The following is a 144179-nucleotide window of genomic DNA, read 5'->3' as shown; positions in this document are numbered from 1 at the left end:
AATTGATTGATATGCGATTTAACAAAATATCTTGTCGCTATTCCAGTACAAACCAAATCAGCTAATACAGTTGCAAAAGAAAAATTTGAATCTTTTTACTAAGGTTTGCTCCGATGAAGAAGTTGATTTCGGACATGGGAACTGAATATAAAAATTATTATTATTAATGACCTGTGCAAATACTTAAAGATAGGCAATTTAACGTCTGCAGCACACCACCACCAGACAGTTGGAACATTAGAAGGAAGTCATAGAACTATCAACGAGTACATACGTTCTTAAATATCAGTTGATACAACTGATTGGGATTTTGTTTACTGTTCCAAAATGACCCCCTCTATGGCACATAACAACTGTACATATGAGTGAGTATTTGGCATTTGCCATCGTATTTTAATTCAGTAGGTAATATAAATCCATTATATGATATGCTAGAAGTAACATATCACGTTTGATGACTCTAGCTCTTAATATTAACTAAATTTTCATCGATTGCCTGGAAACGGAGAAGGTTTTTGATTACCGGACACAAACTTAATCTGCGCAGGCACTGCTAAAATTATCTAGCTCTTATGATTTCGGATATTCTTGCATTCATACATACGGATATAGCTAGATCGGCTCGGCCGTTGATGCTGATCAAGAATATTTATACTTTATGGGATCTAAGATGCTTCCTTCTGCCTGTTACACACATTTTCACAAATACATAATATCCTTTTTACGCATTTTCAATGGGTTCAGGGTATAAAAAGAATAACCCAACATAAATCGGACTTCAAATGAAGTCATCAAAATAATATACAAACAAGTAAGAGGTTCTAGTCGGGAGCTCCCGACTAGGGGATACCCTGAACCATCTTATTCCAACACCAAATTCAGCTCGCACTATGTGCTCTTTTGCTTTGGAAGTAACAAAGATATATATATAAAAAAAAAAGTTCCCTTGGCAGGGTTCGAAGTTGCACCTAACCGCACTACTTGCCGCCGTTTCAACTGAACAGCCACACCAGCCACAAAAAAAAATATTGTTTCTTCGGAAGGTCTTGAGCTCGCGACAGACAACATCGCTTACCACCGCTTCTACTCAACAGCCACACCAATAATTGAGACTTCGTGAGAAAAAAAAAAAAAATTTAAATAGTAGCATAATAAAGCACAATAAAATCGCAATTATAATGCAGTTGCATACGCGCATAAATGTGTGTGTTTACATACATACAGATATTCTATGTATTTGCGCTGGTGCCGTAAACACGTTTCTTATCTGATCTTCATGAAATTTTCTACAGTATATCTTATCGTATCATAAAATATTTGTGTATACTTACAAAGTAAATTGCATTAAAATTGTAGCTAAAATTGGTGGGCAATAGAATTTGGGTTATTAACTTGATTTATAGCTATGAGGTAGTACGGGGAAGTGGCAATAGGTATAAAATGAAAGATACTTGATATATATATACTATTCTATAGAATCTTATTATTTACCCAATTTGCTCACAAAACAGAATGTCGATATCGAATTTTAAGGATTGCTCGGGAACAGAGTAAGTTATCGTTTATCAGCAACAAGCTCGAGTCTTTAAGTCTCCGGCTCTTATAGTTTCTAAGATCCTTGCGTTTATACATACGGACGGACGATCGGCCGGACTGATAAATGGATAGACAAACGGACAGGGCTAGATCGATTCGATTGCTGATGCTGACATAAATATTTAGAATTAATGGGAATGGAGATGCTTCCTTCTGCCTGTTACATTCTTTTGAGCAAATACATTATACTCATTTTACCCATTTTTAATGGGTTAAGGGCAAAAAAAGGACTTTAAACTAAGACATCGGATGAAAAGCATGTTACGCAATTGATTGTTTCTCGGTGGGCCGCGCCGGCTGGCTCATCGGTTTCTCTGGGTGTAGTCCCATTCCTGGTCCGCAGTCCGCACAATCGATGACAACAAAAGTACACGTCTGTAGCAAAACAGACTTACACAACACTATGCAAAACGTACCACATATCGATAACACTAAACAATCGAAACTTCTATTATTCCCCTGCAGGATATCTCCAAGCTGCTATTTATAAATAAGTACACGGAAACATTTCAGGAATTTTAAACGGTGCGTACGATAAGTTGGTATATTCTTATATTTAGAGAAATGGATATCAATTTTAGATTTACATTTTTTTTTTTTACAGAGTATCGCATCACTTTAAGCAAACGGATACTTCTCTCAACTTCCCTTCAACAGGTGCCTATAACGTGTTGCATCATTTCATATTCATGACAAATTATATTTATCTTTAAAATTTTAAATTTAGTACAAAATGCATTGTTTTACATATACATTTATACGGAACATGAGACGAAAACACGGTTAAAACTTATTGCTAGATGTAATTATTGCACCAATGGGGAGCAAGTACCCGCTTAAATAAATGCGTGTATACACATGTGTTTCCAACGAAAGGCGTTATGTTCGTCGAAAGCGTTTGTGTTGCCTTGTCTGCCTAAAGAGCTCTCTGGGTGGGGGCAGTAAGGGCGATCATGAGGTGTCTTTTGCACCTGAGGTGCATAATATATATATATATATATATATACGTATACGTGGGTATCACTCATGCATTAGTTGACAAAAATCTAAATTTTTAATTTCTATATTTACTTGGCAGACGCAATAATCTTCGGGCCACTTCCTTTCTGTTTGCACATTCGCAAAATTTACTTAATTGCGACTAGTCGTGAGTATATTATGTATTTAATTTACAAAAAAAAACTAGAGTTAACAATTCCAATAAAAATATCTGTTCTCTTTCAAGGAGCCTCAACTATGGGTCTGCTTCAGCCTCTGCCTTTCACTTAGGCGAGGGAAGGCCGACGTGGAACAGACTTACTCAGTGATGAAGTGGGCGTGGTCTTGCTTATGGCCGCCTCTTCGTCGTTGGAGTCCCGTCCGTGATGGCTCGTTTCGCTGTCGTAATGGTTACGCCGATGCTTGCCCGTGCTTGGAAAATCTGATTTGATCTGGCCAGCGTCCTCCGGCGCTGGATTGAGGCGATGTGTGCCACCAAATGGCTGCGGCTGCTCTATTGGAGTACTTATTTTCTTGTTTTTTTAAGCGCCTCACGACGGTGTATTATTGTTTTGTGTATTATTGTAATTGTGTACTATTCATTTTGCAATACGTTAGCACTTAAGGAATTATCTTTGCAATTAAATAATAAAGAAAGCTCGTCATGAAGAAATATATATACGTTGATCTTTGCGAGCGCATGCTCTGTGGCCGGCACAGAAAAAAAATATCAAACAAAATATCTTCGAGCCGGCACACCTGCTGCTGACCGTTGACAAAGTCGAACGCCCCTCTCTACATTGGTTAGCAATATCAAAGACGCAGTAATTCGGTAAACGCATACATATAAATATGGTTACCGTTGCTGCCCATCTGCGCAGCTTCATGTTTTTGGTACAACGGCTCGAATGACGGCCAAGGCCATATTCAAGGGCATGCGATTCACTCTCTCTTTTATCCCTTTGGGTGCGAATCAGGCAGCCAATAGCAATCGGCCCTTTTGACGCCTTTCGGGCAATATCGATGTCGTCGGTATGTCAAATGCAACATCACCACGCAGATTATTGTAAAAGCGAACACGACCGTTACGATGAATTTACATGCGCATTTCCTATCCGAATTGCCCAGCCGGCCAAATAGAACGCCCAACGTAGGCCCTGATCTACACCAGTATGTCCTTCGCATGGAACACTCCTAAGGGCGTCCCTTTCAAATCTTCCAGCAGGTACGAATTGCCTACTCGACGCACTACTCTAGCCTTAAGAAACTTTCTTGCAAACTTGGCGTTAAAAGCTCTCCCAAAATCACTCAGCACAAAATTGCGTCGGTAAACTGCTTGGCCGGGTTCCGCCTGGAACACCCGGGGTCGAGCATTGTACTGCCGCTGAATTCTTTCGTAAGCCTGATGTAGCCAGCCTTGGACTCGCTGTCTAATAAGGAGTATTTTGTCTGCCTGGTGCAAATGGGAGATCTCATGATCACTCAGAGACGCCAACCTACGAGCCAATGTGTAGCATGCCCCGTTAAGGAACATATGATATCCGAAAACGGCAAAGAAAGGGGTTACCCCGGACGCGGTGTGTATGGCATTGCGTATGGACACCTCTATTTCCGGAATGTAGAGGTCCCAGTCGCGGTGATCTTGCTTTAGATACGCCCGGATGGCCGACAACGCGGTACGATTAACTCGCTCGCTCGCCTTGTTCTGTGATGCGTAGACTACGGTGCGCATGGACGAGATGTTAAAGGCTAACATCATGTTTTGGAACGTACTGGATATGAACTGACATCCGTTGTAAGAGTGAATGACCTCGGGTACTCTAAATTTATCAAAAATTTCGCTGACAACAAACTCCACCACGTAAAGAGCCGTAGCCGCCCGCATCGCTTTTAAGAAAATGAATTTCGAAAAATGGTCGACTACCACGAAGATCCACGCGTGCCCTTGCTTCGAACGTGGGTACTTTCCCAGAAAGTCAATATATAATTTTTGGAATGGTCGCCCGGTCACTACCTCCTCTCCTAGAAACACTTGCATGCGAAAGTTCGGTGCCTTGACTTCCTTGCATGTTACACACTGTCTCACGCAATCATTTACCTGACTAACCATGCCGGGCCAGTAAAACCGCCTACGTAAGGTCTCGAGCGTTTTCACGACACTTCCATGACCAGCCGTCTCATCTACATGAGCCTTCGCTATTAAGTCGGCTGTCAACGAGCTTGGCACCCTCAACTTCCAAATGGTGCCTTCTAACTCATCTTCCAAGTGGACCTCGTGTTACCTCGTCACTCAATACAAACTTTCCGCTATCCTTTTTTAGCATTTCAGTGAGTGGGGCGGCCATTGCCGCGAAATCTCGCACAAAGCGCCGGTACCAACCTGCTTTACCCAAAAAGAGCGAAACTCTTTCCGTGACCGAGCCACGGGGATTCGTTTAATAGCTATAACCCGTTCGGGGTCTATGCGAATCGTGCCACCACCTATAATGAATCCTTATTTGAATGCCCATAGGCCAAATTTGGATTTTTTCAGTCCGATATAGAGTTTGGCTTCTTTTAAGCATTTGCCCACTTGTCGCAAATATTTCAAGTGCGTTTGGAAATCAAGTACAACAAAACGTTGGACCGTAAATCGTTGGGAATTACCTTGACCATCAGACGAGCTAGACATTGGGCTTCATTGCATAAGCCAAACGGCATGCCGCGAAACTGGTATAGCGGCCTACCTGTTACGGTAAATACGGTATAGGGCTTGCTTTTGTCGACTAGTTCGACCTGCCAATATGCGAATGTGTGCTTCTCTTAGTCTGTCGCTCCTAATCCGATATGCCCAAAAGACAAAAATCCCTGCTTTACCGCCTCCACCTCTATCCTTTCTTCCCAAAACCACTCCCATGAATCTGGCTCATTTTCACATTCCTGGTCCTCTTCCGCATATTGTATCATCGACACTGCCAATAGCTCTTCCCCTTGGTGTTCTGTGGACGTTATCTTCTCAGGGCCCAAAATATCAGGGGTTAAGTTAAAAGCTCGCCAGAAATCAATTCCAAATGGGCTCAGGTAGGGGCAGATTAAAATCGTTATGCTTTTTTTCTGCTCCCTGTACGAGATAAGGAACTCTACCCTACCTATGATTGATTTATCCTCGCCTCCAGCGGTCGTGACTACCGAAACATATGGTTGCACCGTAACTCCTAATTCTTCTACTAATTCTCGACCACCTTTTCTAGCAGGCTGCCCGAGGCTCTGGTGTCTAGCAACCCTTTCATTTTGATTTCAGCGACCTCCAATACGGCGAATACGTGTGGTTGTGGGCTATCCTCCCGTTTCTCAGCTTCGGTGATCTGGCGCCTTAGCATCTTGTGTCTGCGGAAGCGCGCCCGAGCCTTGAGCACTCTTCTGGTGGCCAATGTCATCCCCTCTAGCTGTCGCTCACCAAAAATTCTATTCCGGGCCGACATGTATGCCCGGACACGTTCTTCATATGGTAAGCCTCTTAATGGTTTTCCTTAATTTTTATCCTTATATATAACCTTATCCTGGTCCTTATGGTCTATATTCTTCTCCCCTACCACTGTTATTGGTTTTGGTAGGTGTTGCTCTCTTGTTTTTCCGCGATCGCCGTCCCTCTGGGGTTTCCCGGACAATTTTCGCATTGTGCACTGAATGTGTCCGGCTTTCCACATCTGTAGCAGAATATCTTCCTCTCCTTAGATAGGCAGTCTCTAAAGAGTCGAGCTGCCTACAGTTCCAGCACACTACCCGAGATGATGTCCTGCCTCGCACGAATGCCTCCTCCAGTTCTCTGGGTGATGTTTCCGCACGATGTGCTGGTACTTCAACCTCGTGACCCCCTCTATGGCACATAACAACTGTACATATGAGTGAGTATTTGGCATTTGCCATCGTATTTTAATTCAGTAGGTAATATAAATCCATTATATGATATGCTAGAAGTAACATATCACGTTTGATGACTCTAGCTCTTAATATTAACTAAATTTTCATCGATTGCCTGGAAACGGATAAGGTTTTTGATTACCGGACACAAACTTAATCTGCGCAGGCACTGGGAGGACCTACAGCTAAAATTATCTAGCTCTTATGATTTCGGATATTCTTGCATTCATACATACGGATATAGCTAGATCGGCTCGGCCGTTGATGCTGATCAAGAATATTTATACTTTATGGGATCTAAGATGCTTCCTTCTGCCTGTTACACACATTTTCACAAATACATAATATCCTTTTTACGCATTTTCAATGGGTTCAGGGTATAAAAAGAATAACCCAACATAAATCGGACTTCAAATGAAGTCATCAAAATAATATACAAACAAGTAAGAGGTTCTAGTCGGGAGCTCCCGACTAGGGGATACCCTGAACCATCTTATTCCAACACCAAATTCAGCTCGCACTATGTGCTCTTTTGCTTTGGAAGTAACAAAGATATATATATAAAAAAAAAAAGTTCCCTTGGCAGGGTTCGAAGTTGCACCTAACCGCACTACTTGCCGCCGTTTCAACTGAACAGCCACACCAGCCACAAAAAAAAATATTGTTTCTTCGGAAGGTCTTGAGCTCGCGACAGACAACATCGCTTACCACCGCTTCTACTCAACAGCCACACCAATAATTGAGACTTCGTGAGAAAAAAAAAAAAAATTTAAATAGTAGCATAATAAAGCACAATAAAATCGCAATTATAATGCAGTTGCATACGCGCATAAATGTGTGTGTTTACATACATACAGATATTCTATGTATTTGCGCTGGTGCCGTAAACACGTTTCTTATCTGATCTTCATGAAATTTTCTACAGTATATCTTATCGTATCATAAAATATTTGTGTATACTTACAAAGTAAATTGCATTAAAATTGTAGCTAAAATTGGTGGGCAATAGAATTTGGGTTATTAACTTGATTTATAGCTATGAGGTAGTACGGGGAAGTGGCAATATGTATAAAATGAAAGATACTTGATATATATATACTATTCTATAGAATCTTATTATTTACCCAATTTGCTCACAAAACAGAATGTCGATATCGAATTTTAAGGATTGCTCGGGAACAGAGTAAGTTATCGTTTATCAGCAACAAGCTCGAGTCTTTAAGTCTCCGGCTCTTATAGTTTCTAAGATCCTTGCGTTTATACATACGGACGGACGATCGGCCGGACTGATAAATGGATAGACAAACGGACAGGGCTAGATCGATTCGATTGCTGATGCTGACATAAATATTTAGAATTAATGGGAATGGAGATGCTTCCTTCTGCCTGTTACATTCTTTTGAGCAAATACATTATACTCATTTTACCCATTTTTAATGGGTTAAGGGCAAAAAAAGGACTTTAAACTAAGACATCGGATGAAAAGCATGTTACGCAATTGATTGTTTCTCGGTGGGCCGCGCCGGCTGGCTCATCGGTTTCTCTGGGTGTAGTCCCATTCCTGGTCCGCAGTCCGCACAATCGATGACAACAAAAGTACACGTCTGTAGCAAAACAGACTTACACAACACTATGCAAAACGTACCACATATCGATAACACTAAACAATCGAAACTTCTATTATTCCCTTGCAGGATATCTCCAAGCTGCTATTTATAAATAAGTACACGGAAACATTTCAGGAATTTTAAACGGTGCGTACGATAAGTTGGTATATTCTTATATTTAGAGAAATGGATATCAATTTTAGATTTACATTTTTTTTTTTTACAGAGTATCGCATCACTTTAAGCAAACGGATACTTCTCTCAACTTCCCTTCAACAGGTGCCTATAACGTGTTGCATCATTTCATATTCATGACAAATTATATTTATCTTTAAAATTTTAAATTTAGTACAAAATGCATTGTTTTACATATACATTTATACGGAACATGAGACGAAAACACGGTTAAAACTTATTGCTAGATGTAATTATTGCACCAATGGGGAGCAAGTACCCGCTTAAATAAATGCGTGTATACACATGTGTTTCCAACGAAAGGCGTTATGTTCGTCGAAAGCGTTTGTGTTGCCTTGTCTGCCTAAAGAGCTCTCTGGGTGGGGGCAGTAAGGGCGATCATGAGGTGTCTTTTGCACCTGAGGTGCATAATATATATATATATATATATACGTATACGTGGGTATCACTCATGCATTAGTTGACAAAAATCTAAATTTTTAATTTCTATATTTACTTGGCAGACGCAATAATCTTCGGGCCACTTCCTTTCTGTTTGCACATTCGCAAAATTTACTTAATTGCGACTAGTCGTGAGTATATTATGTATTTAATTTACAAAAAAAAACTAGAGTTAACAATTCCAATAAAAATATCTGTTCTCTTTCAAGGAGCCTCAACTATGGGTCTGCTTCAGCCTCTGCCTTTCACTTAGGCGAGGGAAGGCCGACGTGGAACAGACTTACTCAGTGATGAAGTGGGCGTGGTCTTGCTTATGGCCGCCTCTTCGTCGTTGGAGTCCCGTCCGTGATGGCTCGTTTCGCTGTCGTAATGGTTACGCCGATGCTTGCCCGTGCTTGGAAAATCTGATTTGATCTGGCCAGCGTCCTCCGGCGCTGGATTGAGGCGATGTGTGCCACCAAATGGCTGCGGCTGCTCTATTGGAGTACTTATTTTCTTGTTTTTTTAAGCGCCTCACGACGGTGTATTATTGTTTTGTGTATTATTGTAATTGTGTACTATTCATTTTGCAATACGTTAGCACTTAAGGAATTATCTTTGCAATTAAATAATAAAGAAAGCTCGTCATGAAGAAATATATATACGTTGATCTTTGCGAGCGCATGCTCTGTGGCCGGCACAGAAAAAAAATATCAAACAAAATATCTTCGAGCCGGCACACCTGCTGCTGACCGTTGACAAAGTCGAACGCCCCTCTCTACATTGGTTAGCAATATCAAAGACGCAGTAATTCGGTAAACGCATACATATAAATATGGTTACCGTTGCTGCCCATCTGCGCAGCTTCATGTTTTTGGTACAACGGCTCGAATGACGGCCAAGGCCATATTCAAGGGCATGCGATTCACTCTCTCTTTTATCCCTTTGGGTGCGAATCAGGCAGCCAATAGCAATCGGCCCTTTTGACGCCTTTCGGGCAATATCGATGTCGTCGGTATGTCAAATGCAACATCACCACGCAGATTATTGTAAAAGCGAACACGACCGTTACGATGAATTTACATGCGCATTTCCTATCCGAATTGCCCAGCCGGCCAAATAGAACGCCCAACGTAGGCCCTGATCTACACCAGTATGTCCTTCGCATGGAACACTCCTAAGGGCGTCCCTTTCAAATCTTCCAGCAGGTACGAATTGTTGCCTACTCGACGCACTACTCTAGCCTTAAGAAACTTTCTTGCAAACTTGGCGTTAAAAGCTCTCCCAAAATCACTCAGCACAAAATTGCGTCGGTAAACTGCTTGGCCGGGTTCCGCCTGGAACACCCGGGCTCGAGCATTGTACTGCCGCTGAATTCTTTCGTAAGCCTGATGTAGCCAGCCTTGGACTCGCTGTCTAATAAGGAGTATTTTGTCTGCCTGGTGCAAATGGGAGATCTCATGATCACTCAGAGACGCCAACCTACGAGCCAATGTGTAGCATGCCCCGTTAAGGAACATATGATATCCGAAAACGGCAAAGAAAGGGGTTACCCCGGACGCGGTGTGTATGGCATTGCGTATGGACACCTCTATTTCCGGAATGTAGAGGTCCCAGTCGCGGTGATCTTGCTTTAGATACGCCCGGATGGCCGACAACGCGGTACGATTAACTCGCTCGCTCGCCTTGTTCTGTGATGCGTAGACTACGGTGCGCATGGACGAGATGTTAAAGGCTAACATCATGTTTTGGAACGTACTGGATATGAACTGACATCCGTTGTAAGAGTGAATGACCTCGGGTACTCTAAATTTATCAAAAATTTCGCTGACAACAAACTCCACCACGTAAAGAGCCGTAGCCGCCCGCATCGCTTTTAAGAAAATGAATTTCGAAAAATGGTCGACTACCACGAAGATCCACGCGTGCCCTTGCTTCGAACGTGGGTACTTTCCCAGAAAGTCAATATATAATTTTTGGAATGGTCGCCCGGTCACTACCTCCTCTCCTAGAAACACTTGCATGCGAAAGTTCGGTGCCTTGACTTCCTTGCATGTTACACACTGTCTCACGCAATCATTTACCTGACTAACCATGCCGGGCCAGTAAAACCGCCTACGTAAGGTCTCGAGCGTTTTCACGACACTTCCATGACCAGCCGTCTCATCTACATGAGCCTTCGCTATTAAGTCGGCTGTCAACGAGCTTGGCACCCTCAACTTCCAAATGGTGCCTTCTAACTCATCTTCCAAGTGGACCTCGTGTTACCTCGTCACTCAATACAAACTTTCCGCTATCCTTTTTTAGCATTTCAGTGAGTGGGGCGGCCATTGCCGCGAAATCTCGCACAAAGCGCCGGTACCAACCTGCTTTACCCAAAAAGAGCGAAACTCTTTCCGTGACCGAGCCACGGGGATTCGTTTAATAGCTATAACCCGTTCGGGGTCTATGCGAATCGTGCCACCACCTATAATGAATCCTTATTTGAATGCCCATAGGCCAAATTTGGATTTTTTCAGTCCGATATAGAGTTTGGCTTCTTTTGAGCATTTGCCCACTTGTCGCAAATATTTCAAGTGCGTTTGGAAATCAAGTACAACAAAACGTTGGACCGTAAATCGTTGGGAATTACCTTGACCATCAGACGAGCTAGACATTGGGCTTCATTGCATAAGCCAAACGGCATGCCGCGAAACTGGTATAGCGGCCTACCTGTTACGGTAAATACGGTATAGGGCTTGCTTTTGTCGACTAGTTCGACCTGCCAATATGCGAATGTGTGCTTCTCTTAGTCTGTCGCTCCTAATCCGATATGCCCAAAAGACAAAAATCCCTGCTTTACCGCCTCCACCTCTATCCTTTCTTCCCAAAACCACTCCCATGAATCTGGCTCATTTTCACATTCCTGGTCCTCTTCCGCATATTGTATCATCGACACTGCCAATAGCTCTTCCCCTTGGTGTTCTGTGGACGTTATCTTCTCAGGGCCCAAAATATCAGGGGTTAAGTTAAAAGCTCGCCAGAAATCAATTCCAAATGGGCTCAGGTAGGGGCAGATTAAAATCGTTATGCTTTTTTTCTGCTCCCTGTACGAGATAAGGAACTCTACCCTACCTATGATTGATTTATCCTCGCCTCCAGCGGTCGTGACTACCGAAACATATGGTTGCACCGTAACTCCTAATTCTTCTACTAATTCTCGACCACCTTTTCTAGCAGGCTGCCCGAGGCTCTGGTGTCTAGCAACCCTTTCATTTTGATTTCAGCGACCTCCAATACGGCGAATACGTGTGGTTGTGGGCTATCCTCCCGTTTCTCAGCTTCGGTGATCTGGCGCCTTAGCATCTTGTGTCTGCGGAAGCGCGCCCGAGCCTTGAGCACTCTTCTGGTGGCCAATGTCATCCCCTCTAGCTGTCGCTCACCAAAAATTCTATTCCGGGCCGACATGTATGCCCGGACACGTTCTTCATATGGTAAGCCTCTTAATGGTTTTCCTTAATTTTTATCCTTATATATAACCTTATCCTGGTCCTTATGGTCTATATTCTTCTCCCCTACCACTGTTATTGGTTTTGGTAGGTGTTGCTCTCTTGTTTTTCCGCGATCGCCGTCCCTCTGGGGTTTCCCGGACAATTTTCGCATTGTGCACTGAATGTGTCCGGCTTTCCACATCTGTAGCAGAATATCTTCCTCTCCTTAGATAGGCAGTCTCTAAAGAGTCGAGCTGCCTACAGTTCCAGCACACTACCCGAGATGATGTCCTGCCTCGCACGAATGCCTCCTCCAGTTCTCTGGGTGATGTTTCCGCACGATGTGCTGGTACTTCAACCTCGTGAACTGTGGGCCTCGTTCCTTGTAAGTAGCGCGACGGCTACACGTACCCGGTCCGGTTTCTGCGACCAAGGTTCCTCTACACTTCCATGCATTCTTGGTGCAGCTCGTCCACGGCTAGTACATCCATGGCATAGATGTATATCGCAAAACTCTTCTTCAAGCCACGCTGGTCTGTTGCTCTCGCTGTCGTAGTTCCTGCATCACGTCGTGCTCCGTCTAATATCCCCTGAACCTGTATAAAAGAGCGTGATGCAGTTGCATCCAGCTCGTGCCGCTGTTGCATCGACCCGAGAATGCCGCACGTGCATCCAGTACTACTCGCGGTCACGGCGGGTCAGTAGCAAGTAAAAAACCGAGCATGACCTCATTCCAAGGGCATTGATACTGCCTCTGCAGTAGCTCCAGCCGAAACACGAAGTACTCGACAGAATTCATGGCGCCCTCGCCATCGAACTTTACGTTTCGTAAGTTGGCATACGCTTCCTCCGGCTGTAAGTCATCAGCTCTCTGGTCGTCCACTCGGAAATGGCGATTATTCGGATTCTGCGAGTTCCTCGCATGAGCATCGGCGACATATACTGGGCTGCTGGATGAGTACTGCGCTCCTTGCACGCCCTGTCGGTGTGGTTTCGGTGATACCGGTGGAGGAAATGCCTCGCGCTGTACCCCTTCCCGCTCTATCAGAATGGTGACTGTTCGCGGTCCTCGTACGACGTGTCGCGAAAGCTTCGGAGCAGCGTTATTCCCTTCAGCGTGGCCCCCTGGTGGCCTTAGCACATCCATGATGCCCTTCATCATCTGCTTGAAGACTGTTCACATCTCCTCGCGGATGAATTTGCGGATTCCAGCTTGCAGTGTATTCAGATATGTTTGGTCTCACTAGACCTTCTGTCGAACGTGGCGGTGGCAGTGCAGACGTTTCGCCAGCACCAGAACCCCAATCAGGCACTTGTTCCTCAGCCATACTAATCCCTGATACCAAAAAAATTCACCAATCATTGCTATTAAAATGATAATTATATAAACGCCCATTAACAAATCTTACTATTATTGAATAATAAATAACTATCGACATAAAAAAAAACTCACAACACGGGTTTTTTTATGTTTTTTTTCCAATAAACTTCACATACTGCCTTGGGAGGGGTTTTCGTCCTAGGTCACCTGGCTTCGAAGCTCATATAACTACGGCCAGCATACACCACATGTATACCCAGAGTGCAACAAAACAAATAGTAAGCAATAAACAAACACTAACAGACCCTACCCTAATATCACATTTCATCACAGGATATTTTGTCATAGCGGCTACCACTAGACGCATGATGAACGGTCGCGAACGTTTCGCCAAGATTCGCACGTGACTTACTGCCATCAACCACTACAAGAAAAACTTCTCATGCTTATTGGATATTCTGATAATCTCTACTTCCATCGTGCTTCTAAGATTTCCCGACCCGCTGCGCGATTATGAGCCACCACATAAGACTTCAGCGATGGGGATCCTAAAGCCAAGGGAGTCCTTTTTTCTGTACCTTCATTAGTATCTTATTATTTTTCTTTAATGTACAAATTAATTAAAATAAGAAGTCCTCGCGGATTTTCGTTAAAAATTAGCAAAACAGACTTACACAACACTATGCAAAAGGAACCACAAATTGATAACACCAAACAATCGGAACTTCTAACAGATGAACAACATAAATAGCTGTGATAAGAAAATGTAAACAACTTAGGTCAGATGTTAATATAAAATAACAAAGAAAAACGAGAAAGAAGGGCTATCTTCGGCACGCCAAAGATCTAATACCCTTGGAGATCCAACCTTTTCATAATGCTCATAGTGCTTTGCCTCTATCTAAGAAGTACCGGGAGAATAGTAATATGCCGAGTTTGGTCAAGATATCTTGATAAACAAAATGTTTTTTCATACAACCAATCGTTCCTATGGCAGCTACATGATATAGTGGTCCGATCTTAATAGGATTTTGCACATATATGAGGAGTAAAGTAAAACTATTGAATGCCGAGTTTGGTCAAGATATCTTGAAAAACAAAATGTTTTTTCATACAAAAACTTAATTTTCGACCGATCGATCCTATGGCAGCTATATGATATAGTGGTCCGATCTTAATAGGATTTTGCGTTTATATGAGGAGCTTAGTAAAACTAATAAATGCCGAGTTTGGTCAAGATATCTTAAAAAACAAAATGTTTTTTCATACAAAAACTTAATTTTCGACCGATCGTTCCTATGGCAGCTATATAATATAGTGGTCCGATCTTTATAGGATTTTGCACATATATGAGGAGTAAAGTAAACCTAATAAATGCCGGGTTTGGTCAAGATATCTTGAAAAACAAAATGTTTTTTCAAACAAAAACTTTTTTTTTTTTTTTTTTTATTTTTTATATTTTGTTTATTATGAAATCTGGTATCCTGTTACTCTATGTTAGCAACTTTTATCAGAGTGACATAATAACTTAGCTTAGCGATGATTGTGGTTTTACAATTAGTTATACAATTAGGTTAACAGATTACAGAAACATATTTTGGTGTAATTAACGAAGCTTGTCACCTATACATAACGATCGATTAGGTCGGTTGGGTAGGTCCTCTTCAGTCGCCTTCTTCTTCGCCTCCTTAGCAGGCTCCTCGCCAGGATGTTTGGATGGTTGTGGAGCTTTGTTGAGTAGCTCGCTGCTTGCCTGTTGACTACGTCGCCCACCATTGGAACCTTGAGGTCCTTGGCGATGTCGCGTGTGCGAATATACCATTCGGCTCCAGTTATTTTGCGCAGGGTTTTGGCCTGAATGATGCGAATTTTGTTCAGGTGTGTTTTTGCAGCTATACCGTAAACTTGAAGCCCGTAACGCCACACTGGGGCAAGGATTACCTTGTAGATTAGGACCTTGTTTCGGAGCGAGAGTTTGTTTTTGGAGTTGAGGAGCCAGCTCATTCGCCTTATCTTAGATTTGATGTTGCTCGTTACTGCAGAGACGTGCTTACTAAATGTAAGTCGTCTGTCGAGAGTGACACCTAGGTACTTGTGTTGACGATATTGCTCTAGAAGCTCACCATGAAGAAAAAGTCCGGGGCATGAGTCCTTGCGTAGAGTGTGGGTAACCGTGGCGCACTTTCCAGGGTTCACTGCGATGTTCCATCTACAAGCCCAGTTTTCAAATCGCTTGAGGTATTCCTGCAAGAGGTCAGTTGCCACGTACACACATTTGTTTTTTGCAAGGATTGCCGTGTCGTCAGCAAACGTGGCCACCAGAAGGTCCTGCCGATCATTCCGTCTGCTTGCATTTGCTGTGGGCATGTCATGTGTAAACAGGCTATATAGCGTGGGACCCAAGACGCTGCCTTGTGGAACGCCCGCTTTTATGCGTTTGGTTTGAGAGGCTACTCCATCCTGCACCACTTGAAAGGTTCTCTCAGTTAGGAAGCTCGCAATGGTGCTAAATAGCTGCGGATTCAATTTGTCCTTTATCTTGGAGAGGAGTCCTGCGTGCCACACCCGGTCGAAGGCTTCTTGGATGTCGAGGTATGCTGCCACCACATACTCTTTCCTGTGAAAGCCGTCCAAAATATAATTTGTGACCCGATGTAGTTGCTCAGGGGTACCGTGTTTGAGTCGAAACCCAAACTGGAACTTCGGGATCAAGCGTTTTATTTCCGGGGTATCCAGGACCCTTCTGAGGATGCACCTTTCCAGAATCTTACCAAAGGCAGGCAGGAGGCTGATGGGGCGATAGGATCCCAGTTGATTAGGGGGCTTTCCGCTCTTGTGCAACATGATTATATGTGCCTTCTTCCAAGCCACTGGAAAGTAACCTAGCCGAAGAGCTGCATTAAAAATGGCGACGAGAAAAAGCACCGCCTTGTATGGCAGTAGCTTGATTGTCTGGTTGTCCAACCGATCTTCCCCAGGGGCTTTGCTGCTTTTTAATCTCTTCATCTCCTGCTCTACTTCTTGGAAGGTGATTGGCGATACAGGGAGTGACATTTGGAGTGGCGCCTCCAGGATTTGCGCGACTCGCTGTATCCTTCCATGCGATGCGGTCTCAAACGGCTTGAAGCGCTCCTCCAAGTTGCAGGCAAAGGCTTCGGCTCTGTCCATTGGTGATCTGGCCCAGGTGTCATCGGGAAGTCGAACGGGGAACTTTGGCGCAGCTTGCCGCTTGTATCGACTGCTAAGTTTCCACAGCGCGAATTTGGAGCTCTCGTCTGCCGTTGCTTCCTCCAGCATGGTGTCTGTGGCATTTCTTTTCGAGATAATCAGCTCCTTCCTGACCCTGTTAGCAATACGACGATAGATCCTGTCAATCGTGGGGTCCTGGGTACGGACATACTCCCTCCTCAGTCGCTTTTTTAGGGCGAGAAGACCTTCCAATATGGGGGAAAACGTCCTTGGCCGCTGGCTTGTAGGGGCTGAGTAGATATGTGCGGGCGCGGCGTTGGCGGCTGCGGCATGTACTTGGTCCAACAGGGTTTGTACTGCAGCGTCGACGTCCTCAACTGACAGAATCTGCGTGTTTAGGTTGATCAAGCTATTTAGTTCGGCCTTAAATCGTTGGATGTTCGACCCAGGGAGGACAAGCCTGCGCTTTTTTGGGATCCTTTGTGCAGCCGTGTTGATCGTTGTGAGGAGTGGCAGATGGTCGGAAGATAGATCATACTCTTCGCGAACCGATAGTACGCTGTTGGGGATGCCCTTGAATATAAAAAAGTCGATACAGGAAGGCGTACTTTGCCGGTTGTACGGAAAGTGGGTAGGTCTACCGGTGGCCAGTACCTGGGCTGAGCAGGGAGTGAGCGCCTCATGGAGCGCAGTGCCTCTGCTGTCAGCTCTGTAGTTTCCCCACAGTCTGTGCTTAGCGTTGAAGTCGCCTCCAACGATGAATTTGGGGCCAAGCTGGCCAAACAGGGAATCAAATTCCGCTCGGTTCCAGGGGATGTTTGGTGGTAGGTATGCTGCCGCAACGAGGATTTCGCCCAAGGGAGTCTCCACCATGATAGCAGCCAGCTGTGTGTCGCTGGAGGTCACTGTGTGTAGATGGTAGTGTGCTAAATCCTGCTTTGCCAGCACTACAGCACCACCTCTGGCTCGTCCTGTAGGGTGATCCGCACGGTAGCAGACGTACCCCTCCATTGTTAGGTACAAGTTTGTGTGCAGATGTGTTTCTGAGATGAGCATGATGTCTACATCATGCTTTTTCAGAAAAAGCTTGAGCTCGTTAGCATTTTGGAGGATGCCACGAGCGTTCCACGATCCGAGACGTAACTGGGTAGCCATTATTTGCGGCTTTTTGGGAATCTAAGCTGCGGGGAACCTTGCGCATCCTTTAGCTCTTTAATGCTAACCAGAATGGTTGCAACTGCGGCATTCAGTGCTGCAATGGACTGCTGGAGGTTTTGAAGGATGCCTCCAAGGGAAGCGTCTTGCTCCTGAGGTCCTTGCAGTGGTTGTTGGAGCTGCATTGGATTGACGGTGGGCTGAAGAGTGCGCGCTGGGGGTTGGCGGACTTGTACATGATGGCCTGGCCGTAGCGCATCAGCATACGACAGGCCCTGTTGCACAATTCGGGAAGGTACGAACTGCTGAGTGGTTCTTCGTGTATTTTGAGGATGGCTATATCGTGTAGGAGGGGAGACATTGATGGCCGGCTGCCTGGCATTTAGTCTCACCTGATAGCTTTTGCATCCTTTATAGGAAGCAGCATGGTTTCCCTCGCAGTTGGAGCATCGCAGGTCTGCCACTGTTTTGGCCTGGCACTGCTCGGAGTTTGTCCAATGGGACTGACCGCACCTACCACACTTGGGCTGTTTGAGACAGTAGTTTTTGGTGTGGTCGAACTCGAAGCAGCGGAAACACTGCCTTATACTATTGTTCTTCCTCGGAAGCTCAATAGTGACCCGTTGGCGGCCAACCTTGTTGAGCCGCAGCGCTTCCCTGTTGTTAAGAGACTGCTTGAGATCGACAAACCAGAAGTTGCGACTTGGAAAGTCGTTGGTGGAGTCTGCATCACTTGTTGGCTGTCTGGCGCCCGGGTTGTAAAGGTTCGTCACAATATGGCCGTGCGATGTAAAGGCAGCTTCAATCTGGCTTCTGGGAGTGGAAGCGGCCAGATTTTTAACCACAACGCGGTATGGTCTGTCTTCCTTTAGGCAGAAGTGGGTAAATTGCACTCTCACTTCAGTGAGCTTGCGGACAATTGCTCTGTGGGTGTCGGCATCTTTGGCGTAAATTCTTAGATAGCCAGAGGGAGAGACCTTGAATTCATAGGCGTCTGCGCCCACTGCCTGATCTATGGTTCGCTCCATTGCGACAATATCGCTGACTCCAGGGACTGTTATCGGCCTGGGTTTGGAGATCTTTTTCGCTGATTGTTGTTGGTCTGTGACTGGAGGCGCTTCGTCGGCAGTGTCCATCTCGCCGTCATCGATTACAGAGGCGTCTTCCTGAGGCTCAAGGGAGGCATATCTGTTGCTAATTGCCGAAGCGGTACTGGGAGTTGCGGGCTTAGCTCCAGCGCGGCTGGTGTTGCGGTTATTTAGTTGCTTCCCTTTTTTTACGCCTTCGGATAATAATGTAGTCCCACGCCGTTTTTTTGCGGAAACCGTTTGCCAATCTACCAGTGGCTCTTCGAAGGCTAGCGTAGCACCTGCGTTCTTTATGGGAGGCAGAGGGGGGTTTGTGACACAAGAACCAGCTGCCTGGGTGCCATAAGGGGTGGACTGCAAGGTCGGATTGGCGGCTTTGGGGCGGGTCCCGATGGGCTCTAAAGCGGCGCGGCTTGTGCCTGTTGAGGCAGATGTCCTGCAGCCGCTGCTGGATGACGCTGTGGTTGTGGTGGTTGTTGCTGTCGTTGTGCTGACAGTGCCGTGCTGTTGCGGTTGCCAAGTCGAGCATTGCTGGGTACCGGCTGACAGCGAGGTGGAGGCGCCGTTCCGGTTTGCACTACTGGCGAGCACGTTGTTGTAATATTGGTAAAAATCTTCCAGTGGCCTGCTTCCGTCGAGGCGATCGACATTAGCGGCTATATTTGTAGGGGATATTATTGAGCTGTTCGGCAGCGGGTAGATTGGCGAATGAATTTCTTCGTTGTTTTGGGGTCGGTTGTTTGTAGCCATTGTTCTTTACTTTGTTATAATTTTTTCCCCACAGGGAGAAAAAAGAATAAAAAATAAAAACAAAACAAGTTTTTTACACTTAATTACAAAAATAACCCGTATTTTTGTAACAAGTGATTGATCACAAATTGTGACTTTAGTGTCAGCACTGTCACTGCAGTGACTGTTTTGCCAGCACTATCAGTGCAGCTGCAAGCTGAAAGCTCTCTCGCGAAAGCTTTGCTGCACTCGCGCACACACACACGCACTTGAGTTGCGATCAGCTGAGCGCAGCTTAAGTTTTGCAAGAACTTGTTCTCACGCACTGCACGCGGTAATTTTTTTTGTTAAAATATTGTTAATTTGTATAACACTCCGGCTGCCAGAGGCAGCAGTTGCGTATAGTTTACCCACTATAAGCGGGATTTGTATGGATTGCCCTGGGGCGGGCTTTATACAGTGTCAATGTCACTTTCTTGGTTTATGCCTGCTGCCAGCGGTGCACTAACGCGCACACACACACGAGACTGCAATTTTCACGTCCGATCTCCAGAGAAACACAAACGTAAGTGAAACAAAAACTTAATTTTCGACCGATTGTTCCCATGGCAGCTATATGATATAGTGGTCCGATCTTAATGGGATATTGAATATATATGAGGAGTAAAGTAAAACTAATAAATGCCGAGTTTGGTCAAGATATCTTAATAAACAAAATGTTTATTAAGATAAAAATTGATTTTCGACCGATCGTTTCTATGGCAGCTATATGATATAGTGGTCCGATCCAGCTGGTTTTCACATATATGCTGCGTGCAACAGAAAGAGGGAGTTCTGCAAAGTTTCATTAAGATAGCTTTAAAACTGAGGGACTAGTTCGCATAGAAACAGACAGACGGACATGGCTATATCGACTCGGCTGTTGATGCTGATTAAGAATTAAGAACTTTATGGGGTCGGAGATGTCTCCTTCTATGCGTTACACATTTCACGACAAAATTATAATACCCTCTGCAAGGTATAAAAGCAAGGGGAGACAATCAATACAATAAAGTTGACCAAAATTTTGGCAGATGCAATAATCTTTGGGCCATTTCCTTCCCTGTTCGCACTTTCGGAAATTTCCTTAATTGCGACTAGTCGTGAGTATATAATGTATTTAATTTACAAAAAAAAACTAGAGTTAACAATTCCAAAAAAGATATCTGTTCTCCTTCAGGGAGCCTCAATTATGGGTCTACAGAACAGACTCACTCAGTGATGAAGTGGGCGTGGTTTCGCCCATGGCCGCCTCTTCGTCGTTGGAGTCCCGTCCGTGATGGCTTGTCTTGGCCGTGGTAGAAAAATCGGGCCCGCGAATATCTGGTTTGATCTGGCTAGCGTCCTCCGTCGCTGGATTCAGGCGTTGTGTGCCACAAAAGCAAAGAGAACCCGATGAGCCAGCCGACGCGGCCCACCGAGAAACAAGCAGTATCGTAACAAGCAACGACACACAAAACTTAATGCATTAACAATTTTACAACAAGAACAAAACTGCGACAATCGGCTGCATTTTAAATGATGCACATATAAAAGCTTCAATCAACAAACGACTAGCCTCCGTCCACTGAACATATTTCTGAAAGTGTGACATTTTTGCAAGTTATATGAAATGCGGCCTGCCATAAGTAAACACATTTCACACATCTTTCCAGAAAGGGGCCCGGCTCATTGCTTTGCGCACTTGGGTCCATCTCTTTCTCCCTCCCCGAGATCTTCAAACATTCCTATCTATCTGTGTGTTTGTGTTGTGTGGATATGCGCACGAGTAGATCGCGGCGTTTGTCGCAAGCCAGAGGTTATTTCTTCAATTGTGTGCCTTTTGTGCCTGTGGTAGCAATAGGCACTCACATTTAAATGCTCTATCATATATTTCTTCGTCCAGTCAGGCATGATGAGAATAATTTGATAAAATTTTATTTAATACACAATCAATTGACCTAAATAAAATATTTATATTTATTTTCTGTTTACTGTAGCGATCTATTTTGTTTAAAATACAAAAATATCTAAGTCGTATTTCTGCAAGGGTAATTCATCGTCGGCATGTCGAAGCATTTAAGAAAAGACCAAAAATTGACGCACACTCTTTCAAGTAAGCAGTTGTGTGAAATTATTAAAGGGTTTGGCCTGTTCATGTGCAAAATTGCTATTTTCCATGATTGTTGTAGGGGTAAGGGTACCTGATCGCTGGCATGTGTGGATGATAACTTTTTGGGTTGGCCAACCATGCACACTAACACACTTTTCTATATGGATGAAAGCATTAATGCGTTTGTGTGCGTGTTGGCTGCCTGCCTGCCTGCCTGATGCAAATTTGACAAAATTTGAATTTTTGGCATTTGTGAATCTCGAGCTCTACACACACACATATAAACGCACATGAATGTGTGCGAATGAGCTGATCAAGGGTTTGTCGTAAGGCATAGATATTTTTATCAATGGGTGCGTAAATTTGGGCGACTGGCACGGTCTTTGTTTTTTTTGGCATGCCTGCGGTGGGTTTGAATGAAACAGGTGGATCGCACTTGTCGCTCGTTTGCACTTTGATATGGAAAAAATGCAATTAATCTTTTATTGGCATTATTATAATCTTAGGTTAAAGGGTCTTATGACAGGCAATTAACGATCAGAATGAATAGCATGCGTCTGGATCCATACCATTTTCATTGCCTTTTTATACATTTGTGCCTTTACGGCTGCAAGACCTCAAAATCATAAAAAAGAAGGGCGCGCGTCAGACGCGTGCCAATAATGACATTTTCTTGTGCGCCCATGAACTGCTCATTCACAGACATTTGTATGTGTGTGTCTATGTTAATAGGTCGAAAACAAGAAATCCCAAAATCTTGTTAAATTTGCATCGGGGACAGGCTGGCAGGCAAGCAACAGACAAACAAGCGCATAAATGCTTCTATTCATATACAAAATATGCAAGTATGCGTGAATAGCGAGTCCAAAATATTTTAAATGCACACATGGCAACGTTTGGGTACCCTTACCAACGATAGCGAGCTAAAATGCAAGAATTTCGCATCGACGTGGCAAACCCTTTCTCTATTTCATATTAGCCGTGCCTTCAAAAGGGTAGAAATGCCTCAGCATTTGAGAAAAATTGAATTTGTGCGCAGTTTTGCTCGGCGGACAAATACACACACACACACATTGAAACGATCCCTAAACATAGAGAGAGCATTGAGAGCTGAGAGTAAGTGCGAGCGAGATAAACGTTAACAGCGTTGCCGTTCTATCGCACAAATCATATGGAAGAGAGTGCGCCAAGCACTTTCCTGTAGAGTAAGCGGTTCAAAAATACATCCTATGTATATCTTACTCCCTTACTCGCGAGTTTGGACCAGATGCCACCGATACATTTTGTGTCTACTTCTGGTACTCATGTCTAGTCTATATGATGTTTGGTTACTGATATAAGTGAGATATCGATAATAGCATGAAAAAAAGAATCTAATAAAAAAATGGGGCTTAATTTTTTTTTCCAATTAAAACAGTTATTTCCTCATAACAGTCATTCTCTTTGACCGCTTTCGTGAGCACTATCCAAACTATTTTATTAAGTTAGAGTCGTTAGTTTTAAGTTGCTTACAATTAATCGGGCATATATCGGGAATTTAGCTAAACAATTATTTTATATATAAGCATTTTTATTAACTTAGTTTATGCATCAAGTAAAAAATTTATTTTCTTCTCGTAATGTGATGTAGTGCAACACTTTGATTTACATATAAGTGAGATATCGATAATAGCATGAAAAGAAAAATCTAATAAAAAAATGCGGCTTAATTTTTTTTTTCCAATAAAAACAGTTATTTCCTCATAACATTTATTCTTTTTGACCGCTTTCATTTTTACAATCCATCATCAATTTAATATCTCTCTCACATCATCATTTTAATTGCATAAATATCGACTAGTTTTTACCATTACGCGAGCAAAATGAACGCGTTTCGAGTATTCAATTTGATAGTGCAGAGCTGTCTTAAAAGTACATTTGAAGAAATGACTTGACTTGCTCGTCGCGTAACTCGAAAACTTGGCGCCATTAAATTTCTGGAAACTTTGCGAGGGGATGTATTTCTTAATTAAGTGCGAGCAAAATTATGTATTGCATAAAAAAAAAAATTAAAATAGTGGAAGGAAGTAAAATGTGCATTGCAAAATTTAGCAAAGGCAGTACCGAAGCGGAGATTATTGATTCGCGAGGTAAGTTGAGCTTGACATTTCAATAATTATATTTGTCTGTATATGTACTTTTATTTCATTAGAAGATCGTGAAATACTGGACCAGCAATGTCAATAACTTAATAAGGGTATGTACATAAATCAATAACAGTTTTGTCATTTTCGCATATTCATATATAAGTTAACAACTAAACATATAAGATACACTCTCACAGTCATACATTGGTATTTCTAAGTACGTAACACACAATCATAAGTATTTGGTTGCCCTCAGCAACAAATACAACAACACACAGCCTTAAGCATTTTGGTTGCCCTCAGCAACAAAGTAGTATTCTTGTAAACAATACTGACCCGCTGCCAAGAGTTCTGCGCACAGCAACTGAAAACGGACACCCGTGCTGCTTGCGCAAGAATGCTGAGTCGGCATGCCGACCCTAGCGTATGGCGTGATGCATTGGCTTCACAGGGCAAGCTTAAGCTTGAACATTTCTGTAGCCTGCAGTCTCAATCTAGATCGCAACATTATAAGACGAGTAAATGATTAAACTCCGGCATTGCCGTCAATAAACATTATTTGTGTTATCAATCATAGTTGACCACGTCCAAGACGGGCAACTGGGAAAGTTCCCATAACCTAATCACATCGTTCCAACAGTCTCCTGTTGGATTCATCGCCACCTCATAAGGAGAAGAATTCACCTGTTGGATTAACCACACATCGTCGCCAGACAACGAAGTTACGATGGAAGACTTAATTGGCGCCCAACCAATAAATAGGAACCCATACCATGTAAGTTCATAAGTGATTTCAGTTTTGAAGAAATTATTCACGAACGCCACGTACCGATACGTGTGATTTTTATAAAAAATAAAAAAAAAGAGTAAAGTAAATATTGCTGCTTTCTTCTGCCGGCATTTCATTCCTTTAAATCATTGCATACTTTTACAAAAAATGGTTGCATACTTTTACCAGCGTTCTTTGTCAATAAAGCATTGCATACCTTAAACGAATAATTATTGCATACTTTCGGCAGCATTATAATTTTTGCTGCATACCCTTAACAATTTTTTATAATGAATATTGCATACCCCAAGATACACCAGTTTCCGGTATTGCCAACAGTATTACCTGCCGATCTTTCTCGATCGGCCTAAATTTTGAAAAGGGCCAACCATAAGCCAATGAGTTGGAATTATAGGGAGGTAAAAGTTGAATGTAATAGTGACGATAGCTGGGAGGGGGAAATCAATTTCTCAGTAGATCCTACTCCTGCAGATACAGTTTAACTGAAGAAATGGAGCCGGCTCAAGTTCAGACTCTCATGGAGGGTGCTATCAGGCAAGCTTTAGCGCAACAACAAAATCAGTTTCAAGCACAAATAACCGCTTTAGCTTCACAAGTACAGAGTTTGCAGGTGGAAGCGCCGCAAATCATCACATACGAGAAAATATCCGTCGATCCTAACGCGAAATGCGATATTCCCTTAGACATTATTAAGTCTGTGCCGGATTTCTCCGGCATACAGGATGAGTATGTAGCGTGGAGGCAAGCAGCCATCTACGCATACGAACTATTCAAGAACTATCCAAAGAGCACTGCACACTACCAAGCGGTAGCGATCATTAGGAACAAAATCAAAGGCCCAGCTGGAGCCTTACTAGTGTCTCACAACACTGTCCTAAATTTCGATGCAATACTAGCTAGGCTAGATTGCACATACTCGGATAAAACATCCTTGCGCTTGTTGAGACAATGTTTGGAGTTAGTTACGCAGGGCGAAATGTCCCTGATGCAATACTACGATGACGTCGAAAAGAAACTCACGCTCGTAACTAACAAAATTGTAATGTCTCACGACCAAGAAGGCGCCGATTTGCTCAACCGGGAGGTCAGAGACGACGCCTTCCACGCCTTTATCTCCGGTCTCAGAAAGCCGTTGAGAGCGGTTGTGTTCCCTGCACAACCAAAAGATCTACCATCCGCACTGGCCCTTGCCAGAGAGGCAGAAGCTAGCATTGAGAGAAGCATATTCGCGAACTCTTACGCTAAAGCCTTGCAAGACCGAGCGCAAATTGCTAAATGTAACAAAAGCCGTGCCCAAGGCAAACAAACCAGATTTAACAAAGATGAGCAAAATCAGGAGAGAAATCCCCATTTTGTGAAACGCCAAAAGGGCGGTCCCCAGCCCCAGGTCCCTAAAGACAATCAAACCGAGGCTCCACAGCCCATGGAAGTTGACTCTTCCTCCAGATTTAGACAAAAAACCGACTACAGCAAGCGTCAGGCTAATGAGTCCAACGCACCAAAACGCAAGAATTCGTCAGACCGTTCAACAGGTCAAAGACGACAACGCGTTAACAATGTCGTACAATCAGATTCCAAAGAAGCCGTAACAGAATTCGAGAAGGCGGCCAAAGAGGCAGTTGAAGAACTAGAGAGTGAGAACGAGTTCACACCTGGTGACGACTCGATTAATTTTTTAGGGAACACTCCCGGCTTCCGTACATTGAACGATGGTTGGCTGGGAGAACTCTGAAGATGTTGATTGACACTGGCGGCGCAAAAAATTATGTGAAGCCCTTAACAGAGCTAAAGACCATAACGCCGGTCGCCAAGTCACTCTCGGTAAACTCAATCCACGGGTCTACCGAAATCAAGCGCAAATGCTTGATGAATATTTTTCAACATACTTCCCCGGTTTTTCTCCTCGATATTTTCTTTCGACGCCATCATAGGCTTCGACTTGCTAACACAAGCCGGAGTCAAATTGAACTTGGAAAAAAACACTCTGGAATACCAGAGTACATCTGAAAAACTCCAGTACTATCAATGTGCTAATGCGAACTTCACCGATGTCAACGACATCGTAGTCCCCCCTTCGTAAAGAAAGAGTTAAGGGACAGGATACTCAGAACCAAAAGAGCTTTCTCAAATACAGATGAAGCTCTCCTTTTTAATACTGCTGTTATCGCTACAATCCGAACAGTAGACAACGAGCCTGTGTATTCAAGATACCCGAATCTCATGGGTGTTTCTGACTTAATAAACAAAGAAGTCAAACAATTACTGGACGATGGCATAATCAGGCCCTCCAGATCGCCTTACAACAGCCCAACATGGGTGGTTGATAAAAAAGGCACTGACTCATACGGTAACCCAAAAAAAAGGTTGGTAATCGACTTCAGGAAACTGAACGAAAAAACCATACCGGACCGCTACCCCATGCCGAGCATCCCCATGATCTTAGCAAATCTAGGAAAGGCGAAATACTTCACTACCCTCGACTTAAAGTCTGGGTACCATCAAATCTACCTTGCGGACCATGACCGCGAAAAGACTTCGTTGTAAGTAAGCAGCGGCAAGTACGAGTTCTGTCGCCTACCATTCGGCATGCGCAATGCAAGCAGCATATTCCAAAGGGCAATAGACGATATCCTGAGGGAACATATAGGAAAGATTTGCTTTGTCTATGTAGACGACGTCATAATTTTTTCTAAAAATGAAACGGAGCACCTTAAACACATTAACATTGTGTTAAAATGTCTAATCGACGCCAACATGCGTGTAGGCCCTGAAAAGACTCGATTCTTCAAGGAAAATATCGAATTCCTGGGTTTCATTGTAACCAAAGACGGAGCAACATCCGATCCCAAAAAAGTTAAAGCCATTCAGGAATTCCCTGAACCAAAGAGTGTCTACAGCGTTAGGTCCTTCTTGGGGTTAGCCAACTACTATAGGATCTTTATTAAGGACTTTGCCGCTATAGCGCGTCCGATATCGGACATACTTAAAGGGGAAAATGGTTCAGTTAGTAGGCACGTGTCAAAGAAAATCCCTGTTGAATTTAATGAAGTTCAACGCGATGCATTTCACCGTCTGCGGAGTATTTTGGCATCAGAAGATGTCATGTTAATGTATCCGGACTTCCAGAAACCGTTCGATTTAACCACTGATGCTTCGGCCAGTGGAATCGGCGCGGTTCTTTCCCAAGGCAATAGGCCAATAACAATGATTTCTCGCGCCTTTAAACAGGCCGAACAAAACTATGCCACTAACGAAAGAGAATTGCTGGCCATTGTGTGGGCTTAAGGCAAACTGCAGAACTTTCTGTACGGTTCTAGGGAAATTAACATTTTCACGGACCACCAGCCGCTCACGTTCGCTGTGTCAGACAAGAACACGAATTCCAAGATTAAAAGATGGAAATCTTACATTGACCAGCACAATGCCAAAATGTTTTATAAACCGGGCAAAGAGAATCTGGTGGCGGATGCCCTTTCAAGGCAAAACATTAATGCTCTGCAAAATGGGCCCCGTTCGGACGCTGCAACCATTCACAGCGAACTTTCCCTGATCTACACGGTCGAGACAACAGACAAACCTTTAAATTGCTTTAGGAACCAGATTGTCCTAGAGGAATCGCGTTTTTCGTTAAAGCGAAACTTGTTGCTGTTTCGCAGCAAAACACGCCTCTTGATCAGTTACACTGACAAGAGCACAATTCTCAAAACTCTCAAAGAAGTTGTGAAGTCTGGAGTCGTTAATGCAATACATTGCGATCTTCCCACGTTGGCAAGTTTCCAACACGACCTGATCTTGCATTTCCCTGCCACCCAATTCTGGTATTGCAAAAATCTTGTGCAAGATATAACGGACAAAAACGAGCAGTTAGAAATCATCACTGTCGAGCACAATAGAGCGCACAGAGCAGCTCAGGAAAACATTAAACAAGTACTTCGTGACTATTATTTTCCCAATATGGCCAGTTTGGCCAAAGAAGTGGTTGCAAACTGCAGGGTCTGCACTAAAGCCAAGTACGATAGGCACCCGAAGAAACAAGAACTCGGGGAAACGCCTATACCAAGTTATACTGGCGAAATGTTGCATATTGACATTTTCTCGACAGACAAGAAACAGTTCTTAAACTGCATAGACAAATTCTCCAAATTTGCAGTCGTCCAACCGATATTATCCAGAACGATAATCGATGTCACAAGCCCTTTACCGAAAATTGTTAACCTTTTCCCCGCAACCAAGACAATTTATTGCGATAACGAGGCGGCCTTCAATTCCGAGACCATCACTTCGATGCTCCGAAACGGCTACGGCATTTGCATTGTGAATGCGGCTCCGCTTCACAGCACCTCAAACGGCCAGGTGGAGCGCTTTCATAGCACCCTGACCGAAATTGCGAGATGCCTTAAGTTAGACAAGAAAATCAGCGACACTACAGAATAATCTTAAAGGCTACGATAAAGTACAACAAAAGTTTGCACTCAGTAACCCGCGAGGTCGTCCAATAGAGGTCGTCCATGCCGCAGCTTATGATCGTAGCGAGAACGTCAAAGACAGGCTAATTAAGGCACAGCAAGACAATATCAAAAGGTGCAATGCATCCAGGCAAAACCGCGTTTTCGAGGTAGGAGAAAAGGTGTTCCAGAAGAACAACAAGAGGCTAGGGAACAAGTTAACTCCCTTATGCTCAGAACAAAAGGTCGAAGCAGACCTGGGAACGTCTGTCCTCATTAAGGGGAGGGTGGTCCATAAGGGCAACCTGAAATAAGTTTTCCTTCACAATTAGCTAGTAAGCCAACTTAGAGTTAGAACATCGTCTTATATTGTTCACCCATTTCAGGTTTGCACTCACTTTGCTTGTGGCACTAGCAGCGGTAAATACTCGGATCACCGACTTCTCGCATGCCAATTACATTCCGGTCTTAGACGGGGAAGTACTGGTGTTCGATCAACGTAGCTACTTGAGGCACTCAAGTAACATTTCTGAATTTGTTAGTATGGTAGACGAGACGGATAAACTGTCCGATTCCTTTCCACAGTCGCATATGCGCAAACTACTAGACGTAGATACAGATCACCTTAGAACATTGTTGTCCGATCTTCAAGTGCATCACAGATTTGCACGAAGCCTCGATTTCTTAGGCACTGCCTTGAAGGTTGTTGCTGGCACCCCTGATGCTTCAGATTTCCTAAGGGTCCGCGTTACAGAGACGCAGTTGGTGGAGGCTAACTCCAAACAGATACTAATAAACTCCGAAACTCAAAATCAAATAAACAGACTGACGGACACTATCAACAAAATTATCAGTTCCCGCAAAGGCGATTTGGTTGACATTCCTCATTTATTCGAGACACTGTTGGCAAGAAATAGAATACTGAACACAGAAATTCAAAATTTAATACTCACCATAACGTTGGCAAAAGCAAACATAGTAAATCCTACAATCATTGATCATACCGATCTGAAATCACTTATCGAAGAAGATACCCCAATAGTAAGCTTAATAGAAGCTTCTAAGATCAAGGTCCTTCAGTCCGAGAATATTATCCACATATAAATAGCCTACCCTAAAGTTGAGTTTATGTGCCAAAAGGTCTCCGTCTACCCCGTTTCACACCAACAAACCATTCTGCGACTCGACGAAGACACGTTGGCGGAATGCGAAAAGGATACCTTTGCAGTTACTGGATGCACCGTAACTACGCATAACACCTTCTGCAAACGAGCACGGCGCGAAACCTGTGCTAGCTCCCTTCACGCGGGAAACATCGCCAACTGCCACACTCAAACTAGCGTCCTTTTTATGGCACTAAAGAGAAAGCGAGCTACATTAAGGATGCAGAAGGCTTTGGACAACTTTAATACGACCGAGGACGGCCATCATCCTAAGGGGGGGGTAGTTAACAAGTAAACATATAAGATACACTCTCACAGTCATACATTGGTATTTCTAAGTACGTAACACACAATCATAAGTATTTGGTTGCCCTCAGCAACAAATACAACAACACACAGCCTTAAGCATTTTGGTTGCCCTCAGCAACATATTCTTGTAAACAATGCTGACCCGCTGCCAAGAGTTCTGCGCACAGCAACTGAAAACGGACACCCGTGCTGCTTGCGCAAGAATGCTGAGTCGGCATGCCGACCCTAGCGTATGGCGTGATGCATTGGCTTCACAGGGCAAGCTTAAGCTTGAACATTTCTGTAGCCTGCAGTCTCAATCTAGATCGCAACATTATAAGACGAGTAAATGATTAAACTCCGGCATTGCCGTCAATAAACATTATTTGTGTTATCAATCATAGTTGACCACGTCCAAGACGGGCAACTGGGAAAGTTCCCATAACCTAATCACATCGTTCCAACAGTCTCCTGTTGGATTCATCGCCACCTCATAAGGAGAAGAATTCACCTGTTGGATTAACCACACATCGTCGCCAGACAACGAAGTTACGACGGAAGACTAAATTGGCGCCCAACCAATAAATAGGAACCCATACCATGTTAGTTCATAAGTGATTTCAGTTTTGAAGAAATTATTCACGAACGCCACGTACCGATACGTGTGATTTTTATAAAAAATAAAAAAAAAGAGTAAAGTAAATATTGCTGCTTTCTTCTGCCGGCATTTCATTCCTTTAAATCATTGCATACTTTTACAAAAAATGGTTGCATACTTTTACCAGCGTTCTTTGTCAATAAAGCATTGCATACCTTAAACGAATAATTATTGCATACTTTCGGCAGCATTATAATTTTTGCTGCATACCCTTAACAATTTTTTATAATGAATATTGCATACCCCAAGATACACCAGTTTCCGGTATTGCCAACAGTATTACCTGCCGATCTTTCTCGATCGGCCTAAATTTTGAAAAGGGCCAACCATAAGCCAATGAGTTGGAATTATAGGGAGGTAAAAGTTGAATGTAATAGTGACGATAGCTGGGAGGGGGAAATCAATTTCTCAGTAGATCCTACTCCTGCAGATACAGTTTAACTGAAGAAATGGAGCCGGCTCAAGTTCAGACTCTCATAGAGGGTGCTATCAGGCAAGCTTTAGCGCAACAACAAAATCAGTTTCAAGCACAAATAACCGCTTTAGCTTCGCAAGTACAGAGTTTGCAGGTGGAAGCGCCGCAAATCATCACATACGAGAAAATATCCGTCGATCCTAACGCGAAATGCGATATTCCCTTAGACATTATTAAGTCTGTGCCGGATTTCTCCGGCATACAGGATGAGTATGTAGCGTGGAGGCAAGCAGCCATCTACGCATACGAACTATTCAAGAACTATCCAAAGAGCACTGCACACTACCAAGCGGTAGCGATCATTAGGAACAAAATCAAAGGCCCAGCTGGAGCCTTACTAGTGTCTCACAACACTGTCCTAAATTTCGATGCAATACTAGCTAGGCTAGATTGCACATACTCGGATAAAACATCCTTGCGCTTGTTGAGACAATGTTTGGAGTTAGTTACGCAGGGCGAAATGTCCCTGATGCAATACTACGATGACGTCGAAAAGAAACTCACGCTCGTAACTAACAAAATTGTAATGTCTCACGACCAAGAAGGCGCCGATTTGCTCAACCGGGAGGTCAGAGACGACGCCTTCCACGCCTTTATCTCCGGTCTCAGAAAGCCGTTGAGAGCGGTTGTGTTCCCTGCACAACCAAAAGATCTACCATCCGCACTGGCCCTTGCCAGAGAGGCAGAAGCTAGCATTGAGAGAAGCATATTCGCGAACTCTTACGCTAAAGCCTTGCAAGACCGAGCGCAAATTGCTAAATGTAACAAAAGCCGTGCCCAAGGCAAACAAACCAGATTTAACAAAGATGAGCAAAATCAGGAGAGAAATCCCCATTTTGTGAAACGCCAAAAGGGCGGTCCCCAGCCCCAGGTCCCTAAAGACAATCAAACCGAGGCTCCACAGCCCATGGAAGTTGACTCTTCCTCCAGATTTAGACAAAAAACCGACTACAGCAAGCGTCAGGCTAATGAGTCCAACGCACCAAAACGCAAGAATTCGTCAGACCGTTCAACAGGTCAAAGACGACAACGCGTTAACAATGTCGTACAATCAGATTCCAAAGAAGCCGTAACAGAATTCGAGAAGGCGGCCAAAGAGGCAGTTGAAGAACTAGAGAGTGAGAACGAGTTCACACCTGGTGACGACTCGATTAATTTTTTAGGGAACACTCCCGGCTTCCGTACATTGAACGATGGTTGGCTGGGAGAACTCTGAAGATGTTGATTGACACTGGCGGCGCAAAAAATTATGTGAAGCCCTTAACAGAGCTAAAGACCATAACGCCGGTCGCCAAGTCACTCTCGGTAAACTCAATCCACGGGTCTACCGAAATCAAGCGCAAATGCTTGATGAATATTTTCCAACATACTTCCCCGGTTTTTCTCCTCGATACTTTCTTTCGACGCCATCATAGGCTTCGACTTGCTAACACAAGCCGGAGTCAAATTGAACTTGGAAAAAAACACTCTGGAATACCAGAGTACATCTGAAAAACTCCAGTACTATCAATGTGCTAATGCGAACTTCACCGATGTCAACGACATCGTAGTCCCCCCTTCGTAAAGAAAGAGTTAAGGGACATGATACTCAGAACCAAAAGAGCTTTCTCAAATACAGATGAAGCTCTCCTTTTTAATACTGCTGTTATCGCTACAATCCGAACAGTAGACAACGAGCCTGTGTATTCAAGATACCCGAATCTCATGGGTGTTTCTGACTTAATAAACAAAGAAGTCAAACAATTACTGGACGATGGCATAATCAGGCCCTCCAGATCGCCTTACAACAGCCCAACATGGGTGGTTGATAAAAAAGGCACTGACTCATACGGTAACCCAAAAAAAAGGTTGGTAATCGACTTCAGGAAACTGAACGAAAAAACCATACCGGACCGCTACCCCATGCCGAGCATCCCCATGATCTTAGCAAATCTAGGAAAGGCGAAATACTTCACTACCCTCGACTTAAAGTCTGGGTACCATCAAATCTACCTTGCGGACCATGACCGCGAAAAGACTTCGTTGTAAGTAAGCAGCGGCAAGTACGAGTTCTGTCGCCTACCATTCGGCATGCGCAATGCAAGCAGCATATTCCAAAGGGCAATAGACGATATCCTGAGGGAACATATAGGAAAGATTTGCTTTGTCTATGTAGACGACGTCATAATTTTTTCTAAAAATGAAACGGAGCACCTTAAACACATTAACATTGTGTTAAAATGTCTAATCGACGCCAACATGCGTGTAGGCCCTGAAAAGACTCGATTCTTCAAGGAAAATATCGAATTCCTGGGTTTCATTGTAACCAAAGACGGAGCAACATCCGATCCCAAAAAAGTTAAAGCCATTCAGGAATTCCCTGAACCAAAGAGTGTCTACAGCGTTAGGTCCTTCTTGGGGTTAGCCAACTACTATAGGATCTTTATTAAGGACTTTGCCGCTATAGCGCGTCCGATATCGGACATACTTAAAGGGGAAAATGGTTCAGTTAGTAGGCACGTGTCAAAGAAAATCCCTGTTGAATTTAATGAAGTTCAACGCGATGCATTTCACCGTCTGCGGAGTATTTTGGCATCAGAAGATGTCATGTTAATGTATCCGGACTTCCAGAAACCGTTCGATTTAACCACTGATGCTTCGGCCAGTGGAATCGGCGCGGTTCTTTCCCAAGGCAATAGGCCAATAACAATGATTTCTCGCGCCTTTAAACAGGCCGAACAAAACTATGCCACTAACGAAAGAGAATTGCTGGCCATTGTGTGGGCTTAAGGCAAACTGCAGAACTTTCTGTACGGTTCTAGGGAAATTAACATTTTCACGGACCACCAGCCGCTCACGTTCGCTGTGTCAGACAAGAACACGAATTCCAAGATTAAAAGATGGAAATCTTACATTGACCAGCACAATGCCAAAATGTTTTATAAACCGGGCAAAGAGAATCTGGTGGCGGATGCCCTTTCAAGGCAAAACATTAATGCTCTGCAAAATGGGCCCCGTTCGGACGCTGCAACCATTCACAGCGAACTTTCCCTGATCTACACGGTCGAGACAACAGACAAACCTTTAAATTGCTTTAGGAACCAGATTGTCCTAGAGGAATCGCGTTTTTCGTTAAAGCGAAACTTGTTGCTGTTTCGCAGCAAAACACGCCTCTTGATCAGTTACACTGACAAGAGCACAATTCTCAAAACTCTCAAAGAAGTTGTGAAGTCTGGAGTCGTTAATGCAATACATTGCGATCTTCCCACGTTGGCAAGTTTCCAACACGACCTGATCTTGCATTTCCCTGCCACCCAATTCTGGTATTGCAAAAATCTTGTGCAAGATATAACGGACAAAAACGAGCAGTTAGAAATCATCACTGTCGAGCACAATAGAGCGCACAGAGCAGCTCAGGAAAACATTAAACAAGTACTTCGTGACTATTATTTTCCCAATATGGCCAGTTTGGCCAAAGAAGTGGTTGCAAACTGCAGGGTCTGCACTAAAGCCAAGTACGATAGGCACCCGAAGAAACAAGAACTCGGGGAAACGCCTATACCAAGTTATACTGGCGAAATGTTGCATATTGACATTTTCTCGACAGACAAGAAACAGTTCTTAAACTGCATAGACAAATTCTCCAAATTTGCAGTCGTCCAACCGATATTATCCAGAACGATAATCGATGTCACAAGCCCTTTACCGAAAATTGTTAACTTTTTCCCCGCAACCAAGACAATTTATTGCGATAACGAGGCGGCCTTCAATTCCGAGACCATCACTTCGATGCTCCGAAACGGCTACGGCATTTGCATTGTGAATGCGGCTCCGCTTCACAGCACCTCAAACGGCCAGGTGGAGCGCTTTCATAGCACCCTGACCGAAATTGCGAGATGCCTTAAGTTAGACAAGAAAATCAGCGACACTACAGAATAATCTTAAAGGCTACGATAAAGTACAACAAAAGTTTGCACTCAGTAACCCGCGAGGTCGTCCAATAGAGGTCGTCCATGCCGCAGCTTATGATCGTAGCGAGAACGTCAAAGACAGGCTAATTAAGGCACAGCAAGACAATATCAAAAGGTGCAATGCATCCAGGCAAAACCGCGTTTTCGAGGTAGGAGAAAAGGTGTTCCAGAAGAACAACAAGAGGCTAGGGAACAAGTTAACTCCCTTATGCTCAGAACAAAAGGTCGAAGCAGACCTGGGAACGTCTGTCCTCATTAAGGGGAGGGTGGTCCATAAGGGCAACCTGAAATAAGTTTTCCTTCACAATTAGCTAGTAAGCCAACTTAGAGTTAGAACATCGTCTTATATTGTTCGCCCATTTCAGGTTTGCACTCACTTTGCTTGTGGCACTAGCAGCGGTAAATACTCGGATCACCGACTTCTCGCATGCCAATTACATTCCGGTCTTAGACGGGGAAGTACTGGTGTTCGATCAACGTAGCTACTTGAGGCACTCAAGTAACATTTCTGAATTTGTTAGTATGGTAGACGAGACGGAAAAACTGTCCGATTCCTTTCCACAGTCGCATATGCGCAAACTACTAGACGTAGATACAGATCACCTTAGAACATTGTTGTCCGATCTTCAAGTGCATCACAGATTTGCACGAAGCCTCGATTTCTTAGGCACTGCCTTGAAGGTTTTTGCTGGCACCCCTGATGCTTCAGATTTCCTAAGGGTCCGCGTTACAGAGACGCAGTTGGTGGAGGCTAACTCCAAACAGATACTAATAAACTCCGAAACTCAAAATCAAATAAACAGACTGACGGACACTATCAACAAAATTATCAGTTCCCGCAAAGGCGATTTGGTTGACATTCCTCATTTATTCGAGACACTGTTGGCAAGAAATAGAATACTGAACACAGAAATTCAAAATTTAATACTCACCATAACGTTGGCAAAAGCAAACATAGTAAATCCTACAATCATTGATCATACCGATCTGAAATCACTTATCGAAGAAGATACCCCAATAGTAAGCTTAATAGAAGCTTCTAAGATCAAGGTCCTTCAGTCCGAGAATATTATCCACATATAAATAGCCTACCCTAAAGTTGAGTTTATGTGCCAAAAGGTCTCCGTCCACCCCGTTTCACACCAACAAACCATTCTGCGACTCGACGAAGACACGTTGGCGGAATGCGAAAAGGATACCTTTGCAGTTACTGGATGCACCGTAACTACGCATAACACCTTCTGCAAACGAGCACGGCGCGAAACCTGTGCTAGCTCCCTTCACGCGGGAAACATCGCCAACTGCCACACTCAAACTAGCGTCCTTTTTATGGCACTAAGGAGAAAGCGAGCTACATTAAGGATGCAGAAGGCTTTGGACAACTTTAATACGACCGAGGACGGCCATCATCCTAAGGGGGGGGTAGTTAACAAGTAAACATATAAGATACACTCTCACAGTCATACATTGGTATTTCTAAGTACGTAACACACAATCATAAGTATTTGGTTGCCCTCAGCAACAAATACAACAACACACAGCCTTAAGCATTTTGGTTGCCCTCAGCAACATATTCTTGTAAACAATGCTGACCCGCTGCCAAGAGTTCTGCGCACAGCAACTGAAAACGGACACCCGTGCTGCTTGCGCAAGAATGCTGAGTCGGCATGCCGACTCTAGCGTATGGCGTGATGCATTGGCTTCACAGGGCAAGCTTAAGCTTGAACATTTCTGTAGCCTGCAGTCTCAATCTAGATCGCAACATTATAAGACGAGTAAATGATTAAACTCCGGCATTGCCGTCAATAAACATTATTTGTGTTATCAATCATAGTTGACCACGTCCAAGACGGGCAACTGGGAAAGTTCCCACAACCTAATCACATCGTTCCAACAGTCTCCTGTTGGATTCATCGCCACCTCATAAGGAGAAGAATTCACCTGTTGGATTAACCACACATCGTCGCTAGACAACGAAGTTACGACGGAAGACTTAATTTATATACAATCGTCTATATACATATGTACATAGGCAATGCAATAATCGTTTTCTTAATTTAAATTAAAATTAATAATACATACAATATTTATAGACTTACAAGAAGCAGCCACTAAGTTAAATGAAAGTGAAGCAACAACGAACGATGATATATCCGGTAAGAACAATACTAAAGTGCCTTTGAAATAAATTTATGAGCATTGTCCTTTAAAAGAGGCGCCATTAGCAGCTTATAAGTCATATACTGACACAACAAATAAAAGCAACCTGGGACAATTTGAAGCTTTCGGTATGTGTGCAATTATTAAAACTAAGCCAGGACTAAATAAAAAATCATTTGTATTACACTTCTGACAGAGTTATGTTTTGTAATGTATTTATTATTATATGTTAAGTTTTAAATATGCATAATTGTGAGTACCACAGTTTTAAGGCCAGAGACGGAAAATATCAAAAGATTTATAGCCTTATTAGTTGCTGAAAACAATTTAATTATCATTTGTATTATGAGTTAATCATATATGCAAAATCAGATTAATTTATTATAAAAAGCTACACAAAAGACACAATCGGTCATTACTTTTCTAGGAATAGTGTATTCTCTTGTACGCTATATGCCTCCGGACGTACAAACCTTTTTTAGTATTCAGAAAGTTTTTGATAATTTGTATTTTAACTAAAGCTAACATTGTATACTGATAATACTCGCCTTTTGGATTGTTACCTAATTTGTGCTAGTACCAGCTATTTTGTGTTCGTTTCAGGTGTCTTGTGCCCGTCTTATATTAACATGTAAAATAAATAAATGTATTAATAAAATACTTATACCTTAACATAATAGACAAAGACTGGCCTCTAAATGGCTAGATTCCCCAGCATAAGCATTTTATACTTTTAAATCGCTTGATTCCAACTATACTCCGGATATAACTAATCAGTCCAGCACTTATATACTTCCAAGTTTAACTTACACAATGTAACTCCACTAAGTGATATAAGGGATTTGATTATTCCTAATTGTGAAAACTTTTTTTTGCTTGTTTTGTAATAAATTGCAATCAAAATTCGTTCGTCACTTGCATAATAATAAGCTACAAGTAAAAAAGTGTTTATGCCTGTCGAAAAATGACAAAACTCGAAGAGTAGTTATTAATGTATTTAAAGTAATGGCGATTAAATCGACAATATCGATGCATCGTTAAATAACGAAATATTAAAGCGAATTAACTCTAAAAACGAATATGTTGTCATATGTTGCAAGAGTACAATACGCAGTCATATAAATAATTGCATAGGCGGCGATCATAAGAAAGGAACTCCTGACTTGCTTAAGCAAGGTCGCTCTACAACCGGCTCTATGCATAAAAGTGCAAGTGACGTTCTCTTGTAAGCTATATGCCTCCTGACGTATTTAAACCGTTTTTGTTAATTTTTTTATTTATCTACTAAGGCTATTTTTATATACTTGATATTACTCAAATTTTATTTCGTTAACTGATTCGTGTTCATTCCAGCTAGTTTGTGTTCGTTTCAACTGTCTTGTGCTCGTCTTATATTTATATATTTCTAACAAAGGTAATGAAAAGTATAAATACATTTTTTTTATATATATAAATAAATTCCTTATCATGATCAGTACAGATATACATTTTTTTAACAACATTCATGCTGCTTAACGTTACATGAAAATGATTGTATTAAAATATAAGATGCAATAGAGACACATCCGAATGATCATAGCAAATGCCAATTAACTGCAACTGAAGTGGAGGTATACACTATGCCATATCCTTAAAGGTCTGAAAGTTAAGCAAAATAAATGTTCTTAAATATGTATATGGCACTGCTCCTAGTGCTTCTATATTGAATACAAAATATTTACTTAAAATATTGAATTACGTCCATTAATAATTAAAATAGATTTCTTATTATCTATTAATTATTAAATATATTCAAATAGATGCATCCGAACAATTTATAAACACAACTCAAAATGCATCGGCTAATAGTGGATCTTTAGGACTTAATGACTTTGGCTCTAATTGTTTAGATTCATCGGCAAAAAATCAAAATCATTCCACGATAAACGATTCATTTCAATCGCTTAATACTAATTGTCCAGATTCCACGCAAGGATTCGATTCCAGTTATGCTCCGGATATAACTAACCGGTCCAGCATTTTAAATAATTCCAACATTAAACAAGTTTTTTCTTACACAACTGAAACTCCACTAAGTGATGTAAGGGATTTAATTATTCCAACTGCGAAAAGCCAAACAAATTGTAAGAAACATTTTTGCTTATTTTGCAATAAATTGCAAACAAAATTTGCTCGTCACTTGCAGATTGTTCATAAAAATGAGCTGCAAGTACAACAATTTTTGTTCCTGTCGAAAAATGACAAAACTCGCAGATTACTTATTGATGAGATTAGGAAAAATGGTGATTTTATCCATTATATCGATGCATCGTTAAATAACGGAACTCTAATCGTGCCTCGTCAAAAGCGTGTAAGCTCTAAAAACGAAGCGGTTGATTTCATATGTTGCAAGGGATGTTCCGGATTTTTCCCCAAAAGCACATTACGGAGTCATATTAATAATTGCAAAGGCAGCGATCATAAGAAAGGAACTCGTGACTGGCTTAAACAAGGTCGCTCCAAAACCGGCTTCATCCATAAAAGTGCAAATGACGTTGTGCGCACAAAAAAAATGCCCGTTTTAAATGATGATCCTATTTCTAGAAATCTTATATATGATGAATTGATTGTTTTATTCGCAAACGCAGAATCTATGAAGCACGGCGAACTTCAGTACGATATGATCAGAGCAAACATGAGATTGCTCAGCAGACTTTTACATGAAATAAAAAAATCAGAATTAAATGAGAGACTGGAACTTAAAGACGCCATTAATCCCAAACATTTGGATTTGATGATATCTTGTATCAGAAAAGTGGCTCAGTGGGACTCTTCTTCGTTGTTTTTTAAAACACCTTCAGTTGCAACGAACCTTACAACTCTAATTAAAAAGTGCGCAAAAATATTGTGGACTCATTGCATTAAAACACAGAATCATGCAAAAAAAAATTCATTAAAGATTTTCTTGTTCTATGGGAAACCAAAATTCCTCTTTTTATAAACAAAAAAGCTATAGAGGACCAGTCAAAGAAAAAAAGAGCCCTACCAACTATTTTACCATGTAAAGAAGACATCAAAAAACTGTTTGATTATGTGATAAAAAAATCGGAAAGCGCTCTGAGTGTGCTAAAAGTTAAGTTTGATTTTTTTTCATGGACATCGTTGATACAAAGCACACTAATTGGCCTTCCAATTTTTAACCGCCGTAGAGCCGGTGAATTTGAAAGACTAACAATTGAGAACTATCTAACAGGGCATGCCATGGATGAAAATGTAGATAACGAAAACTTCGAACGTCTCACGAAAGAAACTAGAGAAATCGCTCAAAAATACACAAGATTGACTGTTCGTGGAAAACTCAATCGAACTGTGCCAGTGCTGCTCACACCGTTTGACAAGTATTGTATAGAAACTATTCTCAAGCATCGTAAAAGAGCTGGAGTTAAAAAAAAAATAATGATTACATATTTAGCGTGCCTAACGCCAAGCCCTTAGCAAATCAATATGTAAGGGCTTGTCCGATTCTGAAAAAATTTGCCCAGGAATGTGGGGCTCGCTGCCCAGGGGCTTTACGGGGAACGATGCTTCGAAAGCATTTAGCTACCTATACATCGATGTTTAACGTCAAAGATGTCCAAATTGATAGGCATCATAAAGATATACATAAAGAAATCTACAGAATCCCTGTAACAGTAGCGGAGATAGCCGAAGTATCCCAGATGCTTATGGCAGCTCTTGTAAATAATGTTGAGGATGAAAACACTGTAGCCCTTGATCAGTTCGAAGAAAGTAAGTACATAGATTCATCAAGTTTGTGGGTGATACTAAGAGTAGTTATGGTGAAAAATGTAATATCTTAACTTAACTAATAATTACTTGTCGGGCTTATTGTGAATGTTTTTACATTGTACCTGAAATCCATTTTGCAAATGATCCTTTAGAGGATTCGGAATCAGATTATTCTGAACAGCGATCAGAAAGCGACTTCAATATTTCCGATGATGACATTGTAGAAAAATCGAATAAAAAAGGGAAGCGCCCAAGTAGTAAGTATTAAATTGCAACCTACATATTTATGTCACGTGCTTACATGCATTGCGTTTAGGCTATCCTATTTATCCTCATGGACAAAGTAAAAAGAGTTATCGTGCTTGTGAAATATCCGATCGTCTGTTCAAACGAACGCGATATTTTGCTGGCCCATTAAAGTTATATCAACGAGAAGTAAAGTGCTAAGATTATATAATGACGACCACTGCGGCGTGGTAAATCGCAAAAATCGTCCTAAATAACAAACCTTATACAATCATAGAGATTGACTAACTTTTAGTTGAAGACGAAGATGTTTAACTGGGTGCGTGGCAAATGTTTAAAATTAATATCACCTAATAAATTGTTTTGGTAGGCTTTATTAAGCTGTTATTGGTCTGTGATTGAGTATTGCGACGGTTGCAACCGACTGCGACGCTTCTAATTGATTTTTATTTATTACTAAAACGTTAATCTTTTGCACACTAAATTATATTAAACTTTATTATTTAACAGAATCATCATTTGGAAAAACCATAAGAAACCGTTGGTCGAATGAAGAGCGTGAAGAAATATACCAGGCTTTTGGAGACCTGTTGTCTCTTAAAGGATTGCCGTCGCTTAAGCAATGCAACGCAGTTATAAATAATTCTACATATCTAAAATGTAGGACACCGGCGCAAGTAAAAACATGGATAATCAGCGCAAGGCTAAATCAAGAAAATCAACTCCGCAAATACATTAAATAATGAATATGTTGACCATATTTAGAACTAAATTGACTATACTTTTTCGTATTTTTTTATGTTAATATTAATTTATGCTAAGAATATTTTGAATTTGTTAAAAATGCATACTATAAATGTATTTAATAACGTCATTTATGTAAATTTTTATTCAGTGAAAGGCTGGCTTAGTTGAAATTAAACTCAAATACTTTTTGAATGCAGTTTCAAATCATCTTAGGTTAAAGTAAAATTAACAATATGAATTTAATACAGCCTACCAGAACAATTTATTAGGTGATACTAATTTTAAACATTCGCCACGCACCCAGTTAAACATCTTCGTCTTCAACTAAAAGTTAGTCAATCTCTATGATTTTATAAGGTTTGTTATTTAGGACGATTTTTGCGATTTACCACGACGCAGTGGTCGTCATTATATAATCTTAGCACTTTACTTCTCGTCGATATAACTTTAAAGGGCCAGCAAAATATCGCGTTCGTTTGAACAGACGATCGGACATTTCACAAGCACGATATCTCTTTTTACTTTGTCAATGAGGATAAATAGTATAGCCTAAACGCGATGCATGTAAGCACGTGACATAAATATGTAGGTTGCAATTTAATACTTACTACTTGGGCGCTTTCCTTTTTTGTTCGATTTTTCTACAATTTCATCATCGGAAATATTGAAGTCGCTTTCTGATCGCTGTTCAGAATAATCTGATTCCGAATCCTCTAAAGGATCATTTGCAAAATGGATTTCAGGTACAATGTAAAAACATTCACAATAAGCCGGACAAGTAATTATTAGTTAAGTTAAGATATTACATTTTTTCACCATAACTACTCTTAGTATCACCCACAAACTTGATGAATCTATGTACTTACTTTCTTCGAACTGATCAAGGGCTACTGTTACAGGGATTCTGTAGATTTCTTTATGTATATCTTTATGATGACCCATAAAATTGGCAAGCCTATCAATTTGGAAATCTTTGACGTTAAGCATCGATGTATAGGTAGCTAAATGCTTTCGAAGCATCGTTCCCCGTAAAGCCCCTGGGCAGCGAGGCCCACATTCCTGGGCAAATTTCTGTAGAATCGGACAAGCCCTTACATATTGCTTTGCTAAGGGCTTGGCGTTAGGCACGCTAAATATGTTATCATTATTTTTTTTAACACCAGCTCTTTTACGATGTTTGAGAATAGTTTCTATACAATAATTGTCAAACGGTGTGAGCAGCACTGGCACAGTTCGATTGAGTTTTCCACGAATAGTCAATCTTGTGTATTTTTGAGCGATTTCTCTAGTTTCTTTAAAAAATCAAACTTAATTTTTAGCACACTCAGAGTGCTTTCCGATTTTTTTATCACATAATCAAACAGTTTTTTGATGTCTTCTTTACATGGTAAAATAGTTGGTAGGGCTCTTTTTTTCTTTGACTGGTCCTCTATAGCTTTTTTGTTTATAAAAAGAGGAATTTCGGTTTCCCATAGAACAAGAAAATCTTTAATTAATTTTTTTTTGCATGATTTTGTGTTTTAATGCAATGAGTCCACAATATTTTTGCGCACTTTTTAATTAGAGTTGTAAGGTTCGTTGCAACTGAAGGTGTTTTAAAAAACATCGAAGAAGAGTCCCACTGAGCCACTTTTCTGATACAAGATATCATCAAATCCAAATGTTTGGGATTAATGGCGTCTATAAGTTCCTGTATCTCATTAGATTCTGATTTTTTTATTTCATGTAAAAGTCTGCTGAGCAATCTCATGTTTGCTCTGATCATATCGTACTGAAGTTCGCCGTGCTTCATAGATTCTGCGTTTGCGAATAAAACAATCAATTCATCATATATAAGATTTCTAGAAATGGGATCATCATTTAAAACAGGCATTATTTTTGTGCGCACAACGTCATTTGCACTTTTATGGATGAAGCCGTTTTGAAGCAAGTTTTGGAGCGACCTTGTTTAAGCAAGTCACGAGTTCCTTTCTTATGATCGCTCCCTTTGCAATTATTAATATGACTCCGTATTGTGCTTTTGGGGAAAAATCCGGAACATTCCTTGCCACATATGAAATCAACCGCTTCGTTTTTAGAGTTTACACGCTTTTGACGAGGCACGATTAGAGTTCCGTTATTTAACGATGCATCGATATAATGGATATAATCACCATTTTTCCTAATCTCATCAATAAGTAATCTGCGAGTTTTGTCATTTTTCGACAGGAACAAACATTTTTGTACTTGCAGCTCATTTTTATGAACAATCTGCAAGTGACGAGCAAATTTTGTTTGCAATTTATTGCAAAATAAGCAAAAATGTTTCTTACAATTTGTTTGGGTTTTAAAAAAGGGTTGTGTAAGAAAAAACTTGTTTAATGTTGGAATTATTTAAAATGCTGGACCGGTTAGTTATATCCGGAGCATAACTGGAATCGAATCCTTGCGTGGAATCTGGACAATTAGTATTAAGCGATTGAAATGAATCGTTTATCGTGGAATGATTTTGATTTTTTGCCGATGAATCTATCCTATCCTAAAGATCCACTATTAGCCGATGTATTTTGAGTTGTGTTTATAAATTGTTCGGATGCATCTTTTTGAATATATTTAATAATAGATAAAAAGGAATCTATTTTAATTATTAATGGACGTAATTCAATATTTTAAGTAAATATTTTGTATTCAATATAGTAGCACTAGGAGCAGTGCCATATACATATTTAAGAACATTTATTTTGCTTAACTTTCAGACCTTTAAGGATATGGCATAGTGTATACCTCCACTTCAGTTGCAGTTAATTGGCATTTGCTATGATCATTCGGATGTGTCTCTATTGCATCTTATATTTTAATACAATCATTTTTATATAACGTTAAGCAGCATGAATGTTGTTAAAAAATGTATCTCTGTACTGATCATGATAAGGATTAAATTTATATATATAAAAAAAAATGTATTTATACTTTTCATTACCTTTGTTAGAAATATATAAATATAAGACGAGCACAAGACAGTTGAAACGAACACAAACTAGCTGGAATAAACACGAATCAGTTAACAAAATAAAATTTGAGTAACATCAAGTATATAAAAATAGCCTTAGTAAATAAATAAAAAAATTAACAAAAACGGTTTAAATACGTCAGGAGGCATATAGCTTGCAAGAGAACGTCACTTGCACTTTTATGCATAGAGCCGGTTTTAGAGCGACCTTGCTTAAGCAAGTCAGGAGTTCCTTTCTTATGATCGCCGCCTATGCAATTATTTATATGACTGCGTATTGCACTTTTGGGGAAAAAATCCAGAACATCCCTTGCAACATATGACAACATATTCGTTTTTAGAGTTAATTAGCTTTAAAATTTCGTTATTTAACGATGCATCGATATTGTCGATTTAATCGCCATTACTCCAAATCTCATTAATAACTACTTTTCGAGTTTTGTCATTTTTCGACAGGCATTAACACTTTTTTACTTGTGGCTTATTATTATGGAAGTGACGAACGAATTTTGATTGCAATTTATTACAAAACAAGCAAAAAAAAGTTTTCACAATTAGGAATAATCAAATCCCTTATATCACTTAGTGGAGTTACATTAACTTGGAAGTATATAAGTGCTGGACTGATTAGTTATATCCGGAGTATAGTTGGAATCGACTCCTTGAATAGAATATGGAAAATTACCAAGCGATTTAAATGTATAAAATGCTTATGCTGGGGAATCTAGCCATTTAGAGGCCAGTCTTTGTCTATTATGTTAAGGTATAAGTATTTTATTAATACATTTATTTATTTTACATGTTAATATAAGACGGGCACAAGACACCTGAAACGAACACAAAATAGCTGGAACGAACACAAATTAGGGAACAATCCAAAAGGCGAGTATTATCAGTATACAATGTTAGCTTTAGTTAAAATACAAATTAGCAAAAACTGTTTGAATACTAAAAAAGGTTTGTACGTCCGGAGGCATATAGCGTACAAGAGAATACACTATTCCTAGAAAAGTAATGACCGATTGTGTCTTTTGTGTAGCTTTTTATAATAAATTAATCTGATTTTGCATATGTGATTAACTCATAATACAAATGATAATTAAATTGTTTTCAACACTAATAAGGCTATAAATCTTTTGATATTTTCCGACTCTGGCCTTAAAACTGTGGTACTCACAATTATGCATATTTAAAACTTAACATATAATAATAAATACATTACAAAACATAACTCTGTCAGAAGTGTAATGCAAATGATTTTTTATTTAGTCCTGGCTTAGTTTTAATAATTGCACACATACCGAAAGCTTCAAATTGTCCCAGGTTGCTTTTATTTGTTGTGTCAGTATTTGACTTATAAGCTGCTAATGGCTCCTCTTTTAAAAGACAATGCTCATTAATTTATTTCAAAGGCACATTAGTATTGTATTTACCGGATTTATCATCGTTCGTTGTTGCTTCACTTTCATTTAACTTAGTATCTGCTTCTAGTAAGTCTATAAATATTTAATGTATTATTAATTATAATTTAAATTAAAAAACGATTATTGCATTGCCTATGTACATATGTATATAGACTATTGTATAAATATGCATATGCGAAAATGACAAAACTGTTATTGATTTATGTACATACCCTTATTAAGTTATTGACATTGCTGGTCCAGTATTTCACGATCTTCTAATGAAATAAAAGTACATATACAGACAAATATAATTATTGAAATGTCAAGCTCAACTTACCTCGCGAATCAATAATCTCCGCTTCGAAACTGCCTTTGCTAAATTTTGCAATGCACATTTTACTTCCTTCCACTATTTTAATTTTTTTTTATGCAATACATAATATTGCTCGCACTTAATTAAGAAATACATCCTCTCGCAGTTTCCAGAAATTTAATGGCGCCAAGTTTTCGAGATACGCGACGAGCAAGTCAAGTCATTTCTTCAAATGTACTTTTAAGGCAGCTCAGCACTATCAAATTGAATACTCGAAACGCGTTCATTTTGCTTGCGTTATGGTAAAAACTAGTCGATATTTATGCAATTAAAATGAAGATGTGAGAGAGATATTAAATTGATGATGGATTGTAAAAATGAAAGCGGTCAAATAGAATAACTGTTATGAGGAAATAACTGTTTTTATTGGATTACGAGAAGAAAATAAATTTTATACTTGATGCATTATTATTAAACACTAAATGTTCCTTAATTTAACTAAGGTAATAAAAATGTTTTTTAATATAAAATATTTGTTAATGCCTGCGGTGGGTTTGAATGAAACAGGTAGATCGCACTTGTCGCTCGTTTGCACTTTGATATGGAAAAAATGCAATAAATCTTTTATTGGCATTATTATAATCTTAGGTTAAAGGGTTTTATGACAGGCAATTAACGATCAGAATGTATAGCATGCGTCTGGATCCATACCATTTTCATTGCCTTTTTATACATTTGTGCCTTTTACGGCTGCAAGCCCACCGCAGGCATGCCAAAAAAAGTGCCTATTGCTACCACAGGCACAAAAGGCACACAATTGAAGAAATAACCTCTGCTTCGCGACAAACGCCGCGATCTACTTGTGCGCACATCCACACAACACAAACGTATGAATGTTTGTAGATCTCGGGGTTTTGTGGGAAGCTATGCAGGGAGAAAGAGATGGATGCAAGTGCGCGAGCAATTAGTGAGAGCGAGGCACATGCATACACATATATGTTTTTGGGCTGTAAGGATTTAAAAATGGCACACACACATATTTTAAGAAAACGCATCACCCGCGACGTTGTGCGCTGAGCGAGATGCGGCTTCTTACTGAACGTTCGGCTTTTGAGGCCGGCGTTCGGCTGCCACTCTCAGCAGTCTTACTCTGTCTGGGTACACTAAAATAGTCGCAGGTACCATTGGGGTTGCCTCGTTTCGATTTTTCTTGTTTCGATTAAAAGTGCCATTTGGTATGTCTATACATTGTATGGTTAGTGTTAAAACTAAGCCAGGACTAAATAAAAAATCATTTGTATTACACTTCTGACAGAGTTATGTTTTGTAATGTATTTATTATTATATGTTAAGTCTTAAATATGCATAATTGTGAGTACCACAGTTTTAAGGCCAGAGTCGGAAAATATCAAAAGATTTATAGCCTTATTAGTTGTTGAAAACAATTTAATTATCATTTGTATTATGAGTTAATCATATATGCAAAATCAGATTAATTTATTATAAAAAGCTACACAAAAGACACAATCGGTCATTACTTTTCTAGGAATAGTGTATTCTCTTGTACGCTATATGCCTCCGGACGTACAAACCTTTTTTAGTATTCAGAAAGTTTTTGATAATTTGTATTTTAACTAAAGCTAACATTGTATACTGATAATACTCGCCTTTTGGATTGTTACCTAATTTGTGCTAGTACCAGCTATTTTGTGTTCGTTTCAGGTGTCTTGTGCCCGTCTTATATTAACATGTAAAATAAATAAATGTATTGATAAAAAACTTATACCTTAACATAATAGACAAAGACTGGCCTCTAAATGGCTAGATTCCCCAGCATAAGCATTTTATACATTTAAATCGTTTGGTAATTTTCCACATTCTATTCAAGGAGTCGATTCCAACTATACTCCCGATATAACTAATCAGTCCAGAACTTACATACTTCCAAGTTAATGTAACTCCACTAAGTGATATAAGGGATTTGATTATTCCTAATTGTGAAAACTTTTTTTGCTTGTTTTGTAATAAATTGCAATCAAAATTCGTTCGTCACTTCCATAATAATAAGCCACAAGTAAAAAAGTGTTAATGCCTGTCGAAAAATGAAAAAACTTGAAAAGTAGTTATTAATGAGATTTGGAGTAATGGCGATTAAATCGACAATATCGATGCATCGTTAAATAGCGAAATTTTAAAGCGAATTAACTCTAAAAACGAATATGTTGTCATATGTTGCAAGGGATGTTCTGGATTTTTTCCCCAAAAGTACAATACGCAGTCATATAAATAATTGCATAGGCGGCGATCATAAGAAAGGAACTCCTGACTTGCTTAAGCAAGGTCGCTCTAAAACCGGCTCTATGCATAAAAGTGCAAGTGACGTTCTCTTGCAAGCTATATGCCTCCTGACGTATTTAAACCGTTTTTGTTAATTTTTTTATTTATTTACTAAGGCTATTTTTATATACTTGATGTTACTCAAATTTTATTTTGTTAACTGATTCGTGTTTATTCCAGCTAGTTTGTGTTCGTTTCAACTGTCTTGTGCTCGTCTTATATTTATATATTTCTAACAAAGGTAATGAAAAGTATAAATACATTTTTTTTTATATATATAAATTTAATCCTTATCATGATCAGTACAGAGATACATTTTTTAACAACATTCATGCTGCTTAACGTTATATAAAAATGATTGTATTAAAATATAAGATGCAATAGAGACACATCCGAATGATCATAGCAAATGCCAATTAACTGCAACTGAAGTGGAGGTATACACTATGCCATATCCTTAAAGGTCTGAAAGTTAAGCAAAATAAATGTTCTTAAATATGTATATGGCACTGCTCCTAGTGCTACTATATTGAATACAAAATATTTACTTAAAATATTGAATTACGTCCATTAATAATTAAAATAGATTCCTTTTTATCTATTATTAAATATATTCAAAAAGATGCATCCGAACAATTTATAAACACAACTCAAAATACATCGGCTAATAGTGGATCTTTAGGATAGGATAGATTCATCGGCAAAAAATCAAAATCATTCCACGATAAACGATTCATTTCAATCGCTTAATACTAATTGTCCAGATTCCACGCAAGGATTCGATTCCAGTTATGCTCCGGATATAACTAACCGGTCCAGCATTTTAAATAATTCCAACATTAAACAAGTTTTTTCTTACACAACCCTTTTTTAAAACCCAAACAAATTGTAAGAAACATTTTTGCTTATTTTGCAATAAATTGCAAACAAAATTTGCTCGTCACTTGCAGATTGTTCATAAAAATGAGCTGCAAGTACAAAAATGTTTGTTCCTGTCGAAAAATGACAAAACTCGCAGATTACTTATTGATGAGATTAGGAAAAATGGTGATTATATCCATTATATCGATGCATCGTTAAATAACGGAACTCTAATCGTGCCTCGTCAAAAGCGTGTAAACTCTAAAAACGAAGCGGTTGATTTCATATGTGGCAAGGAATGTTCCGGATTTTTCCCCAAAAGCACAATACGGAGTCATATTAATAATTGCAAAGGGAGCGATCATAAGAAAGGAACTCGTGACTTGCTTAAACAAGGTCGCTCCAAAACTTGCTTCAAAACGGCTTCATCCATAAAAGTGCAAATGACGTTGTGCGCACAAAAATAATGCCTGTTTTAAATGATGATCCCATTTCTAGAAATCTTATATATGATGAATTGATTGTTTTATTCGCAAACGCAGAATCTATGAAGCACGGCGAACTTCAGTACGATATGATCAGAGCAAACATGAGATTGCTCAGCAGACTTTTACATGAAATAAAAAAATCAGAATCTAATGAGATACAGGAACTTATAGACGCCATTAATCCCAAACATTTGGATTTGATGATATCTTGTATCAGAAAAGTGGCTCAGTGGGACTCTTCTTCGATGTTTTTTAAAACACCTTCAGTTGCAACGAACCTTACAACTCTAATTAAAAAGTGCGCAAAAATATTGTGGACTCATTGCATTAAAACACAAAATCATGCAAAAAAAAATTAATTAAAGATTTTCTTGTTCTATGGGAAACCGAAATTCCTCTTTTTATAAACAAAAAAGCTATAGAGGACCAGTCAAAGAAAAAAAGAGCCCTACCAACTATTTTACCATGTAAAGAAGACATCAAAAAACTGTTTGATTATGTGATAAAAAAATCGGAAAGCGCTCTGAGTGTGCTAAAAATTAAGTTTGATTTTTTATCATGGACATCGTTGATACAAAGCACACTAATTGGCCTTCAAATTTTTAACCGCCGTAGAGCCGGTGAATTTGAAAGACTAACAATTGAGAACTATCTAACAGGGCACACCATCGATGAAAATGTAGATAAATAAAACTTCGAACGTCTCACGAAAGAAACTAGAGAAATCGCTCAAAAATACACAAGATTGACTATTCGTGGAAAACTCAATCGAACTGTGCCAGTGCTGCTCACACCGTTTGACAATTATTGTATAGAAACTATTCTCAAACATCGTAAAAGAGCTGGTGTTAAAAAAAATAATGATAACATATTTAGCGTGCCTAACGCCAAGCCCTTAGCAAAGCAATATGTAAGGGCTTGTCCGATTCTACAGAAATTTGCCCAGGAATGTGGGCCTCGCTGCCCAGGGGCTTTACGGGGAACGATGCTTCGAAAGCATTTAGCTACCTATACATCGATGCTTAACGTCAAAGATTTCCAAATTGATAGGCTTGCCAATTTTATGGGTCATCATAAAGATATACATAAAGAAATCTACAGAATCCCTGTAACAGTAGCGGAGATAGCCGAAGTATCCCAGATGCTTATGGCAGCTCTTGGAAATAATGTTGAGGATGAAAACACAGTAGCCCTTGATCAGTTCGAAGAAAGTAAGTACATAGATTCATCAAGTTTGTGGGTGATACTAAGAGTAGTTATGGTGAAAAATGTAATATCTTAACTTAACTAATAATTACTTGTCCGGCTTATTGTGAATGTTTTTACATTGTACCTGAAATCCATTTTGCAAATGATCCTTTAGAGGATTCGGAATCAGATTATTCTGAACAGCGATCAGAAAGCGACTTCAATATTTCCGATGATGACATTATAGAAATATCGAATAAAAAAGGAAAGCGCCCAAGTAGTAAGTATTAAATTGCAACCTACATATTTATGTCACGTGCTTACATGCATTGCGTTTAGGCTATCCTATTTATCCTCATGGACAAAGTAAAAAGAGTTATCGTGCTTGTGAAATGTCCGATCGTCTGTTCAAACGAACGCGATATTTTGCTGGCCCATTAAAGTTATATCAACGAGAAGTAAAGTGCTAAAATTATATAATGACGACTACTGCGGCGTGGTAAATGGCAAAAATATATATATATATATATTATACTTTATATATTATATTAAACTTTATTATTTAACAGGATCATCATTTGGAAAAACCATAAGAAACCGTTGGTCGAATGAAGAGCGTGAAGAAATATACCAGGCTTTTGGAGACCTGTTGTCTCTTAAAGGATTGCCGTCGCTTAAGCAATGCAACGCAGTTATAAATAATTCTACATATCTAAAATGTAGGACACCGGCGCAAGTAAAAACATGGATAGATAATCAGCGCAAGGCTAAATCAAGAAAATCAACTCCGCAAACAGATTGAATAATGAGCATGTTGACCATATTTAGAACTAACTTGACTATACTTTTTCGTATTTTTTTATGTTAATATTAATTTATGCTAAGAATATTTGGAATTTGTAAAAATGCGTAATATAAATGTATTTAATAACGTCATTTATGTAAATTCATATTGTTAATTTTACTTTAACCTAAGATGATTTGAAACTGCATTCAAAATGTATTTGAGTTTAATTTCAACTAAGCCAGCCTGGCACTGAATTTAAAATGTATAGATTTAATAAAATATTGCTGAGTTTTATGGGCGTTACACTTACATTCGAGTTTTGTTGTATTTCACCGTTCCTGTGTCCTCATACCCTCTATATAATCGCTATATATATAAAATATTTGCATCTTCCTCAGTATGTTATTTGAGGACAGCCATTTGATTTTTATTTACTAAATTGGGGTGTGAACTGGACCAAATCTCATCGTTCCTGTGTCCTTATAATACACTTTGCTTATCCAAAAATATCTGCATCTGGCAACCCCGCGTACATTATTCGGAAACTTTTTATGTTATATACTGAGAGTATTTCGAGAACCGAGTCCTCATAAAGTACGTTGGATGTTTGGCACCCTAAGCTGTGGTGTTTCACTTCGTGGAGATGCCACATCGACCAAATGAGGATATAAACATTTTAGTAAAAAACATATTTTTGGGACAACTAGAGTTCAAATTGTGTTTTATTCTTTTTAAATAATCAAATATATTCAAAATAACTCTAATCGGATTGCATCGTAGTTAAGCAGATGTCAGAAAATGCATTTAAAATCTATGTTCCCGAAAAATCCTCTCAGCATAAAGTAGACCAACTTTAAGATAATATAAACATTTTATTATTTGACGTACAGGCAAAGTGTTGATTGGATAATGTTAAGAAAATGTACCGTTTTTTTTATTAATCCTAAGGTTTCCTCTAAGAATTGTGTCTTATGGAGAATTTTGAAAAGTCCCCAATGTAGACATTTAAGTCCAAAAAATGTTGAGGTCTGACTCCAAAATAGCCAATTGTCCCTATAAACAACGCAGCATATAAAAAAAGTCCTGATTTTGGACGCTCCATATATATACATATATATATATATATATATATATATATATTGCCTTAAGTATATTGTGTATATGAATATTGTTGCATGTTATACGCTCTCCTCAATAATAATTGAAGTTTTAATTTAGGTATGCGTATATATATATTTTATATATTCCTTCATCCGTCAATTCCATAATTTCATATATATATAAATATATATATATATATACATCAATATGGCCTTAAGTATTGTATATATATATATATATATATATATATATATATATATATATATATATATATATATATTATTCTATGTTATATGCTCTCCTCAATAATTATTGAAGTTTTAATATAGATATTGTGTAAATATATTTTTATATATTCCATCCGTCAAATTCCATATTTTCATAAATATATTTATCAATGTTGTTTTAAGTATTTAAGTATATATTTTGTTCTATGCTAAGTATAAAATATTTGAAAGCAACGTAGATGAACAAATTTCGTACAGTAGGCATACAAACATCAATTAATATATATCAATTATAAATTGATAATATATTTTAAGCGAATGTATAACCCAATTATACGAATTATGTTCGTCTAGTGTTACTTTTTTTCGAATCATCAAGCAAAGGACAAGCTTCAGTGGATCGCAGTATGGCAGCTGCTCAACCACTTACAACACCTTGCCTGTTACAAAAGCCGTTTACTATTGATTCTAGGCTTTGACATTGTATTAAATAATGTTTTAAAATATAACTAGCGCGGCATCAGGTGATCGAAGATCCTCCTAATATACTATGTTATAAATAACATTGGCATCACATCCATTGTCGTTAATAAAACAAATTAAAAACTTTTAATGGTTAAGAAGCCATACAATGCAAATTGCTCCTTATTTATCATTGCAGTCCAGCACGGATGCGACCTTAGAGGCGTTCAGGCATAATCCAACGGACGTAGCGTCATACCACTGTTCGCTCGAACAAGTATTGTGCCATTGGTCCGCACCTGCGGTTCCTCTCGTACTACGCGGGAATGCTGTAAAACTAACCTGTCTCACGACGGTCTAAACCCAGCTCACGTTCCCTTGCATGGGTGAACAATCCAACGCTTGGTGAATTTTGCTTCACAATGATAGGAAGAGCCGACATCGAAGGATCAAAAAGCGACGTCGCTATGAACGCTTGGCCGCCACAAGCCAGTTATCCCTATGGTAACTTTTCTGACACCTCTTGGTAAAAACTCTTTAAGCCAAAAGGATCGATAGGCCGAGCTTCTGCTGTCCCTGTGTGTACTGAACACCGAGATCAAGTCAGCATTTGCCCTTTTGCTCTATGTGTGGTTTCTGTCCGCACTGAGCTGGCCTTGGGACACCTCCGTTATTATTTGAGAGATGTACCGCCCCAGTCATACTCCCTACCTGGCAATGTCCTTGAATTGGATCATACCTGAGTAATTAGAGTTATACCAAATTTTTAAATCAATAATACATAAATGCATTCTCTCATTAAAGAATTTGTTTGCGATTATATAACAAACTCGTGATTCTTTGATCAAGAAGCTTGCATCAAAACCCAATACCATAAGACATAATAATTATATCCGTATAATGGGTAGGAAATGATACACGTTCCATTTAATCAAGTAAGTAAGGAAACAATAAGAGTAGTGGTATTTCATTGTCGATACCAAACCGAAGTCTAATATCTCCCACTTATTCTACACCTCTTATGTCTCCTTACACTGCCAGATTAGAGTCAACATCAAAATGGTCTTCTTTCCCCGCTAATTATTCCAAACCCGTTCCCTTGGCTGTGGTTTCGCTAGATCGTAGATAGGGACGTAACAAAACATATTTGTTTAACGTGGCGTGTACCCCGTAGGGGTTTAGTACCACGGTATTCGAAATACAGCGAGCCGAAACAAAGCGTCGGACTTGCGCCCCTCCAAGACACTGTATGTGAGTGCCCCTTCGGTACCAAATTGAATGCATGCTTATTGAACATGACATTCCCCCTTGGGAGGTGAGGTCTATCTATACCTCCGCTAGTCTTTGGGTACAGCACCCGGTTGGGTATCGAACCACAATTGGGTATCGAACCACAGCCACCACGATACTCCCCGAAGAGCCACACCAACTAACCAGGACGGAACGAGTTCCATGGGCTCCCGGTTACCCGTAGTACCAAATTACAGCTTTGGTCGGCAGTTCGTAGCAATTGCCACTTCCCAGTTTTGTTGACGACAAACACGGAATGGGTCATCCAATGTTCGACTCACCCCAAATTGGGATTTGTCTACAATATTAAGCTCTGTTCGGCTTCGTGACACGGTCCATGACACTCCCAGTTTTGACTAACGTCAGCCCGGCACTGGTCGGCCCTGTGTGGTTGCACTTCACGCATTGACATGCGGGCGTTGCATTCAAACTTCTCTGATGCAGAAATGCATTTAGTGACCCGTGGGCCGTCAGCAAGAATCCATGCGTCCGGGATAAACTGATGATAAACGGTCGACCATGCTCATCACTATCTCATCTCCGTTGCCACTCGGAGCACATGCCCTCGTCCAGCAACGCCTTCATCCGCCTCTGGTCTAGATTTGCCACATCTAGACCGAACAGCCAGTCACTATCCTCCAACGGGTGGGCACGCTTGACCTTGAATCTGATTGCCAATTGCTTGGCAACCAAATCCAACGGCGGAGCTCCAGCAAGCACCTGCAGTGCCACGGTGGACACTGTACGGCATACCGGTAGGCATCCTAAGAGCATGACTCTTTGGCAGAAGATGAGGCGCCTCCTGGCCCCCGACTCTCCCCTGACCACGGAATACCATACCGAGGCACCAAACAGTGCGCAAGGCACCATGAGTCCGGCATATACAGTGCGTCTGGCTAAGGGACTGAGGCCCCAGTCAACCCGTAGCACGCGGCCTAATGCTCCGACGACTCCAGTCAGTTTATCCCGCAATCCTGCGATATGCGGCTGAAAATTCAACCGTTCACCGACTGTGATGCCAAGGTACCGGTACTTGTCGACATATGGTAGGCTTGCTCCTGCAAACCGTACCACGGGCGGCCTGGAAACGGCAAAACGCTCCTTCAACATCATCATTGCCGTCTTACTGGTTGAGATCGACACTCCGACCTCGGCTCATCAAGCTCCCACGACGGACAGTAGCTCAGCTGCTCGACGCTCCAGTTCAGCTCTCGATCTTCCCTCGACTAGAACCAGCAGGTCATCGGCATATGCACTAAATGTGCACAAGGGCTTCAGGCGTTGGAGCAGGAAATCCATCATGGTGTTCCAGATGAACGGCCCACTGATGGATTCCTGGGGACACCCTCGCTGACCTCCACCTCGACTTCGCCACATCTGCTGGTCATCCTGGCTTTCCTGCCACAGAAGAAGCTTCTCCACAAGCTAGCTTTCTCGCATCCCGCATCGATCAAGCGGCGCGTCGCGGCGCTCCACTCAATGTTGTCAAACGCGCCTTTAAAGTCCACGAAGAGACCAAGTACGTATACCGCCTGGCTGGCGGCAACGCTGGTCATCACGTGCTTCCAGGCGTCCTCGACACAGCGTCCAGGTCGAAAGCCAAATTGCCATCTATTTCCATCCGAAAGCACCTACTTCATTCGATCAACCATGATCCCCTCAAGCACTTTGCCAAACACTGGCAACAGGCAGATGCCCCGATAGGAAGCTGGATAGCTCCTATCCTTGTCGGACCCCTTAAGAAGCGCAACCACACGCGGGCACTTCCAATCAAGGGGAAAGTATCCTTCTGCCAGGCAGCGGGAATACAACGTTGTCAGGTGCTCGGGGATGGCACGCCATACCGCCTTGCAGATCCCACCTGTAATGCCGTGAAGCCCGGGAGAGCGCCTGGTCTTCAACCGAGCGACGCATACTCCAACCTCGAAAGCTTCGAGCGTTGGAGCAGCTTCTTCCGTAATGACGATGTCTTCACTCGACTCCTCAACTGGAAAAAATCTGTGGAGGAGGAGACTCGCGCAGTCGTGCCATGTTACGACCAGCCCGGCACCTCAAATCGGTAGACCGGTTTCGTCCCCGGCATATCCAGTAGATGTGCCCCCACGGATCGTCTCTGTGATCTGCAACGCTGCAAGATACGGTGCAGATTCATGACCTCTGCGCCGTGCATCCTGGAGCCTCCGCCTAAGTCTCCTGACCTCCCGGCGTTTGGTACTCAGTTCGGCAGTCTACCATTTAACTTTTCCCTGGGCTCTCGACGGTCCGCGGCCTAACACTCTGTCGCACACAGACTGTACGGCAAGGCGTAGGGCAGACACCGCGGTATCCAACGGCAACATCCTAATATCCTCCTGGGAAAGGTGCTCCTCGGTTTCCTCTAGCAGCTCCGAGTCGAACAATCGCCAATTAGCATTTGCGAGCTTCCAGGACGGCACAGGAGCATAGCTTTCAACTGGGGATGGCGAAGTCACAACAGTAATTATGTTGTGGTCGCTCAAATCCCACTCGTCCGAGTATCCACTCATCTAGCTGTTCGCCTCTTCTGTAGTTCAGCTGGCCACGAAAGAATTCGTGCCGTTTGCTGAACCACAAGGGAGACACAGCGTTTGCGTCCAGGCTGAGAATTACCGATGTACTGCTCGCCAGTAGCAGTATGGTATCCATATAGCTCAATATCTTTGTCAAGTCAGCATGAGCATGGCAGTATATGTTTACCTGTGACCCTCACACCAACTCCAGCCTCGGTGGTCAGCGACTCCACTGGTAGGCAGATGTCATCTGGGTCGTCGATGATGACAGCAGCGCTTCTTTTCCGATCCTCGACAGCGTGGCTTCCGAAAACGCGCATCCCGGCTGGGAAGCCCGTAATCCTTCCAACGACGTCCAAGTATGGCTTCTGCAGCAGCGCAAAGGAGTGGCCGTGGTCACGCATAAGTACACCGATATCGATGCACGCAGCGTGGCCCCGGCCACAGTTGGTTTGGATAAAACTAAACATTAATGTTTAGCTTGCACCCTCGCCAACACTGCGCCATTAATCGGGCAAGACCCCGAAGGCATATAATGCCCCGAGGGTAGCCCCTTGAATCGGCAATTCCGGCAGTCCACCGGACTTGCGCACTTGGCTGCGATATGCCCCATCTGACCACACTGTCGGCATACGTCCTGCTTAAGGCGGCACTCGGACACCTTGTGGTCGAAGCCGACACACCTATGGCAAGCATAGGTGCGGACGAGCGACCGGCATCGGTATGAAAACCACTTTATATAGACCCGTCCGTTAAGTCCTAAAGATCCACTATTAGCCGATGTATTTTGAGTTGTGTTTATAAATTGTTCGGATGCATCTTTTTGAATATATTTAATAATAGATAAAAAGGAATCTATTTTAATTATTAATGGACGTAATTCAATATTTTAAGTAAATATTTTGTATTCAATATAGTAGCACTAGGAGCAGTGCCATATACATATTTAAGAACATTTATTTTGCTTAACTTTCAGACCTTTAAGGATATGGCATAGTGTATACCTCCACTTCAGTTGCAGTTAATTGGCATTTGCTATGATCATTCGGATGCTGGTCTATTGCATCTTATATTTTAATACAATCATTTTTATATTACGTTAAGCAGCATGAATGTTGTTAAAAAAATGTATATCTGTACTGATCATGATAAGGATTTTATTTTTATATATAAAAAAAATGTATTTATACTTTTCATTACCTTTGTTAGAAATATATAAATATAAGACGAGCACAAGACAGTTGAAACGAACACAAACTAGCTGGAATGAACACGAATCAGTTAACAAAATAAAATTTGAGTAATATCAAGTACATAAAAATAGCTTTAGTAAATAAATAAAAATATTACTAAAAACGGTTTAAATACGTCAGGAGGCATATAGCTTACAAGAGAACGTCACTTGCACTTTTATGCATAGAGCCGGTTTTAGAGCGACCTTGCTTAAGCAAGTCAGGAGTACTTTTCTTATGATCGCCGCCTATGCAATTATTTATATGACTGCGTATTGTACTTTTGGGGAAAAAATCCAGAACATCCCTTGCAACATATGACAACATATTCGTTTTTAGAGTTAATTCGCTTTAAAATTTCGTTATTTAACGATGCATCGATATTGTCGATTTAATCGCCATTACTCCAAATCTCATTAATAACTACTTTTCGAGTTTTGTCATTTTTCGACAGGCATAAACACTTTTTTACTTGTGGCTTATTATTATGCAAGTGACGAACGAATTTTGATTGCAATTTATTACAAAACAAGCAAAAAAAAGTTTTCACAATTAGGAATAATCAAATCCCTTATATCACTTAGTGGAGTTACATTGTGTAAGTTAAACTTGGAAGTATATAAGTGCTGGACTGATTAGTTATATCCGGAGTATAGTTGGAATCGACTCCTTGAATAGAATATGGAAAATTACCAAGCGATTTAAATGTATAAAATGCTTATGCTGGGGAATCTAGCCATTTAGAGGCCAGTCTTTGTCTATTATGTTAAGGTATAAGTATTTTATTAATACATTTATTTATTTTACATGTTAATATAAGACGGGCACAAGACACCTGAAACGAACACAAAATAGCTGGAACGAACACAAATTAGGGAACAATCCAAAAGGCGAGTATTATCAGTATACAATGTTAGCTTTAGTTAAAATACAAATTAGCAAAAACTGTTTGAATACTAAAAAAGGTTTGTACGTCCGGAGGCATATAGCGTACAAGAGAATACACTATTCCTAGAAAAGTAATGACCGATTGTGTCTTTTGTGTAGCTTTTTATAATAAATTAATCTGATTTTGCATATGTGATTAACTCATAATACAAATGATAATTAAATTGTTTTCAACACTAATAAGGCTATAAATCTTTTGATATTTTCCGACTCTGGCCTTAAAACTGTGGTACTCACAATTATGCATATTTAAAACTTAACATATAATAATAAATACATTACAAAACATAACTCTGTCAGAAGTGTAATGCAAATGATTTTTTATTTAGTCCTGGCTTAGTTTTAATAATTGCACACATACCGAAAGCTTCAAATTGTCCCAGGTTGCTTTTATTTGTTGTGTCAGTATTTGACTTATAAGCTGCTAATGGCTCCTCTTTTAAAAGACAATGCTCATTAATTTATTTCAAAGGCACATTAGTATTGTACTTACCGGATTTATCATCGTTCGTTGTTGCTTCACTTTCATTTAACTTAGTATCTGCTTCTAGTAAGTCTATAAATATTTAATGTATTATTAATTATAATTTAAATTAAAAAACGATTATTGCATTGCCTATGTACATATGTATATAGACTATTGTATAAATATGCATATGCGAAAATGACAAAACTGTTATTGATTTATGTACATACCCTTATTAAGTTATTGACATTGCTGGTCCAGTATTTCACGATCTTCTAATGAAATAAAAGTACATATACAGACAAATATAATTATTGAAATGTCAAGCTCAACTTACCTCGCGAATCAATAATCTCCGCTTCGAAACTGCCTTTGCTAAATTTTGCAATGCACATTTTACTTCCTTCCACTATTTTAATTTTTTTTTATGCAATACATAATATTGCTCGCACTTAATTAAGAAATACATCCTCTCGCAGTTTCCAGAAATTTAATGGCGCCAAGTTTTCGAGATACGCGACGAGCAAGTCAAGTCATTTCTTCAAATGTACTTTTAAGGCAGCTCAGCACTATCAAATTGAATACTCGAAACGCGTTCATTTTGCTTGCGTTATGGTAAAAACTAGTCGATATTTATGCAATTAAAATGAAGATGTGAGAGAGATATTAAATTGATGATGGATTGTAAAAATGAAAGCGGTCAAATAGAATAACTGTTATGAGGAAATAACTGTTTTTATTGGATTACGAGAAGAAAATAAATTTTATACTTGATGCATTATTATTAAACACTAAATGTTCCTTAATTTAACTAAGGTAATAAAAATGTTTTTTAATATAAAATATTTGTTAATGCCTGCGGTGGGTTTGAATGAAACAGGTAGATCGCACTTGTCGCTCGTTTGCACTTTGATATGGAAAAAATGCAATAAATCTTTTATTGGCATTATTATAATCTTAGGTTAAAGGGTTTTATGACAGGCAATTAACGATCAGAATGTATAGCATGCGTCTGGATCCATACCATTTTCATTGCCTTTTTATACATTTGTGCCTTTTACGGCTGCAAGCCCACCGCAGGCATGCCAAAAAAAGTGCCTATTGCTACCACAGGCACAAAAGGCACACAATTGAAGAAATAACCTCTGCTTCGCGACAAACGCCGCGATCTACTTGTGCGCACATCCACACAACACAAACGTATGAATGTTTGTAGATCTCGGGGTTTTGTGGGAAGCTATGCAGGGAGAAAGAGATGGATGCAAGTGCGCGAGCAATTAGTGAGAGCGAGGCACATGCATACACATATATGTTTTTGGGCTGTAAGGATTTAAAAATGGCACACACACATATTTTAAGAAAACGCATCACCCGCGACGTTGTGCGCTGAGCGAGATGCGGCTTCTTACTGAACGTTCGGCTTTTGAGGCCGGCGTTCGGCTGCCACTCTCAGCAGTCTTACTCTGTCTGGGTACACTAAAATAGTCGCAGGTACCATTGGGGTTGCCTCGTTTCGATTTTTCTTGTTTCGATTAAAAGTGCCATTTGGTATGTCTATACATTGTGTGGTTAGTGTTAAAACTAAGCCAGGACTAAATAAAAAATCATTTGTATTACACTTCTGACAGAGTTATGTTTTGTAATGTATTTATTATTATATGTTAAGTCTTAAATATGCATAATTGTGAGTACCACAGTTTTAAGGCCAGAGTCGGAAAATATCAAAAGATTTATAGCCTTATTAGTTGTTGAAAACAATTTAATTATCATTTGTATTATGAGTTACTCACATATGCAAAATAAGATCAATTTATTATAAAAAGCTACACAAAAGACACAATCGGTCATTACTTTTCTAGGAATAGTGTATTCTCTTGTACGCTATATGCCTCCGGACGTACAAACCTTTTTTAGTATTCAAACACTTTTTGCTAATTTGTATTTTAACTAAAGCTAACATTGTATACTGATAATACTCGCCTTTTGGATTGTTCCCTAATTTGTGTTCGTTCCAGCTATTTTGTGTTCGTTTCAGGTGTCTTGTGCCCGTCTTATATTAACATGTAAAATAAATAAATGTATTAATAAAATACTTATACCTTAACATAATAGACAAAGACTGGCCTCTAAATGGCTAGATTCCCCAGCATAAGCATTTTATACATTTAAATCGCTTGGTAATTTTCCATATTCTATTCAAGGAGTCGATTCCAACTATACTCCCGATATAACTAATCAGTCCAGAACTTACATACTTCCAAGTTAATGTAACTCCACTAAGTGATATAAGGGATTTGATTATTCCTAATTGTGAAAACTTTTTTTGCTTGTTTTGTAATAAATTGCAATCAAAATTCGTTCGTCACTTCCATAATAATAAGCCACAAGTAAAAAAGTGTTAATGCCTGTCGAAAAATGAAAAAACTTGAAAAGTAGTTATTAATGAGATTTGGAGTAATGGCGATTAAATCGACAATATCGATGCATCGTTAAATAGCGAAATTTTAAAGCGAATTAACTCTAAAAACGAATATGTTGTCATATGTTGCAAGGGATGTTCTGGATTTTTTCCCCAAAAGTACAATACGCAGTCATATAAATAATTGCATAGGCGGCGATCATAAGAAAGGAACTCCTGACTTGCTTAAGCAAGGTCGCTCTAAAACCGGCTCTATGCATAAAAGTGCAAGTGACGTTCTCTTGCAAGCTATATGCCTCCTGACGTATTTAAACCGTTTTTGTTAATTTTTTTATTTATTTACTAAGGCTATTTTTATATACTTGATATTACTCAAATTTTATTTTGTTAACTGATTCGTGTTCATTCCAGCTAGTTTGTGTTCGTTTCAACTGTCTTGTGCTCGTCTTATATTTATATATTTCTAACAAAGGTAATGAAAAGTATAAATACATTTTTTTTTATATATATAAATAAATTCCTTATCATGATCAGTACAGATATACATTTTTTTAACAACATTCATGCTGCTTAACGTTATATAAAAATGATTGTATTAAAATATAAGATGCAATAGAGACACATCCGAATGATCATAGCAAATGCCAATTAACTGCAACTGAAGTGGAGGTATACACTATGCCATATCCTTAAAGGTCTGAAAGTTAAGCAAAATAAATGTTCTTAAATATGTATATGGCACTGCTCCTAGTGCTTCTATATTGAATACAAAATATTTACTTAAAATATTGAATTACGTCCATTAATAATTAAAATAGATTTCTTATTATCTATTAATTATTAAATATATTCAAATAGATGCATCCGAACAATTTATAAACACAACTCAAAATGCATCGGCTAATAGTGGATCTTTAGGACTTAACGACTTTGGCTCTAATTGTTTAGATTCATCGGCAAAAAATCAAAATCATTCCACGATAAACGATTCATTTCAATCGCTTAATACTAATTGTCCAGATTCCACGCAAGGATTCGATTCCAGTTATGCTCCGGATATAACTAACCGGTCCAGCATTTTAAATAATTCCAACATTAAACAAGTTTTTTCTTACACAACTGAAACTCTACTAAGTGATGTAAGGGATTTAATTATTCCAACTGCGAAAACCCAAACAAATTGTAAGAAACATTTTTGCTTATTTTGCAATAAATTGCAAACAAAATTGGTCCCGTCACTTGCAGATTGTTCATAAAAATTAGCCGCAAGTACAACAATTTTTGTTCCTGTCGAAAAATGACAAAGCTCGTAGATTACTTATTGATGAGATATGGAAAAATGGTGATTATAATCATAATATCGATGCATCGTTAAATAACGGAACTCTAATCGTGCCTCGTCAAAAGCGTGTAAGCTCTAAGAACGAAGCGGTTGATTTCATATGTTGCAAGGGATGTTCCGGATTTTTCCCCAAAAGCACACTACGGAGTCATATTAATAATTGCAAAGGGAGCGATCATAAGAAAGGAACTCGTGACTTGCTTAAACAAGGTCGCTCCAAAACCGGCTTCATCCATAAAAGTGCAAATGACGTTGTGCGCACAAAAATAATGCCTGTTTTAAATGATGATCCCATTTCTAGAAATCTTATATATGATGAATTGATTGTTTTATTCGCAAACGCAGAATCTATGAAGCACGGCGAACTTCAGTACGATATGATCAGAGCAAACATGAGATTGCTCAGCAGACTTTTACATGAAATAAAAAAATCAGAATCTAATGAGATACAGGAACTTAAAGACGCCATTAATCCCAAACATTTGGATTTGATGATATCTTGTATCAGAAAAGTGGCTCAGTGGGACTCTTCTTCGATGTTTTTTAAAACACCTTCAGTTGCAACGAACCTTACAACTCTAATTAAAAAGTGCGCAAAAATATTGTGGACTCATTGCATTAAAACACAAAATCATGCAAAAAAAAATTAATTAAAGATTTTCTTGTTCTATGGGAAACCGAAATTCCTCTTTTTATAAACAAAAAAGCTATAGAGGACCAGTCAAAGAAAAAAAGAGCCCTACCAACTATTTTACCATGTAAAGAAGACATCAAAAAACTGTTTGATTATGTGATAAAAAAATCGGAAAGCACTCTGAGTGTGCTAAAAATTAAGTTTGATTTTTTAAAGAAACTAGAGAAATCGCTCAAAAATACACAAGATTGACTATTCGTGGAAAACTCAATCGAACTGTGCCAGTGCTGCTCACACCGTTTGACAATTATTGTATAGAAACTATTCTCAAACATCGTAAAAGAGCTGGTGTTAAAAAAAATAATGATAACATATTTAGCGTGCCTAACGCCAAGCCCTTAGCAAAGCAATATGTAAGGGCTTGTCCGATTCTACAGAAATTTGCCCAGGAATGTGGGCCTCGCTGCCCAGGGGCTTTACGGGGAACGATGCTTCGAAAGCATTTAGCTACCTATACATCGATGCTTAACGTCAAAGATTTCCAAATTGATAGGCTTGCCAATTTTATGGGTCATCATAAAGATATACATAAAGAAATCTACAGAATCCCTGTAACAGTAGCGGAGATAGCCGAAGTATCCCAGATGCTTATGGCAGCTCTTGGAAATAATGTTGAGGATGAAAACACAGTAGCCCTTGATCAGTTCGAAGAAAGTAAGTACATAGATTCATCAAGTTTGTGGGTGATACTAAGAGTAGTTATGGTGAAAAATGTAATATCTTAACTTAACTAATAATTACTTGTCCGGCTTATTGTGAATGTTTTTACATTGTACCTGAAATCCATTTTGCAAATGATCCTTTAGAGGATTCGGAATCAGATTATTCTGAACAGCGATCAGAAAGCGACTTCAATATTTCCGATGATGAAATTGTAGAAAAATCGAACAAAAAAGGAAAGCGCCCAAGTAGTAAGTATTAAATTGCAACCTACATATTTATGTCACGTGCTTACATGCATCGCGTTTAGGCTATACTATTTATCCTCATTGACAAAGTAAAAAGAGATATCGTGCTTGTGAAATGTCCGATCGTCTGTTCAAACGAACGCGATATTTTGCTGGCCCTTTAAAGTTATATCGACGAGAAGTAAAGTGCTAAGATTATATAATGACGACCACTGCGTCGTGGTAAATCGCAAAAATCGTCCTAAATAACAAACCTTATAAAATCATAGAGATTGACTAACTTTTAGTTGAAGACGAAGATGTTTAACTGGGTGCGTGGCGAATGTTTAAAATTAGTATCACCTAATAAATTGTTCTGGTAGGCTGTATTAAATTCATATTGTTAATTTTACTTTAACCTAAGATGATTTGAAACTGCATTCAAAAAGTATTTGAGTTTAATTTCAACTAAGCCAGCCTTTCACTGAATAAAAATTTACATAAATGACGTTATTAAATACATTTATAGTATGCATTTTTAACAAATTCAAAATATTCTTAGCATAAATTAATATTAACATAAAAAAATACGAAAAAGTATAGTCAATTTAGTTCTAAATATGGTCAACATATTCATTATTTAATGTATTTGCGGAGTTGATTTTCTTGATTTAGCCTTGCGCTGATTATCCATGTTTTTACTTGCGCCGGTGTCCTACATTTTAGATATGTAGAATTATTTATAACTGCGTTGCATTGCTTAAGCGACGGCAATCCTTTAAGAGACAACAGGTCTCCAAAAGCCTGGTATATTTCTTCACGCTCTTCATTCGACCAACGGTTTCTTATGGTTTTTCCAAATGATGATTCTGTTAAATAATAAAGTTTAATATAATTTAGTGTGCAAAAGATTAACGTTTTAGTAATAAATAAAAATCAATTAGAAGCGTCGCAGTCGGTTGCAACCGTCGCAATACTCAATCACAGACCAATAACAGCTTAATAAAGCCTACCAAAACAATTTATTAGGTGATATTAATTTTAAACATTTGCCACGCACCCAGTTAAACATCTTCGTCTTCAACTAAAAGTTAGTCAATCTCTATGATTGTATAAGGTTTGTTATTTAGGACGATTTTTGCCATTTACCACGCCGTAGTGGTCGTCATTATATAATTTTAGCACTTTACTTCTCGTTGATATAACTTTAATGGGCCAGCGTTCGGTTGAACAGACGATCGGACATTTTACAAGCGCGATATCTCTTTTTACTTTGTCAATGAGGATAAATAGGATAGCCTAAACGCAATGTATGTAAGTACGTGACATAAATATGTAGGTTGCAATTTAATACTTACTACTTGGGCGCTTTCCTTTTTAGTCGATTTTTCTACAATATCATCATCGGAAATATTGAAGTCGCTTTCTGATCGCTGTTCAGAATAATCTGATTCCGAATCCTCTAAAGGATCATCTGCAAAATGGATTTGAGGTACAATGTAAAAACATTCACAATAAGCCCGACAAGTAATTATTAGTTAAGTTAAGATATTACATTTTTCACCATAACTACTCTTAGTATCACCCACAAACTTGATGAATCTATGTACTTACTTTCTTCGAACTGATCAAGGGCTACTGTGTTTTCATCCTCAACATTATTTCCAAGAGCTGCCATAAGCATCTGGGATACTTCGGCTATCTCCGCTACTGTTACAGGGATTGTAGATTTCTTTATGTATATCTTTATGATGACCCATAAAATTGGCAAGCCTATCAATTTGGACATCTTTGACGTTAAGCATCGATGTATAGGTAGCTAAATGCTTTCGAAGCATCGTTTCCCGTAAAGCCCCTGGGCAGCGAGCCCCACATTCCTGGGCAAATTTTTTCAGAATCGGACAAGCCCTTACATATTGATTTGCTAAGGGCTTGGCGTTAGGCACGCTAAATATGTAATCATTATTTTTTTTAACACCAGCTCTTTTACGATGTTTGAGAATAGTTTCTATACAATACTTGTCAAACGGTGTGAGCAGCACTGGCACAGTTCGATTGAGTTTTCCACGAATAGTCAAACTTGTGTATTTTTGAGCGATTTCTCTAGTTTCTTTCGTGAGACGTTCGAAGTTTTATTTATCTACATTTTCATCGATGGTGTGCCCTGTTAGATAGTTCTCAATTGTTAGTCTTTCAAATTCACCGGCTCTACGGCGGTTAAAAATTTGAAGGCCAATTAGTGTGCTTTGTATCAACGATGTCCATGATAAAAAATCAAACTTAATTTTTAGCACACTCAGAGCGCTTTCCGATTTTTTTATCACATAATCAAACAGTTTTTTGATGTCTTCTTTACATGGTAAAATAGTTGGTAGGGCTCTTTTTTTCTTTGACTGGTCCTCTATAGCTTTTTTGTTTATAAAAAGAGGAATTTCGGTTTCCCATAGAACAAGAAAATCTTTAATTAATTTTTTTTTGCATGATTTTGTGTTTTAATGCAATGAGTCCACAATATTTTTGCGCACTTTTTAATTAGAGTTGTAAGGTTCGTTGCAACTGAAGGTGTTTTAAAAAACATCGAAGAAGAGTCCCACTGAGCCACTTTTCTGATACAAGATATCATCAAATCCAAATGTTTGGGATTAATGGCGTCTATAAGTTCCTGTATCTCATTAGATTCTGATTTTTTTATTTCATGTAAAAGTCTGCTGAGCAATCTCATGTTTGCTCTGATCATATCGTACTGAAGTTCGCCGTGCTTCATAGATTCTGCGTTTGCGAATAAAACAATCAATTCATCATATATAAGATTTCTAGAAATGGGATCATCATTTAAAACAGGCATTATTTTTGTGCGCACAACGTCATTTGCACTTTTATGGATGAAGCCGTTTTGAAGCAAGTTTTGGAGCGACCTTGTTTAAGCAAGTCACGAGTTCCTTTCTTATGATCGCTCCCTTTGCAATTATTAATATGACTCCGTATTGTGCTTTTGGGGAAAAATCCGGAACATTCCTTGCCACATATGAAATCAACCGCTTCGTTTTTAGAGTTTACACGCTTTTGACGAGGCACGATTAGAGTTCCGTTATTTAACGATGCATCGATATAATGGATATAATCACCATTTTTCCTAATCTCATCAATAAGTAATCTGCGAGTTTTGTCATTTTTCGACAGGAACAAACATTTTTGTACTTGCAGCTCATTTTTATGAACAATCTGCAAGTGACGAGCAAATTTTGTTTGCAATTTATTGCAAAATAAGCAAAAATGTTTCTTACAATTTGTTTGGGTTTTAAAAAAGGGTTGTGTAAGAAAAAACTTGTTTAATGTTGGAATTATTTAAAATGCTGGACCGGTTAGTTATATCCGGAGCATAACTGGAATCGAATCCTTGCGTGGAATCTGGACAATTAGTATTAAGCGATTGAAATGAATCGTTTATCGTGGAATGATTTTGATTTTTTGCCGATGAATCTATCCTATCCTAAAGATCCACTATTAGCCGATGTATTTTGAGTTGTGTTTATAAATTGTTCGGATGCATCTTTTTGAATATATTTAATAATAGATAAAAAGGAATCTATTTTAATTATTAATGGACGTAATTCAATATTTTAAGTAAATATTTTGTATTCAATATAGTAGCACTAGGAGCAGTGCCATATACATATTTAAGAACATTTATTTTGCTTAACTTTCAGACCTTTAAGGATATGGCATAGTGTATACCTCCACTTCAGTTGCAGTTAATTGGCATTTGCTATGATCATTCGGATGTGTCTCTATTGCATCTTATATTTTAATACAATCATTTTTATATAACGTTAAGCAGCATGAATGTTGTTAAAAAATGTATCTCTGTACTGATCATGATAAGGATTAAATTTATATATATAAAAAAAAATGTATTTATACTTTTCATTACCTTTGTTAGAAATATATAAATATAAGACGAGCACAAGACAGTTGAAACGAACACAAACTAGCTGGAATAAACACGAATCAGTTAACAAAATAAAATTTGAGTAACATCAAGTATATAAAAATAGCCTTAGTAAATAAATAAAAAAATTAACAAAAACGGTTTAAATACGTCAGGAGGCATATAGCTTGCAAGAGAACGTCACTTGCACTTTTATGCATAGAGCCGGTTTTAGAGCGACCTTGCTTAAGCAAGTCAGGAGTTCCTTTCTTATGATCGCCGCCTATGCAATTATTTATATGACTGCGTATTGCACTTTTGGGGAAAAAATCCAGAACATCCCTTGCAACATATGACAACATATTCGTTTTTAGAGTTAATTAGCTTTAAAATTTCGTTATTTAACGATGCATCGATATTGTCGATTTAATCGCCATTACTCCAAATCTCATTAATAACTACTTTTCGAGTTTTGTCATTTTTCGACAGGCATTAACACTTTTTTACTTGTGGCTTATTATTATGGAAGTGACGAACGAATTTTGATTGCAATTTATTACAAAACAAGCAAAAAAAAGTTTTCACAATTAGGAATAATCAAATCCCTTATATCACTTAGTGGAGTTACATTAACTTGGAAGTATATAAGTGCTGGACTGATTAGTTATATCCGGAGTATAGTTGGAATCGACTCCTTGAATAGAATGTGGAAAATTACCAAACGATTTAAATGTATAAAATGCTTATGCTGGGGAATCTAGCCATTTAGAGGCCAGTCTTTGTCTATTATGTTAAGGTATAAGTATTTTATTAATACATTTATTTATTTTACATGTTAATATAAGACGGGCACAAGACACCTGAAACGAACACAAAATAGCTGGTACTAGCACAAATTAGGTAACGATCCAAAAGGCGAGTATTATCAGTATACAATGTTAGCTTTAGTTAAAATACGAATTAGCAAAAAGTGTTTGAATACTAAAAAAGGTTTGTACGTCCGGAGGCATATAGCGTACAAGAGAATACACTATTCCTAGAAAAGTAATGACCGATTGTGTCTTTTGTGTAGCTTTTTATAATAAATTGATCTTATTTTGCATATGTGAGTAACTCATAATACAAATGATAATTAAATTGTTTTCAACAACTAATAAGGCTATAAATCTTTTGATATTTTCCGACTCTGGCCTTAAAACTGTGGTACTCACAATTATGCATATTTAAGACTTAACATATAATAATAAATACATTACAAAACATAACTCTGTCAGAAGTGTAATACAAATGATTTTTTATTTAGTCCTGGCTTAGTTTTAACACTAACCACACAATGTATAGACATACCAAATGGCACTTTTAATCGAAACAAGAAAAATCGAAACGAGGCAACCCCAATGGTACCTGCGACTATTTTAGTGTACCCAGACAGAGTAAGACTGCTGAGAGTGGCAGCCGAACGCCGGCCTCAAAAGTCGAACGTTCAGTAAGAAGCCGCATCTCGCTCAGCGCACAACGTCGCGGGTGATGCGTTTTCTTAAAATATGTGTGTGTGGCATTTTTAAATCCTTACAGCCCAAAAACATATATGTGTATGCATGTGCCTCGCTCTCACTCATTGCTCGCGCACTTGCATCCATCTCTTTCTCCCTGCATAGCTTCCCACAAAACCCCGAGATCTACAAACATTCATACGTTTGTGTTGTGTGGATGTGCGCACAAGTAGATCGCGGCGTTTGTCGCGAGCCAGAGGTTATTTCTTCAATTGTGTGCCTGTGATAGCAATAGGCACTCACATTTAAATGCTCTATCATATATTTCTTCGTCCAGTCAGGCATGATAAGAATAATTTGATAAAATTTTATTTAATACACAATTAATTGACCTAAATAAAATATTTATATTTATTTTCTGTTTACTGTAGCGACCTATTTTGTTTAAAATACAAAAATATCTAAGTCGTATTTCTGCAAGGGTAATTCATCGTCGGCTTGTCGAAGCATTTAAGAAAAGACCAAAAATTGACGCACACTCTTTCAAGTAAGCAGTTGTGTGAAATTGTTAAAGGGTTTGGCCTGTTCATGTGCAAAATTGCTATTTTCCATGCTGGTTGTAGGGGTAAGGGTACCTGATCGCTGGCATGTGTGCATAACTTTTTGGGTCGGCCAACCACGCACACTAACACACTTTTCTATATGGGTGGAAGCATTTATGCGCTTGTGTGCCTGTTGCTTGCCTGCCTGCCTGTCCCCGATGCAAATATAACAAGATTTTAGGATTTCTGATTTTGGACCTCTACACATAGACACACACATACAAATGTCTGTGAATGGGCTGATCATGGGCGCAAAAGAAAATACATTATTGGCACGCGTCTAATGCGCGCCCTTCTTTTTAATGATTTTGATGATATAAAAAATATAATTATTGAATGGAGAAATGTCAAGCTCAACTTACCTCGCGAATCAATAATCTCCGCTTCGAAACTGCCTTTGCTAAATTTTGCAATGCACATTTTACTTCCTTCCACTATTTTAATTTTTTTTTATGCAATACATAATATTACTCGCACTTAATTAAGAAATACATCCTCTCGCAAAGTTTCCAGAAATTTAATGGCGCCAAGTTTTCGAGTTACGCGACGAGCAAGTCAAGTCATTTCTTCAAATGTACTTTTAAGGCAGCTCTGCACTATCAAATTGAATACTCGAAACGCGTTCATTTTGCTCGCGTTATGGTAAAAACTAGTCGATATTTATGCAATTAAAATGAAGATGTGAGAGAGATATTAAATTGATGATGGATTGTAAAAATGAAAGCGGTCAAAAAGAATAACTGTTATGAGGAAATAACTGTTTTTATTGGAAAAAAAAATTAAGCCGCATTTTTTTTATTAGATTATTATTTTCATGCTATTATCGATATCTAACTTATATGTATTTGGATCTTGGTCATATGTCGCCTGTTGCTCCAGAGTCTATAGGACTTTGTCAATACTTTCCTCCTCATCACTGTGTCTTTAAAGAAGACAGTTCAACGACAAAATTGCGAGGCGTTTTCGACGGCTAAGCAGCTACCTCGTCAGGTTATTCATTAAATGAACTATTGATGGCTGGACCTGTTATTCAAAGCTCGCTGTTTCATATCCTTCTTCGCTTTCGTAATTTCCCGATCCCTAACAGGAGATATTGGAAAAATGTATCGCTGCGTACGCGTTTCAGCACCGCATGATTTTCTCCAATGCATTCTGTGGCGAGACTCGCCAGAACAGGGTATAAAGATTTTTAAGCTGGATACAGTTACATACGGAACAAAGCCAGCTTCATTCCTCTCTATCCGTGCTATGCATCAGCAGTCTATGGATGAGGAAACTAATTTTCCATTTGGATCTCAGATTTTGCGGCGTGACTTCTACGTTGATGACCTCATTTCATGGGGTAATTCAATTCAAGAAGCAAAGGAACTTCTTAATCAGACGGCTGGAATCTTGGCAAGTGTGGGGTTCAAGTTGCGAAAGTGGTGCTCAAACAATTCTGCTGTACTGAAAGGGATACCCGTAGAGGACAGAGAATCTTCCCTAAAGGTTGATGATGGTAGCGACATCACCAAAACTCTTGGACTCGCTTGGGACTTAGCGTCGGATCGATTGTTGTTTTCGTTTTCGTCCATTCAGTAGAGATCTAAACCATCCAAAAGGTCAATACTATCGACCATAGCTCGCTTGTATGACCCGCTTGGACTCATAGGGCCGGTAATTGCCAAGATTAAAATCTTTATGCAGCAGATCTGGAAGGAGAAGCTTGAGTGGGACGAGAGGTTGCCATCATCACTGGCAACAGCTTGGCATGATCTTTGCTGCAGTTTTGAGAAGGCAGTTTCTTAAATTTCCTCATCTCGTGTCAATACCTGCAGCAGAGTTAGAAGTTCACGGTTTCTGCGACGCCAGCATCGAAGCATATGGGGCCTGTCTCTACGTCCTTTCTCGACGAACATCAGCCAGTTGTCAGCTGTTGTGCTCCAAATCGCGTGTAGCTCCTCTGAAAACAATCACAGTTCCAAAGCTAGAGCTCTGTGGTGCCGTCTTATTATCTAATCTCATGCGAGAGATATCTAAAATGAATCTGTTCGATGGAAAATTCTACTGTTGGTCGGATTCTGCTGTATGCCTTTCCTGGATAAGGACCGATCCCTGCAAGCTCAATGTGCTTGTGGCTAATCGCGTCACAGCAGTTCAAGAGCTAACTAATGGCATGGAATGGCGTTACGTGCCTACTGCACTCAACCCGGCAGATATACTCTTGAGAGGATCTACGCCCAGTGAATTAGATCAATCGTCACTGTGGTTCAACGGCCCAGAATTTCTAGTTAAAAACAAATTGGACTGGCCTGCTTCTTGCTTGTCAGAAAGGACAGAACTCGAACTTAAAAAAAGGGTCCTTATTGCGTCATCTCCCTTCGTTAATATAACTGTCACTTGTAAATACGTCAACTCATTTGATACAATGCAGCGTATATTTGGATATATTTATAAATTCATACATAAAAGCAGGCATCCTGGACTAACAGTGTCTGATATACAACATGGGACCCAACTCTTACTAAGGCTCGTCCAGAGAGCACACCTGTGGGAAGAGATCAAATCGTTGCAATCGAGAAGAGTTGTTAAACCGTCCAGTTGTATCGCATCACTTAACCCTTTTTCGGATGATTTCGGAATTCTTAGAGTTGATGGGCGCTTGAAAAACTCTTCGCTGGATTTCGACGCTCGCTATCCAATAATTCTCCCGTGTCACCACCCCATCACAAACTCAGTCATCACACGGTTTCACAATCGGGACTTACACGCTGGTCCACGGGCACTTCTTGCTCATATTCGGTTGCAGTATTGGCCGATTGGTGGAAGGAAGACCGTATCCAAGGTTGTTGGAAAATGTGTGAGATGCTTTCGTGCCAAGCCTCGATTAATAGAGCATATAATGGGTGATCTGCCCGTTTTGACTGCTTGTCGAGCCTTTGAAGTCTCTGGTGTTGACTATTGTGGACCATTTTTCTATAAGCCAGACGTACGAAATAAAGCTCCAGTCAAATGTTACATGGCTGTCTTCGTCTGCTTCGCGACTAAAGCGGTTCACCTGGAACTGGTCAAGGATCTGTCGACAGCTTCTTTCTTGAATGCGCTTAAGAGGTTTAAATCGACTCGATGCAGGCCATCGAGTGCAACCTCTGCGTTGCATTGCTTAAGCGACGGCAATCCTTTAAGAGACAACAGGTCTCCAAAAGCCTGGTATATTTGTTCACGCTCTTCATTCGACCAACGGTTTCTTATGGTTTTTCCAAATGATGATCCTGTTAAATAATAAAGTTTAATATAATTAAGTGTGAAAAAGATTAACGTTTTAGTAATAAATAAAAATCAATTAGAAGCGTCGCAGTCGGTTGGAACCGTCGCAATACTCAATCACAGACCAATAACAGCTTAATACAGCCTACCAAAACAATTTATTAGGTGATATTAATTTTAATCATTTGCCACGCACCCAGTTAAACATCTTCGTCTTCAACTAAAAGTTAGTCAATCTCTATGATTGTATAAGGTTTGTTATTTAGGACGATTTTTGCCATTTACCACGCCGCAGTGGTCGTCATTATATAATTTTAGCACTTTACTTCTCGTTGATATAACTTTAATGGGCCAGCGTTCGGTTGAACAGACGATCGGACATTTTACAAGCGCGATATCTCTTTTTACTTTGTCAATGAGGATAAATAGGATAGCCTAAACGCAATGTATGTAAGTACGTGACATAAATATGTAGGTTGCAATTTAATACTTACTACTTGGGCGCTTTCCTTTTTAGTCGATTTTTCTACAATATCATCATCGGAAATATTGAAGTCGCTTTCTGATCGCTGTTCAGAATAATCTGATTCCGAATCCTCTAAAGGATCATCTGCAAAATGGATTTGAGGTACAATGTAAAAACATTCACAATAAGCCCGACAAGTAATTATTAGTTAAGTTAAGATATTACATTTTTCACCATAACTACTCTTAGTATCACCCACAAACTTGATGAATCTATGTACTTACTTTCTTCGAACTGATCAAGGGCTACTGTGTTTTTATCCTCAACATTATTTCCAAGAGCTGCCATAAGCATCTGGGATACTTCGGCTATCTCCGCTACTGTTACAGGGATTCTGTAGATTTCTTTATGTATATCTTTATGATGACCCATAAAATTGGCAAGCCTATCAATTTGGAAATCTTTGACGTTAAGCATCGATGTACAGATAGCTAAATGCTTGCGAATCATCGTTCCCCGTAAAGCCCCTGGGCAGCGAGCCCCACATTCCTGGGCAAATTTTTTTTGAATCGGACAAGCCCTTACATATTGATTTGCTAAGGGCTTGGCGTTAGGCACGCTAAATATGTAATCATTATTTTTTTTAACACCAGCTCTTTTACGATGTTTGAAATTAGTTTCTATACAATACTTGTCAAACGGTGTGAGCAGCACTGGCACAGTTCGATTAAGTTTTCCACGAATAGTCAAACTTGTGTATTTTTGAGCGATTTCTCTAGTTTCTTTCGTGAGACGTTCGAAGTTTTATTTATCTACATTTTCATCGATGGTGTGCCCTGTTAGATAGTTCTCAATTGTTAGTCTTTCAAATTCACCGGCTCTACGGCGGTTAAAAATTTGAAGGCCAATTAGTGTGCTTTGTATCAACGATGTCCATGATAAAAAATCAAACTTAATTTTTAGCACACTCAGAACGCTTTCCGATTTTTTTATCACATAATCAAACAGTTTTTTGATGTCTTCTTTACATGGTAAAATAGTTGGTAGGGCTCTTTTTTTCTTTGACTGGTCCTCTATAGCTTTTTTGTGTATAAAAAGAGGAATTTCGGTTTCCCATAGAACAAGAAAATCTTTAATTAATTTTTTTTTGCATGATTTTGTGTTTTAATGCAATGAGTCCACAATATTTTTGCGCACTTTTTAATTAGAGTTGTAAGGTTCGTTGCAACTGAAGGTGTTTTAAAAGACATCGAAGAAGAGTCCCACTGAACCACTTTTCTGATACAAGATATCATCAAATCCAAATATTTGGGATTAATGGCGTCTATAAGTTCCTGTATCTCATTAGATTCTGATTTTTTTATTTCATGTAATAGTCTGCTGAGCAATCTCATGTTTGCTCTGATCATATCGTACTGAAGTTCGCCGTGCTTCATAGATTCTGCGTTTGCCAATAAAACAATCAATTCATCATATATAAGATTTCTAGAAATGGGATCATCATTTAAAACAGGCATTATTTTTGTGCGCACAACGTCATTTGCACTTTTATGGATGAAGCCGGTTTTGGAGCGACCTTGTTTAAGCAAGTCACGAGTTCCTTTCTTATGATCCCTCCCTTTGCAATTATTAATATGACTCCGTATTGTGCTTTTGGGGAAAAATCCGGAACATCCCTTGCAACATATGAAATCAACCGCTTCGTTTTTAGAGCTTACACACGAGGCACGATTAGAGTTCCGTTATTTAACGATGCATCGATATAATGGATATAATCACCATTTTTCCTAATCTCATCAATAAGTAATCTGCGAGTTTTGTCATTTTTCGACAGGAACAAAAATTTTTGTACTTGCAGCTCATTTTTATGAACAATCTGCAAGTGACGAGCAAATTTTGTTTGCAATTTATTTCAAAATAAGCAAAATGTTTCTTACAATTTGTTTGGGTTTTCGCAGTTGGAAAAATTAAATCCCTTACATCACTTAGTGGAGTTTCAGTTGTGTAAGAAAAAACTTGTTTAATGTTGGAATTATTTAAAATGCTGGACCGGTTAGTTATATCCGGAGCATAACTGGAATCGAATCCTTGCGTATTAAGCGATTGAAATGAATCGTTTATCGTGGAATGATTTTGATTTTTTGCCGATGAATCTATCCTATTCTAAAGATCCAATATTAGCCGATGTATTTTGAGTTGTGTTTATAAATTGTTCGGATGCATCTTTTTGAATATATTTAATAATAGATAAAAAGGAATCTATTTTAATTATTAATGGACGTAATTCAATATTTTAAGTAAATATTTTGTATTCAATATAGTAGCACTAGGAGCAGTGCCATATACATATTTAAGAACATTTATTTTGCTTAACTTTCAGACCTTTAAGGATATGGCATAGTGTATACCTCCACTTCAGTTGCAGTTAATTGGCATTTGCTATGATCATTCGGATGTGTCTCTATTGCATCTTATATTTTAATACAATCATTTTTATATAACGTTAAGCAGCATGAATGTTGTTAAAAAATGTATATCTGTACTGATCATGATAAGGATTAAATTTATATAAATATAAAATTTATATAAAATATAAAAAAATGTATTTATACTTTTCATTACCTTTGTTAGAAATATATAAATATAAGACGAGCACAAGACAGTTGAAACGAACACAAACTAGCTGGAAGGAACACGAATCAGTTAACAAAATAAAATTTGAGTAATATCAAGTATATAAAAATAGCCTTAGTAAATAAATAAAAAAATTAACAAAAACGGTTTAAATACGTCAGGAGGCATATAGCTTGCTTATAGAGAACGTCACTTGCACTTTTATGCATAGAGCCGGTTTTAGAGCGACCTTGCTTAAGCAAGTCAGGAGTTCCTTTCTTATGATCGCCGCCTATGCAATTATTTATATGACTGCGTATTGTACTTTTGGGGAAAAAATCCAGAACATCCCTTGCAACATATGACAACATATTCGTTTTTAGAGTTAATTCTCTTTAAAATTTCGTTATTTAACGATGCATCGATATTGTCGATTTAATCGCCATTACTCCAAATCTCATTAATAACTACTTTTCGAGTTTTCTCATTTTTCGACAGGCATAAACATTTTTTTACTTGTGGCTTATTATTATGGAAGTGACGAACGAATTTTGATTGCAATTTATTACAAAACAAGCAAAAAAAAGTTTTCACAATTAGGAATAATCAAATCCCTTATATCACTTAGTGGAGTTACATAAACTTGGAAGTATATAAGTGCTGGACTGATTAGTTATATCCGGAGTATAGTTGGAATCGACTCCTTGAATAGAATGTGGAAAATTACCAAACGATTTAAATGTATAAAATGCTTATGCTGGGGAATCTAGTCATTTAGAGGCCAGTCTTTGTCTATTATGTTAAGGTATAAGTTTTTTATCAATACATTTATTTATTTTACATGTTAATATAAGACGGGCACAAGACACCTGAAACGAACACAAAATAACTGGTACTAGCACAAATTAGGTAACAATCCAAAAGGCGAGTATTATCAGTATACAATGTTAGCTTTAGTTAAAATACAAATTAGCAAAAACTGTTTGAATACTAAAAAAGGTTTGTACGTCCGGAGGCATATAGCGTACAAGAGAATACACTATTCCTAGAAAAGTAATGACCGATTGTGTCTTTTGTGTAGCTTTTTATAATAAATTAATCTGATTTTGCATATATGATTAACTCATAATACAAATGATAATTAAATTGTTTTCAACAACTAATAAGGCTATAAATCTTTTGATATTTTCCGACTCTGGCCTTAAAACTGTGGTACTCACAATTATGCATATTTAAGACTTAACATATAATAATAAATACATTACAAAACATAACTCTGTCAGAAGTGTAATACAAATGATTTTTTATTTAGTCCTGGCTTAGTTTTAACACTAACCATACAATGTATAGACATACCAAATGGCATTTTTAATCGAAACAAGAAAAATCGAAACGAGGCAACCCCAATGGTACCTGCGACTATTTTAGTGTACCCAGACAGAGTAAGACTGCTGAGAGTTGCAGCCGAACGCCGGCCTCAAAAGCCGAACGTTCAGTAAGAAGCCGCATCTCGCTCAGCGCACAACGTCGCGGGTGATGCGTTTTCTTAAAATATGTGTGTGTGGCATTTTTAAATCCTTACAGCCCAAAAACATATATGTGTATGCATGTGCCTCGCTCTCACTCATTGCTCGCGCACTTGCATCCATCTCTTTCTCCCTGCATAGCTTCCCACAAAACCCCGAGATCTACAAACGTTCATACGTTTGTGTTGTGTGGATGTGCGCACAAGTAGATCGCGGCGTTTGTCGCGAGCCAGAGGTTATTTCTTCAATTGTGTGCCTGTGATAGCAATAGGCACTCACATTTAAATGCTCTATCATATATTTCTTCGTCCAGTCAGGCATGATAAGAATAATTTGATAAAATTTTATTTAATACACAATTAATTGACCTAAATAAAATATTTATATTTATTTTCTGTTTATTGTAGCGACCTATTTTGTTTAAAATACAAAAATATCTAAGTCGTATTTCTGCAAGGGTTATTCATCGTCGGCTTGTCGAAGCATTTAAGAAAAGACCAAAAATTGACGCACACTCTTTCAAGTAAGCAGTTGTGTGAAATTGTTAAAGGGTTTGGCCTGTTCTGGTTGTAGGGGTAAGGGTACCTGATCGCTGGCATGTGTGCATAACTTTTTGGGTCGGCCAACTACGCACACTAACACACTTTTCTATATGGATGGAAGCATTTATGCGCTTGTGTGCCTGTTGCTTGCCTGCCTGCCTGTCCCCGATGCAAATATAACAAGATTTTAGGATTTCTGATTTTGGACCTCTACACATAGACACACACATACAAATGTCTGTGAATGGGCTGATCATGGGCGCAAAAGAAAATACATTATTGGCACGCGTCTAATGCGCGCCCTTCTTTTTAATGATTTTGATGATATAAAAAATATAATTATTGAATGGAGAAATGTCAAGCTCAACTTACCTCGCGAATCAATAATCTCCGCTTCGAAACTGCCTTTGCTAAATTTTGCAATGCACATTTTACTTCCTTCCACTATTTTAATTTTTTTTTATGCAATACATAATATTACTCGCACTTAATTAAGAAATACATCCTCTCGCAAAGTTTCCAGAAATTTAATGGCGCCAAGTTTTCGAGTTACGCGACGAGCAAGTCAAGTCATTTCTTCAAATGTACTTTTAAGGCAGCTCTGCACTATCAAATTGAATACTCGAAACGCGTTCATTTTGCTCGCGTTATGGTAAAAACTAGTCGATATTTATGCAATTAAAATGAAGATGTGAGAGAGATATTAAATTGATGATGGATTGTAAAAATGAAAGCGGTCAAAAAGAATAACTGTTATGAGGAAATAACTGTTTTTATTGGAAAAAAAAATTAAGCCGCATTTTTTTTATTAGATTATTATTTTCATGCTATTATCGATATCTAACTTATATGTATTTGGATCTTGGTCATATGTCGCCTGTTGCTCCAGAGTCTATAGGACGTTGTCAATACTTTCCTCCTCATCACTGTGTCTTTAAAGAAGACAGTTCAACGACAAAATTGCGAGGCGTTTTCGACGGCTAAGCAGCTACCTCGTCAGGTTATTCATTAAATGAACTATTGATGGCTGGACCTGTTATTCAAAGCTCGCTGTTTCATATCCTTCTTCGCTTTCGTAATTTCCCGATCCCTAACAGGAGATATTGGAAAAATGTATCGCTGCGTACGCGTTTCAGCACCGCATGATTTTCTCCAATGCATTCTGTGGCGAGACTCGCCAGAACAGGGTATAAAGATTTTTAAGCTGGATACAGTTACATACGGAACAAAGCCAGCTTCATTCCTCTCTATCCGTGCTATGCATCAGCAGTCTATGGATGGGGAAACTAATTTTCCATTTGGATCTCAGATTTTGCGGCGTGACTTCTACGTTGATGACCTCATTTCATGGGGTAATTCAATTCAAGAAGCAAAGGAACTTCTTAATCAGACGGCTGGAATCTTGGCAAGTGTGGGGTTCAAGTTGCGAAAGTGGTGCTCAAACAATTCTGCTGTACTGAAAGGGATACCCGTAGAGGACAGAGAATCTTCCCTAAAGGTTGATGATGGTAGCGACATCACCAAAACTCTTGGACTCGCTTGGGACTTAGCGTCGGATCGATTGTTGTTTTCGTTTTCGTCCATTCAGTAGAGATCTAAACCATCCAAAAGGTCAATACTATCGACCATAGCTCGCTTGTATGACCCGCTTGGACTCATAGGGCCGGTAATTGCCAAGATTAAAATCTTTATGCAGCAGATCTGGAAGGAGAAGCTTGAGTGGGACGAGAGGTTGCCATCATCACTGGCAACAGCTTGGCATGATCTTTGCTGCAGTTTTGAGAAGGCAGTTTCTTAAATTTCCTCATCTCGTGTCAATACCTGCAGCAGAGTTAGAAGTTCACGGTTTCTGCGACGCCAGCATCGAAGCATATGGGGCCTGTCTCTACGTCCTTTCTCGACGAACATCAGCCAGTTGTCAGCTGTTGTGCTCCAAATCGCGTGTAGCTCCTCTGAAAACAATCACAGTTCCAAAGCTAGAGCTCTGTGGTGCCGTCTTATTATCTAATCTCATGCGAGAGATATCTAAAATGAATCTGTTCGATGGAAAATTCTACTGTTGGTCGGATTCTGCTGTATGCCTTTCCTGGATAAGGACCGATCCCTGCAAGCTCAATGTGCTTGTGGCTAATCGCGTCACAGCAGTTCAAGAGCTAACTAATGGCATGGAATGGCGTTACGTGCCTACTGCACTCAACCCGGCAGATATACTCTTGAGAGGATCTACGCCCAGTGAATTAGATCAATCGTCACTGTGGTTCAACGGCCCAGAATTTCTAGTTAAAAACAAATTGGACTGGCCTGCTTCTTGCTTGTCAGAAAGGACAGAACTCGAACTTAAAAAAAGGGTCCTTATTGCGTCATCTCCCTTCGTTAATATAACTGTCACTTGTAAATACGTCAACTCATTTGATACAATGCAGCGTATATTTGGATATATTTATAAATTCATACATAAAAGCAGGCATCCTGGACTAACAGTGTCTGATATACAACATGGGACCCAACTCTTACTAAGGCTCGTCCAGAGAGCACACCTGTGGGAAGAGATCAAATCGTTGCAATCGAGAAGAGTTGTTAAACCGTCCAGTTGTATCGCATCACTTAACCCTTTTTCGGATGATTTCGGAATTCTTAGAGTTGATGGGCGCTTGAAAAACTCTTCGCTGGATTTCGACGCTCGCTATCCAATAATTCTCCCGTGTCACCACCCCATCACAAACTCAGTCATCACACGGTTTCACAATCGGGACTTACACGCTGGTCCACGGGCACTTCTTGCTCATATTCGGTTGCAGTATTGGCCGATTGGTGGAAGGAAGACCGTATCCAAGGTTGTTGGAAAATGTGTGAGATGCTTTCGTGCCAAGCCTCGATTAATAGAGCATATAATGGGTGATCTGCCCGTTTTGACTGCTTGTCGAGCCTTTGAAGTCTCTGGTGTTGACTATTGTGGACCATTTTTCTATAAGCCAGACGTACGAAATAAAGCTCCAGTCAAATGTTACATGGCCGTCTTCGTCTGCTTCGCGACTAAAGCGGTTCACCTGGAACTGGTCAAGGATCTGTCGACAGCTTCTTTCTTGAATGCGCTTAAGAGGTTTAAATCGACTCGATGCAGGCCACCTCAGATATGGTCGGATAACGCTACCAACTTTGTCGGCGCCAAAAACGAGCTTCTGGATCTCAAGCGTCTATTCATAAGTCGTAATCATATTGAGTCAGTGCATAATTTTTGCATGGCTGATTCCATTGATTGGAAATTTATACCTCCTCGTTCACCGCATTTTGGCGGCCTTTGGGAAGCAACAGTGAAGACAGCGAAACATCATTTTTATCGTGCTGTTGGATCTTGTGTTCTCAACTTCGAAGAGTTTCGCACCCTAGTCTGCCATATAGCATCGATAATTAATTCTAAGCCATTGTTTCCTCTTTCAGAAGATCCAGCAGATCTAGATGTGCTCACTCCAGCTCATTTATTGATTGGTGGACCCAGCTCATCGTTCTTTGAACCTGATGTGACGCACCTTCAATTCAATCGTCTGGCTGGTTGGCAACGCGTAACGTACCTCCAACAACTGTTTTGGTCTCGCTGGCGTGAAGAATACTTAACACTGCTTCAGCAGCGCTCCAAATGGCGTACTCCGAAACCAGGCCTATGCGTCTACGACATAGTCCTCGTAAAGGATGAAAATCTGCCGCCTCTAAGGTGGCCACTGGCGAGAATCACAGAGTTAATCGTGGGATAGGATGGAGTTGCTCGAGTAGCCATTTTGCGCACCACAACAGGAGAAACGAGCTGCAAACAAGCTATGCCTATTGCCCATCAGGGAATCTGTTGAAAGCCCATGCCTTCCAACGGGGGGAGAATGTCTGGTTACGCAGCCAAAACAACTGGAGCGCCCTCGCAACTGATAAGAGCAGCATCTTAATTTTATCTTATAATACTCGCTCTGCAAGTGCCTAAATTTCGCTCTTAAGAATTCATTTACATAGAGCTGCCGCTCTTCGCTGTAACGATCGTTTTATTACCCTAGCTATACTTATGCAAAGGCCTCGATGCTGCGCATCGAGTTTGTTAAGTCAGTTCGCTTCATGCATTTGGTACTCATCGGCCACTTGCATTATTCAAAATTATAACTAATAATTGTCTCTTCGCTAAAATTGGCACGTACTAATTCGGGTTCGCTTGCCTATATATAAACTAAACACAGACCAATTCGGATCTGCCTGCTTCTCGTAACTTTAAGAAATATAAAACAATTTTGAACACAAAAAATAAATAGTTAATTATTTCTATTTGTGAAAGCTATTGAAAAAGCTCAATAGCGCAACATATATGTTTCTAACAAAGGTAATGAAAAGTATAAATACAGTTTTTTATATATATATAAATAAAATCCTTATCATGATCAGTACAGATATACATTTATTTAACAACATTCATGCTGCTTAACGTTATATAAAAATGATTGTATTAAAATAAAAGATGCAATAGAGACACATCCGAATGATCATAGCAAATGCCAATTAACTGCAACTGAAGTGGAGGTATACACTATTCCATATCCTTAAAGGTCTGAAAGTTAAGCAAAATATGTATATGGCACTGCTCCTAGTGCTACTATATTGAAAACAAAATATTTACTTAAAATATTGAATTACGTCCATTTATAATTAAAATGAATTTCTTTTTATCTATTAATTATTAAATATATTCAAATAGATGCATCCGAACAATTTATAAACACAGCTCAAAATGCATCAGCTAATAGTGGAACTTTAGGACCTAACGACTTTGGCTCTGTTTAGATTCATCGGCAAAAAATCAAAATCGTTCCACGATAAACGATTCATTTCAAGGATTCGATTCCAGTTATGCTCCGGATATAACTAACCGGTCCAGCATTTTAAATAATTCCAACATTAAACAAGTTTTTTCTTACACAACTGAAACTCCACTAAGTGATGTAAGGGATTTAATTATTCCAACTGTGAAAACCCTAACAAATTGTAAGAAACATTTTTGCTTATTTTGCAATAAATTGCAAACAAAATTTGCTCGTCACTTGCAGATTGTTCATAAAAATTAGCCGCAAGTACAACAATTTTTGTTCCTGTCGAAAAATGACAAAGCTCGTAGATTACTTATTGATGAGATATGGAAAAATGGTGATTATAATCATAATATCGATGCATCGTTAAATAACGGAACTCTAATCGTGCCCCGTCAAAAGCGTGTAAGCTCTAAAAACGAAGCGGTTGATTTCATATGTTGCAAGGGATGTTCCGGATTTTTCCCCAAAAGCACAATACGGAGTCATATTAATAATTGCAAAGGGAGCGATCATAAGAAAGGAACTCGTGACTTGCTTAAACAAGGTCGCTCCAAAACCGGCTTCATCCATAAAAGTGCAAATGACGTTGTGCGCACAAAAATAATGCCTGTTTTAAATGATGATCCCATTTCTAGAAATCTTATATATGATGAATTGATTGTTTTATTCGCAAACGCAGAATCTATGAAGCACGGCGAACTTCAGTACGATATGATCAGAGCAAACATGAGATTGCTCAGCAGACTTTTACATGAAATAAAAAAATCAGAATCTAATGAGATACAGGAACTTAAAGACGCCATTAATCCCAAACATTTGGATTTGATGATATCTTGTATCAGAAAAGTGGCTCAGTGGGACTCTTCTTCGTTGTTTTTTAAAACACCTTCAGTTGCAACGAACCTTACAACTCTAATTATTGCATTAAAACACAAAATCATGCAAAAAAAAAAAAATTAATTAAAGATTTTCTTGTTCTATGGGAAACCGAAATTCCTCTTTTTATAAACAAAAAAGCTATAGAGGACCAGTCAAAAAAAAAAAGAGCCCTACCAACTATTTTACCATGTAAAGAAGACATTAAAAAACTGTTTGATTATGTGATAAAAAAATCGGAAAGCGCTCTGAGTGTGCTAAAAATTAAGTTTGATTTTTTATCATAGACATCGTTACAAAGCACACTAATTGGCCTTCAAATTTTTAACCGCCGTAGAGCCGGTGAATTTGAAAGACGTTTGACAAGTATTGTATAGAAACTATTCTCAAACATCGTAAAAGAGCTGGAGTTAAAAAAAAAATAATGATTACATATTTAGCGTGCCTAACGCCAAGCCCTTAGCAAATCAATATGTAAGGGCTTGTCCGATTCAAAAAAAATTTGCCCAGGAATGTGGGGTTCGCTGCCCAGGGGCTTTACGGGGAACGATGATTCGCAAGCATTTAGCTATCTGTACATCGATGCTTAACGTCAAAGATTTCCAAATTGATAGGCTTGCCAATTTTATGGGTCATCATAAAGATATACATAAAGAAATCTACAGAATCCCTGTAACAGTAGAGGAGATAGCCGAAGTATCCCAGATGCTTATGGCAGCTCTTGGAAATAATGTTGAGGATAAAAACACAGTAGCCCTTGATCCGTTTCAAGAAAGTAAGTACATAGATTCATCAAGTTTGTGGGTGATACTAAGAGTAGTTATGGTGAAAAATGTAATATCTTAACTTAGCTAATAATTACTTGTCGGGCTTATTGTGAATGTTTTTACATTTTACCTGAAATCCATTTTGCGGATGATCCTTTAGAGGGTTCGGAATCAGATTATTCTGAACAGCGATCAGAAAGCGACTTCAATATTTCCGATGATGATATTGTAGAAAAATCGAATAAAAAAGGAAAGCGCCCAAGTAGTAAGTATTAAATTGCAACCTACATATTTATGTCACGTGCTTACATGCATTGCGTTTAGGCTATCCTATTTATCCTCATTGACAAAGTAAAAAGAGATATCGCGCTTGTGAAATGTCCGATCGTCTGATCGCTGGCCCATTAAAGTTATATCAACGAGAAGTAAAGTGCTAAAATTATATAATGACGACTACTGCGGCGTGGTAAATGGCAAAAATATATATATATATATATTATACTTTATATATTATATTAAACTTTATTATTTAACAGGATCATCATTTGGAAAAACCATAAGAAACCGTTGGTCGAATGAAGAGCGTGAAGAAATATACCAGGCTTTTGGAGACCTGTTGTCTCTTAAAGGATTGCCGTCGCTTAAGCAATGCAACGCAGTTATAAATAATTCTACATATCTAAAATGTAGGACACCGGCGCAAGTAAAAACATGGATAGATAATCAGCGCAAGGCTAAATCAAGAAAATCAACTCCGCAAATAGATTAAATAATGAATATGTTGACCATATTTAGAACTAAATTGACTATACTTTTTCGTATTTTTTTATGTTAATATTAATTTATGATAAGAATACTTGGAATTTGTTAAAAATGCATACTATAAATGTATTAAATAACGTCATTTATGTAAATTCATATTGTTAATTTTACTTTAACCTAAGATGATTTGAAACTGCATTCAAAATGTATTTGAGTTTAATTTCAACTAAGCCAGCCTGGCACTGAATTTAAAATGTATAGATTTAATAAAATATTGCTGAGTTTTATGGGCGTTACACTTACATTCGAGTTTTGTTGTATTTCACCGTTCCTGTGTCCTCATACCCTCTATATAATCGCTATATATATAAAATATTTGCATCTTACTCAGTATGTTATTTGAGGACAGCCATTTGATTTTTATTTACTAAATTGGGGTGTGAACTGGACCAAATCTCATCGTTCCTGTGTCCTTATAATACACTTTGCTTATCCAAAAATATCTGCATCTGGCAACCCCGCGTACATTATTCGGAAACTTTTTATGTTATATACTGAGAGTATTTCGAGAACCGAGTCCTCATAAAGTACGTTGGATGTTTGGCACCCTAAGTTGTGGTGTTTCACTTCGTGGAGATGCCACATCGACCAAATGAGGATATAAACATTTTAGTAAAAAACATATTTTTGGGACAACTAGAGTTCGAAATGTATTTTATTCTTTTTAAATAATCAAATATATTCAAGATAACTCTAATCGGATTGCATCGTAGTTAAGCAGATGTCAGAAAATGCATTTAAAATCTATGTTACCGAAAAATCCTCTCAGCATAAAGCAGACCAACTTTAAGATAATATAAACATTTTATTATTTGACGTACAGGCAAAGTGTTGGTTGGATAATGTTAAGCAAATGTACCGTTTTTTTTTATTAATCCTAAGGCTTACTCTGAGAATTGTGTTTTATGGAGAATTTTGAAAAGTCCCCAATGTAGACATTTAAGTCCAAAAAATGTTGAGGTCTGACTCCAAAATAGCCAATTGTCCCTATAAACAACGCAGCATATAAAAAAAGTCCTGATTTTGGACGCTCCATATATATATATATATATATATATATATATATATATATATATATATATATATATATATATTGCCTTAAGTATATTGTGTATATGAATATTGTTGCATGTTATACGCTCTCCTCAATAATAATTGAAGTTTTAATTCAAGTATGCGTATATATATATTTTATATATTCCTTCATCCGTCAATTCCATAATTTCATATATATATAAATATATATATATATATACATCAATATGGCCTTAAGTATTGTATATATATATATATATATATATATATATATATATATATATATATTATTCTATGTTATATGCTCTCCTCAATAATTATTGAAGTTTTAATATAGATATTGTGTATATATATTTTTATATATTCCATCCGTCAAATTCCATATTTTCATAAATATATATATCAATATTGTTTTAAGTATTGAATATATATATATTGTTCTATGCTAAGTATAAAATATTTGAAAGCAACGTAGATGAACAAATTTCGTACAGTAGGCATACAAACATCAATAAATGTATATCAATTATAAATTGATAATATATTTTAAGCGAATGTATAACCCAATTATACGAATTATGTTCGTCTAGTGTTACTTTTTTTCGAATCATCAAGCAAAGGACAAGCTTCAGTGGATCGCAGTATGGCAGCTGCTCAACCACTTACAACACCTTGCCTGTTACAAAAGCCGTTTACTATTGATTCTAGGCTTTGACATTGTATAAAATAATGTTGTAAAATATAACTAGGGCGGCATCAGGTGATCGAAGATCCTCCCAATTTACTATGTTATAAATAACATTGGCATCACATCCATTGTCGTTAATAAAACAAATTAAAAACTTTTAATGGTTTAGAAGCCATACAATGCAAATTGCCCCTTATTTATCATTGCAGTCCAGCACGGATACGACCTTAGAGGCGTTCAGGCATAATCCAACAGACGTAGCGTCATACCACTGTTCGCTCGAACAAGTATTGCGCCATTGGTCCGTACCTGCGGTTCCTCTCGTACTACGCAGGAATGCTGTCGCAACAACGTTTTGTCATTAGTAGGGTAAAACTAAACTGTCTCACGACGGTCTAAGCCCAGCTCACGTTCCCTTGCATGGGTGAACAATCCAACGCTTGGTGAATTTTGCTTCACAATGATAGGAAGAGCCGACATCGAAGGATCAAAAAGCGACGTCGCTATGAACGCTTGGCCGCCACAAGCCAGTTATCCCTATGGTAACTTTTCTGACACCTCTTGGTAAAAACTCTTGAAACCAAAAGGATAGATAGGCCGAGCTTTTGCTGTCCCTGTGTGTACTGAACACCGAGATCAAGTCAGCATTTGCCCTTTTGCTCTATGTGTGGTTTCTGTCCGCACTGAGCTGGCCTTGGGACACCTCCGTTATTATTTGAGAGATGTACCGCCCCAGTCAAACTCCCTACCTGGCAATGTCCTTGAATTGGATCATACCTGAGTAATTGGAGTTATACCAAATTTTTAAATCAATAATACATAAATGCATTCTCTCATTAAAGAATTTGTTTGCGATTATATAACAAACTCGTGATTCTTTGATCAAGAAGCTTGCATCAAAACCCAATACCATAAGACATAATAATTATATCCGTATAATGGGTAGGAAATGATACACGTTCCATTTAATCAAGTAAGTAAGGAAACAATAAGAGTAGTGGTATTTCATTGTCGATACCAAACCGAAGTCTAATATCTCCTTATCCCACTTATTCTACACCTCTTATGTCTCCTTACACTGCCAGATTAGAGTCAAGCTCAAAATGGTCTTCTTTCCCCGCTAATTATTTCAAGCCCATTCCTTTGGCTGTGGTTTCGCTAGATCGTAGATAGGGACTAAACAAAACATATTTGTTTAACACGCCACGTGTACCCCGTAGGGATTTACTACAACGGTTTTCGAAATACAGCGAGCCGAAACAAAGCGTCGGACTAGCGCCCCTCCAAAACACTACATGTGCAGTGCCCCGTCGGTACCAAATTGAATGCATGCTTGTCGAACATGACATTCCCCGTTGGTGGGAGGTGAGATCTATCTATACCTCCGCTAGTCTTTGGGTACAGCACCCGGTTGACACGCAACTCCACGCCGAGTGAAAACTCTCCTCATAATTGGGTATCGAACCACAGCCACCACGATACTCCCCGAAGGGCCGCACCAATTAACCAGGACGGAACGAGTTCCGTGGGCTCCTGGTTACCCGTGGTACCAAATTACAGCTTTGGTCGGCAGTTCGTAGCAATTGCCACTTCCCAGTTTTGTTGACGACAAACACGGAATGGGTCATCAAATGTTCGACTTACCCCAAATTGGGGTTTGTCTACCAGATTAAGCTCTGTTCGGCTTCGTGACACGGTCCATGCCACTCCCAGCTTTGACTAACGTCAGCCCGGCACTGGTCGGCCCTGTGTGGTTGCACTTCACTCACGCCGTCTAGCAAACACCGCCCGCGCAAACATCTCCCGGAGTAGGAGCCGCTCTGTTGTCTCCAGGACCCGGGAAAAGTCCCAACGGGTACCTTCTCTCCTTACACCAAGTCCGTAGAGGTCTCGCAGATCTGCATAGAGTGGGCAAGCAACTAGCATGTGCTGCCAGTCTTCATGCTCCGCACCGCATTGACATGCGGGCGTTGCACTCAAACTTCTCTGGGACGACGGATGGAGCAGGACATCCATCTTGGTGTTCCAGATGAACGGCCCACTGATGGATCCCTGGGGACACCCTCGCGTGACCTCCACCTCCACTGCGCCACATTTGCTGGTCATCCTGGCTTTCCTGCCACAGAAGAAGCTTCTCCACAAGCTAGCTTCCTTGCATCCCGCATCGATCAAGCGGCGCATCGCGGCGCTCCACTCAATGTTGTCAAAGCCGCCTTTAAAGTCCACGAAGAGACCAAGTACGCATACCGCCTGGCTGGCGGCAATGCTGGTCATCACGTGCTTCCAGGCGTCTTCGACACAGCGTCCAGGTCGAAAGCCAAATTGCCATCTATTTCCATCCGGAAGCACCTCCTTCATTCGATCCACCATGATCCCCTCAAGCACTTTGCCAAACACTGCCAACAGGCAGATGCCCCGAAAGGAAGCTGGATCGCTTCTATCCTTGTAGGGGCCCTTGAGTAGCGCAACTACACGCGGGCACTTCCACTCAAGGGGAAAGTATCCTTCTGTCAGGCAGCGGGAATACAACGTTGTCAGGTGCTCGAGGATGGCACGCCATACCGCCTTGCAGACCCCACCTGTAATGCCGTCAATCCCGGGAGAGCGCCTGCTCTTCAAAGGAGCAACGCATACTTCAACCTCGAAAGCTTCGAGCGCTGGAGCAGCTTCGTCCGGAATGAGGATGTCTTCACTCGACTCCGCAACTGGAAAAATGCTGTGAAGGAGGAGACTCGCGCAGTCGTGCCATGTTACGACCAGCCCGGCACCTCAAATCGGTAGACCGCTTTCGTCCCCGGCATATCCAGTAGACGTGCCCCCACGGATCGTCTCTGTGGTCTCCAACGAAGCGTCGCCAGTTTTCCTCCTTCGTCTTCAGGATGAGCATCTTGAACTCGCGGACAGCTGTCCGCAGATTAGCTGCAAGATACGGTGCAGATTCATGACCTCTGCGCCGTGCATCTTGGAGCCTCCGCCTCAGTCTCCTGACCTCGCTGCGTTTGGTACGGCAGTCCCCCATTTAACTTTTCCCTGGGCTCTCGACTGTGGCCTAACACTCTGTCGCACACAGACTGTACGGCAAGGCGTAGGGCAGACACCGCGGTATCCAACGGCAACATCCTAATATCCTCCTGGGAAAGGTGCTCCTCGATTTCCTCTACCAGCTCCGAGTCGAACAATCGCCAATAAACATTTGCGAGCTTCCAGGACGGCACAGGAGCATAGCTTTCAACTGCATTTGCTGGGGATGGCGAAGTCACAACAGTAATCATGTTGTGGTCGCTCAAATCCCACTCGTCCACACTCCAGTCATACGCGGCCCACGTAGACGTTGCTTCGTTCACGATTGTTACGTCGATATCGCTCTGTCCTCATCCATTATCGAACGTGTACACCTCGCTGACTTGATTTAGCACGTTGGCACGACTTCCGAGTATCCACTCATCTAGCTGTTCGCCTCTTCTGTAGTTCAGCTGGCCACAAAAGAATCCTTACCGTTTGCTGAACCACAAGGGAGACACAGCGTTTGCGTCCAGGCTGAGAATTACTGGTGTACTGCTCGCCAGTAGCAGTATGGTATCCATATAGCTCAATATCCTTGTCAAGTCAGCATGAGCATGGCAGTATATGGAGGTCAGGTAAACAGTGCCATGTTTACCTGTGACCCTCACACATACTCCAGGCTCGGTGGTCAGCGACTCCACTGGTAGGCAGATGGCATCTGGGTCGTCGATGATGACAGCAGCGCTTCTTTTCCGGTCCTCGACAGCGTGGCTTCCGAAAACGCGCATCCCGGCTGGGAAGCCCGTAATCCTTCCAACGACGTCCGAGTATGGCTCCTGCAGCAGCGCAAAGGAGTGGCCGTGGTCACGCATACGTACACCGATATCGATGCACGCTGCGCGGTCCCGGCCACAGTTGGATTGGATGAAACTAAACATTAATATTTAGCTTGCACCCTCACCACCACTGCGCCATAAATCGGGCAAGACCCCGAAGGCATATAATGCCCCGAGGGTAGCCCCTTGAAGCGGCAATTCCGGCAGTCGACCGGATTATCGCACTTGGCTGCGATATGCCCTATCTGTCCAAACTGTCGGCATAAGTCCTGCTTAAGGCGGCACTCGGACACCTTGTGGTCGAAGCCGACACACCTTTGCAAGCATAGGTGCGGACGAGGGACCGGCATCGGTATGAAAATCACTTTATATACCCCGTCCGGTCTTTTCAAAAGTCGCCAGGCCCTCTCGTCAACTTCTAGCGTCAGATTAACGCTGGCGTCATCAGTGACGGGCCACGGCTTCGACTCAAGGTGTACTGCCTTGTTGAACACCGCTGCTGTCATCTCCTCCTCGGGCAGGATCAATGTGTCCACATCGAACACCGTTATCCTCGACCTCAATTCTTTGTTCGGTTGGATGTTGAGTCCAACCTCCGCGAACTTGGTATTTGCCACGACTCTGTTGAGCTCGCCCTTCGATGGTGTGCGCCGCCTCGCTTGAGCTCTCGCACCTCGTGCACCCGCACTCCAAGGGTGGGTGCGACCTCCTCCATGATCCGTTTGGCCACCATTTTACCCGACTTGCTCGCGTCCCGACTCGTGACCACCGCAGACCACGTCTCAACTGGCTAGTTGATCCGTGGGGCAGCGATCGGCACTCCTGGGACGGGGACAGCGGTGCGGGCCGCATGGTGGGCAACTTGGTGGACGACTTGGTGAGCAGCAGTTGGGGTGGGAGCGGCGAGCTGTGCTGCAGACGATCTGTCAGCCAGGTTCTCGACCAGACCGTTCCGCACTGCCAGCGACGTGGACAGCTCCTCCGATCGCTTAACGGCTGCCGACACCTCGCGCGCGGCTTCGGGGGCGACACCCACCAGGGCAAGGCGGGTCATTTCGGCAGCTGCCGAAAGCTCCGCTATAATCACCCCTGTCCCCTCGGCCATTATCCTCAATGCTGGGGCAAGCGCGATGATGGGGGCGGCAGCGGCAGCGGCTCTGACGTCTCATCATCGGCTCTTTTTGCAGCAGCCCTAGTGGCGGGCTTGGCAAACTCATCCGCGCTTTCCAACGCTTGCCTCTTCGGCTCAACGGGTACGCAGGGGGCGGAAATCGTACTGCGGCCCCTTCCTCTCCTCACCCTCCTCCTTCCATAGGCGGCGACTCTGGCAACCGACTCGGCACTAGACACCGTGCCGGCCACGCTTCTGGCGTCCATTGTCGTCGGCAACACCACGCGATAACCCGGACACAAACCGCTTACCTGGTTAACGAACCGCACTGCTCTATTTGCGCTGCTTGCACTGTTTTACTCAGCTTTGCACTGTTTTTTAAAATTCCGCACTGCTTCGCACTATGTGCACAAGCAGTTTTATTGCTGTTTACAGTAATGTGTACCGCAAAGTTTTATGGCTTTGTTTACGCCAAAGCGAACAGCTGCACCTTATCTTTTGTTTTTGAAACTAAAATAACTCCGCGACACGTCTACTCGCGGCGAACGTCTGGAACAAACTCAGTAGATAGGGACATGAAATTCAGTGGGCTTAATCTGAGCACCTGACACGATGGCTTAATCTCACGGTTCCTAGTATAAGATTAATTCAAGCGTCAATCACCGCCCCCTTGGAACATCAATTCCGCAGGTACCAATTAAAGAAACGACTGTTTGGTTGTGACTTCTACCTTGGCTTGGCACGAGGACTACCTAAGCCTCTTCCGTAATCTGGATCACGGAACCCGGTTGTATGACGCAACTCCACGTCGAGCGATGCTCTACCCGCATTTTAGTGAAAAAACACAACCACCACGATACCCCCCGAAGGGCCGCACCAACTAACCAGGACGGAACAAGTTCCACGGGCTCCTGGTTACCCGTGGTACCAGATTAAAAGCCTCTGGTCAGGCCTCGTACCAGAAGGGTACTTCCAATTTAAACTCCAAAACAGTTAAGGGTTGGTAGCCCCAGAAACGATAGAAACACTGCTGCAGGGAATAGAACGCAATTGATGTAAAACAGCAATTGACAGGTCGAACAGTATACACCATGTTCATGGCATGGCTTTCTCACTGTGGGGAGGGAGGCTTATTCCTGCCTCTTCCGCAAATGACGGCAATTTCAAGTTGATCACAGATCAAACCGCTATGCGGCCAGCTAGTGTCCCCAACAAGTCCCAAAAGACTATGGCGGAGGGAGCAGATAGCCGAGACCGCCTCTATGTTCCCTAACGCCAGACCAGTCAGACAAAACAGACTCTTTCACCAATCTCTTGCATTCACTAAGACCTAAACTCTCCACATCCCTACCCGCTAGCCAATCATTCTGCAGCAATGGCAGCTGCCTCTTGATCCTGTACATCAAGGCTCGACGCCTGATCTCCAAGTCAAGAGCGGCTACTCCTAACAGTACCTGAATCGCCTCCGTAGAGACAGTGCGGCACACAGGCAAACAACCTAACAGAAGCACTCTCTGGCAAGCCAGCACTTTCATTCTGCCGGCCACAGTCGTGACCGCCTTGCACCATACAGACGGTCCATATGCTGCACTTGCAACAAACAGACCCTCATAGATGGTGCGGACAGCACGTCTGCTTAGGCCCCAGTCAGACCTCAAAAGTCGACGCACTTGCCCCACCAAACCAAGTAGCCGGGCCTTGAGACCAGCGATATGAGGAGTGAAACACATCCTCTCGCCGAAGGTTATGCCGAGGTATTTCACCTCAGACGCATACCAAACATTCACTCCATTCAGTCTGACAATGGGTGGCTGACTAGTTGCCAATCTGCCCTTGAGCAGCATTGACACTGTCTTGTCCATTGCAAGACTGACCCCAACACTTTCACCCCAGTGCGCAAGCACATACCCGCATTCGTCTCGATCTCAAGACGCGACCGACCCTCAGTCAAGATGAGCAGATCGTCCGCATACGCACAACATTTACACATCTGCTCAAGCTGCACCAGCAAGGGGTCCATCATGAGGTTCCAAATGAATGGGCCACAGATAGTTCCCTGCGGACAGCCACGAACCACATTTACGCTCACACATTCACACCGCCCTACAGCACACGCACGTCTGCCAGAGAAATAGCTCTTCCAGAGAGCTAATTCTCGGCACCCGCATTCATCCAACCTTCTAAAAACACTCGCCCAACTCAGGTAGTCGAAAGCACCTTTAAAATCAACAAAGATGCCCAAGACATACGTAGAGCTGCTAGTCTCAACAGAGTCACTAACATACCTCCACGCATCCTCAACACATCTGCCTTGCCTAAAACCAAATTGCCTGTCAGACATTTGGTCACTCATTCTCTCCTGAAGCCTTTCTACCATAATCCAGAACTTTTCCAAGAACTGGAAGAAGACTGATTCTCCGAAAAGATCTAGGATTGCTTCTGATCCTGTCAGGCGACTTCAGGAGCACTATCACTCTCACACACTTCCATTCACTGGGGAAATAACCCTCATTCAGACACTTCGCGGACATCGCTTTCATATACTCTGAAATTGACTTCCAGACACTTTTACACATTTCTCCAGTGAATCCATCCATACCAGGGGACTTCCTCGACTTTAACCTCGAGAAAGCCACCTCCAACTCACTATCCAGAAGCGGATCAACAGGCCTAACCATACTAAGTGGTGAGTCCTGATGATCCGCTCTGGGGAAGAATTCATTCAACAAGACATTCATGCAATCCCACCATGCCGTTAACTGAACGTTACCAACACGGGGGCTACTTACATCCGTTTCCCTGCCTCTACCTCGAACTATTTTATAAACACGACCCCAGGGGTCATCCTTATTGCGCTCCAGGAAAGAGCGCCATTCATAATCTTTCACCTTTACAAGCATTTGCTTGTACTCATTCATACACCGACTATATTCAATCCTGAGTTGGGCTGCACCATCCGCATTGGTAGCTCTGGCCCTTTGGAATCGCTTCCGCAGAGACCGGACCATCCGCCGCTTGGTGCTTAACTGATTCGTCCACCACTTCACATGCTTAAGGTTGACCTTACGGTGCCTCTCAAACATGCAATCATTCGCACCAGTTATCCACCCATTCACACATACGACCTGCTCATCCACATTCAAATCATTAAATGCATTAAGCGGAACTTGCGTTGCTGCCTCCTGCACAATGAGCCCATGAAGGGACCAATTCACACTACAAGTGCGCCAGCGATTACCCCCAACACTTTCGTTATTCGTAATAGTGTGTGTGACAACAATCTCAATCGGATTGTGGTCACACACACCAAACCCACCTAGTACACACCAATGAAAAGCATACATACTCATTGCTACCGCATTCACTAGAGTAACATCAATGTCACTCTGACCCACCGGACCCGCCAACGTTTACCACTCACTGGGTTCGTTAACGACCCGAACATCCTGGGACACGGCCCACTCGGCTAGCATCTCACCTCGTGTGTGGTTCGAATACCCAGACGAATGTCTGAATACCTTACTGAACCACATGAGGGATGATGCATTCGCATCAAGACCAAGGATGACTGGTACGCTACTAACCAGTAGTAGCACCTCATCCAAGTAATCAATGTATGGTTCGAGGGGATCCCCGAACTTACAATACATGCTCACTACAATAATCCTGCCAAAACTGCCGCTTAGGCTCACACACACCCCCCAGTCAGTTGAACTCACCAAAGTGCATTCAATACTGACATCATTCACATTGATAGCGGAGTTAGCCCTGCTGTCTGGGAATACTCGCATACATGCGGGCAATCCCCTTACGCAACCTCGCGTAGGGTTCCTGCAGCAGGGAAACGACGCTGCCCCTTTCACACATCATAGCCCCCACATCACACATAGCTGCATACGACCTTTGACAATTCAGCGGAAGAAATCTGCTAGACATTTTAATGTCTAGCATTCGCCCGCGCAACAATCGCGGACAGGCTAGAGACAGACCCGATGGCTTCCCCTTAAAGGAGCAATTGCGGCAATTCAGTGCATTGCTGCACTGAGCCACGCGGTGACCCATCTGGCCGCAGCGACGGCAAACGTCCTCTTTGGCTCTGCACTCCGCCACCTTATGGTCGCGTCCGATTTCTAAAAGGGACTGCATGGCCACCACAGCACCCTCGAGGACGATATTAACTGCTACATTACCTCCCGCCGCCCATGGCTTACTTGTCATCCGGTAACATTTTGTCCTTTAAGTTCATCTCGTAAAGGTCACCCATGAACACGTCAGGGGTGATCTGCGAGTGAACGCGCTGAACCACAACTTTCGGCCCTAATTTATTATTCATAAACACTTCCAATCCCACCTCGTTGAACTTTGTATTCTCCACAATTTTCTCACGCTCGGCGACCGATGGAGTCCGAATTAACGCACCTCCATCCCTTAGAGGTTTCACCTCATGTATCCGCACACCAAGAGAGGGACCTACCTCCTTCACCACCTGCTCAACCACGTCCTTAGCTGTTTTGCCAGCAGCCTTGCTGCGCACAACCAAGGACAAGGTCTCGCCTGGCCGAGGCATCTCCGGGGTAGACGGCACTGTCGACCTGGGACCCCCTCTGGCGTTCACCGACGAAGCCCGCGCTTGGCCGGCTGGAACATGCAAATCATGCGAAAGCCTGCACCCCGCAAACGGCCTCCAAGCGCCCCTGCAGCCGCTCATTCTGCGCCACAAGCGCGAACAGGAGCTGCTCATACTGCCCTGTATGATCAACTAACTTGCAAATGAGCGACCCCGTGGCTCTCTTCTTGAGTGCAAGCTGCAATAAAGCTACCGTTATCCCCTTCATCTGCTCGACAGCTGTTCCTTTCCGCTTCCTCAAAGCCGCCGCACTTGTCGACGACCCCTCCACGACAGGTTCAGACACATTCAAAGCGCTCACGGCATGAGGAACGGATAAAACCCGCTCCTCCACACTTGCACCCGCTGCTCCGGGCGAGCCATCTGCGGCTCCCGCAGGAACAGCGCTCCCCTCACGCGCACCAACTGAGCTGACAGCGCTTTCCGAAGTTGCCTTCCTCAGGCGCTGCTTGCTCCTCCGCCTTACCTCGCTGTTCGATGACGACTCCGACAAGGTCACCTCATCTTCCGACGTCATCCTACAATTGTCCCCTTCTCAGCGGGCTTGTTTTTGCGTGGCGGCATCGCCCGCAGGTGTGCGCTTATCTATTTAATATATAAATAGCACAAACACACACGTAGAAGCTGGCGGTTTCACACACACACACACGAACGCCTGTAGCTCACGCAGCAACGACGTTAACAAAGCAATAAAACTTTATTGCTGATAAGCGCACAAAATGTAAACAAGATACCGTTGCTTGAAAGCACCGTTACCTTTAAATTGTTTGCGAAGCGAGCGATGAAATAAAAACGTCTGTTCCCAACGACCGTCTGAAACGAACTGGGTAGATAGGGACAAAACAAAACATATTTGTTTAACACGCCACGTGTACCCCGTAGGGGTTTACTAATACGGTATTCGAAATACAGCGAGCCGAAACAAAGCGTCGGACTAGCGCCCCTCCAAGACACTGCATGTGCAGTGCCGCTTCGTTACCAAATTGAATGCATGCTTGTCGAACATGACATTCCCCCTTGGTGGGAGGTGAGATCTATCTATACCTCCGCTGGTCTATGGGTACAGCACCCGGTTGACACGCAACTCCACTCCGAGTGAAAACTCTCCCCACAATTGGGTATCGATCCACAGCCACCACGATACTCCCCGAAGGGCCGCACCAACTAACCAGGACGGAACGAGTTCCGTGGGCTCCTGGTTACCCGTGGTACCAAATTACAGCTTTGGTCGGCAGTTCGTAGCAATTGCCACTTCCCAGTTTTGTTGACGACAAACACGGAATGGGTCATCCATTGTTCGACTTACCCCAAATTGGGGTTTGTCTACCAGATTAAGCTCGGCTCCGTGACACAGTCCATGCCACTCCCAGTTTTGGCTAACGTCAGCCCGGCACTGGTCGGCCCTGTGTGGTTGCACTTCACTCCATCCATCGCAACCACCGCATTGACATGCGGGCGTTGCACTCAGACTTCTCTGATGCAGAAATGCATTTAGCGACCCGTGGCCCGTCAGCAAGAATCCAGCGTGAAGACCGAATCCAAAGTCTCGCCGGCTGTAGATGAAGCATGCGTCCGGGATAAACTGATGAGTCGGACGACCGTGCTCATCACTATCCCATCTCCGTTGCCACTCGGAGCACATGCCTTCGTCCAGCAACGCCTTCATCCGCCTCTGGTCTAGATTTGCCACATCTAGACCGAACAGCCAGTCACTATCCTCCAACGGGTGGGCACGCTTGACCTTGAATCTGATTGCCAATTGCTTGGCAACCAAATCCAACGGCGAAGCTCCAGCAAGCACCTGCAGTGCCAAGGTGGACACTGTACTGCATACCGGTAGGCATCCTAGGACCATGACTCTTTGGCAGGAGATGAGGCGCCTCCTGGCCCCCGACTCTCCCCTGACCACGGAATACCATACCGAGGCACCAAACAGTGCGCAAGGCACCATGAGTCCGGCATATGCAGTGCGTCTGGCTCGGGGACTGAGGCCCCAGTCAACCCGTAGCACGCGGCCCAACGCTCCAGCGACTCCAGTCAGTTTATCCCGCAATCCTGCGATATGCGGCTGAAAATTCAACCGTTCACCGACTGTGATGCCAAGGTACCGGTCCCTGTCGACATATGGTAGGCTTGCTCCTCCAAACCGTACCACGGGTGGCCTGGAAACGGCAAAACGCTCCTTGAACATCATCATTGCCGTCTTGCTGGTTGAGATCGACACTCCCGCTCCCAAGTTCCCAAGTTCCCACGACGGACATCAGCTCAGCTGCTCGACGCTCCAGTTCAGGTCTCGACCTTCCCTCGACAAGAACCAGCAGGTCATCGGCATATGCACTAAATGTGCACAAGGGCTCTAGGTGTTGGAGCAGGAGATCCATCAGATGAACGGCCCACTGATGGATCCCTGGGGACACCCTCGCGTGACCTCCACCTCCACTTCGCCACATCTGCTGGTCATCCTGGCTTTCCTGCCACAGAAGAAGCTTCTCCACAAGCTGGCTTCCTTGCATTCCGCATCGATCAAGCGGCGCATCGCGGCGCTCCACTCAATGTTGTCAAAGGCGCCTTTAAAGTCCACGAAGAGACCAAGTACGTATACCGCCTGGCTGGCGGCAACGCTGGTCATCACGTGCTTCCAGGCGTCCTCGACACAGCGTCCAGGTCGAAAGCCAAATTGCCATCTATTTCCATCCGAAAGCACCTTCTTCATTCGACCCCTCAAACACTTTGCCAAACACTGGCAACAGGCAGATGCCCCGATAGGAAGCTGGATCGCTCCTATCCTTGTAGGGGCCCTTGAGGAGCGCAACCACACACGGGCACTTTCACTCAAGGGGAAAGTATCCTTCTGCCAGGCAGCGGGAATACAACGTTGTCAGGTGCTCGGGGATGGCACGCCATACCGCCTTGCAGATCCCCACCTGTAATACCGTCAAGCCCGGGAGAGCGCCTGCTCTTCAACCGAGCGACGCATAGTCCAACCTCGAAAGCTTCGAGCGCTGGAGCAGCTTCGTCCGGAATGACGATCTCTTCATTCGACTCCGCAACTGGAAAAAAGCTGTGGAGGAGGAGACTCGCGCAGTCGTGCCATGTTACGACCAGCCCGTCATCCGAACGAACGCACCTCAAATCGGTAGACCGCTTTCGTCCCCGGCAAATCCGGTAGACGTGCCCCCACGGATCGTCTCTGTGGTCTCCAACGAAGCGTCGCCAGTTTTCCTTCTTCGTCTTCAGGATGAGCGTCTTGAACTCGCGGACAGCTGTCCGCAGATGAGCTGCAAGATACGGTGCAGATTCATGACCTCTGCGCCGTGCATCCTGGAGCGTCCGCCTCAGTCTCCTGACCACCCGGCGTTTGGTACTCAGTTCGGCAGTCTACCATTTAACTTTTCCCTGGGCTCTCGACGGTCCGCGGCCTAACACTCTGTCGCACACAGACTGTACGGCAAGGCGTAGGGCAGACACCGCGGTATCCAACGGCAACATCCTAATATCCTCCTGGGAAAGGTGCTCCTCGATTTCCTCTACCAGCTCCGAGTCGAACAATCGCCAATAAACATTCGCGAGCTTCCAGGACGGCACACAGAGCATAGCTCTCAACTGAATTTGCTGGGGATGGCGAAGTCACAACAGTAATCATGTTGTGGTCGCTCAAATCCCACTCGTCCACACTCCAGTCATACGCGGCCCACGTAGACGCTGCTTCGTTCACGATTGTTACGTCGATATCGCTCTGTCCTCTTCCATTATCGAACGTGTACACCTCGCTGACTTGATTTAGCACGTTGGCACGACTTCCGAGTATCCACTCATCTTGCTGTTCGCCTCTTCTGTAGTTCAGCTGGCCACGAAAGAATTCGTGCCGTTTGCTGAACCACAAGGGAGACACAGCGTTTGCGTCCAGGCTGAGAATTACCGGTGTACTGCTCGCCAGTAGCAGTATGGTATCCATATAGCTCAATATCCTTGTCAAGTCAGCATGAGCATGGCAGTATATGGAGGTCAGGTAAACAGTGCCATGTTTACCTGTGACCCTCACACATACTCCAGGCTCGGTGGTCAGCGACTCCACTGGTAGGCAGATGGCAACTGGGTCGTCGATGATGACAGCAGCGCTTCTTTTCCGGTCCTCGACAGCGTGGCTTCCGAAAACGCGCATCCCGGCTGGGAAGCCCGTAATCCTTCCAACGACGTCCGAGTATGGCGCCTGCAGCAGCGCAAAGGAGTGGCCGTGGTCACGCATACGTACACCGATATCGATGCACGCAGCGCGGCCCCGGCCACAGTTGGCTTAGATGAAACTAAACATTAATGTTTAGCTTGCACTATGGCAAGCATAGGTGCGGACGAGGGACCGGAAATGGTATGAAAGCCCCTTTATATAGACCCGTCCGGTCTTTTCAATGTCGCCAGGGCCCTCTCGTCAACTTCTAGCGTCAGATTAACGCTGGCGCTATCAGTGACGGACCTCGCCTTCGACTCAAGGTGTACTGCCTTGTTGAACACCGCTGCTGTCATCTCCTCCTTGAAGTTGTTCGTATACAACTCCTCCATGAACACCTCGGGCAGGATCGATGTGTCCACATCGAACACCGTTATCCTCGGCCTCAATGCTTGGTTCGGCTGGATGTTGAGTCCAACCTCCGCGAACTTGGTGTTTACCACCACTCTGTTGAGCTCGCCCTTCGATGGTGTGGGGATGACCGCGCCGCCTCGCTTGAGCTCTCGCACCTCGTGCACCCGCACTCCAAGGGTGGGTGCGACCTCCTCCATAATCCGTTTGGCCACCATTTTGCCCGACTCGCTCGGGTCCCGAATTGTAACCACCGCGGACCACGTCTCAACTGGCTTGTTGATGCGTGGGGCAGCGATCGGCACTCCTGGGACGGGGACATCGGTGCGGTCAGCATGGTGGGCAACTTGGTGGACGACTTGGTGAGCAGCAGTTGGGGTGGGGGCGGCGAGCTGTGCTGCAGACGATCTGCTTGCCAGGCTCTCGAGCAGAGCGTTCCGCACTACCAGCAGCGTGGACAGCTCCTCCAATCGCTTAACGGCTGCCGACACTTCGCGCGCGGCTTCGGGGGCGACACCCACCAGGGCAAGGCGGGTCATTTCGGCAGCTGCCGAATGCCCCGCTATAATCGCCCCTGTCCCCTCGGCCATTATCCTCCATGCTGGGGCAAGCGCGATGATGGGGGCGGCAGCGGCAGCGGCTCTGACGTCTTCTTCTGCAGCGGCAGCATCAGCGGCTCTTTTTGCAGCAGCCCTAGTGGCGGGCTTGGCTAACTCATCCGCGCTCTCCAACGCCTGCCTCTTCGGCTTAACGGTTACGCAGGGGGGGGACATCGCGCTACGGCCGCTCCCTCTCCTCATCCTCCTCCTTCCATCGGCGGCGACGCTGGCAACCGACTCGGCACTAGACGCCGTGCCGGCCACGCTTCTGGCGTCCATTGTCGTGGCGCCCTCCGTCGGCCACACCACGCGATAACCCGCGATAAACAAACCGCTTAGCTGGTTGACGAACCACACTGCTCTATTTGCGCTGCTTGCACTGCTTTTTAAAATTCCGCACTGCTTCGCACTATGTGCTTTGCTTATAAAGCAGTGAACGCGTTTGCACTGATTTGCACTGCTTTCGCGCTGTCTTGGGAACAAGCAGTTTTCTTGCTATTTACCGCAAGATGTCCCGTTAAGTTTTATGGCTTTGGTAACGCCAAAGCGAACACCTGCACCTTATCTTTTGTTTTTGATAGATAGGCACATACCAAAACATATTTGTTTAAGGTGGCGTGTACCCCGTAGGGGTTAACTACCACGGTATTCGAAATACAGCGAGCCGAAACAAAGCGTCGGACTAGCGCCCCTCCAAGACGCTGCATGTGCAGTGCCCCTTCGGTACCAAATTGAATGCATGCTTGTCGGACATGACATTCCCCTTTGGTGGGAGGTGAGGTCTATCTATACCTCCGCTGGTATATGGGTACAGCACGCGGTTGACACGCAACTCCACGCCGAGTGAAAACTCTCCCCGAAGAGCCGCACCAACTTACCAGGACGGAACGAGTTCCGTGGGCTCCTGGTTACCCGTGGTACCAAATTACAGCATTGGTCGGCAGTTCGTAGCAATTGCCACTTCCCAGTTTGGTTGACGACAAACACGGAATGGGTCATCCAATATTCGACTTACCCCAAATTGAGTTTTGTCTACCAGAATAAGCTCTGTTCGGCTTCGTGACACGGTCCATGCCACTCCCAGTTTTGACTAACGTCAGCCCGGCACTGGTCGGCCCTGTGTGCTTGCACTTCACTCCATCCCTCGCCGCCTTCTAGCAAACACCGCTCGCGCAAACATCTCCAGGGGTAGCAGCCGCTCTGGTGTCTCCAGGACCCGGGAAAAGTCCCAACGGGTACCTTCTCTCCTGACACCAAGTCCGTCGAGGTCTCGCAGATCTGCATAGAGTGGGCAAGCAACTAGCACGTATTGCCAGTCTTCATGCTCCTCACCGCATTGACATGCGGTGGTTGCACTCAGTCTTCTCTGATGCAGAAATGCATTAAGCGACCAGTGGCCCGTCAGCAAGAATCCAGCGTGAAGACCGAATCCAAAGTCTCGCCGGCTGTAGACGAAGCATGCGTCCGGGATAAACTGATGAGTCGGACGACCGTGCTCATCACTTCGTCTGCCTTCGTCCAGCAACGCCTTCATCCGCCTCTGGTCTAGATTTGCCACATCTAGACCGAACAGCCAGTCACTATCCTCCAGCGGGTGGGCACGCTTGACCTTGAATCTGATTGCCAATTGCTTGGCAACCAAATCCAACGGCGGAGCTCCAGCAAGCAGCTGCAGTGCCACGGTGGACACTGTACGGCATACCGGTAGACATCCTAAGATCATGACTCTTTGGCAGGAGATGAGGCGCCTCCTGGTCTCCGACTCTCCCCAGACCACGGAATACCATACCAAGGCACCAAACAGTGCGCAAGGCACCATGAGTCCGGCATATACAGTGCGTCTGGCTCGGGGACTGAAGCCCCAGTCAACCCGTAGCACGCGGCCTAATGCTCCGACGACTCCAGTCAGTTTATCTCGCAATCCTGCGATATGCGGCTGAAAATTCAACCGTTCACCGACTGTGATGCCAAGGTACCGGTCCTTGTCGACATATGGTAGGCTTGCTCCTCCAAACCGTACCACGGGCGGCCTGGAAACGGCAAAACGCCCCTTCAACATCATCATTGCCGTCTTGCTGGTTGAGATCGACACTCCGACCTCAGCTCCCCAACTTCCCACGACGGACATCAGCTCAGCTGCTCGACGCTCCAGTTCAGCTCTCGACCTTCCCTCGACAAGAACCAGCAGGTCATCGGCATATGCACTAAATGTGCACAAGGGCTCCAGGCGTTGGAGCAGGACATCCATCATGGTGTTCCAGATGAACGGCCCACTGATGGATCCCTGGGGACACCCTCGCATGACCTCCAACTCGACTTCGCCACATCTGCTGGTCATCCTGGCTTTCCTGCCACAGAAGAAGCTTCTCCACAAGCTAGCTTCGTTGCATCCCGCATCGATCAAGCGGCGCATCGCGGCGCTCCACTCAATGTTGTCAAAGGCGCCTTTAAAGTCCACGAAGAGACCAAGTACGTATACCGCCTGGCTGGCGGCAACTCTGGTCATCACGTGCTTCCAGGCGTCCTCGACACAGCGTCCAGGTCGAAAGCCAAATTGCCATCTATTTCCATCCGAAAGCACCTCCTTCATTCGATCCACCATGATCCCCTCAAGCACTTTGCCAAACACTGCCAACAGGCAGATGCCCCGAAAGGAAGCTGGATCGCTCCTATCCTTGTAGGGGCCCTTGAGTAGCGCAACTACACGCGGGCACTTCCACTCAAGGGGAAAGTATCCTTCTGTCAGGCAGCGGGAATACAACGTTGTCAGGTGCTCGGGGATGGCACGCCATACCGCCTTGCAGATCCCACCTGTAATGCCGTCAAGCCCGGGAGAGCGCTGCTCTTCAACCGAGCGACGCATACTTCAACCTCGAAAGCTTCGAGCGCTGGAGCAGCTTCGTCCGGAATGAGGATGTCTTCACTCGACTCCGCGACTGGAGAAAAGCTGTGGAGGAGGAGACTCGCGCAGTCGTGCCATGTTACGACCAGCCCGTCATCCGAACGAACGCATGGGTCATCCAATATTCGACTTACCCCAAATTGAGTTTTGTCTACCAGAATAAGCTCTGTTCGGATTCGTGACACGGTCCATGCCACTCCCAGTTTTGACTAACGTCAGCCCGGCACTGGTCGGCCCTGTGTGCTTGCACTTCACTCCATCCCTCGCCGCCGTCTAGCAAACACCGCTCGCGCAAACATCTCCAGGGGTAGCAGCCGCTCTGGTGTCTCCAGGACCCGGGAAAAGTCCCAACGGGTACCTTCTCTCCTGACACCAAGTCCGTCGAGGTCTCGCAGATCTGCATAGAGTGGGCAAGCAACTAGCACGTATTGCCAGTCTTCATGCTCCTCACCGCATTGACATGCGGGGGTTGCACTCAGTCTTCTCTGATGCAGAAATGCATTAAGCGACCAGTGGCCCGTCAGCAAGAATCCAGCGTGAAGACCGAATCCAAAGTCTCGCCGGCTGTAGACGAAGCATGCGTCCGGGATAAACTGATGAGTCGGACGACCGTGCTCATCACTTCGTCTGCCTTCGTCCAGCAACGCCTTCATCCGCCTCTGGTCTAGATTTGCCACATCTAGACCGAACAGCCAGTCACTATCCTCCAGCGGGTGGGCACGCTTGACCTTGAATCTGATTGCCAATTGCTTGGCAACCAAATCCAACGGCGGAGCTCCAGCAAGCACCTGCAGTGCCACGGTGGACACTGTACGGCATACCGGTAGACATCCTAAGAGCATGACTCTTTGGCAGGAGATGAGGCGCCTCCTGGTCTCCGACTCTCCCCTGACCACGGAATACCATACCAAGGCACCAAACAGTGCGCAAGGCACCATGAGTCCGGCATATACAGTGCGTCTGGCTCGGGGACTGAAGCCCCAGTCAACCCGTAGCACGCGGCCTAATGCTCCGACGACTCCAGTCAGTTTATCCCGCAATTCTGCGATATGCGGCTGAAAATTCAACCGTTCACCGACTGTGATGCCAAGGTACCGGTCCTTGTCGACATATGGTAGGCTTGCTCCTCCAAACCGTACCACGGGCGGCCTGGAAACGGCAAAACGCCCCTTCAACATCATCATTGCCGTCTTGCTGGTTGAGATCGACACTCCGACCTCAGCTCCCCAACTTCCCACGACGGACATCAGCTCAGCTGCTCGACGCTCCAGTTCAGCTCTCGACCTTCCCTCGACAAGAACCAGCAGGTCATCGGCATATGCACTAAATGTGCACAAGGGCTCCAGGCGTTGGAGCAGGACATCCATCATGGTGTTCCAGATGAACGGCCCACTGATGGATCCCTGGGGACACCCTCGCATGACCTCCAACTCGACTTCGCCACATCTGCTGGTCATCCTGGCTTTCCTGCCACAGAAGAAGCTTCTCCACAAGCTAGCTTCCTTGCATCCCGCATCGATCAAGCGGCGCATCGCGGCGCTCCACTCAATGTTGTCAAAGGCGCCTTTAAAGTCCACGAAGAGACCAAGTACGTATACCGCCTGGCTGGCGGCAACGCTGGTCATCACGTGCTTCCAGGCGTCCTCGACACAGCGTCCAGGTCGAAAGCCAAATTGCCATCTATTTCCATCCGAAAGCACCTCCTTCATTCAATCCACCATGATCCCCTCAAGCACTTTGCCAAACACTGCCAACAGGCAGATGCCCCGAAAGGAAGCTGGATCGCTCCTTGTAGGGGCCCTTGAGTAGCGCAACTACACGCGGGCACTTCCACTCAAGGGGAAAGTATCCTTCTGTCAGGCAGCGGGAATACAACGTTGTCAGGTGCTCGGGGATGGCACGCCATACCGCCTTGCAGATCCCACCTGTAATGCCGTCAAGCCCGGGAGAGCGCTGCTCTTCAACCGAGCGACGCATACTTCAACCTCGAAAGCTTCGAGCGCTGGAGCAGCTTCGTCCGGAATGAGGATGTCTTCACTCGACTCCGCGACTGGAGAAAAGCTGTGGAGGAGGAGACTCGCGCAGTCGTGCCATGTTACGACCAGCCCGTCATCCGAACGAACGCACCTCAAATCGGTAGACCGCTTTCGTCCCCGGCATATCCGGTAGAATTGCCCCCACGGATCGTCTCTGTGGTGTCCAACGAAGCGTCGCCAGTTTTCCTCCTTCGTCTTCAGGATGAGCGTCTTGAACTCGCGGACAGCTGTCCGCAGATGAGCTGCAAGATACGGTGCAGATTCATGACCTCTGCGCCGTGCATCCTGGAGCATCCGCCTCAGTCTCCTGACCACCCGGCATTTGGTACTCAGTTCGGCAGGCCACCATTTAACTTTTCCCTGGGCTATCGACGGTCTGCGGCACACAGACTGTACGGCAAGGCGAAGGGCAGACACCGCGGTATCCAACGGCAACATCCTAATATCCTCCTGGGAAAGGTGCTCCTCGATTTCCTCTACCAGCTCCGAGTCGAACAATCGCCAATTAGCATTCGCGAGCTTCCAGGACGGCACACAGAGCATAGCTCTCAACTGCATTTGCTGGGGATGGCGAAGTCACAACAGTAATCATGTTGTGGTCGCTCAAATCCCACTCGTCCACACTCCAGTCATACGCGGCCCACGTAGACGCTGCTTCGTTCACGATTGTTACGTCGATATCGCTCTGTCCTCTTCCATTATCGAACGTGTACACCTCGCTGACTTGATTTAGCACGTTGGCACGACTTCCGAGTATCCACTCATCTTGCTGTTCGCCCCTTCTGTAGTTCAGCTGGCCACGAAAGAATTCGTGCCGTTTGCTGAACCACAAGGGAGACACAGCGTTTGCGTCCAGGCTGAGAATTACCGGTGTACTGCTCGCCAGTAGCAGTATGGTATCCATATAGCTCAATATCCTTGTCAAGTCAGCATGAGCATGGCAGTATATGGAGGTCAGGTAAATAGTGCCATGTTTACCTGTGACCCTCACACATACTCCAGGCTCGGTGGTCAGCGACTCCACTGGTAGGCAGATGGCATCTGGGTCGTCGATGATGACAGCAGCGCTTCTTTTCCGGTCCTCGACAGCGTGGCTTCCGAAAACGCGCATCCCGGCTGGGAAGCCCGTAATCCTTCCAACGACGTCCGAGTATGGCTCCTGCAGCAGCGCAAAGGAGTGGCCGTGGTCACGCATACGTACACCGATATCGATGCACGCAGCGCGGCCCCGGCCACAGTTGGCTTGGATGAAACTAAACATTAATGTTTAGCTTGCACCCTCGCCAACACTGCGCCATAAATCGGGCAAGACCCCGAAAGCATATAATGCCCCGAAGGTATCCCCTTGAAGCGGCAATTCCGGCAGTCCACCGGATTTGCGCACTTGGCTGCGATATGCCCCATCTGACCACACTGTCGGCATACGTCCTGCTTAAGGCGGCACTCGGACACCTTGTGGTCGAAGGCGACACACCTGTGGCAAGCATAGGTGCGGACGAGGGACCGGCAATGGTATGAAAGCCCCTTTATATAGACCCGTCCGGTCTTTTCAAAAGTCGCCAGGGCCCTCTCGTCAACTTCTAGCGTCAGATTAACGCTGGCGCCATCTGTGACGGACCACGGCTTCGACTCAAGGTGTACTGCCTTGTTGAACACCGCTGCTGTCATCTCCTCCTTGAAGTTGTTCGTATACAACTCCTCCATGAACACCTCGGGCAGGATCGATGTGTCCACATCGAACACCGTTATCCTCGGCCTCAATGCTTTGTTCGGCTGGATGTTGAGTCCAACCTCCGCGAACTTGGTGTTTACCACCACTCTGTTGAGCTCGCCCTTCGATGGTGTGCGGATGACCGCGCCGCCTCGCTTGAGCTATCGCACCTCGTGCACCCGCACTCCAAGGGTGGGTGCGACCTCCTCCATGATCCGTTTGACCATTACTTTGCCCGACTCGCTCGGGTCCCGACTCGTGACCACCGCGGACCACGTCTCAACTGGCTTGTTGATGCGTGGGGCAGCGATCGGCACTCCTGGGACGGGGACATCGGTGCGGTCAGCATGGTGGGCAACTTGGTGGACGACTTGGTGAGCAGCAGTTGGGGTGGGGGCGGCGAGCTGTGCTGCAGACGATCTGCCTGCCAGGTTCTCGAGCAGAGCGTTCCGCACTGCCAGCGACGTGGACAGCTCCTCCAATCGCTTAACGGCTGCCGACACTTCGCGCGCGGCTTCGGGGGCGACACCCACCAGGGCAAGGTGGGTCATTTCGGCAGCTGCCGAAAGCTCCGCTATAATCGCCCCTGTCCCCTCGGCTATTATCCTCCATGCTGGGGCAAGCGCGATGATGGGGGCGGCAGCGGCAGCGGCTCTGACGTCTTCTTCTGCAGCGGCAGCATCAGCGGCTCTTTTTGCAGCAGCCCTAACCAACGAGTACGCAACGACTACGCACCCTCCTCCTTTCATCGGCGGCGACGCTGCCAACTGACTCGGCACTAGACGACGTGCCGGCCACGCTTCTGGCGTCCATTCTCGTGGCGCCCTCCGTCGGCAACACCACGCGATAGCCCGGACACAAACCGCTTACCTGGTTGACGAACCGCACTGCTCTTTTTGCGCTGCTTGCACTGCTCCTTAAAATTTCGCACTGCTTCGCACTATGTGCACTGCTTTTACAGCAGTGAACGCGTTTGCACTGCTTTGCGCTGCTTTCGCGCTGTCTTGGGCACAAGCTGTTTTATTGCTATTTACCGCAAGTTGTCCCGTTAAGTTTTATGGCTTTGGTTACGCCAAAGCGAACACCGGCACCTTATCTTTTGTTTTTGATAGATAGGGACATAACAAAACATAATTGTTCAACGTGGCGTATACCCCGTAGGGGTTTATTACCACGGTATTCGAAATACAGCAAGCCTAACCAAAGCGTCGGACTAGCGCCCCTCCAAGACACTGCATGTGCAGTGCCCCTTCGGTACCACATTGAATGCATGCTTGTCGGACATGACATTCCCCCTTGTTGGCAGGTGAGGTCTATCTATACCTCCGCTGATCTATGGGTACAGCACCCGGTTGACACGCAACTCCACGCCGAGTGAAAATCTCCCCACAATTGGGTATCGAACCATGGCCACCACGATACTCCCCGAAGAGCCGCACCAACTAACCAGGACGGAACGAGTTCCGTGGGCTCCTGGTTACCCGTGGTACCAAATTAAAGCTTTGGTCGGCTGTGAACGACAAACACGGCCAATTGCGTGGCAACCAAATCCAACGGCGGAGCTCCAGCAAGCACCTGCAGTGCCACGGTGGACACTGTACGGCATGCCGGTAGGCATTCTAAGAGCATGACTCTTTGGCAGGAGATGAGGCGCCTCCTGGCCTCCGACTCTCCCCTGACCGCGGAATACCATACCAAGGCACCAAACAGTGCGCAAGGCACCATGAGTCCGGCATATACAGTGCGTCTGGCTCGGGGACTGAAGCCCCAGTCAACCCGTAGCACGCGGCCTAATGCTCCGACGACTCCAGTCAGTTTATCACGCAATCCTGCGATTTGCGGCTGAAAATTCAGCCGTTCACCGACTGTGATGCCTAGGTACCGGTACTTGTCGACATTTGGTAGGCTTGCTCCTGCAAACCGTACCACGGGCGGCCTGCAAAACGCCCCTTCAACATCATCATTGCCGTCTTGCTGGTTGAGATCGACACTCCGACCTCTGCTCCCCAGGTTCCCACGACGGACATCAGCTCAGCTGCTCGACGCTCCAGTTCAGGTCTCGACCTTCCCTCGACAAGAACCAGCAGGTCATCGGCATATGCACTAAATGTGCACAAGGGCTCCAGGCGTTGGAGCAGGACATCCATCATGGTGTTCCAGATGAACGGCCCACTGATGGATCACTGGGGACACCCTCGCATGACCTCCAACTCGACTTCGCCACATCTGCTGGTCATCCTGGCTTTCCTGCCACAGAAGAAGCTTCTCCACAAGCTAGCTTTCTTGCATTCCGCATCGATCAAGCGGCGCATCGCGGCGCTCCACTCAATGTTGTCAAAGGCGCCTTTAAAGTCCACGAAGAGACCAAGTACGTATACCGCCTGGCTGGCGGCAACTCTGGTCATCACGTGCTTACAGGCGTCCTCGACACAGCGTCCAGGTCGAAAGCCAAATTACCATCTATTTCCATCCGAAAGCACCTCCTTCATTCGATCCACCATGATCCCCTCAAGCACTTTGCCAAACACTGGCAACAGGCAGATGCCCCGAAAGGAAGCTGGATCGCTCCTATCCTTGTCGGGGCCCTTGAGTAGCGCAACCACACGCGGGCACTTTCACTCAAGGGAAAAGTATCCTGCCAGGCAGCGGTAATACAACGTTGTCAGGTGCTCGGGGATGGCACGCCATACCGCCTTGCAGATCCCACCTGTAATGCCGTCAAGCCCGAGAGAGCGCCTGCTCTTCAACCGAGCGACGCATAGTCCAACCTCGAAAGCTTCGAGCGCTGGAGCAGCTTCGTCCGGAATGACGATGTCCTCACTCGACTCCGCAACTGGAAAAAAACTGTGGAGGAGGAGACTCGCGCAGTCGTGCCATGTTACGACCAGCCCGTCATCCGAACGAACGCACCTCAAATCGGTAGACCGCTTTCGTCCCCGGCATATCCGGTAGACGTCCTCCCGCGGATCGTCTCTGTGGTCTCCAACGAAGCGTCGCGGACAGCTGTCCGCAGATGAGCTGCAAGATACAGTGCAGATTCATGACCTCTGCGCCGTGCATCCTGGAGCCTCCGCCTAAGTCTCCTGACCTCCCTGCGTTTGGTACTCAGTTCGGCAGTCCACCATTTAAATTTTCCCTGGGCTCTCGACGGTCTGCGGCCTAACACTCTGTCGCACACAGACTGTACGGCAAGGCGTAGGGCAGACACCGCGGTATCCAACGGCAACATCCTAATATCCTCCTGGGAAAGGTGCTCCTCGATTTCCTCTGCCAGCTCCGAGTCGAACAATCGCCAATTAGCATTCGCGAGCTTCCAGGACGGCACAGGAGCATAGCTCTCAACTGCATTTGCTGGGGATGGCGAAGTCACAACAGTAATCATGTTGTGGTCGCTCAAATCCCACTCGTCCACACTCCAGTCATACGCGGCCCACGTAGACGCTGCTTCGTTCACGATTGTTACGTCGATATCGCTCTGTCCTCTTCCATTATCGAACGTGTACACCTCGCTGACTTGATTTAGCACGTTGGCACGACTTCCGAGTATCCACTCATCTAGTTGTTCGCCTCTTCTGTAGTTCAGCTGGCCACGAAACAATTCGTGCCGTTTGCTGAACCACAAGGGAGACAAAGCGTTTGCGTCCAGGCTGAGAATTACCGGTGTACTGCTCGCCAGTAGCAGTATGGTATCCATATAGCTCAATATCCTTGTCAAGTCAGCATGAGCATGGCAGTATATGGAGGTAATGTAAACAGTGCCATGTCAAGCATAGGTGCGGACGAGGGACCGGCATCGGTATGAAAACCACTTTATATAGACCCATCTGGTCTTTTTAAAAGTCGCCAGGCCCCTCTCGTCAACTTCTAGCGTCAGATTAACGCTGGCGCCATCAGTGACGGACCACGGCTTCGACTCAAGGTGTACTGCCTTGTTGAACACCGCTGCTGTCATCTCCTCCTTGAAGTTGTTCGTATACAACTCCTCCATGAACACCTCGGGCAGGATCGATGTGTCCACATCGAACACCGTTATCCTCGGCCTCAATGCTTTGTTCGGCTGGATGTTGAGTCCAACCTCCGCGAACTTGGTGTTTACCACCACTCTGTTGAGCTCGCCCTTCGATGGTGTGCGGATGACCGCGCCGCCTCGCTTGAGCTCTCGCACCTCGTGCACCCGCACTCCAAGGGTGGGTGCGACCTCCTCCATGATCCGTTTGGCCACCATTTTGCCCGACTCGCTCGGGTCCCGACTCGTGACCACCGCGGACCACGTCTCAACTGGCTTGTTGATCCGTGGGGCAGCGATCGGCACTCCTGGGACGGGGACATCGGTGCGGGCAGCATGGTGGGCAACTTGGTGGAGGACTTGGTGAGCAGCAGTTGGGGTGGGGGCGCCGAGCTGTGCTGCAGATGATCTGCCTGCCAGGCTCTCGAGCAGAGCGTTCCGCACTGCCAGCGACGTGGACAGCTCCTCCAATCGCTTAACGGCTGCCGACACTTCGCGCGCGGCTTCGAGGGCGACACCCACCAGGGTAAGGCGGGTCATTTCGGTAGCTGCCGAAAGCGGGGGCGGCAGCGGCAGCGGCTCTGACGTCTTCTTCTGCAGCGGCAGCATCAGCAGCTCTTTTTGCAGCAGCCCCAGTGGCGGGCTTGGCAAACTCATCCGCGCTTTCCAACGCCTGCCTCTTCGGCTCAACGAGTACGCAGGGGGGGGAAATCGTGCTACGGGCCCTCCCTCTCCTCACCCTCCTCCTTCCATCCGCGGCGACGCTGGCAACCGACTCGGCACTAGACGCTGTGCCGGCCACGCTTCTGGCGTCCATTGTCGTCGGCAACACCACGCGATAACCCGGACACAAACCGCTTACCTGGTTGACGAACCGCACTGCTCTATTTGCGCTGCTTGCACTGTTTTACTCAGCTTTGCACTGCTTTTTAAAATTCCGCACTGATTCGCACTATGTGCACTGCTTATAAAGCAATGAACTCGTTTTCACTAGTTTGCACTGCTTTCGCGCTGTCTTGGGCATAAGCAGTTTTATTGCTATTTACCGCAAGTTGTCCCGTTAAGTTTTATGGGTTTGTTTACACCAAAGCGAACGCCTGCACCTTATCTTTTGTTTTCGACACAAAAATAAATCCGCGACACGTCTGCTCGCGACAAACGTCTGGAACAAACTGATAGATAAGCACAAAAACAAAATATATTTGTTTAACGTGGCGTGTACCCCGTAGGGGTTTACTACCACGGTATTCGAAATACAGCGAGCCGAAACAAAGCGCCGGACTAGCGCCCCTCCAAGACACTGCATGTGCAGTGCCCCTTCGGTACCAAATTGAATGCATGCTTGTCGAACATGACATTACCCCTTACCTGGGAGGTGAGGTCTATCTATACCTCCGCTAGTCTTTGGGTACAGCACCCGGTTGACACGCAACTCCACGCCGAGTGAAAACTCTCCTCATAATTGGGTATCGAACCACAGCCACCACGATACTCCCCGAAGGGCCGCACCAACTAACCAGGACGGAACGAGTTCCGTGGGCTCCTGGTTACCCGTGGTACAAAATTACAGCTTTGGTCGGCTGCTCGTAGCAATTGCCACTCCACAGTTTTGTTGACGGCAAACACGGAATGGGTCATCCATTGTTCGGCTTACCCCATATTGGGGTTTGTCTACCAGATTAAGCTCTGTTCGGCTCCGTGACACAGTCCATGCCACTCCCAGTTTTGGCAAACGTCATCCCGGCACTGGTCGGCCCTGTGTGGTTGCACTTCACTCCATCCCTCGCCGCCGTCTAGCAAACACCGCTCGCGCAAACATCTCCAGGAGTAGCAGCCGCTCTGGTGTCTCCAGGACCCGGGAAAAGTCCCAGCGGGTACCTTCTCTCCTGACCCCAAGTCCGTCGAGGTCTCGCAGATCTGCATAGAGCGGGCAAGCGACTAGCACGTGCTGCCAGTCTTCATGCTCCGCACCGCATTGACATGTGGGCCTTGCACTTAGACTTCTCTGATGCAGAAATGCATTAAGCGACCCGTGGCCCGTCAGCAAGAATCCAGCGTGAAGACCGAATCCAAAGTCTCGCCGGCTGTAGACGAAGCATGCGTCCGGGATAAACTGATGAGTCGGTCGACCGTGATAGAAACTTTATTTACCCAGAACGAGCACATAAACCATGTTATTGTTTCCCAATCAAGCCCGACTATCTCAATCTTCAGAGCCAATCCTTATCCCGAAGTTACGGATCTAATTTGCCGACTTCCCTTACCTACATTATTCTATCGCCTTGAGACTCTTCACCTTGGAGACCAGCTGCGGATATTGGTACGGCCTGTTGAGAAGTTTGCGTGTCCCCACCATACATTTGCAAGGTCCGAGGAGAAAATATCGACACAACAGTATATGTCATGTTCTTCTAGCCCATCTACCATATCTCTCTGCGAAAGACTTTCATGGTAGTACGGCTATAAAACAGAAAAGAAAACTCTTCCGATACCTCTCGACGCCTTCTTTATGGTCGTTCCTGTTGCCAGGATGAGCACGAGGCCCATATTTAATAACAAACGGATACTCAACAGGTTACGAAATTGGAACCGTATGCCCTTTCGTTCAAAATTATTCAAGTGAATAAAAATTGGTTAGATGACAAATATATTTAGATTTTTCTTAACTTGAAAATTTTCGGATTTCGCCTTGAACTTAGGACCGACTAACTCGTGATCAACCACTGTTCACACGAAACCCTTCTCCACTTCAGTCCTCCAAGGTCTCATTCGATCATTTGCTACTACCACCAAGATCTGTACCAATAGCGGCTCCATGCAGGCTTACGCCAAACACTTCTATGCACACCATTGTACCTTCCTACTCACTAAAGTTTCAAAATTTAAATTACAAGTAATATAAACCATCTACTTTAGCGGTAATGTATAGGTATACAACTTAAGCGCCATCCATTTTAAGTGCTAGTTGCTTCGGCAGGTGAGTTGTTACACACTCCTTAGCGGATTTCGACTTCCATGATAACCGTCCTGCTGTTTTAAGCAACCAACGCCTTTCATGGTTTCTGTATGAGTTGGTCATTTGGGCACCGTAACATTACGTTTAGTTCATCCCACAGCGCCAGTTCTGCTTACCAAAAGTGGCCCACTGGGCACATTATATCATAACCTTAAACTTCATATCAAGAAAGTTAAGGTTCTTACCCATTTAAAGTTTGAAAATAGGTTAAGATCGTTTCGACCCAAAGGCCTCTAATCATTCGCTTTACCAGATAAGATTATTTTATACAACAGTTAAATGCACCAGCTATCCTGAGGGAAACTTCGGAAGGAACCAGCTACTAGATGGTGCGATTGGTCTTTCGCCCCTACACTCAATTCTGATAATCGATTTGCACGTCAGAACTGTTTCGGTCTTCCATCAGGGTTTCCCCTGACTTCAACCTGATCAAGTATAGTTCACCATCTTTCGGGTCACAGCATATATGCTCAAGATACGCTCCAGTTAGAGGCATAAATAATATATATATTATTATACATAACTATATAGAGCGCCCCGGGATTGCATTGATTAACTATAAATAGTTAAAAACTAATCTCATCAATAGTCAAGTTAATTACGCTATTAGGTTTATATCCCAATAACTTGCACATATGTTAGACTCCTTGGTCAGTGTTTCAAGACGGGTCCCGAAGGTATCCTGAATCTTTCGCATTGTTTATCATACAAATGCATATAATAAGCACAAATATCAATGATAATTATGCCATTATATAATTCCGAAAAATTAACGCACTGTAATCATATAAATCTATTAGCACTTTAACAAATTTATATCTTTTATTTTACGTTAAAATGCCAAGCATATAATTCAAATAAGCAATCAGACATAATTTTATGAGAAATATTTATGCTAATAGATGTCCTTTTATGGGAAAAATGCACACTATTATTATAATATTGTTTATAATATTACAATTCTAATGATGAATTTTCCACAACGGATATTCAGGTTCATCGGGCTTAACCTCTAAGCAGTTTCACGTACTATTTAACTCTCTATTCAGAGTTCTTTTCAACTTTCCCTCACGGTACTTGTTTACTATCGGTCTCATGGTTATATTTAGTTTTAGATGGAGTTTACCACCCACTTAGTGCTGCACTATCAAGCAACACGACTCTTTGGAAACACCATCTAGTAATCATTAACGTTATACGGGCCTGGCACCCTCTATGGGTAAATGGCCTCATTTAAGAAGGACTTAAATCGTTAACTTCTCATACTAAAATATTGATGTTCCGTACACTGCATCTCACATTTGCCATATAGACAAAGTGACTTAGTGCTGAACTGATTTCTTTTCGCTCGCCGCTACTAAGAAAATCCTTGTTAGTTGCTTTTCCTCCCCTAATTAATATGCTTAAATTCAGGGGGTAGTCCCGTATGAGTTAAGGTTGTATAAAACAATGTTAATTGAACATTATTTATTGTTCAATATAATGGATAATACTTTTGTTCTGAAGTTCCATAAATTTTACAACAATTCTTTTATCACACATCATTAATAAGAGGCAATTCTAGATTAAGGAAAAATATATATTTCTTTTATGCTAGACATTCCTCAGTATTATTTGATTTGAAAAAGGAAAATATAATTCTTCAGTTTTCTCATACAAAATATACAATAAGTAGTACATCCATATATATATAAATATTATGAATAATTTATGCATATCAGGGACACACATAATCTATCCAATAATATACCATATGCTTAAAACTTCGAAAAATTGTAAACAACTTAATTAGCAAAGTCTTACAACCCTCAACCATATGTAGTCCAAGCAGCACTATAAAATTAATTAAAGTACAAAACAGCATGGACTGCGATATGCGTTCAAAATTTCGATGTTCATCATGTGTCCTGCAGTTCACACGATGACGCACAGTTTGCTGCGTTCTTCATCGACCCATGAGCCGAGTGATCCACCGCTTAGAGTGATAATTTATATTGGTTTATTTTATTACGTCACAAATGTTTTTATTGAAAGAAATTAAAAATACACCATTTTACTGGTATATATCAATTCCTTCAATAAAATTGTTTATACCTAAATTCTGTTGCGAAATGTCTTAGTTTTACATATATTTTAAAAATATGGTATGAATAAAATTTTTATATAGATACAAGAATTAAATATTTTTATAGAAATATGCAAAGCATTAACCTGAAAACAGGTACAACACATAAAATTTAGGTTGTTGCGTTTATATAATGTATGCAATATAATAATGAACAATACATCTGTGCAACGCATGTATATTATGGTACATATACACGCAAGTTTTTCATCATTAAAACGCATAAACACAAACAAATCCCAAATTGAAAATGACAGATATTATATAAATATATACTAATTGGGAATAAGTATGTGTATATGTTTTTAAATGATTATTCATTTATATTCAGAAAAATTTTATATATTTCTATATATAAAATTGTTTTTATTAACGGAAGTGAACATTATACAATAATGATCCTTCCGCAGGTTCACCTACGGAAACCTTGTTACGACTTATACTTTCTCTAAATAATGATAATAATATAAGTTCGGTCAACTTTTGCGAAACAACCGCAACACACAAGGCGTCACAATGATCACGTCCGGAGACCTCACTAAATAATTCAATCGGTAGTAGCAACGGGCGGTGTGTACAAAGGGCAGGGACGTAATCAATGCGAGCTAATGACTCACACTTACTGGAAATTCCAAGTTCATGTGAACAGTTTCAGTTTACAATCCCAAGCATGAAAGTGGTTCAGCGGTTTACCCGGACCTTTCGGTCTCGGAATTACACGTTGATACTTTTATTGTAGCGCGCGTGCAGCCCAGGACATCTAAGGGCATCAGAAACCTGTTATTGCTCAATCTCATTATTGCTAGACGCAATTTGTCCATTTAAGAAGCTAGTGTCCTTATAATGGGACAAACCAACAGGTACGGCTCTACTTATATAAACACATTCAAACACAATAAACATTTTACTGCCACTATGAATGAAGGCTATATAAGCTTCGTTTATGGTAAGAACTAGGGCGGTATCTGATCGCCTTCGAACCTCTAACTTTCGTTCTTGATTAATGAAAACATCTTTGGCAAATGCTTTCGCTTAAGTTAGTCTTACGATGGTCAAAGAATTTCACCTCTCGCGTCGTAATACTAATGCCCCCAAACTGCTTCTATTAATCATTACCTCTTGATCTGAAAACCAATGAAAGCAGAACAGAGGTCTTATTTCATTATCCCATGCACAGAATATTCCGGCATTTGAAGCCTGCTTTAAGCACTCTAATTTGTTCAAAGTAATTGTACCGGCCCACAATAACACTCGATGAAGAGCACTAATGCAGGTTTTTAAATAGGAGACATATATACAAAAATACAAGTATTTAATTAAATATAAGAACTCCACCGGTAATACGCTTACATACATAACTACAATTGTAAGTTGTACTACCCGTATAAAGCACAAGTTCAACTACGAACGTTTTAACCGCAACAACTTTAATATACGCTATTGGAGCTGGAATTACCGCGGCTGCTGTCACCAGACTTGCCCTCCAATAGGTCCTTGTTAAAGGATTTAAAGTGTACTCATTCCAATTACAGGGCCTCGGATATGAGTCCTGTATTGTTATTTTTCGTCACTACCTCCCCGAGCTGGGAGTGGGTAATTTACGCGCCTGCTGCCTTCCTTAGATGTGGTAGCCGTTTCTCAGGCTCCCTCTCCGGAATCGAACCCTGATTCCCCGTTCCCCGTTGCAACCATGGTAGTCCTAGATACTACCATCAAAAGTTGATAGGGCAGACATTTGAAAGATCTGTCGTCGGTACAAGACCATAAGATCTGCATGTTATCTAGAGTTCAACCAATAAAACGATCTTGCGATCGCTTGGTTTTAGCCTAATAAAAGCACACGTTCCAAAAGGTCCGTGTTTTAATTGCATGTATTAGCTCTAGAATTACCACAGTTATCCAAGTCACTGTTAACGATCTAAGGAACCATAACTGATATAATGAGCCTTTTGCGGTTTCACTGTTAATTCGTGTGTACTTAGACATGCATGGCTTAATCTTTGAGACAAGCATATAACTACTGGCAGGATCAACCAGAATAATGTATTAATTTGTATGTACAAAATATACATACATATTCACAAAATGTATTTACATTACAACTTAATATATTTTTGAATAAAAAATATATTATAGATATAGATGGTTACATAGCATTTCATGTTCGGTAATTTACGTTTCACATTTTTTAAGATTCACCACATATTATATCTATATGAAAATATATACAATTCGTTCAAAAATATCTTTATATGTACACTTACTTAATATATATTTTATCACCCATTGTTTAATACCATAATGGAATAAACATTTTAATTTTGATGACAAACTTGATAATTTATTTATATGTATAAATTATGTATGCATAACTTGCAAACATAATTATGCGATAAAAATATATTAGGTAAAACAAGTCACATACTATATTAAATAGTATGTTAAATGTTAAAGTTTCATTTATGACAAATATTTAAAATAATTTCAAAAATTTTAGAAACTTTTTTTCCAGCGTACTAATCGTCCATACATCTGTATGAATCGAATTTCCACTGGGTGCAATTGTTAAATTTTACGATAAAAGGAAACCCATTTGTTTAAACGATGTAGTAACAATAAAATTATTACAAACAACACATCTTGGCTTGAAAGTTTCACAATTATCTTTTTCTTAATATCGTAAGCCAAATGTTATACAACATAACAAATAACGATATCTAACTCAAAAAACGAGTGACAAACTCTTAAAATTATACGCTTTCAGCATATAATGTGATGAGCACACACTGCTCACCATGAATAGATTTCAGTCGCGATCGAACACTCGTTGAGTAAAGACGTGCCTGCGGACCGCTGCGAAGCATTCCAAATACACAAGCAACATAAACAACAGTTAGTTGCGACGAAATTTTCAGGCCAGCTGCGCTCTGATTGGTCGCTGCACAAGTTACTGCGCTCTGTCAGCTTGCATGCCGTGCGCAAATAACGGCGCACTAATACTTACACATGCACACGCTTACACGCTTGTGCGCATTATTTCAACACACACACGACAATAAGAATACAACAACAAACAACAACACAGACTAGAACTCGCTGCTAACGCTCGCCAAACGGGCAGCTTGCTTGCTCCCGCTCCCCCGTACCCCTCACCAACAAGATGGACAAGATGGACTGGCAAGCCGAGCCACGTGCTATACAGCTCATTAAAACTAGCAGCACCAAGAGGAAGAAGGCCAACACCAGAGCTAGCAACCCTGACTCTGAGAATTCCAGCTGCACTAGCGAACCTGCAGAAATAAGGAGGAAGCTCGCGCGCAAACAGCGCAAACAGCTTTCCCGCGTATACCTACCAGACGAACCAAGCACCAGCAAAGTTGCTAGAGAAAATCTAAGAAGTAACAGATTTGCTTCACTCTCTACAGATGAAGACGACGAAGAATCTTCGGCCAGCGATGACTCCACTGAAGTCATAGGACTAGCTAAGGGCCAACCAAATAAGGAGCCTGCTAAAGAACCTAAGACGATCAAGCCACCACCGATTTTTATTCCAGACGTGACCAATATCAAAGCGCTTACCAATGTCATAGCTGGCGCCCTTGGCAAAGCAGTAGAAGTTACATATACACCCACTAAAAACAACAACATTAGAGTAATGACGCCAGATAAAGCTAGCTTCACTGCACTTAAGGCATTTCTCAATGAAAGCAACAAACGGTATCAGACCTTTCAGCCCAGAGACGAAAGAGCCTACCGGATAGTGGTCAAAGGCCTGCAGCACTCTACTGAGCTGGTCGAGATCAAGGAAGGTTTAAGCAACTACGGGCACGAAGTAAGAGACCTGTATAACCTCATACAAAAAAACACAAAAAAAAACCCTTAAGCATATTCTTTGTAAATCTCGAGCCGGCGAAAAATAACAAAGAGGCATACAAAATCAAAAGGCTTTGCTGCTCTGTGGTTACAGTCGAGCCCCCACTTAAGTTTAACGATGTCCCCCAATGCTATCGCTGCCAAGGATACGGACACACTCAAAGATACTGTCACCTGGAACATAGTCTTTGTAAATCTCGAGCCGGCGAAAAATAACAAAGAGGCATACAAAATCAAAAGGCTTTGCTGCTCTGTGGTTACAGTCGAGCCCCCACTGAAGTTTAACGATGTCCCCCAATGCTATCACTGCCAAGGATACGGACACACTCAAAGATACTGTCACCTGGAACATAGATGTGTGAAATGTGGAGGCGGACACTCCACGTCGGAATGCTCAAAGAAGAGCAGTGACCCGGCCTTCTGCCTGCACTGCCAGGGTCTCCATGTGGCCTCATACAAAGGGTGCCCAGCTTATAAGAAGGCAAGGATATATATATATAAATATATTTATATATAAATGTGGAGCGTCCAAAATCAGGAATTTTTTTATATGCTGCGTAGGTTATAGGGACAATTGGCTATTTTGGGGTCAGACCTCAAAATTTTTACGACTGAAATGTCTACATTGGGGACTTTTCAAGATTCTCCATAAAACACAATTCTTAGAGTAAACCTTAGGATTAATAAAAAAAACGGTACATTTGCTTAACATTATCCAACCAACACTTTGCCTGTACGTCAAATAATAAAATGTTTATATTATCTTAAAGTTGGTCTACTTTATGCTGAGAGGATTTTTCGGTAACATAGATTTTAAATGCATTTTCTGACATGTGCTTAACTACGATGCAATCCGATTAGAGTTATTTGGAATATATTTGATTATTAAAAAAGAATAAAACACATTTCGAACTCTAGTTGTCCCAAAATATATGTTTTTTACTAAAATGTTTATATCCTCATTTGGTCGATGTGGCATCTCCACGAAGTGAAACACCACAACTTAGAGTGCCAAACATCTAACGTACTTTATGAGGACTCGGTTCTCGAAATACTCTTAGTATATAACATAAAAATTTTCCGAATAATGTACGCGGGGTTGCCAGATGCAGATATTTTTGGATAAGCAAAGTGTATTATAAGGACACAGGAACGATGAGATTTGGTCCAGTTCACACCTTAATTTAGTAAATAACAATCAAATGGCTGTCCCCAAATAACATACTGAGGAAGATGCAAATATTTTATAGATATAGCGATTATATAGAGGGTATGAGGACACAGGAACAGTGAAATACAACAAAACTCGAATGTAAGTATAACGCCTATAAAACTCACCAATATTTTATTAAATCTATACATTTTAAATTCAGTGCCAGGCTGGCTTAGTTGAAATTAAGCTCAAATACATTTTGAATGCAGTTTCAAATCATCTTAGGTTAAAGTAAAATTAACAATATGAATTTACATAAATGACGTTATTTAATACATTTATAGTATGCATTTTTAACAAATTCCAAATATTCTTAGCATAAATTAATATTAACATATAAAAAAAAAAAGTATAGTCAATTTAGTTCTAAATATGGTCAACATATTCATTATTTAATCTATTTGTGGACTTGATTTTCTTGATTTAGCCTTACGCTGATAATCTATCTATGTTTTTACTTGCGTCGGTGTCCTACATTTTAGATATATAGAATTATTTATAACTGCGTTGGTATATTTCTTCACGCTCTTCATTCGACCAACGGTTTCTTATGGTTTTTCCAAATGATGATCCTGTTAAATAATAAAGTTTAATATAATTTAGTGTGAAAAAGATTAACGTTTTAGTAATAAATAAAAATCAAATGGAAGCGTCGCAGTCGGTTGCAACCGTCGCAATACTCAATCACAGACCAATAACAGCTTAATACAGCCTACCAGAATAATTTATTAGGTGATATTAATTTTAAACATTCGCCACGCACCCAGTTAAACATCTTCGTCTTTAACTATAAGTTAGTCAATCTCTATGATTGTATAAGGTTTGTTATTTAGGACGATTTTTGCGATTTACCACGTCGCAGTGGTCGTCATTGTATAATTTTAGCACTTTACTTCTCGTTGATATAACTGTAATGGGCCAGCAAAATATCGCGTTCGTTTGAACAGACGATCAGACATTTCACAAGCGCGATATCTCTTTTTACTTTGTCAATGAGGATAAATAGGATAGCCTAAACGCAATGTATGTAAGTACGTGACATAAATATGTAGGTTGCAATTTAATACTTACTACTTGGGCGCTTTCCTTTTTTATTCGATTTTTCTACAATATCATCATCGGAAATATTGAAGTCGCTTTCTGATCGCTGTTCAGAATAATCTGATTCCGAATCCTCTAAAGGATCATCCTCAAAATGGATCTCAGGTACAATGTAAAAACATTCACAATAAGCCCGACAAGTAATTATTAGTTAAGTTAAGATATTACATTTTTCACCATAACTACTCTTAGTATCACCCACAAACTTGATGAATCTATGCACTTACTTTCTTCTAACTGATAAAGGGCTACAGTGTTTTCATCCTCAACATTATTTACAAGAGCTGCCATAAGCATCTGGGATACTTCGGCTATCTCCGCTACTGTTACAGGGATTCTATACAATACCTGTCAAACGCTGGCGGGACAACGTATTAAATTTCTTTAGTTATAATTATTAATTATATTAGGTTAAGATCTTAGTGAAATAAGAGGCAAGGAGCCATCAGTAATATAAGCAGTTCGATTAGTAGCAAAGAGGCAAGGAGCCGCGAATATCATAATTGATTTAAATAGTGAGTTTGAATTTAACCGCCGGCCGCCGCTGCAACCGTGCGTTGTCGATTGGTTGCTCAACACCGTCATTGAGAGCGCGGTACGAGATTGTGGCTCCGGGGTGGGCATTGCCGGTTGGTGTTTAGGTAGTGGAGTTGGTGCGAGGCCACGGCCCGCTAGCATAGTGGTACGAGGCCACGGCCCGGCAGAAAGATAGAGTATTTAGGTAGTGGAGTTGGTGCGAGGCCACGGCCCGCTAGTGTGGTTGGAGCGAGGCCACGGCCCGCTAGCATAGGTGGTACGAGGCCACGGCCCGATGGTGTAGGTGTGTAGAGGTAGATCTGGGTTTGGTTTGGTCAGGATACTCACCCCGACGTCGGCGTCGAAGGACCGTTAAGGCGTCGCGGCAGCGGTTGTACAGTGGGGCGAATCCAACTCACGCGCGAGGAAAAGTTGAAGTTACCCTTCAAGTGAATGTGAACAAAGAGAACAATAAGAGCGGAACAAAAATAAATAAAAATAAGAGAATAATAATGAAATTTTCTTTTATAAATAAAATTAATTGAACAAAAAAAAAAAAAAATAAAAAAATAAAAAGTGAAAAGACACCAACACCTAGAAAAGGAGAGAGGAATAGTAATGGGACCGACGGAACCCCTAGAACAGGAAAAGAGGGAAACAGCGACGTCGACTAGCAAGGAAGTATACAATAAAAGATGGAGGCAGGTGAGTGCCAAAACCCGGGGGTAGGCGTCCGCTGGATTCACCAGCGACGCAAAGAGGAGTTAGTGGCGACTGCCCAGGAGTTTGGGCTGGAAAAGGAGGGGCGCGTGAAGGAGCTACGTAAGCGACTGTCCACCTACGTGCAGGAGGGCGGTCATTCGACCGGGATTTGGGCTCGGCTCGCCGAGCTTTAATCCCAGTATGCTAAAACTCTTGAGCCGCCATCTTGGGGCGTCCCACCCGACTTTGGTGGACGGCCACGGAACCTGACCTCAGAAGCTCCCAGCTGTACGGGCTTTTGCAGGCGCCCACCCCGAGTTTGACCGTCTTGGGCGTGGAGGCAGTTCCTGCTCTCGGTGGAAATGAAGACCGCCGAGCAACTGCGGTCAACGCAGAGGTGGGGAGGTCCCCTGTTGAACCGGGTGGTGGTCCCTGCTACACTACGCCGCACTATCCATCGGAGGTGAGGCCACTTCCCAATGTCCCGGAGCAAGTTCGGAAGTGGGGTATGAGGTACGATGGACGCTCCGACCCCCTTGGGTTCTTAGAGGTCCTCGAGGAGCGCGCTATCACCTATGGTATAGCCCTCGACCGTAAGCCCAGGGCAATGAGCGAGGTGTTCTGCGATAGGGCTGCTCGTTGGTTTCTGAGCAGTGGGCTAAGGGATGTGCCGTGGGCCGTGTTTAGGAGGGATTTCTTGGAGTTTTTCTTGCCCCCTCGTTACTTCGAGAGGCTTGAGGACGAGATCCGATCCCGGAGGCAGCGCGTAGGTGAAGCGTTCAAGGAATATTTCATAGAGCTGAGGGCTCTTATGCACCACGCTAGATACGAGCCGGCACAAGAGCTGCATCGGATCTACGAGAACGCCGCTCCGGAATACGACGGCAAGACTTTTCTACCCTATCCCAGCTAACTCAACTGGCCGTAGAATACGAGACCGTCGTGAGGCAAAGGGCGGAGTACTCAGGCAGCCAATCCTTGGGTCAGGGTGTTTCTAGTTCAAATAGTGCAGAGTGGGCGAGGACGGCGCAGTCCTCGGGACATCTCAATCCGTTCCGGTGTGCTCCCAGCGGATCCGGGACGACCATTGTGGACAACAGGGTCTCCACCCCACCCGCTGCAACTCACGCGGAGGTGGCCCATCAGATGATGAGCAAAGAGGCCGGGAACGGATATGATCCGCGACGGGCGTGTCGTAGGTGCGCACAGGAGGGGCATTTTGCCAGGGAATGTCCCAACGCCCCTGTCTTATTTTGTTGGGTATGTGGAAGCCGGGGCCGAAGTAGTCGGGAGTGTTGCCGCCGCGCGGAGACGGGAAACGGGCAACGGCGTCGTCCGGACCAGGATCGGGTCGGCGCCAATACGCACGGAACGCAGCAATAGGACACCCCCTGAAGGTGGACGGTGGCCGGATCGTCGCTACAGTAGAGATTGGCGGACGAACGATGCCCGCCACGATCGATACCGGAGCCACTCGTAGCTTCATGAGTGAGGACTGCGTACGCAAATGGACGATCCGGGGAAGAGCGGAGGAAAAACAGGCACGTATCCGCCTGGCAGATGGGTCCACCCTAGAGGTAGGAAAGGCTTTGAGAGTAGACGTCAGCTTAGGGGGAAAAACGATCAGCATGACGATGCTCATCATGCCTTCAATGCTGGACCATGTAATCCTGGGTATGAATTTTTTGGGGGCGATGAATACCACAATACGCTGCGGCGAGGCGGAACTAGTACTAGAAGCAGCGACGACATCGGGCGTGAGGTCAGGAACGAGCGAGGAGTCGGAGGAAGGCCGGCCAAGGCATGAAAAGGGAGCACCTGCTCTTCTACAGAGGGACCCGGAGGAAGGCCTCCCAAGGCATGGAAAGGGAGCACCTGTTCGGCTACAGAGGGAGCCGAAGGAAGGCCTCCCAAGTCATGATGGGGAACCTTCTCAGCTACAGAGGGAGCCGGAGGAAGGCCTCCCAAGTCATGATGGGGGAGCACCTGCTCGGCTACAGAGGGAGCCGGAGGAAGGCCTCCCAAGGCATGGAAAGGGAGCACCTGCTCGGCTACAGAGGGAGCCGGAGGAAGGCCTCCCAAGTCATGATGGGGGAGCACCTGCTCGGCATTTTAGATATATAGAATTATTTATAACTGCGTTGGTATATTTCTTCACGCTCTTCATTCGACCAACGGTTTCTTATGGTTTTTCCAAATGATGATCCTGTTAAATAATAAAGTTTAATATAATTTAGTGTGAAAAAGATTAACGTTTTAGTAATAAATAAAAATCAAATGGAAGCGTCGCAGTCGGTTGCAACCGTCGCAATACTCAATCACAGACCAATAACAGCCTGCCAGAATAATTTATTAGGTGATATTAATTTTAAACATTCGCCACGCACCCAGTTAAACATCTTCGTCTTCAACTATAAGTTAGTCAATCTCTATGATTGTATAAGGTTTGTTATTTAGGACGATTTTTGCGATTTACCACGTCGCAGTGGTCGTCATTGTATAATTTTAGCACTTTACTGCTCGTTGATATAACTGTAATGGGCCAGCAAAATATCGCGTTCGTTTGAACAGACGATCGGACATTTCACAAGCGCGATATCTCTTTTTACTTTGTCAATGAGGATAAATAGGATAGCCTAAACGCAATATATGTAAGTACGTGACATAAATATGTAGGGTGCAATTTAATACTTACTACTTGGGCGCTTTCCTTTTTTATTCGATTTTTCTACAATATCATCATCGGAAATATTGAAGTCGCTTTCTGATCGCTGTTCAGAATAATCTGATTCCGAATCCTCTAAAGGATCATCCGCAAAATGGATCTCAGGTACAATGTAAAAACATTCACAATAAGCCCGACAAGTAATTATTAGTTAAGTTAAGATATTACATTTTTCACCATAACTACTCTTAGTATCACCCACAAACTTGATGAATCTATGCACTTACTTTCTTCTAACTGATAAAGGGCTACAGTGTTTTCATCCTCAACATTATTTCCAAGAGCTGCCATAAGCATCTGGGATACTTCGGCTATCTCCGCTACTGTTACAGGGATTCTATACAATACCTGTCAAACGGTGTGAGCAGCACTGGCACAGTTTGTGAGGCGGCTAATGAGACCAGCCACCCCACAGTTTTCACGGCAAGGAGCCGTCAGCCCTTTGGCCAAATTACGGCAAGGAGCCGCTGGCGGGACAACGTATTAAATTTCTTTAGTTATAATTATTAATTATATTAGGTTAAGATCTTAGTGAAATAAGAGGCAAGGAGCCATCAGTAATATAAGCAGTTCGATTAGTAGCAAAGAGGCAAGGAGCCGCGAATATCATAATTGATTTAAATAGTGAGTTTGAATTTAACCGCCGGCCGCCGCTGCAACCGTGCGTTGTCGATTGGTTGCTCAACACCGTCATTGAGAGCGCGGTACGAGATTGTGGCTCCGGGGTGGGCATTGCCGGTTGGTGTTTAGGTAGTGGAGTTGGTGCGAGGCCACGGCCCGCTAGCATAGTGGTACGAGGCCACGGCCCGGCAGAAAGATAGAGTATTTAGGTAGTGGAGTTGGTGCGAGGCCACGGCCCGCTAGTGTGGTTGGAGCGAGGCCACGGCCCGCTAGCATAGGTGGTACGAGGCCACGGCCCGATGGTGTAGGTGTGTAGAGGTAGATCTGGGTTTGGTTTGGTCAGGATACTCACCCCGACGTCGGCGTCGAAGGACCGTTAAGGCGTCGCGGCAGCGGTTGTACAGTGGGGCGAATCCAACTCACGCGCGAGGAAAAGTTGAAGTTACCCTTCAAGTGAATGTGAACAAAGAGAACAATAAGAGCGGAACAAAAATAAATAAAAATAAGAGAATAATAATGAAATTTTCTTTTATAAATAAAATTAATTGAACAAAAAAAAAAAAAAAAAAAAAAATAAAAAGTGAAAAGACACCAACACCTAGAAAAGGAGAGAGGAATAGTAATGGGACCGACGGAACCCCTAGAACAGGAAAAGAGGGAAACAGCGACGTCGACTAGCAAGGAAGTATACAATAAAAGATGGAGGCAGGTGAGTGCCAAAACCCGGGGGTAGGCGTCCGCTGGATTCACCAGCGACGCAAAGAGGAGTTAGTGGCGATTGCCCAGGAGTTTGGGCTGGAAAAGGAGGGGCGCGTGAAGGAGCTACGTAAGCGACTGTCCACCTACGTGCAGGAGGGCGGTCATTCGACCGGGATTTGGGCTCGGCTCGCCGAGCTTTAATCCCAGTATGCTAAAACTCTTGAGCCGCCATCTTGGGGCGTCCCACCCGACTTTGGTGGACGGCCACGGAACCTGACCTCAGAAGCTCCCAGCTGTACGGGCTTTTGCAGGCGCCCACCCCGAGTTTGACCGTCTTGGGCGTGGAGGCAGTTCCTGCTCTCGGTGGAAATGAAGACCGCCGAGCAACTGCGGTCAACGCAGAGGTGGGGAGGTCCCCTGTTGAACCGGGTGGTGGTCCCTGCTACACTACGCCGCACTATCCATCGGAGGTGAGGCCACTTCCCAATGTCCCGGAGCAAGTTCGGAAGTGGGGTATGAGGTACGATGGACGCTCCGACCCCCTTGGGTTCTTAGAGGTCCTCGAGGAGCGCGCTATCACCTATGATATAGCCCTCGACCGTAAGCCCAGGGCAATGAGCGAGGTGTTCTGCGATAGGGCTGCTCGTTGGTTTCTGAGCAGTGGGCTAAGGGATGTGCCGTGGGCCGTGTTTAGGAGGGATTTCTTGGAGTTTTTCTTGCCCCCTCGTTACTTCGAGAGGCTTGAGGACGAGATCCGATCCCGGAGGCAGCGCGTAGGTGAAGCGTTCAAGGAATATTTCATAGAGCTGAGGGCTCTTATGCACCACGCTAGATATGAGCCGGCACAAGAGCTGCATCGGATCTACGAGAACGCCGCTCCGGAATACGACGGCAAGACTTTTCTACCCTATCCCAGCTAACTCAACTGGCCGTAGAATACGAGACCGTCGTGAGGCAAAGGGCGGAGTACTCAGGCAGCCAATCCTTGGGTCAGGGTGTTTCTAGTACAAATAGTGCAGAGTGGGCGAGGACGGCGCAGTCCTCGGGACATCTCAATCCGTTCCGGTGTGCTCCCAGCGGATCCGGGACGACCATTGTGGACAACAGGGTCTCCACCCCACCCGCTGCAACTCACGCGGAGGTGGCCCATCAGATGATGAGCAAAGAGGCCGGGAACGGATATGATCCGCGACGGGCGTGTCGTAGGTGCGCACAGGAGGGGCATTTTGCCAGGGAATGTCCCAACGCCCCTGTCTTATTTTGTTGGGTATGTGGAAGCCGGGGCCGAAGTAGTCGGGAGTGTTGCCGCCGCGCGGAGACGGGAAACGGGCAACGGCGTCGTCCGGACCAGGATCGGGTCGGCGCCAATACGCACGGAACGCAGCAATAGGACACCCCCTGAAGGTGGACGGTGGCCGGATCGTCGCTACAGTAGAGATTGGCGGACGAACGATGCCCGCCACGATCGATACCGGAGCCACTCGTAGCTTCATGAGTAAGGACTGCGTACGCAAATGGACGATCCGGGGAAGAGCGGAGGAAAAACAGGCACGTATCCGCCTGGCAGATGGGTCCACCCTAGAGGTAGGAAAGGCTTTGAGAGTAGACGTCAGCTTAGGGGGAAAAACGATCAGCATGACGATGCTCATCATGCCTTCAATGCTGGACCATGTAATCCTGGGTATGGATTTTTTGGGGGCGATGAATACCACAATACGCTGCGGCGAGGCGGAACTAGTACTAGAAGCAGCGACGACATCGGGCGTGAGGTCAGGAACGAGCGAGGAGTCGGAGGAAGGCCGGCCAAGGCATGAAAAGGGAGCACCTGCTCTTCTACAGAGGGACCCGGAGGAAGGCCTCTTAAGGCATGGAAAGGGAGCACCTGTTCGGCTACAGAGGGAGCCGAAGGAAGGCCTCCCAAGTCATGATGGGGCACCTTCTCAGCTACAGAGGGAGCCGGAGGAAGGCCTCCCAAGTCATGATGGGGGAGCACCTGCTCGGCTACAGAGGGAGCCGGAGGAAGGCCTCCCAAGGCATGGAAAGGGAGCACCTGCTCGGCTACAGAGGGAGCCGGAGGAAGGCCTCCCAAGTCATGATGGGGGAGCACCTGCTCGGCTACAGAGGGAGCCGGAGGAAGGCCTCCCAAGGCATGGAAAGGGAGCACCTGCTCGGCTACAGAGGGAGCCAAAGGCAGGCCTCCCAACTCATGAGAAGGGAGTACCTGCTCGGCCTTCAACTGAAAAGGCCACTCCCGGTTCATCTCCACTCTGGATTTGAAGCACGGGTACTGGCAGATACCGAAAGCAGCCGATAGCCGGGAGTGTACGGCGTTCACTGTCCCTGGAAGAGGTCTTTTCCAATGGCGGGTGATGCCATTCGGCTTACACTCGGCGTGTGCGACATTCCAGCGCGCTTTGGATACGGTAATAGGGCCGCAGATGGAGCCTCATGCGTTCGCTTACCTAGACGACATCGTGGTAATAGGAGCGACGAAAACACAGCATGTAGAGAATTTGAGGGAGGTATTCCGCCGGCTAAGGGCGGCCAATCTCCGGTTAAATAGGAAAAAATGCAGCTTCTTCCGGGAGAGGTTAGTCTACCTAGGACATGTAATTTGCGGAGAAGGGATACGGACCGATCCGGAGAAAGTGGAGGCGATACGAAACCTGAGGGCCCCAACAAATTGCAAAGAACTGCGACAGTGTCTCGGGATGGCGTCATGGTACAGGCGTTTCGTACCCAATTTCGCGACCCAGGTACAGCCACTCACAGCGCTCTTAAAGAAGGGGCAGAAATGGGCATGGGAGCAAGAACAGGAGGAGGCATTGCGTCAATTGAAGGAGAGCTTGAGGACTGCCCCTGTGTTGGCTTGCCCCGACTTTTCCGCCAAGTTCGTCTTGCAGACTGACGCGAGTGAGTATGGCCTCGGTGCAGTGCTGACGCAGACGATCGATGGACAAGAGCAGGTGGCAAAGTGGCAGAGCCGATGGCGGTACTTTGCGCGGACTTCGTCGGACCCCTTCCACGGTCGAAACATGGAAACACGATGCTATTGGTGTTCCATGACGCTTTCTCGAAATGGGTGGAGTTGGTCCCTCTCAGAAGAGCCACGGCAGCACACCTGCAAACTGCGTTTCGAGAGAGGATTCTAAGCAGGTTCGGGGTACCTAGAAAGTTTGTGTGCGACAACGGGGTACAATTTACGAGTCGGAGCTTCAAGTCATTTTTGGGGTCCCTGGGTGTAGAGATCCAGTATACCGCCCCGTACTGTCCGCAAAAGAATCCCACTGAGAGGACTAACCGGACTGTAAAGACCATGATAGCGCAATTTATTGAGGGCCACCAGAGTTTATGGGATGAACTCTTGCCCGAGATCTCGCTGGCGGTCAACACGAGCGTGGCGGATTCAAAGGGCTTTAGTCCCGCTTTCCTGATGCAGGGCAGGGAACCACGGTTACCCGCAGCTCTGTACGATCAGGTAACTCCGGGGTCCGCATCTAGTGCGCTCGACCCTAGGACAAAGGCGGATAGGCTAAAAGAAATTTTTGATATCGTCCACAGCGACCTCCAGCGCGCATCAAAGGACCAGGACAGGCATTACAACTTGCGGAGACGAGAGTCGCGGCCCTCGTTGGACTCGATGGTCCTGTTGAGGCAGCACCAGTTGTCCAACGCTGCCGAAGGTTTCGCCGCAAAGTTGGCACCCAAATTTGACGGCCCCTACAAAGTCGTCAAATTCATATCCCCCAATATTGTGCGGCTTTAGAAATCAGACGACCGCAAGAAGAGGGTGGCCAACATCTCACAATTGAAACCATTCTACAGAAAGACGACGAGCGACGAAGAAGACGAAGATCCAGGGCACCCAACTGCCCACGAGTAAGCGAAGGATGAGAGCAACACCCGTCGCCCAACGAAACTATTATGATTAAGCTTAGATAAAACTAACATTAACAACATAACTCAGAATAGGCATAGTAAAGTGTGAGCCGCACTGAGAGAATAGGGCATTAACAAATAAGTAAAGAGAAAGTTAACCAATAAGCTGAACTTTCAGATGGAACCCGAAGTTATCGTCATATCGTCAGACGAAGACAACAGCAGCGGGGACACCGAGCCTTTCCCCGGGCTGGGAACCGCAGGCCGTCCGCGCGACCCACGCCAGGGGCGTGAGTAATATCGAAGAGAACGGCAAGAAGGACCGCCTCGCCAGTTCCGCCATACACTATTCTCCCGGCGGACCAGCATAATGGAGAGGCTAGACGGGATGGTCTTGCTGATGGCAGTCGAGGTCACGACAATGTTCGTGGAAGCACCATTTGCCCGGAACTCGCCACCGTACGCGGAAGAGCCTGCATCTCCGCCCCTCGCATCCCACTCGGCACAATCATCAGAGCCGGCAACCCCAACCGCGGCCGGCGAGATGGACGAGGAAGAGTCCGCACCGTTCGGAACGGAGGAGCACACACCACCAGCGCAGGACGTGGAGGCGGTAGGAGAAGAAATATCCCCGTCGGCCGGAGACGCGGAGTCGCCACCGACGGAGGTGCCGAACGGCACCCGCGCAAACGACGGGGAATCAGACCCGCTGAGCCTCGACCCAGAACCCTTAGTGGGAGAGAACCCGTCAACGGAGGACGAACCGGAATTCCGTCGCCGCTTTGCCACCCACCGTCTGGAGGTAGACCCGGGCAGCCAGTTTCCCAGGATAACGCTGCGGTACCTACCAAAAGTCCCCGTGGTAGCCAAAAAACACCGTCTGAACCCCGCAAAGCGCGAATGTGGGGTGCCAAAGAAGGCCCCGGCGGAAAGCGCCGACGCAGCCGCCATCGTCGACGGAGAGCCGCCAGGGGCGAGCGTCGCCGGAGTGGAGGCCATCGCCGACCCAGTCCCGAGGGAGCATCCTCGTCGGCCACGAAGAGGCTTCGTACGGAGACCGAGAAGCCCGAAGGATCGCAGCGGTGCGTGCCGCGTTCGCCCCGCGAGCGCCAGGAGGGTCCTCCCCAGCTCGGGAAGGATAACCGCCGCTACCAGATCGCTTCTCGAGGAGGCCATCCCGAGCCCTGGCCGATACCGATTGCGGTCTGCCAGATGGTCGTGGAGGAGCACCAAGGACGCGGCAAACTCGGCCGTTTCTCCAACCCGCGCCGAGGTGCCAGACGAAACCTTTCCTAAGGAATCGGAGGAGGAGTGGCTCGACGACGAGAACGAGATGCCCGCGCTCGTGCCTATTGCCCGCGCCGAGACACCCTACACCATCGCCCGGCGGGAGTTAGAAGACGCCTGGTTCGGCCAAGAAGGCAAGGTGCCATCCCGAAAAGATTCCTTCACGGTTCGCCAGGAAGGCCGGGATGAAGTCTGGTCCGAGGAAGAGGACGCGGTGGTGACGGCTTCGTCACCCAAGCTTTCGAGTCCAACCCAGGATTCCTCCCCCATGGCTCTAAAGGCTCCCACGGAGAGCGAGTTGTGGGACGACATAGTGGACCTTTTCGACGGCATCGACGGGTGGGACACTAGCCTGGACTCAGTGCTGGAGGAGGAACCCTACACCGAGGTCGACACGGTCGCCCACAGTGCCGACCTGAGGGTCACACTGGAGAGCCACCCCAAGAAACCCGACACCGAGGTCGAGGCGATCGCCCACAGTGCTGAAGTTGGGGTAAAACCGGAGGGCCGCGTCGAAGAACCCGTGCCCGATTCCACCCCCTCAGGCTGGAAGGTGTTTCCCCTTGGAACACCGTTGTCGTCGGGCGTGGTGGACCTAATCGCCAGAGAGGCGCGAATCCGCCGCTTCCGGTGCCGACGTACTCGGTTCCACGTGTCCGACGGGGAGAGCGAGTACAGCGTTACGCTGAACGCGAAAGGCGACGTGACCGTCACCTGTCCGAAGTGAGGGGGGGGTGTGAGGCGGCTAATGAGACCAGCCACCCCACAGTTTTCAAGGCAAGGAGCCGTCATCCCTTTGGCCAAATTACGGCAAGGAGCCGCTGGCGGGACAACGTATTAATTTTCTTTAGTTATAAGTATTATTTATATTAGGTTAAGATCTTAGTGAAATAAGAGGCAAGGAGCCATCAGTAATATAAGCAGTTCGATTAGTAACAAAGAGGCAAGGAGCCGCGAATATCATAATTGATTTAAATAGTGAGTTTGAATTTAACCGCCGGCCGCCGCTGCAACCGTGCGTTGTCGATCGGTTGCTCAACACCGTCTTTGAGAGCGCAACTTCAATTCGGCGGCGGAGAGCGAAAGCTCCGAGGCGAAGTTGCGAAAGCTCGCGGCGAAGTTGAGCAGCCGAAGCGAGCGCATGGCTTGCCGGCGAGCGTGCCGGCACTTGTGATCGAACGTTAAGGGTGAGTAGAAGTGCTGCGCGAGATAAACGAAATCATAGATGGTATAGTGGAGCGCTAGGGCTCCAGAAAACAGTGCGGCAGGGTTTAGCTTAGGATTTACGATAATGTCGGAATGGATAATAGTGAATAAAGTGCCAACGTTGTAATTATCTAGAAAGTATTGGATTATTCCCTGCTTTCTGGTAACCCGGCTTACCTTAACCTCGGAACTAACCGGTGTTCGACCTAACCTCGAACGAAGGGCATGCGGTACGAGATTGTGGCTCCGGGGTGGGCATTGCCGGTTGGTGTTTAGGTAGTGGAGTTGGTGCGAGGCCACGGCCCGCTAGTGTAGTTGGTGCGAGGCCACGGCCCGCTAGTGTAGGTGGTGCGAGGCCACGGCCCGCTAGCATAGTGGTACGAGGCCACGGCCCGATGGTGTTGGTCAGGATACTCACCCCCCCTACAAGTTCGATTGAGTTTTCCACTAATAGTCAATCTTGTGTATTTTTGAGCGATTTCTATAGTTTCTTTCGTGAGACGTTCGAAGTTTTCTTTATCTACATTTTCATCGATGGCGTGCCCTGTTAGATAGTTCTAAATTGTAAATTTCAATTCCACCGGCTCTACGGCGGTTAAAAATTTGAAGGCCAATTAGTGTGCTTTGTATCAACGATGTCCATGATAAAAAATCAAACTTAATTTTTAGCACACTCAGAGCGCTTTCAGATTTTTTTATCACATAATCAAACAGTTTTTTGATGTCTTCTTTACATGGTAAAATAGTTGGTAGGGCTCTTTTTTTCTTTGACTGGTTCTCTATAGCTTTTTTGTTTATAAAAAGAGGAATTTCGGTTTCCCATAGAACAAGAAAATCTTTAATTAATTTTGTTTTTTGCATGATTTTGTGTTTTAATGCAATGAGTCCACAATATTTTTGCGCACTTTTTAATTAGAGTTGTAAGGTTCGTTGCAACTGAAGGTGTTTAAAAAAACAACGAAGAAGAGTCCCACTGAGCCACTTTTCTGATACAAGATATCATCAAATCCAAATGTTTGGGATTCATGGCGTCTTTAAGTTCCTGTATCTCATTAGATTCTGATTTTTTTATTTCATGTAATAGTCTGGCGAGCAATCTCATGTTTGCTCTGATCATATCGTACTGAAGTTCGCCGTGCTTCATAGATTCTGCGTTTGCGAATAAAACAATCAATTCACCATATATAAGATTTCTAGAAATGGGATCATCATTTAAAACAGGCATTATTTTTGTGCGCACAACGTCATTTGCACTTTTATGGATGAAGCCGGTTTTGGAGCGACCTTGTTTAAGCAAGTCACGAGTTCCTTTCTTATGATCGCTGCCTTTGCAATTATTAATATGACTCCGTATTGTGCTTTTGGGGAAAAATCCGGAACATCCCTTGCAACATATGAAATCAACCGCTTCGTTTTTAGAGTTTACACGCTTTTGACGGGGCACGATTAGAGTTCCGTTATTTGACGATGCATCGATATTATGGATATAATTATTATTTTTCCGAATCTCATCAATAAGTAATCTGCGAGTTTTGTCATTTTTCGATAGGAACAAACATTTTTGTATTTGCGGCTCATTTTTATGAACAATCTGCAAGTGACGAGCAAATTTTGTTTGCAATTTATTGCAAAATAAGCAAGTGGAGTTTCAGTTGTGTAAGAAAAAACTTGTTTAATGTTGGAATTATTTAAAATGCTGGACCGGTTAGTTATATCCGGAGCATAACTGGAATCGAATCCTTGCGTGGAATCTGGACAATTAGTATTAAGCGATTGAAATGAATCGTTTATCGTGGAATGATTTTGATTTTTTGCCGATGAATCTAAACAATTAGAGCCAAAGTCGTTAAGTCCTAAAGATCCACTATTGGCCGATGCATTTTGAGTTGTGTTTATAAATTGTTCGGATGCATCTTTTTGAATATATTTAATAATAGATAAAAAGGAATCTATTTTAATTATTAATGGACGTAATTCAATATTTTAAGTAAATATTTTGTATTCAATATAGTAGCACTAGGAGCAGTGCCATATACATATTTAAGAACATTTATTTTGCTTAACTTTCAGACCTTTAAGGATATGGCATAGTGTATACCTCCACTTCAGTTGCAGTTAAGTGGCATTTGCTATGATCATTCGGATGAGTCTCTATTGCATCTTATATTTTAATACAATAATTTTTATATAACGTTATTAAAAAAATGTATATCTGTACGGATCATGATAAGGATTTTATTTATATATATAAAAAAAATGTATTTATACTTTTCATTACCTTTGTTAGAAACATATAAATATAAGACGAGCACAAGACAGTTGAAACGAACACAAACTAGCTGGAATGAACACGAATCAGTTAACAAAATATAATTTGAATAATATCAAGTATATAAAAATAGCCTTGGTAAATAAATAAATAATAATTTGAAGCTTTCGGTATGTATGCAATTATTAAAACTAAGCCAGGACTAAATAAAAAATCATTTGCATTACACTTCTGACAGAGTTATGTTTTGTAATGTTTTTATTATTATATGTTAAGTCTTAAATATGCATAATTGTGAGTACCACAGTTTTAAGGCCAGAGTCGGAAAATATCAAAAGATTTATAGCCTTATTAGTTGTTGAAAACAATTTAATTATCATTTGTATTATGAGTTAATCATATATGCAAAATCAGATCAATTTATTATAAATAGCTACACAAAAGACACAATCGGTCATTACTTTTCTAGGAATAGTGTATTCTCTTGTGCGCTATATGCCTCCGGTCGTACAAACCTTTTTTAGTATTCAAACAGTTTTTGCTAATTTGTATTTTAACTAAAGCTAACATTGTATACTGATAATACTCGCCCTTTGGATTGTTACCTAGTTTGTGCTAGTACCATCTATTTTGTGTTCGTTTCAGGTGTCTTGTGCCCGTCTTATATTAACATGTAAAATAAATAAATGTATTAATAAAATACTTATACCTTAACATAATAGACAAAGACTGGTCTCTAAATGGCTAGATTTCCCAGCATAAGCATTTTATACATTTAAATCGCTTGGTAATTTTCCACATTCTATTCAAGGAGTCGATTCCAACTATACTCCGGATATAACTAATCAGTCCAGTACTTATATACTTCCAAGTTAATGTAACTCCACTAAGTGATATAAGGGATTTGATTATTCCTAATTGTGAAAACTTTTTTTGCCTGTTTTGTAATAAATTGCGATCAAAATTCGTTCGTCACTTGCATAATAATAAGCCACAGTAAAAAAGTGTTTATGCCTGTCGAAAAATGACAAAACTCGAAGAGTAGTTATTAATGAGATTTGGAGTAATGGCGATTAAATCGACAATATCGATGCATCGTTAAATAACGAAATTTTAAAGCGAATTAACTCTAAAAACGAATATGTTGTCATATGTTGCAAGGGATGTTCTGGATTTTTTCCCCAAAAGTACAATACGCAGTCATATAAATAATTGCATAGGCGGCGATCATAAGAAAGGAACTCCTGACTTGCTTAAGCAAGGTCGCTCCAAAACCGGCTTCATCCATAAAAGTGCAAATGACGTTGTGCGCACAAAAATAATGCCTGTTTTAAATTATGATCCCATATCTAGAAATCTTATATATGATGAATTGATTGTTTTATTCGCAAACGCAGAATCTATGAAGCACGGCGAACTTCAGTACGATATGATCAGAGCAAACATGAGATTGCTCAGCAGACTATTACATGAATTAAAAAAATTAGAATCTAATGAGATACAGGAACTTAAAGACGCCATTAATCCCAAACATTTGGATTTGATGATATCTTGTATCAGAAAAGTGGCTCAGTGGGACTCTTCTTCGTTATTTTTTAAAACACCTTCAGTTGCAACGAACCTTACAACTCTAATTAAAAAGTGCGCAAAAATATTGTGGACTCATTGCATTAAAACACAAAATCATGCAAAAAACAAAATTAATTAAAGATTTTCTTGTTCTATGGGAAACCGAAATTCCACTTTTTATAAACAAAAAAGCTATAGAGGACCAGTCAAAGAAAAAAAGAGCCCTACCAACTATTTTACCATGTAAAGAAGACATTAAAAAACTGTTTGATTATGTGATAAAAAAAATCGGAAAGCGCTCTTAGTGTGCTAAAAATTAAGTTTGATTTTTTATCATGGACATCGTTGATACAAAGCACACTAATTGGCCTTCAAATTTTTAACCGCCGTAGAGCCGGTGAAATTGAAAGACTAACAATTGAGAACTATCTAACAGGGCACGCCATCGATGAAAATGTAGATAAAGAAAACTTCGAACGTCTCACGAAAGAAACTAGAGAAATCGCTCAAAAATACACAAGATTGACTATTCGTGGAAAACTCAATCGAACTGTGCCAGTGCTGCTCACACCGTTTGACAAGTATTGTATAGAAACTATTCTCAAACATCGTAAAAGAGCTGGTGTTAAAAAAAATAATGATAACATATTTAGCGTGCCTAACGCCAAGCCCTTAGCAAAGCAATATGTAAGGGCTTGTCCGATTCTACAGAAATTTGCCCAGGAATGTGGGGCTCGCTGCCCAGGGGCTTTACGGGGAACGATGCTTCGAAAGCATTTAGCTACCTATACATCGATGCTTAACGTCAAAGATGTCCAAATTGATAGGCTTGCCAATTTTATGGGTCATCATAAAGATATACATTAAGAAATCTACAGAATCCCTGTAACAGTAGCGGAGATAGCCGAAGTATCCCAGATGCTTATGGCAGCTCTTGGAAATAATGTTGAGGATGAAAACACTGTAGCCCTTGATCAGTTACAAGAAAGTAAGTACATAGATTCATCAAGTTTGTGGGTGATACTAAGAGTAGTTATGGTGAAAAATGTAATATCTTAACTTAACTAATAATTATTGTGAATGTTTTTACATTGTACCTGAAATCCATTTTGCGGATGATCCTTTAGAGGCGATCAGAAAGCGACTTCAATATTTCCGATGATGAAATTGTAGAAAAATCGAATAAAAAAGGAAAGCGCCCAAGTAGTAGGTATTAAATTGCAACCTACATATTTATGTCACGTGCTTACATGCATTGCGTTTAGGCTTTCCTATTTATCCTCATTGACAAAGTAAAAAGAGATATCGCGCTTGTGAAATGTCCGATCGTCTGTTCAAACGAACGCGATATTTTGCTGGCCCATTAAAGTTATATCAACGAGAAGTAAAGTGCTAAAATTATATAATGACGACCACTGCGGCGTGGTAAATCGCAAAAATCGTCTTAAATAACAAACCTTATACAATCATAGAGATTGACAAACTTTTAGTTAAAGACGAAGATGTTTAACTGGGTGCGTAGCGAATGCTTAAAATTAATATCACCTAATAAATTATTCTGGTAGGCTGTATTAAGCTGTTATTGGTCTGTGATTGAGTATTGCGACGGTTGCAACCGACTGCGACGCTTCTAATTGATTTTTATTTATTACTAAAACGTTAATCTTTTTCACACTAAATTATATTAAACTTTATTATTTAACAGGATCATCATTTGGAAAAACCATAAGAAACCGTTGGTCGAATGAAGAGCGTGAAGAAATATACCAACGCAGTTATAAATAATTCTACATATCTAAAATGTAGGACACCGACGCAAGTAAAAACATAGATAGATTATCAGCGCAAGGCTAAATCAAGAAAATCAAGTCCACAAATAGATTAAATAATGAATATGTTGACCATATTTAGAACTAAATTGACTATACTTTTTCGTATTTTTTTATGTTAATACTAATTTATGCTAAGA

General features: G+C 42.9%; 4 protein-coding genes, 4 long non-coding RNA genes and 2 other non-coding genes across 26 annotated transcripts; 3 read left to right on the top strand and 7 right to left on the bottom strand.

Annotated features, from left to right (window-relative positions):
- Window positions 1–3736: 3736 nt before the first annotated feature.
- LOC138911548 (uncharacterized) lies at window positions 3737–4459 on the bottom strand. Its single transcript, XM_070210884.1, has one exon. It carries the CDS (start codon window positions 4457–4459, stop codon window positions 3737–3739), a length of 723 nt encoding a protein of 240 aa, XP_070066985.1.
- A 5382-nt stretch (window positions 4460–9841) lies between these two features.
- LOC138911547 (uncharacterized) lies at window positions 9842–10567 on the bottom strand. Its single transcript, XM_070210883.1, has one exon. It carries the CDS (start codon window positions 10565–10567, stop codon window positions 9842–9844), a length of 726 nt encoding a protein of 241 aa, XP_070066984.1.
- Window positions 10568–37923: 27356 nt separating this feature from the next.
- On the top strand, window positions 37924–39313 carry LOC138911551 (uncharacterized). The gene is made up of 2 exons (XR_011417282.1): window positions 37924–37962; window positions 39188–39313. It is a non-coding gene; the product is annotated as an uncharacterized lncRNA (long non-coding RNA).
- A 2233-nt stretch (window positions 39314–41546) lies between these two features.
- LOC138911549 (uncharacterized) lies at window positions 41547–42791 on the top strand. Its single transcript, XR_011417280.1, has 3 exons — window positions 41547–41602; window positions 41755–41859; window positions 42359–42791. It is a non-coding gene; the product is annotated as an uncharacterized lncRNA (long non-coding RNA).
- A 3502-nt stretch (window positions 42792–46293) lies between these two features.
- LOC26531428 (uncharacterized) lies at window positions 46294–61783 on the bottom strand. Of its 3 annotated transcripts, none has more exons than XR_004302892.2 (9): window positions 61556–61783; window positions 61449–61493; window positions 61246–61308; window positions 61114–61188; window positions 47328–47612; window positions 47221–47265; window positions 47018–47080; window positions 46886–46960; window positions 46294–46411 (listed from the first exon to the last, which is right to left on the bottom strand). It is a non-coding gene; the product is annotated as an uncharacterized lncRNA (long non-coding RNA). The 3 variants fall into 3 exon arrangements; XR_001449670.3 differs by lacking the exon at window positions 46294–46411 and adding an exon at window positions 46413–46431; XR_011417277.1 differs by lacking the exon at window positions 46294–46411 and having other exon boundaries at window positions 46828–46960; window positions 61556–61781.
- On the top strand, window positions 48382–53368 carry LOC26531604 (uncharacterized). Of its 3 annotated transcripts, none has more exons than XR_011417278.1 (4): window positions 48382–49881; window positions 50263–52457; window positions 52517–52676; window positions 52747–53366. It is a non-coding gene; the product is annotated as an uncharacterized protein (transcript). The 3 variants fall into 3 exon arrangements; XR_011417279.1 differs by lacking the exon at window positions 48382–49881 and having other exon boundaries at window positions 50105–52200; window positions 52353–52457; window positions 52747–53368; XR_004302890.2 differs by lacking the exon at window positions 48382–49881 and having other exon boundaries at window positions 50105–52457; window positions 52747–53368.
- A 1044-nt stretch (window positions 61784–62827) lies between the features above and the next one.
- On the bottom strand, window positions 62828–73350 carry LOC26531873 (uncharacterized). 6 transcript variants are annotated; one of them, XR_011417276.1, is made up of 5 exons: window positions 70492–71826; window positions 67919–68034; window positions 67621–67859; window positions 64418–67429; window positions 62828–64334 (listed from the first exon to the last, which is right to left on the bottom strand). XR_011417276.1 is itself a non-coding variant. In XM_070210885.1 (4 exons), the coding sequence occupies exons 2-4, from the start codon at window positions 68347–68349 to the stop codon at window positions 67406–67408; spliced, it is 315 nt and encodes a 104-aa protein (XP_070066986.1). In that variant the 5' UTR covers window positions 68350–70110; window positions 70492–70567; the 3' UTR covers window positions 66997–67405. The 6 variants fall into 6 exon arrangements, 1 of the variants encoding a protein (XP_070066986.1); XR_011417273.1 differs by lacking the exon at window positions 67621–67859 and adding an exon at window positions 72946–73350 and having other exon boundaries at window positions 62831–64334; window positions 70492–70552; XR_011417274.1 differs by lacking the exon at window positions 67621–67859 and adding an exon at window positions 71836–72310 and having other exon boundaries at window positions 62831–64334; window positions 70492–70552.
- A 1628-nt stretch (window positions 73351–74978) lies between these two features.
- On the bottom strand, window positions 74979–81743 carry LOC6637003 (uncharacterized). 8 transcript variants are annotated; one of them, XR_011417267.1, is made up of 4 exons: window positions 81349–81743; window positions 78918–78978; window positions 76324–76439; window positions 74979–75834 (listed from the first exon to the last, which is right to left on the bottom strand). XR_011417267.1 is itself a non-coding variant. In XM_002060394.4 (3 exons), exons 1-3 carry the CDS (start codon window positions 76803–76805, stop codon window positions 75811–75813), a joined length of 366 nt encoding a protein of 121 aa, XP_002060430.3. In that variant the 5' UTR covers window positions 76806–78404; the 3' UTR covers window positions 74979–75810. The 8 variants fall into 8 exon arrangements, 1 of the variants encoding a protein (XP_002060430.3); XR_011417269.1 differs by lacking the exon at window positions 81349–81743 and adding an exon at window positions 80129–80711; XR_011417271.1 differs by lacking the exons at window positions 78918–78978; window positions 81349–81743 and adding an exon at window positions 76580–78404 and having other exon boundaries at window positions 74979–75110; window positions 75183–75834.
- Window positions 81744–83381: 1638 nt separating this feature from the next.
- LOC138911550 (uncharacterized) lies at window positions 83382–85243 on the bottom strand. The gene is made up of 2 exons (XR_011417281.1): window positions 83586–85243; window positions 83382–83513 (listed from the first exon to the last, which is right to left on the bottom strand). It is a non-coding gene; the product is annotated as an uncharacterized lncRNA (long non-coding RNA).
- A 34984-nt stretch (window positions 85244–120227) lies between these two features.
- On the bottom strand, window positions 120228–120409 carry LOC6636533 (5.8S ribosomal RNA). The gene has a single exon (XR_049260.2). It is a non-coding gene; the product is annotated as a 5.8S ribosomal RNA (ribosomal RNA).
- Between the last annotated feature and the right edge of the window lie 23770 nt (window positions 120410–144179).

This window comes from Drosophila virilis, unplaced genomic scaffold (genome assembly GCF_030788295.1).
Source record: "Drosophila virilis strain 15010-1051.87 unplaced genomic scaffold, Dvir_AGI_RSII-ME tig00001562, whole genome shotgun sequence".
Lineage (NCBI taxonomy): Eukaryota > Metazoa > Arthropoda > Insecta > Diptera > Drosophilidae > Drosophila > Drosophila virilis.
This window is presented reverse-complemented; position numbering and strand designations above follow the sequence as displayed.

Coding starts and splice junctions, on each gene's coding strand:
- LOC138911548 (XM_070210884.1), bottom strand. CDS start 4,459: ATGCGGGCGGCTACGGCTCTTTACGTGGTGGAGTTTGTTGTCAGCGAA.
- LOC138911547 (XM_070210883.1), bottom strand. CDS start 10,567: ATGCGGGCGGCTACGGCTCTTTACGTGGTGGAGTTTGTTGTCAGCGAA.
- LOC26531873 (XM_070210885.1), bottom strand. CDS start 68,349: ATGTCCAAATTGATAGGCTTGCCAATTTTATGGGTCATCATAAAGATA. Junction 68,035..68,174: donor CCTTGATCAGTTCGAAGAAA/GTAAGTACATAG, acceptor TCCATTTTGCAG/ATGATCCTTTAGAGGATTCG. Junction 67,430..67,918: donor AAAAGGAAAGCGCCCAAGTA/GTAAGTATTAAA, acceptor ATTATTTAACAG/AATCATCATTTGGAAAAACC.
- LOC6637003 (XM_002060394.4), bottom strand. CDS start 76,805: ATGATTCGCAAGCATTTAGCTATCTGTACATCGATGCTTAACGTCAAA. Junction 76,440..76,579: donor CCTTGATCAGTTCGAAGAAA/GTAAGTACATAG, acceptor TCCATTTTGCAG/ATGATCCTTTAGAGGATTCG. Junction 75,835..76,323: donor AAAAGGAAAGCGCCCAAGTA/GTAAGTATTAAA, acceptor ATTATTTAACAG/GATCATCATTTGGAAAAACC.